This window comes from Talpa occidentalis, unplaced genomic scaffold (genome assembly GCF_014898055.3).
Source record: "Talpa occidentalis isolate TD23 unplaced genomic scaffold, MPIMG_talOcc4v2.1 talOcc4.3, whole genome shotgun sequence".
Lineage (NCBI taxonomy): Eukaryota > Metazoa > Chordata > Mammalia > Eulipotyphla > Talpidae > Talpa > Talpa occidentalis.
Genome location: NW_023603184.1, coordinates 2454474 through 2598652, shown reverse-complemented (window position 1 = coordinate 2598652; position 144179 = coordinate 2454474). Strand labels below are relative to the sequence as shown.

Here is a 144179-nt window from a genome sequence, read left to right as displayed (position 1 = left end):
GAGAGAATTTGTTTTTGCATAAGTTGAACCAATTTTAAGATTTTTTTCCCTGTGATTTTGATATATTTGCTGTCTTGTTTTAGCCAATGCTCCAGATTTTTTTTTTTCTTTTGGCTTGGATAATGGACTATTTTTAAGTAATGAAACTGTCATACTGGACATTCATGGACAATGCTGCTGACTAATTGTTGCTTCTCTTACACACATTGTAACCCTGAAAAAAGACTGTCTCCTAAGATTACACCATGAGATCTGTGCCACCTATAGATATGGTGGAATAAAAATTAAAAGGGGGGATTGTAACAGGGTGGTCCCAAGAAAAGAGGGAGGTTCCCTGCCCCACCCAAGGGAGGGTGGAGCTGAGCAGGGAGAGGAGAAGCTGCAGAAGAGACTGAGGAAGGAAGCAGGATGGAGCCAGAAGGAGACCTGGAGGAGGCGCATGGAGCCTAGAGACACGTGAAGAAACTGCGCTTGTCTTTTGGTCATGGACTGGGTGACACAGATGTGGGTGAGACCCATGGGGAGGTGACAATGGCAGCTTTTATCTTGATATTGATTTTGCTCTTTTCCTTCCAGGCTTGTCTGGTTGTTTCTGACCCTTTTCTGAGGGTCCCCACTGGAAGATGCCTTAGACTTGTGGCAGGCTTTGGGGCCTTGCTCTGGGCCAATCCCATTTGGATGGACTTTTACCCACGAGGGGACGGGTAACTTTGGGTGCTTGATTTAGAAACTAGATTCTTTGCCTTTCCTGTATTGTTTCCTAGTTTTATTAAAGTTCCTTCCCATTAAAGCCTCATATGTTTTGTGTTGATGCGACGGATGGCAGAACCCTACATAGAATAGTCAGGTTTGCGGGGTTTGGGCTGCCCCTCTCCCTGTCCTATAACATAAGATGCCCTTCTAATAGCATCAACACTGATTTCAATTTTTCGACCAGATAAAAGTAAGAGGGGTATCATTTCCAGGAAGTCTGGTATCTTGCGTTATCCATCCCCTACCTTAGAATTCTTACGATACATATCCTATACCAAAGAAAGTTAAAATCTAAAATGGTGTTTTAAAAATATTAGGAAATTCTTCTGAAAATACTGCATTGTTAAAGAAAGTTAAATTAAGTGAGTATGATCAGCTGAACACATATTACCCCATTCACCCCAACATCTGATGAGGTGGGACCTTGGGGAACACCATTTAAAAATTAATAAAATTAAAATTAAAATAAGTGCTTCACAGTTGTAAAATGGCAAAAGATCAGGGCCAGGTTGCCTGAGTCATAACCTCTTGCTCTTATATCTTATCATTCAAAGCTCTTTCCTTTTAGTCACTCAAGATATTTGAGAAGAAAAAAAAAAAATGGTGACTAGGATTCATCTCAAGAATCCATACGTAACTAAATGCTTTAATATATGTTTAATGATCTGATAGAAATATGGGAAAAATCATTTTTATTGACTTAAAAAAGGATCATTGTTGATAGTTTTAAATCAAAGATCTCCCAGTGATAGGCATATAAGCTACTTTATAACTAACTTCATTATAGTCAATTAAGTTACAGTTCTTCATCTTACTCATTTAAAATGTATCACTCAAGACACAACAATGGATGAAAAGTAATTGCCAATCTAAAGTCCTCCCGGGGCTGGAGACTATCTTGGGATAATGTCTCACTGGACACAGACTTGAAGATAAATATTCAGCCCTTATAAGACCTATTTGTAAAATCTGGAGAGAATGTTGTTAGCCTCTCCTATAAAATAACTTTCACAATTCAAAATTCTAGATGGTGGTAAGGTAAGTGACCATTCCTTAAATATTCAACAAATGTCTGAGGAGCAAAGATAATATTACTGTAGGTCTATTACATCTTTTCTGGTTCTCTGCAGGGTTTTCTGTCTGCTGATATATGTGGCCTGAGGGAGTGGGTGGAGGATTGGCTAACTGTTTTGGAAAATCCATGGTCTAATTTAGTAAGCTAAATTAAGAAAGCTAAACCTCCTCAGAAAACCAAACCTTTGTTTCTTTGACCACGTACATAAATTCACATATAGCGTGACTTACTTGTGTTCTAATAATTATCAGTTCCAGGAAGTTATGATGTTGAAAAAGAAGCTGAATTATTAAATTGCCATAGTGGCATTAAGGCTAACAACAGATAATAATGGATGCATCTAGAGTATAATACACTCTGTAAATGGTGCTATAAATTATCTAGTTTAACCCTGGTTTCAACCTTCCAGTACATTATTATGCCAATTGAGCCAAACAAAACATTTAGCATACAGAGACATTCAGTGCTTGAAGAACATTATCACATCTGAAGTTAAGCTGGATTTGCCTAATTCTAAATGCTATCTGTTTGGCCACAATGCCATTTGAAAAAGAGCAAGAAGCAAACAAATGGTTAGCTTTACTTTTTCTACTTTAAACAAAGTATAAATAAAAAGCCATTTATGGACAGCTTTTAGAAACCACAACTTTGTCAGATGAGATTTTCCTTAGAATCAGTGGGCCCGGGAGTATTTTAGGAGATCTCTCTGATCTCAGTTCTTGATGGAAATCCTTCAAGAGGTGAAATGAGTATGGGAAGCTCTGTCTCTCAACAAATTTTGACTACACCATCAGACAGTTGCAGATTCCATGGAGACTCAAAGAGTGATGTGATAACCTGTTTGATCTGGTAACCTGATTATGGATGTAAGATATACAATCTATGGAAGCATTAATAGACATGTCATTTTTGGATGATCTTGTGAATGTGAATTAGACACTCAATCTGAAAAATCAACACTTAATGTTTCTAGGTCCTATTAGGTATTGTTATATCCTAGGGACAAGAAAGATACATAAAATGAGAAAGAACTCAAAATTATAGAACTTGTGTAAGATTCACAGCTGTCAAGGAATGCAGTTGCATAAAGCATGTGCACATGTGCACACATGCATGCGCACACACACTGTTCTTTATAAGAAAGCATAAATTATGTATGCATGACGTTAAAGATAAGGTAAATTTTGCGACAACAATTGGGGTATTGTAAGCTATTGAGTAAGCAATTCAAAAGAAACAGAGGGTCAGTTTATTTTTTTAATTTATTTATACTTATGTCAGCACATTTTATACACAAGTTGTATAAATGGTTCATAAGTACCTACAGGTGTGTTACCCGAATTGCAGGCTTTCAGGTCTAGTTGTCCAGCCAGACTTGATCCCAGACTGTAGGGGCAGCACTGAGTCCTGTCCACTAGACCACCAGGGGTTGGTGTCTCAGGAAGCTGCAGGAGGAACTCCGCTGACTCTCAGACAAGCAAGTGAAAAGAGGCAAATTTGTTTAGAGAAATAGATATAAGGAAGGTTTATTTTTTTATTTTTTTTTTAGATTTATTTATTTATACATACAAGAACTGGGGTACAGGCCAGAAGTATGGGGAGGTGAGAAGATTCACCAGCGACAGAGTAGGGAACAGAACAGGCAAACTGACTGAAACACACTGCTGAGGGGTACAGTGGGCGAGACAGGAGAGGTCTGCTGCGCCATGTGGGGAGCTCCCTGGCCACCGGGGATTGAACTCATGATGCAGAGGCTTCAAATAGCTTCACAGTGTGGTGCTTAACCACTTGCACCACCAGGGAGGCCTGATATAAGGAAAAGTTTATTAAGGAGAAAAGGAACAGAAACAAAGTAGGACTCACTCTGGTTTTTACCAGATTAACCAGGCCCGCCCTCTGTCAGATCATCTCTTCTAGCCTGGAAATGGAAACAACTATAAAGCCACCAATGTCCTTCTGAGGTCACTTAGATTGTCCTCTGATGGAACCCTGGCTGCTCCCCCATCGTCACCCGCCCCCTCCACACCATGTTCAGCAAGAAGCAGTTACAGATTTAACTGATGCCTCTTGTCCTAACAGCAGTCAGGGGTTCCATCCCTAGAGGGGGGCATGAGAATAGCATGGGAAAAAGCCCCCAAGTAATAAGGGTGGCTGCAAAATGGGGGCAGCAAATTCCAAAGGGGGGTTTGTTACAGGACAGGGAGAGGGGCACCCCAGACCCTGCAAACCTGCCTGCTCTAAATGGGGTCTGCCATCTGCCGCATCAACACAAAACATATGAGGCTTTAATGGGAAGGAACTTTAATACAATTAGGGAACAATACAGGAAAGGCAAAGAATCTAGTTTCTAAATCAAGCACCCAGTTACCCGTCCCCTCGTGGGTAAAAGTGCATCCAAATGGGATTGGCCCAGAGCATAGTCCCAAAGCCTGCCACAAGTCTAAAGCATCTTCCACTGGGGACCCACAGAAAGGGATCAGAAAGAACCAGACAATTCTGAAAGGAAAAGAGCAACATCAAGACAAAAACCGCCATTGTCACCTCCCTAGGGTCTCTCACCCACATCTGTGTCACCTAGTCTACGACCAAAAAAGGCAAGTGCAGTTTCTTCACATGTCTCTCTGCTCCATGTGCCTCCTCCAGGTCTCCTTCTGGCTCCATCCTGCTTCCTTCCTTCCTCAGTCTCCTCTGCAACTTCTTCTCTGCCTGCTCACCCTCCCTTTTGGGTAGAGCAGGGAACCTGAAACCTACCCCTTTTTGGGGGACCACTTTGTTACAGGTTAACCAAACACTTCTAGGGGCAGCAAGACATTCCTGGACAAGGGCAATACGAAGAGGACTAAGATAAGGACTGTGAGCAAAGGAACTCCTGGCACAGCAGCAGTAAGGCAGTGAGTGAGACCACCAAGAACTAACTAATCACAAAGAGACTATAGGGCTTTAGGATAATTAGGGAAAGAAGGCCTATATTCCCTGAGGCACGACTCCTGGGCATATTCCTTGCCCTCCCTGGCCTGGTTCCACCAGCGTGGAAGTCCCACTTTGTTCATTCCTTTTTAATAAAATTTCCCTTATGTTTATTTCTCTATACAAAGTTGCCTCTCTTTGCTTGCTTGCCTGAGAGTCAGCCAAATTCCTGCTGTGGTTTCATGAGACATCAGCCGGTGGTGGTCTAGTGTCTGGGACTCAGCGCTGCCCTGGCAGCCTGGCGTCAATTCCTGGCTGGGAGACTAGACCTGATATTATGGTAATACCCATTTATTTCTCTAATCATTAGAGTGATTAAATAACTTTATCGAGGTCATAAAACTGATACCACAATGCAAGTCAATCTCAGTTCCCTCGGCCAGTAGAGGGAAACAGAGTTTGGAGAGAAAGAAAGTTGAATTTGTCGAGAAATTGTCCTGCTCATTGGCAGAGTGCAAGGTATTTTCAGGAATTTCAAGGGAGTGGAAAGGGGCGTGGGCTGGAGTGAGCATGTCAGTCTTTGAGACACAAGCATCTGGTGATTCTGTCTGAGGCCAGCTTGCTTTAGGTGATCATCAGGAATTCTGATGTATGCTTTGTAGAGAAGCTCTTTTCTCTGGGAATGCAAAAACAAAAACAAAGAAACACAGGTTATTATGCAAAAAACAAAAACAAAGGAAATGAGAGAGCTTATCTGGTGAGGCAGAGGCTAGTATTTCGTTTTGCTGCAGCAAAACAAAGTAAGTAACAAAGCTAAGATCTTGAACCCAGTCATGTCTTGCATAACTAATGTACTCTTAACTGTTACTCTCCCAAGATCAAAGTTATTCTTTTGTAGAATTATCCAGTTGACCTGGGGTGCTTTTACCTAGATTTTTCCTCAATTCCATTTTCTTTTACAGAGAAGAAAGCAATTTAAGGGTTGGAAAAACAGATTTGCCTCTAAGGATTTTGCCAATTCTAATTCTACCAGGTCTTATCAACTGAGCTACTCTCATTACCTTTCCCACTGAAAGGAATTAATACCATCTCCAAATGGATACCGATTTTAATTATTTTTTTGTAAAGGTTTATTAATTTATGCATGCAAGAGCTGGGGTGCAGACCAGAGATGTGGTAGGTGAGAGGATTCACCAGAGAGAGAGTTGGGGAGCAGAACAGGCCAATGTACTGTTGCAGAAATAAATTCTAGCCTTTTACCCAGGCAAGGGAAGAACAAGCGGTACTTCAGGACTGGTAAGGTCAGGAGAAGCTTTATCACTCATGCATGAGGTCCCAGAGCTGGGTAGTCCTGTAAGGTTAGAGCACCAGTCTAGGGACAAAGGGTTTCTTTTATACATAACCAACTAACATTGATAGCATCTGTCAGTAAGCACAAAGGTTTGTGACAAAAGACAGGTATTTTGGGATGCCCTGGGAGATCAATCAGCCTGGCCAGCTGTCTGACCTTGTTAAAATGTAACCTCCTTTAGGTAATCTCATCTAGATAGGCTTTAGAGATGCAAAACTTGTTTATATTTACTTTGCATTATTTACTGCACCAGACCTATGACTCTTTTAGCAGGAAACAGGAAAGATTTCATTTGCTTAGCAGTTTCCTTTCAGTACAGAAGAGGTCTGCTGCACCATGTGGGTCTCCTACCTGGCCTCGCTGGGGATAGAACTCATGCTGCAGTGGCTGTGGATACCTTCATAGTGCTACATCTTAACGCTTTGTTCCACCAGGGAGATCCCTACACAGATTTTAAAGAGTTACTGGAACATGAAACATCACCCCTGAATAACGTTATCTAGTATTGTAACAGGGTGGTCCCCAGGAAAGGGGGAGGTTCCAGGTTCCCTGCCCCACCCAAAGGAGGGTGGAGCTGAGCAGGGAGAGAAGAAGCTGCAGAGGAGACTGAGGAAGGAAGGAAGCAGGATGGATAGCCAGGAGGAGACCTGGAGGAGGCACATGGAATGGAGAGACATGTGAAGAAACTGTGCTTGCCTTTTGGTCGTGTACTGGGTGACACAGATGTGGGTGAGACCCGTGGGAAGGTGTCAATGGCAGCTTTTATCTTGATTTTGATTTTGCTCTTTTCCTTCTGGGCTTGTCTTGTTGTTTCTGACCCTTTTTTTGTGGGTCCCCACTGGAAGATGCTTAAACTTGTGGCAGGCTTTGGGGCCTTGCTCTGGGCCAATCCCATTTGGATGCACTTTTACCCACGAGGGGACGGGTAACTTTGGGTGCTTGATTTAGAAACTAGATTCTTTGCCTTTCCTGTATTTTTCCCTAATTGTATTAAAGTTCCTTCCCATTAAAGTCTCATGTTTTGTGTTAATGCGGCGGATGGCAGAACCCTATATAGAATAGGCAGGTTTGCGGGGTTTGGGCTGCCCCTCTCCCTGCCCTGTAACAGTATCAATGACATTTTTTATTTACCTCTTATTTTTTAACTTAATTAATTTATTAAATTGATACTGAAATGTCAATTTTTTATGTCCTTGTAGTGTTTTGATAGTATAGGAGACACCCTCAGGTGTAGTCACTGTAGCATTCCCACTGCCAAAGCACCCAGTGACCACCACAGTCCATTTCCTGACCACCAACTCTCACCCTTCCCCTGACCCCATCCCTTCTGATAGCTGCAGATCTGGGGCAACTTTCAAGGGTTGGTTTGAAAGTTTGTCTTTATTTGGTTTGTCTGTATTCCATTTTTAAGTGCCATCATTCAGTATTTGGTGTTTATTTCCCCTTCTGGCTTATTTCACTTTTATCATCCCTTCCAGCTCCAACCATGTTGCTGCAAATAAAGAAAATGACAAAAATGAAAACAAATCAAACACGATATAAAAATGACATAACTGTAATTTTATTCTTCTTCTATTATTTCTTAGACAGGAGATTTAAGCTGTTCTTGATTCATCGATCACTCAAGTCAACTCAAGTATCCTGAAGCCATCTATTTTGGTGGAGAAAAGCAGGATGTTGGAGAGTAATTACACCCTACCAACTGAGTTCCTACTTGTTGGATTCACAGATTATCTACCTCTCAGAGTCACATTATTTTTAATATTTCTCATTGTATATATACTAACTGTGGTGGGAAATCTGGGTTTAATCATCCTAGTTAATACCAATACAAGCCTCCAAACACCCATGTATTATTTTCTCAGCAACTTGTCTTTCTTAGATATTAGCTATTCCACAGCAATTGCTCCTAAAATGCTGGTGAATTTCTTAGCATCCAGGAAAAGCATCTCTTATTATGGCTGTGCACTACAAATGTTTTTCTTTGCTTGTTTTGCTGATGCTGAGTGCCTCATCCTGGCAGCCATGGCCTATGACCGCTATGCAGCCATCTGTAACCCTCTGCTCTATTCTACACTTATGTCTAAGAAAGTGTGTGTCTGCTTCATTGTGCTGGCATACTGCAGTGGAAGCTTCACCTCACTGGTTCATGTCAACCTCACATTCAGGCTGCCATTTTGTGGCTCCAATGTTGTCAATCATTTTTTCTGTGATATCCCCCCTCTCCTGGCTTTATCGTGTGCGGACACCTATATCAATGAGCTTCTGCTCTTTGCCTTGTGTGGCTTCATTCAGACCAGCACTTTTGTGGTCATATTCATCTCCTATTTTTGCATCCTCATCACTGTCTTGAGCATGAAGTCCTCAGGTGGCAGAAGCAAAACATTCTCGACTTGTGCTTCCCATCTCGTAGCGGTCACCTTATTCTACGGGACACTCTTGTTTATGTACTTACGTCCCACCACCAGCTACTCCTTAGATACTGATAAGGTAGTTGCCGTGTTTTACACGGTGGTCTTTCCCATGTTTAACCCAATAATCTACAGCTTTAGAAACAAGGATGTAAAAAATGCCCTCAAAAAACTATTAGAAAAAGACTGGAGTTTCAAATGACTAAGAATCCAAATCACTCAAGAATACTCAAAGCATAGCCTACCCTTCCAATCTCATTATCAATACTAAGCCACAAACAGCCTGATATGTCAAATATTTTAAGTTAATAACTGTTTTCCAGTTATAAAAGTAGTTTTTCATCCTCACTACTGTGAAATGCCTCATTCACAGAAATGTTTTATCCAAAATGTCTTTGCTCTATGAAACATTCCTGAGTTAAAATAATAACTGCTTAATTAGTGTTTTCAAAATACTTTTTTACATTGTTTCACTATATTCTTTATCATATTCTATTGAAGGTATATATTGCCTTGCCCATTAACCCATCCCTATTAGAAGTTTCTTGGCAACAAGGAACATATAAGCTGGTTTACTTTTCTGGTACCTACTAGAGAAAGGTATACGGCCTATCCTCATTATGTGTATAATTAATGGATGAAAGGATAGAACATTTAAATGACTAGATGGATGGATGGTTGGGTGGATGGCTAGATGAGTAAGTAAATCCAATTTTCTGTGTTTGAGAAAATAAGTGCTCTTTCTATACTAATATCTGCATTTTAATACAGACAAGTCTCTCATTCAGGACATAAATAAAGTCTATATGATGTGTCCATATCTTTATTACCTTTACATTGAGCATTAGGAGTTAGGGACAAGTGTCTTTTATGGCAGGAGTTGAAAAATTCCAGTTTTTCTAGTTACAAAAATACATAGTTATTTTTGATAGATTTATCTTTATGATAGTTTTATCTTTACCTTTATTTAAAGCACATACTAAGTGTTTATGTTCAAAGCAATACAGTCATAAGTAAATATTTCTTTGGAAAGTATGAAATGTTTGCCATATATTGATATCATAGAGACTAAGACTGGCAGTAGTATTGACTAAGAATCTATACTTTCTTCTAGCTGCAAACTCTTAAATATAGTGAAGAAGGTCTGCTATCATTTATAAATAATTGCTGTTAGTTCTAGTTGAATATGAATGTTTCATTGCATTGTTATATAAATTTAGTCATTGTTGTGTACAAAATCCAGGATTTTACTATAAGATAATACATCATTTTTCCTACATGAAAGCTAAAAGATTTTAGCCTTTAAAGTGTATTAGGGAAAAAAAAAAAACAGTCCTGCTTTAGTTGATGAAAGAATGAGATCCAGCAGCCATATGGCATGGCCAAACGCTGGGTTCTAGCCCTTTCCTGCAAACTCAAAATTCATTAGTTAAGAGAACCAAACTTCTCCTACTACCTGACCTAGAGGCTAAAAAAAACAGCCTTGTAGTTAAGACAATGCTTATGAAGAAAACCTAGGTCACCCCATATCACTGGGTGAGGGAAGGCTGGAGTTCAAGTCTTTCAGTGAGAACTGAATGTCAAAACATGTACCTGATCAGCATTTGTTTTGGTTGTATATTGTTTCAATTCACAACTTAGTGGTTAAAACCAGCACCATTCACTTTGCTCAGACATCTCCCATGTGAAGAAGACTGAGTGGGGATGAAGTCTCCCTGTTTCCCCATGTTTGGTGTCTCATTTGGGATCATTTGCATAGCTCAGACCGGAGTACCTGGAACTTGGCTATGCATCATTTTTTTTTTTTCCCCATGCAATCAGGTCATCTCGATTTGGTCTCTTCAAGTGTTTTTCAAATATATGGTCTTAGGGAAGTTCTAAGAGCAAGTGTTCCATAACCAAAGCAGATGTTGTTAGCCTCTCATGTTCTAACTTTGAAATTCCCAAAACTCACTTCTACAGGAATAGCAAATCACCTCAGTTAACTTCACCCAATAAAAAGACCACTGAAGTTATTGTCACAATTGTCCTTCCTTAGTATCTGTGAAGTTCTGACTGTTAGCATCCAATCAAAGCATGATTTTGGATGGCTAAGAAACATTTCTGGAAAAATGAGGATGGTTGCCTAAACAATCATAGGGTATAGACCAGCATATACATTTGTCCTCATAGGAGGATTGTGTCTGTATTTTAAAAAGTCTGTGTCTTTGAGAACACAGCCATGATGAACGTTTTTATTTATTAAAGGAGGTGTTATCAATGAGAGCACAGAGGCATTTACTGCACGGTGATTGAGAGGACCTATGACTGTGGGATTAGTCTGGGTCTCCAGAGACAATAAGGAAGCTCGTGATACAGCCTGTGGACATCTGAGTTTTCCTTCTCCACAGCGAGCTATAGATTCTGGCCCCAAAAGAAAGGAAACCTGTTATTATAAAACAACAACAACAACAACACGAAAGCCCTGTTTTAACAATATATCCTTTATCCATCACGAAAACCTGGTCTTCTTCACTATCCTGCTTGGTCTGGACTTAGTTTAGTTGTGAGTATGTTTAGGAAGTGGTAATACAGGTTTATTTTGAACTTTCAATATTTTCTGTTACCTCCCCATATTAAAGAATCTGTATTATTTTAGTATTGTTCCAAAATAGACAGAAATCAATTTTCTAACCTGGGTTGTTTTTTTTTTTTTAACTTTCCAAGTTCTTTTCACTTTGTGAAGAAAAGGTAATATTTGCATATTGCCCATATTCTGGATTTTCTTTTGACCATATGAGAGCATGTATGTCTAGGCTATTTAGTACTTGATTTATATGTCAACTAAAAGCTTCTTGCACATTCATGGAAAACTCTTTGAAATGGAATATCTCAGAACTTTAATGCACTGAAACTACAGAATAAGGAAAACAGTTTTTCTAAATTTTATATAATAATAATAATTTTGGGGAATTTTTAGAATTTATCTTATGATTTCAATAGTACTATTTTGGGATATTTTATATTTCCTTGTATTTGTCACTACATTCTGTCTGTAATAAAACCAGGGCACACACACGGAGACTGGATTCCCAGAGCTTAGGACTCTGAGCTTTTGCTACAAGCTGCTACTTCACCCCATTAGAACCCTAGTGAGCCTGAATACAATGGTCTTCAAATCAATATGTCTTATTTGTAAATTAGACTATCAGCTAGGGTCTTAGGTCTTTCAATATGCTGAGACTGTTCATTGTAGTGGGGTTTAAAATTTTATTGTTTGCTTGGAGTTATTTTTGTGTGTGTTTCATCTTTTGCATTCAGTTACATTGTTTTGTATGTGCTTATATATACTTTTGAAGTTAGAGAATTATGAGCTTATAGATCACATACATTTCATATAGCAGTTCATCTGTTATATAGGTACTTGTGCATAATATTCTATGATATAAAGAATACATGAAAAAATATGTACTTAGTTTATAATTAGTTCACTCAAATATTGTGTTAATGTAATCATATTGAGCAAAGCTCTATGAAAGCACATAGCAAAATAATTCAGTTTTGGTTAATAGCTATTTGTATACAGTATGGAGTGTCCTTATTTTGAAAACCATTACCTCTCTGGTAGGAATTTACCTATGGACCTTTTTTAATTATAATGAAAAAGGCTCTGAGCTTTGTGATTTCTCTCACAAATATCCTTATCCCCAACTTTTCCCTTGATTGCTGATGATTGATTATTTTCAAAAGGAATGACTGTGAAAGAATTTCATATTTTTAAAATAAATTCTTATGTTTTGTCCTGACATTTCAAGACATTGATCTGAAAATTTAGACAATGAGAGCAAAACATTAGATTATTAAAATATTATTTCCACTGTTTATTTTCCAAAAATAATTAGTATTTATTTATTAGTATTCTAATAAATACTATTATTACACTTATTAGTATTCTAAAGCAGCCCCTTGTTTTATCAGGAAGATATTCCGGAGTGGTAGCAAAAACTCTGCACTTAGAAACAGGAAGCAGCTATGCTCTACTTATAATTCTATCAGTAAGAAAGCTGATCATCCTGGACCCTATGTAACACCTTATTTACAGTTTTCTATCATGATAAAGCTCTTGCTAGAAAACTCAGTGTAATCTTACTGGAGTCACACTTGGTTTTTCCATTCCTTTCTCCCCTTCTCTACACACTTTTTGTGTCCCAGTGTTGAGACATACTAGCTGGAAGTTGCTACTCCACTGCCATTTGTCTTGTCCTTTTTTAATGATAAATTGGCGAATTATAGAAACTCTAAAGTATTTGTTCCTCTGTTTTTTTTTTTTTGTTTTGTTTAGTTTTGTTTTGTTTTCAGATAGGATTTATATCTAATAAATCAGGGACAGAGCTCTGTTGGGAAGAAAGGTCATCTCTGGTCTAATAAACTTTAGTGATGTGATGCTTCCATTATACTAAGCAGCCCTACAAACAAAAAAAAAGGTTGCCAAAAAGAAACATGAGCAATTGTCCCTTGATTCCTAAAGTTTTGTTTTTTTTTTTTTTTAAGAATTTGAGTTTATTTTCAGATTATAAAACTGTTGTTCTATATTTTACAATCTGATTTTATTAACAACAGAAAACATATTCTTGCTACTTGAATTATTGAATTATTCTGTTGAATTATTCTGTTTTCCTAGGAAATAATAAAATTTATATTCATTTTGCTAATCAAGTCACTGATTAAAATTTAGACACGACCTAATCTATACCCTTCATCAGTGAGGGATGAAGCTATACTTATAGAATAAAGGTTTTGCTTTCTATATTGAAACGTCCCCAAATTATAACCAATACTTACCATGATTCTTGTCAAGTTCCATGAGAACACAGCTCATATATCTTTCTTTAGGTCATTAACACCTCACACAGTGTCTTGCATAAAAGTCATGTTTGCTGTTCAAAGCCACACATTTTTAGTAATATGTTATAATAGCAAAAGGAAACTAGTACACAACTTAATGGTGTACTTACCATTTCTTTCTATTTAACATCCTCTTCTTTACTTTTGTCATAGAATTTATCATCATTGTGGGAAATATATCTATGTAAGTTTACTTTAAAATAGTTTCCTAATAAAATGTGAGATGCTTGGAAGCACATTTTTCTTAGCACTAAATCACCTTTAGCAAATAAATACTTCTTGATACTGAATAGTATGTTATATATAGTGAATGTATGAAAACATACATGTGTGAACAAATTTATTACTTAACCATAAAATTATTGAATTAGTACTAAGTCATGTCAAAAAACAAGTAAAATCAAGCAGCAGTCTACATTTTTTAAAGGACATATCCAATAGTTATAATTTTTGCTAACTCACACCAAATTTTCCATGGGGTTTTTGCTTTTGTCACTTTAATGCTGATTTTTAAAAAGATTTATTTATTCATGCATACAAGAACTGGGGTGCAAGCCAGAGGTGCTGGGGGTGAGAAGATTCACCAGAGACAGAGTAGGAAGTAGAGCAGGCAGCTCTATTGAAATACACTGCTAAGGGGAGCAGTGAGAGAGGCGGGAGAGGTCTGCTGCACCATGTGATTTTCTCCCTGGCCAGCTGAGGATCAAACTTGCGGCAGTGGCTGCCAATAGCTTCATAATGCTGAGAGTTAACCCCTTGCACCATCAGGAAAAAAAGTAAAGGTGAAATTTTATATATAAAGATGAAAAAGGGAAACTTTTTCTAATTAAATTGCACAGCAATTTTTAATCTTTTTTTTATTACAACAACACTGGTTTACAACATTGTATATGATTTTGAAGTATAGGGTCCTAATGTTCAGGTGTATGTTACCACATCACACACACCACCAAGGCACTGTAGCCCTCCATCATAACCCAATATATCCCCTCCTCACTTTTCTTTCCACCCTTCCACTTTAGTAGCCTCAATTCTAATTATATTTCCAAGGTCTGTTATTGATTTGGTTTTATCTGATTCATTAAAGCAAAAGTATCTGGTATTTGTCATTTTCCTTCTGATTTATTTCACTAAGCATAATAGCCTCCATTCCCACCCATGTTGTCACAAATGCCAATACTTTATCATTTTTTATAACTGAGTAGTATTCCATTGTATATTTACACCACATCTTCTTAGATCATTTGTCTGTCTTTGGAGATTTAATTTGTTCCCAAAACTTGGCCATTGCAAATAATGTTGCAGTGAATATAGGAGTGCATATATCCCTTGAATTAGTGGTTTTGCATTCTTCAGGTAAATGCCTAGGATTGAAATTGATGGATCATGTGGTAAATTTCTTTTTAATATTCTGAGAAATCTCCAGACTTTTTTTTTTCATAAGAACTGGGCCAATTAACACCCCCACCAACAGTGTAAGAGAACATTTTTCCTTATTATTAAACTTAAGGCAGTTCTACCTTTTTCTCCCAAGTCAACTCTCTTGGAGGACATGGTCATTGATCTTCTAAGTGGGGAATTGAAGTAGTGGTAAGGCCAAAAATAAGATTAATTATGATATTTGAGATTTAGAAAGGATGGGGAGTTTTGCAAGTCAGAATAATGGGTTAACTGTATGTGAAAAATACAAACAGGTTAATCACAGTTTAATGAAATAATTCCTAGCATGAAATTATTCCTTGAATTTCAAACAAACAGAGGACTTATGTATGTCAGGTTTGGTGTGAAGCATATCTTGGTATGAATATGAGTATAAAAACTAATTTCTTCATCAATGAGAACTTCCTTATCCCAATTTTTGTAATGTGCAAACTGAGAAGCAGGGAATAACATAATCTCCAGATCCAAAAGTTTGAGTCACTACATCTGTTTTGTCTAGTACATATGTGATTTACTGTTGCAATTAACTTCTTTCTTTCCTTCGATTGCAGACTAAATTTAAATTGTCTGTACTACTATGGATTCTGGATCATGAAGGAAATCAATATTTTTTTCATCTGAGTGATAACATCTTTTCTGCAACTAAAGAACCATATAAACCTGACTACATGGCTGGCTGGAATCATACAGGTGTGAAGGAATTCCTTCTGGTAGGTTTAACTGAAAATCCTAATTTGCAAGTCCCCCTCTTTTTGCTTTTCTCCTTCATTTATTCCATCACACTGGTAGGTAATTGGGGGATGATTATCTTGATCTGGTTAAATACCCAACTTCATACTCCAATGTACTTCTTCCTCAGCAACCTCTCTTTTTGTGATATTTGTTACTCTACTGTCTTTGCTCCTAAGATGTTGGTCAACTTCTTATCAAAACACAAGGCCAGCACTTTTTATGGCTGTGTTCTACAGAGTTTCTTTTTTGCAGTGTATGTAACCACAGAAGGCATCCTCCTGTCTATGATGGCTTATGATCGTTTTGTGGCCATAGCTAATCCCTTACTGTACACAGTCATAATGACCCAAAGGGTGTGTATTCAGATGGTCCTTGCATCTTACTTGGGTGGCCTCATTAACTCACTGACACACACTATAGGTCTGCTCAGACTAGACTTCTGTGGTCCTAATGTTGTAAATCACTATTTCTGCGACGTTCCCCCACTTCTGAGGCTTTCTTGTTCTGATGCCCATAGGAATGAAATGCTGCTTTTAATATTCTCTGGGGTCATTGCAATGTTCACTTTTATTATCATCATGGTCTCGTATGTCCGCATCATCATTGCCATCCAGAGAATCCGCTCAGCCGAGGGGAGGCGCAAAGCCTTCTCTACCTGTGCCTCCCACCTGACTGCTGTGACCTTATTTTATGGGTCTGTGACCTTTAGTTACATCCAGCCAAGTTCTCAGTATTCTTTGGAACAAGAGAAGGTCTCTGCTGTATTTTATACATTGGTGATCCCCATGCTAAATCCACTGATTTATAGCTTGAGGAATAAGGACGTGAAAGATGCAGCAAAACGATCAATATTGCGGAAGAGAACCCCAACTTGATTCAATATATCTAGGGTTTTGTTAACGTCAACCTGAAAATATATTCTTTAAAATTGTATCACATATACAATCACAAACAAAACCATGATCAAGATACTCTCGTGAAATTTGAGACTTGAGTCTTAAGTTCAATCTGAATATTGAAAATTACTCTATTTCACTGTTGTGTAGGTTAATTTTCATTCTCTCAAGAATTTATACTTTTGTTTTATAACAAATTCTCATACAAATTCTAAAATAACTCACCTTGGGTTTAGAAGAATCTGATACCGACTCAATCAAAAGTGTGCTCCAACAATATGCATTATCAAATGCTTTGCTATCTGAAAGAAAAATCAAAATGGTGTCTTGGTTTGATTTCTTTAGGTACTACCATTATTTTTTATTCTAAAATGGGCATCACATGTTAAACCATATGTTTCCCCTTCATATTTAAATTGCATGTCTTAATGATATCTTAGAATAAATGGGTAGAAAAAATAGCTCTCATTAGATATAGTTTATTAATTCTACATATTTATATTGTGTTCCTTTATTATGTCAGTTACTCTGGGAGATAAAAATACAAATAATTTAAGATTAGTTTTGGAAAAAACATGGTAAGTAGGGAGAAGTATTTCAAGATAAAAAATGAATTGACACATGGGATATTTAAACAAAAGCAAAAGCAAATAAGGAAGTCATCTTATTTAGTATCATACATAATAAGGCCCTTTAATGACTGAATAAATTGGATTAAGACTCTCTCAATAGGTAATAAGTAAAAGTCTAAGTGAAGAAAAAAGTAGACTTTAAGAAAATTTCTATGATTCCAGTATAATCAACATATTAGAAATTAAAAAGAAAATGGTGGAAAAATCATTCTGAAACCATAAAGAAAAATTATTCTGAGGCTAAGGAATATATAAAAAGAAACATAGTTAAAAGCTGGTATATGAAAATCTTCATCATGGTTTGATAAATGGTTAGATTTCTTTTGAGAAGAAAATATTTACATGACTGAAGATTTTGAAACTGTATGATAATTTGGTAAGGAGAACCTTGAACTCTAAGAATCTACTTGTCATTTAGATTTTTGAAGGAAGAGATATCTTTTTTTTATTTTAAAAAAAGATTTATTTATTAATGCATACAAGAACTGGGGTGTAGGCCAGAGGTGTGGGGAGGTGAGAGGATTTACCAGACACAGAATGGGGAGCAGAACAGGTGGACCAATTGAAATACACTGCTGAGGGTTTGGGCCTCCCCTGGTGGCACAAGCGGTTGAGTTCTGAGTTGCGAAGCTGCCCACAGCTTCTGCAGCGCTGGTTCGGCAAGGGTCCCACATGGAGCGCAGACCTCTCCTGCCGCCGGCTGCTCCCCTCAGCAGTGTACTTTGCCAGTCTGCCTTCTCTGCTCTCCCCTCTGGCTCTGGTGAATTCTCTCACCCTTCTGCACTTCTGACTGTACCCAGTGCTTGTATAAATAAATTAATTAATTAAAAAAAAAGAAATACACTGCTGAGGGGAGCAGTGGGTGAGTCAGCAGAGGTCTGCTGTGCCATGTGGGTTAGCCCCCTGGCAGGAGATTGAACTCATGAGGCAGTGGCTGGTGACAGTTTGATAGCACTGTGTCTTTAACCCCTGCACCACGGGAGAGGCCCCTGGAGGAAGAGCTTTCTGAGACAAGATATAGTCAAATGTATAGCCAAAAAGGTAGGATATTCCCTATATTGTTAAAGAAAAACAACAAAAAGATCAGAACTGGAACAAAGAGTGAAAGAGTGATAAAGAAAATAGATGTTGTCAGAGGGGAGAAAAGGAGCAGATTATGGAAGGTGCTTGCAGGACTTTGCATTTGAGTGAAGCGAAATGAAGGCATATGGAGGTTGGAGTCATGCAGAGGAGTGACATGGTCCAACTTACATCTGGGAAAGCTCGTTTTGGCTACTGGATTGATGGTAACTGGACCATAAAATGGCAAGAGTGAAAGACAGAAGTCTAGGCAGGAGACTGCACAACAGTACAGCTAAGATTTAATGGTATATGTTAGACCAGAGCCATGATAGTGAAACTTGTGAGACACACAGACACAAGATGTATTTTGATAATAGACCTGGCAAGAAGTGAGGGAAAGAGAGGAGGCAAAGTTGACTGCCAGGGTTTCTTTATAGACAAGCAGAAGATAAACATGCTTTGGAGAACATACAAGAGATGGATGAATGGATGGATGGATGGATGGCTAGAGAGAGATATATTTCAAGCACATATACATTTACAAGTTGACAATATTACAGGATCAAACAAAATTCTCAATATACATCGAAGGATGCTGTGTACTAATTCTGTAATAGTGAACAAGATACTTAATTTTGCTAATCCAGTATTTTCAATCATAAAAAGAAATGACCATTCCACTTCAAAGTTTCATAGAAAGATAGGTAGATTCACTGGACAGCTGAATGATGGATACATAGATATAGAAATGTAGATGTTGATACCATGAGATGTAACTACAGAATTTAATATGATTTCAGTATTTGTGAAAAACTGAAATCCTCCACTATAGAAAAATATGAAAAATTCAAGGATATTTCAAGGTCAAGGATCTCAAACATATAAATAATGTCAGTCAAGAAATTGTAAAATATAATTTTTGTTATAGCACACTGCATACTGAACAGTTTTCAGGATATTGTAAGAAGATGAATGCATTATCTAATATCAGATTACAAGCTTTTGGAAAACTTACATCTGTACTGGATATTATCAAATAATATATTGCTATTATAAAAATATATGTCTAAGTGGAATATATTATATGTTTATATTACATATTGTTATATATTATGTATTCTATATAAAGAGGTTGAGAGAGTGATAAATGTATCAATTCCAATTGGTATTTATAAGGGGTATCCATGAAAATATGGTTTGAATATTCCAGCAAATTTATTTGTTGAACCTCTTCTACAAGTTTGAAATGTTTCAAAATAAAAAGGAAATCATGAGGAAAAGTGCTTATAAAATGACAAGAAGACTTTTACTTCTGTATGGATGGAGAAGTTTGTGATCAAAACAGCATTTGTGTAAAAATAACAAAAAGGCTCGAAAAGACACTGGTGCTATTCCTTGAGGAAAAGTGTTAGTAGCTGCTAAGTTAAAGAGAACCGGACTGTCTTAGAATTCAGAGAGGTATAAACTGAAGATGTGAGCTGACTCTTTAACTCACTGACTCAGGATACACTTGAAAATAAAGGTGGGCACACTTGGAGGGTTCTGCAAAGGTTCAGGGGAACCAAGAGATCTAAAGACAAATGCTTTCAGGTTTCACTGCAATGGTTGTATTTCCTCTTAGGGGAGTTAGCCAGACTCTGGGCCTAAGCAGCCTGGAGACCAAATAAATCGACAGAGGGACAGATAGACAATAGATGGTGATGATAATAATGATGATGAAGAAGATACACAAACAGAAACATGGATAAATTTAAGTGGAGAACTTTTGAAAAGCAGAGATTTTTTTTTATATTGAGTGAATTTGACATGTGACATTGCATAAATTTAAGGTGTACAACATGTTACCTTGATGCATTTAGATACTATAATATGATTGTTATTGTAGCAATGATGACCACATTTTGTAATTATAGTACAATGTCATTGTCTATATTCTTTATACTGTGCATATTGTTAAGGGTTTAATACTGTGCATATTGTTAAGGCTTTTATCACTACTCATTGCAAGTTTGGACCCTTCAGCAGTATCAGTCATATCCCCTCCACCTCTAGCCCTGGTAGCCATTTTATTCAGAGGGGAACTTTTAGTGGTGCTTCAAACAGAAAAAAGATTGAAGATTGTGAATCATCAAGAGGGCTACTGGTTCTGACCCCTTGTCCTGTGATTGCTCTGAAAACAGAAAAGCAGTTGATCCTTAAACAGCCATATAGGGTGGCAAGATAAATCTAGTCACACAGGAGCTTGTTTCTCTGCACAGGAAATGGATGGGGTGAGGAGGGAGGATGAGGATTGTCAGAAACTGGTCTGAGTCACAGAGACAGATTGAGCTGTGTTCTTGCTGTTCTTGGGAGGAAGAATTAGCAACAAATGCATCAAAATATTAATCAGATTTTGATCCTGCCATAAGTCATGCACAGAAGACTAGCGGTTTCTTTCTTTTTTTTTTAAGATTTATTTATTTATTTATACAAGCACTGGGTACAGTCAGAAGTGCAGGAGGGTGAGAGGATTCACCAGAGCAGAGTGGGGAACAGAACAGACAGACTGACGAAATACACTGCTGAGGGGAGCAGCAGGTGTGGCAGAAGTCTGTCGTGCCATGTGGGACCCTTGCCGGTGGCTGGGGATCGAACCTGCCCTGCAGAGGCTGCGGGGGTGGGGGGGAAGGGGGGCAGATTTGCAGCCTAGCGCTCAACTGCTGTGCCACCAGGGGAGGCCCCAAGACTGGAAGTTTCTGAAGCACAAGGTGATTCAGACTCTGGAGATTCAGAGAGTACAACTGTTCTCAGTCTGTAAGCGCTGGGTAAATAATCTCCACCAGAGGCAGAAGCCTGCATCAAATAACAGTCAGCAGCCCCCCAAGATACTGGTTGCACTTTGAAGTTGTATAGGGCAGGAGGTTAAGTTCACTCCTCCCAAGAATTAAAAGTGAATTTTCTGCAGTATTTAGGGGCTAGAGCAGAGAGGGGAAGTGATCCCCACCTTTTGATTAATATGAAAATTTGACATTCCTGAGACAGAGACAAGTCAGGAAATAACTGAGGTATAACCAACCTAATAAACAATTGAATTGCCATAACCAGTTTCTCTCTCTTTATATCATTGTAGATGTAAGAAAGTAAATAAAAAAGAAGAAGACTACATGTTGGAATTTTAAAAATGATTTAAAAATACTACAATTAGCTTAATAAAATAAAGAAAAAGAAAAAATCTAAGATGAAATATTTCACTAAAGAAATAATCCGAAACATTCTGTTCTCTGCTTTTGAGTTTGCTATTTTAAATACCAAATAAAAGTGGAATCATGAAATATTTTTAGTATAATGTCCTCCAGATTAATTCATGCTAATACAAAGGTCAGGATTCCCTTCATTTTAAAAGCTGAATATATCATGTTTTCCTTAGTCATTCATTGGATGATGGGCATTTGCATTGTTTTTATGGCTTGACTATCATAAATAATGCCACCGTGGATAAAGGAATGCAGATACCTAGCTCTTCAGTGGGAGGGGGGAAAGAGAACTGTTATTAATGGATACAAAGTTTTAGTGATGCAGGAGGAAAGTTCTAGAGATCTGCTATAAAACATAGTTGGAATTTATATTGTGCACTTAAAAATTTAAGAGAGTAGATGTTATGTTAAATGTTTCTATGACTACAAGAAAGCAGAGAAGCATAAGGAAACAGAGCTGATGGACTTGTCTGTTGCCTTGATCTTGGTGATGCATTCATAGGTGCATGCATATGTTTAAGTGCATCAAAGTTTACATTAAATGTGTGCAGGTTGCTGGCATGTCAATTGTATCTCGATAAAACTGTTCAAAAAGCTTTTTTTGAATTAGCTTTTTTTGAATTCTAAAATTAAAAAAAACATAAATCAGAAAATTAGAATTCACAGGAAGAATTTAAGGGTATATCAGACAAAGCAGAAGACAGGATTGATAAACACACACACACACACACTCCCCAACATAAATGATCTGAGTTAATCAACGAGAGAGAGAAAATAAGAGCATGGGAGACATGTGATGCAATGAAAGGTAGGACATTAATGCCCCGGAAAAATAACAGAAAATGGGTAGAATAAATATTTTAAAAGCAAATGGGCAAAATCCTCATAACTCATATTTACAGAAAGATAAGAAAATAATATTTCTACAAATGAATATAAGTTTTATCATGTCTTGCTCTACTATCCTAAAACCTGACGGTTTGGCTGTTTGTGTGCATGTGTGTGTGTTTTCTGATAACTGAGTAGGCTCAGGTATAATGTGTTCTTCTAGAAGACTTCCCTTGCTAATATACCCAAAAGGTGTCATATCAATTTCTCTGCATTTTTTTTTTCAGAGATCATACATTCTGTTTTTCCCAACAATTGTCCCACATTTCATTTATAACTACATTGAAAAAAATAAATGCCTAAGGGAGCCATTAAATTCTTAAGAGTTTCCTAAATCCCTCAAGGAACAGAGAAATTTTTACTATGTTTATTATATTCTTCTGATGAACTAAGCTCCAGGGACTCTATTCCCACTTGAACTCAGGTAAATACCAATTGAATCTTTATCTAAATGTGTCTTCTGACATCACTGCTTTTTGATCAGCTTGCTCTAGCTTTCACATCTTGGAGACTGTAACTTTGGTTCTCATTTAGTAAAGGATAAGTTTGAATTTCAATTTTTCTATCTGTAACTATTGTTATTTACCTAATTGAGGTACCACTAGACATCACATAAATGTAATTATTTTCTGTATTTTGGTTTTAGGGAGAACATAGAGATGTAAACTATGGAAGGGTGGTGATGTGGCTTCTAAATAAGCTGAGGTGTTAAACATTTTTCCTTCCATTGGGAGGTCAAATTCACTTATTTAGATATTCCATATACAAAATATTGAAAATCATTTAAAAATACTAAACAAGAAGATGCTGAAGAAAAATCAAAGGATGATCACACCTTAATCTGAAAACATTTTAGATTTGCAAGGGTGGTAGGAATTTGTATCATGTTTATTTTTTCAACCCCTTATTCTATATTTAAATATATTTTTCTATATTAACATCAATACTGTTTTTGCAACTTCTACTGGAATAATTAAAAAACACTGTTTTATTTCTTTTTTAAAAAGTTTTGTTTTATTTTTATTATGCATACAAGAGCTGCAGTGTAGGCCAGAGGTGCTGCAGTGGCTGCTGATAGATAGCTTCATAGTACTGAGGTTGAACCCCTTGTGCAGCCAGGGAGGCCTGGAAAAAAATGTTTTAATTTCATTTGAAATATTTGGAATATGCTTTCCTAAAGGATGAATTGGCAGCAAAGTCACAGCTACATACCCCCATGGAGATAATTCATCTGAAACTGTAAAGACTCTAGACCTACCATTATTATTTCCATTTCTTACTACTTCAACAATCTTGCAGTGTTGTTTTTTTTTTTTCTTAGTTTTACCTGTTATATACAAGAAATATTATCTTTCAAAAGAAAGAATGATGAAACTACAAAAGCCATTATTCTGGTTCTATATTTATATAGGTGGGAAAATATAGTTAATTTTTCAGACAAAATGTAGTAAGAATCAACAAATGTGTATTAAGTGGAAAAGACACTGTATTTTCTAAGAAATGTGTTCCTTGTTCATAGAAACAAATATGGTGAAGAAGTATCTGTATGATTTTTAGGTTTGCATTATTTTATGGGTTTACTTTCCCTTTTCTCAGAAAAAATATATAAACTCCTTTCTATCCTGAGTAGGTGTTTCAATTGGGTCTTTCAAGGCCAATAAATTAGAAGTTTATCTCATCATGTTGTGAATTATAGCCAAGAGCTCTCCACCCCCTTCCCCATCAATATCTCCGAAGCCAATGCCTCCGGCTAATGCTAAAATTCTCAAGTTTTGTTTTGTCTCCTAAAGATTTATTTATTTATTTGTTATGTAGAAGAACTGGGGTGTTGGCCAGAGGTGTGGTGGGTGAGAGGATTCACCAGAGACAGAGTGGGGAGCAGAACAGGTGGCTTTAATGAAATACACTGCTGAGGTGAGCAGCACTCGAGACAGGAGAGGTCTGCTGTGCCATGTGGGTCAGGTCCCTGGCCAGGGATCAAACTCAGGCCTTAGTGGTGATAGCACTGAGACTTAACCCATAGGCCACCAGGGAGACTTCAACTCCAACATTTTTGACATTAGCTGCCGTTCAATACAAAGTGAATACTTTAAAGGATGCCTTAGATGGTCTCACAAATTAAATTTCCAACTTCAGTTACTATGTTGTTATTAACTGGACTTTTCTTAACACATTATAGAATGAAATTCACTTTAGTTTCTTTCTTCACATTAAGATCACTATTTTGACTGCATCTGGATTCTAAGATCCTAGCATCTTCTGTTCTCACAGAAGTTCCTTATGATATAGGCAAATAAACAGTGTTGGAGGAAACTAGAGATGTTCTATTTTTATAGACAAGACAATCAGAGAACAGACATCAATAATTCAAGTCACACAGCTTGTTAGGTATCCCAGACAGTCTTGATTTTGCAATAGCTAATTCTCAACTGATTCCAATCTTTCTTCATTGACAGGTAGCAAGAAAAAAACACATGGCAGAAGGTAATTTCACACTGGTTACTGAGTTTGTCCTTTTGGGACTTACAGACAGTGCTGAACTGAAAGTGGTCCTCTTCCTGCTATTCCTGCTGATCTATGCTGTTTCCTTGGTGGGAAATCTAGGAATGCTCTTTCTGATCCAAATAACCTCCAAACTCCAAACCCCCATGTATCACTTCCTTAGCTGTCTATCCTTTGTTGATGCCTGCTACTCCTCAGTCTTTGCACCCAAAATGCTGCTGAACTTCTTTGTTGCACGGGAGACAATCTCTTTCTCTGCGTGCATCGTGCAGTATTTCTTTTTTGTCTCACTTCTTACTACCGAGGGCTTCTTGCTGGCAGCAATGGCTTATGACCGCTATATGGCCATTGCCAACCCTTTACTTTATACTATAGCTATGACTAAAATAGTGTGCTTTGTCCTGGTCGCTGGATCGTGTGTAGGAGGCGTAATCAACTCACTGACCCACACAATTTGTTTGCTGAAACTGTCTTTCTGTGGCCCGAATGTCATCAGTCATTTCTTCTGTGACCTTCCCCCGCTGCTGAAGCTGTCATGTTCTGACACATCCATGAATGAGCTGCTGCTGTTGATCTTCTCCGGCGTTATTGCCATGCTCACCTTCCTGATAGTGATGGTCTCCTACGTCTTCATCATCGCCGCTATCCTGAGGATCCGCTCCTCAGCGGGGAGACACAAAGCCTTCTCTACCTGTGCTTCCCACCTGACAGCAGTGACTTTATTCTATGACTCTATCAGCTTTAGTTATATTCAGCCAAGCTCCCAGTATTCTCTAGAACAAGAGAAGGTGGTATCTGTGTTTTATACCCTGGTGATTCCAATGTTAAACCCGTTGATTTACAGCTTAAGGAACAAGGAAGTGAAGGATGCAGTGAAGAAGGCTTTAGAAATGAAATATTTTTCTTGTTGCGTTCATAATAGATGGGCCCCAAAATAGTACACAACATTGTGTGATGTTTATATGCATTTATTAAGACTTTGCACCAGAGAAGTCTTAGAGTTTATGTAATTGGAAATTGTTATTTTACAGTAGAAGAAAAAACATCTTAGAAGAATGACATGCTATGGAGCAGGAAGCTGGTTATCCTGTAAACTGATCTAAAAACAATACTAAAATCTAAGCTAGTGGTCTCTGGATAATTGGTGACATTTTCATTCCTCTATGTGAATAGAAATCAATATATACATGTAGATAAAGAGACATACAAACACACAAAATTAGAGAGAAACAAACATTTAATTCATAAAAATAAAATATCTCTTAACTAGGTATCTCTATTGAGATGAGTAAAAATTGAAATACTTTTAAAACAAAAATTATGGATTCTTGCAGTATTCACAAAACTGACAGAAACATGTTCCTGAGATCAGTCTGAATTCGTTATAGCCAGACTGTCTTTAAAATAAATAAAAAAAATTAAACATAGCCAGAAGGAGAACTTAGTTTTAGATTACCATTCCACTCATGGTGATTAGTCTAAAGCACATCCTTATTCCTGGCCTCAGTTTCCACCACATTTTCGCAAGAGAAAAATCTGTGCTATGAATTCTAGGCAGGGAAAATGTGTGAAGTCAATGGTTTCCCTTCAAATCAAATCATATATACAGGTCCATAATAATAAAATCAAACTCAGAAATAGTGATCTCTTTTCTCTAAATTGCTGTAAAACTGTATTCTAAATAATATCTTCATTTACAAAGATAATTATATTTATATGGGAGTTTATTTCAAGTTCTGAAATAATTAAAGACAACTAGACTAAGCAGCACAATGAGACCGCTAAGTGCCCCACTATAAATAAAAAATTAATTCATGTTTCTACAGTAGGCTAGAGTTGTTTATTTTTTTTTCCTCTCAGTGGCAGCCCAAATTACATGAGTGGCTCTAATATTTGTGAAGGCAACAAATTGGAATGTGAGGGGGAAAAAGAAATGGTAACTAATTGAGATGTTAGATATTTGTGAGAGATATTAAAATGAAAGTTCACTTTTCCAAATGAAATCATAGCAATAATACCAACAATATCACCAAAAACAGCATATATCTTTTCTATAATCCTTCATGATTTTTCAAGATCACTTAATATATTGCTTGAAACTGGGTTTCCTAAGGCTGCATATAAGTGACATTTATGCATAGGAGGTATTCTTATAAATGCATTTGCATGTAAGTTTTAATTGGAAGAATAAATAAATGATAAAAGAATAGTGATCATAAGTAAGCCTAATGTTATATGGTTCATAATTGTTCAAGAACATTCAATATCATTCCTATAAACTATGAACCACAGAGCATGTTAGCAAGATCACTGAAACTCAGAAAAATAATGAATTAAATGATTTATAATTTTATATAAATACTGCTTAAATATATCTTATAAAAGAAGGGACTGACTTCCCAAGACAAAGTTCATTAAATGTGTTCACTATAGTTCACTACATTTAGAAAGGAAGTTATTTTATGGAAAAATTGTTTTTTCCCTAGTGTTGGCCTTCAACTCATTCTCCAAAATAGCTCCTATGTTACACTGTGAACAGGAATGAGATGCTGAAAAGAGGGGAAAAAATTCCCTCATCTAGATTTCAGAGAAAAATGGAGGGTGTTAATCAATTTATAGGCTACACATTAGGAAATGAACCACCTATTATATTTTATTTCCATATTCATATAAATCTATCTCTCTCTCTCTCTCTCTCTCTCTCTCTCTATATATATATATATATATATATATATATATATATAGACTAATTGAATGAAACTGAGTGAAACAGATTCTAAATGTTCTCAACTGGCAAATTTAATTAGTCAAAAGAAGGTAAATGAGAACCTGATCAGCATGCTATTACATCAATTGTGTAAAATATCAGAAAAATAATTTAAGAATAGAAATGTGTAACTCCAATCCCTTTACATTATAATTGAAATTGGTTAATGATTATTTTACAAAACTTTCCTTTTAGCCATCAGAACATCTCTGTTAATTATGTATTCATCTTTGCATTCCATAAGGGTTGCCTTGGGGTTTGCAATTTAAAAACTGACCTACTGCACTAGGAAAATAAGTCATGGGCATCATATGGCCTGGCTGTGTGGACACTGGCACCATGGTGATGCTTGTCACTTATTAAGTGACCTATGAGCCAACAAAACTGTGTTCTAGGATTGGAGATTTGGTGTTATGTTGTCAGCACATGGTGATTACTTTGATCCCACTTTTGGTGCCAGTTTGCAGTTACCTCAAGTCAAATGTGGTCTGCGGACAAATTCCAAATCCAGGTTATGGACTTCTAAGGCTCAATATGTCAATCCTATCTGGACCCTAATCTGACACAGAGTATCTTCTGAAAACACTAACTAATGGTGTCTCCCTTCCCCTATAAACCCATCACTGATTAGATTTTACCAATTAATTAATGATTTTTATTTCCACTTAAACAAGATGTATCTTTCTCCTTAGAGGGTATCTGGACTAGTCTTAGAAGATCTTAGAAGGTCTTAGAATGCATGTTTTCTTCATTCTGAGGCTCCTCATATGTTCAGTTTTTGCTAAATCCTGTCCTGAGTATAATTTTTCTTAAATTGGATTTCCCTATCTTTTCCCTATTCTTTTTTTTTTTTTAAGATTTATTTATTTATGCATACAAGAGCCGGGGTACAGGCCAGAGGTGTGGGGGTGGTGGGATGAGAACATTCAGCAAAGACAGAGAGGGGAACAGAACAGGCAGACTGGCTGAAAATACACTGCTGTGTGGAGCAGCAGGTGAGACAGGAGAGGTCTGCTGCACCATGTGGGTAGCTCCCTGGCTGGCCAGGGATCAAACTCATACTTCAGAGGCTAAGAATGGCTTCACAGTGTGGTGCTTAACCCCTTGTGCCACCAGGGAGGCCCCTTCACTATTCTTCATGCAATGTATTTTCAAGTCCCATCACCATTATGTTTACTCCTTAGCTTGTCAACATTTAAAGACTGCATGGAATAATCAGTGACAGCAATAGTGACTTTAAGATCTGATAACCATGACTTTAAATCATTACTCTACTACTGCTTAAAAGGCAAGCTTGGACAATTTCTTTAGTTATTCTGGGCCACCTAAAATGTGAATCAGAATATCTAATTAAGTAAACTCATATAAAGGCTAGAGATAATAGTTATACCTAGAACATACTAGGCATTTAATAAATAGAAACAATTTAAACAAGGACCCTGCTTAACATTTGACTGACAAAGAAAAAGAAATATTCTTGTTAATAAAATTAATTGTAATATTCCTTATGCCTTCGTCAGTTTTCACTGTTGCTCCATTTTAAAAATCACTGCAAATTTTCTCCAGCTGTTCTATGCAGTTGTGTTTGTTGGTTTGGTTCCCCAGACCTGTCTGAGTGACTCAATCGCCCTCCTCTCTTTTTCACATTTGCCTCCCATTTCATCCTGCTCTGACCTCCCCATATATTTTTTTATTTTGTCCTCTAAGTATCAGGCTACTCAATATTTCTAAAACTTCCTTTTATGTTCAGTCACTGTAGGGACAAAAAATGTTGAAACCTGATACTTAACTTAGTGTCTTACTTGGTTAAATTACCCCTGATATTATGCATGGAAACAGTCTAGTGTATGAAAAACACACATACCCCTGACATTTATTTAATTATTGTTACAATATTGTGTTGTCTTACAATGAAATGTGTAACTTCCCATATGTACTATAATAATGACGTCTTTATGGAAGCACATGGTCATCAGCAAATGGAATTTTCATCTTTAGAATGAAAAAAATGTATATGTTGTACATAATAGGTATTGAAGTTAATTTATGTAAACCATAATTATAAACACTGGCAGAGTTCATTTTTAATAGTTCAGGTTTTCCTTGTACAGCTTCCTATAGGTAAGACACAATCATATGTAACATTTTTCTCTAAAAAAATGAAAATGACAAATACTGAGCGGCTATACTTTGGAAAAATAGTGCTGGGGCCTGATTTTCCCCAGGAAAATGAAATTGTTTAAATGAAACTAATGTTCACAGAATCACTGGGGATTCCATCCTCCAAAGACTCTGAGCCAAATATAAACACAAGTCAGGAAGGGGAGAGAAAGGGGCAAACTTCCTTACAACGCCAGGTAAGTGGTACGTTTATGTGCTCTAACCAAGGTATTATAAATACCTTGCTTGATTTTCAAAAACAACAACTCTATAAATGCTGTGAAGAAGAAGAATGTGAAGATAAAACCTCTGCCTCAAATTATTTTTAATAATCGAGAAAAGCAAAATAGTAGTAGTCCATTACTAAGTCAATTGGTTCTCTTGTTATAATTAGTGGGTTTATTCTGTATTTCTTTGGGTAGCTGTGTTTAAGTTTCAATAACTATGTACATGTATTTTTGTAAATTGTGCGAGGGAATTTATTTAGAGAAATCCTTTAAAATCTAAGCTTTATTATTAAAAACTGTTGAATTTTGTTAAATCTGAGCAAAAGAGCAAGGGTGTATTGAACCAGAGCTAATTTTTGTCTCAAAGATTAGTTTATTTTCATAACTGGCTTTACAGCAAAAGAATAGCAGCATGAAAGGCAGCCCAGTGAAAATGAGTACTTATTAAAGAAAAATTACAGAAAAACATGAAATCTGTGAAATAAGAAGAAATGCATCAGCATAAGAGCAAATTGATTTGTTTAAAAACAAAATCAATCAAGGCACAACTAACTAAACAAAACTAAACAAAAAAAGAGCAAAAAAACAAAAATTACTTTATCAAAGCATATTTGTCCAGCATGGGAACAGATAAGCCAGTCTCTATTTTCTTTATTTGTTTCACTTTGGGTGCCAGCCAATTTTCACACATTTTCTTATTTAATCTCACATCTCTGTCTTCAGGATGATTTTTACATACAACTAATAATTAGTGTAGAAAATTAAGAGTTAATCATGAAATCACAGGATCATGTAGTACAAAGTACTAGTCAGTCTTTTCAGCCCCTTGCATTTCAATAAAATAGACACATTCCAAGCTGATTTTTAGCAAGCTCTACAGTAGCTAAGCTGTTTCCATCACATTTATCATAAGGAGCAGAAACAAGCCTATGTTTTCATCACTCTACAATATCAGAGAAATGTGATTCCCTAAGTGTAGATCGTGAAACACCATATTCATACATGTTCTGTGAAAAGATTTTCAATTGTCAGATGAATCTGAGACATGGCCTGTGTCTTTCTCTTAATGCTAGCTTACAAAGCAGAGTGTTATATATTGCTTTAAGTTCTAAAGTAAAAGAAAGCTTTCTTTAAAGAAAAAAAAAAACAAGTGTTTCATAAATATATGAATCTTACTTTTCAAATGTTTTGGATTATTTGATAAAAGCTAAAATAAACTTAATGTAATGATCTAACTTTTCCTAGATAAAAAGTCAGATCTAAATGTAATGGATAGATTGTCCTTGAATAAAATTTGAGATTTCTTGACTACAGCGATTATAACACTGATAAAGTTTCTGGGCATTCTTAATGAAAAAAAATCTGTTATGGACTGATTCAAACCATTGTATATTAATGCTATAAAATCAGAGTAAGAAATGATCACTCTCAATTGAAGAGTAGTGAAGAATGACTTACTGAAACAAGTGACTTTTATAAAATTAGGAGTATCATATTATGACAGAAAATGTTTGAATTGTTTTCATTCTCTATTCTAGATACCTTTGATTGCCATTTTCCACTTACCTGGATAATCTATAAATTCATCCATAATGATATTATACACACATATGTGTACATATGTAAATATGTAAATGTTTATACACAGATACCACTCACATATGTAAAACATGTACATATATATACATATTCTAAAAAAGTTCAATGTATGTTTTATGTTTTAAGTTAAAAGCTTTTTCTCTAGTGCCTTTCAATTTTTATCTTTGATTTCCTGAGCTAGAACATGATATACCTAAATGTAGTTTTCATCTCCTTACCTTCCTTGGTGTTTTCCAGACTTCCTTGATCTATGGTTTAGTGTCTGACACATATAAAGTATCCATATAGTTGTTGTTTTATTATATAACATGGGTAACATTGTCATAGAGAATAATTTTGCTAGATGTCTCAAACTTTTAGTCTTTAAAATATTGACGGTTTTTAAATTCTTGGTTAAGGGATTTTTTTCTTAAAATACGAGATCCTTCGTCTGTATTCTGGGATCTAGAATTTACTGTTATGTAGTATCTATCTCCTGGACTCGCTCTGTTAAACAGACATTCCCATTAAGGATCTCCAAGGGGATTTCAATTTCTCCAGGGATTTTTATGTGGTTCTTAATACCATTTTATATCTTCCAGTGAGAGATTTATCAAAAGTTTTTATCAGGCTCATTTTTCATACTTATGAGAACCTTATTTACTGTGGGATATTATTACTGATAATTGAAACCATGCAATTTTCTAAATAGATGCTAGTGGATGGAAATCATATAGTGACACTGTCCTCTGTGGTTCTTTTCTTTTTCTTCTCATTCCCTGCAGATCTGCCAAAGGGGAGCCACATAAATGGCTGATAAAAATATCAGTGTGATAACTGAATTCATCCTCCTGGGGCTGACTGATAACCCTGGACTGAACACTGTGCTTTTTGTGCTGCTTCTCTTGCTCTACCTGGTGACTGTGCTGGGCAACGTTTGGATAATGGCAATAATTCTGGCTAGCGCCCACCTCCACTCCCCCAAGTACTTTTTCCTTAGTCAGTTGGCTTTCTTGGATTTCTGTTATTCCTCGGTCTTTATTCCTAAAATGTTGGTGAACTACATAGTAGGGCAGAAGTTCATCTCCTATCACGGTTGCCTCCTTCAGTATTCCCTCGTCAGCATGCTCCTAACCACCGAGTGCTTCCTCCTGGCAGCAATGGCGTATGATCGCTATGTCGCCATTTGCCGCCCACTTCACTACAGAAGGCTCATGACCCCTGCGCTTTGCATCCACCTGGTCACTGCTTCCTACTTACTAGGCTGTGCCAGCTCACTCACCCACCTGAGCAGCCTACTCAGTCTGTCTTTCTGTGGGCCCAATGTCATTAACCATTATTTCTGTGATATTCCATTGCTCTTCCAGCTTTCCTGTTCCAACACCCAATTCAGTAAGGTTTTATTTATTGTCCTCTCTGGGACGACATCGGTGACTACTTTTCTGATAGTGATTAGTTCCTATCTTGGAATCCTTGTCACTATCCTGAAGATACAGTCCATAGGAGGCAGATGTAAAGCCTTCTCCACCTGTGCCTCTCACCTAACGGTAGTGACGCTCTTCTATGGAACGGTGATATTTACTTACCTGGGAACCAGTTCTAGCTACCCCCAAGAGAGAGCCAAACTCCTGTCTGTATTTTATACCCTTTTGCTTCCGGTACTGAATCTTCTGATATATAGTGTGAGAGACACAGAGACCAAGGAAGCAATGAAAAAGATCATTATGAGAAAAATAGTTGCTCAGTTACCTGAATTTTTAATCATGAATGTTTAAGGAATGAATATCACTATAGGTAGGTCCAGTATTAAATAACTGTGGGGATTTGTTGGAGAAAAGAAGGTGGTATTTTCAGTGCAGCTCATGTGTCCATTCATTACTGGCTTTGGGAGACACACATTGTTCATATGAGGTGGGCATGTGTATGTGTGCATGTAGGTACATACAAACATACAAAAGTTTATGCACATACACATAGAATAGGTACATGCAAATACATGTATATATGCAAACAATTTCCCTCTCTTTACTATTTGAGGTCTTGTAGTGAAGCTAACAAAGAAGCTTAACAGGATGATTGTGCAAAAAATTGGTTGTTTAATAATTACAGAAGGGGTTTATACACCCATTTTAGGGAACAAAGTCTCAATGAATAGGTGGGAAGTCTTCTATGGCAAGAATGAATGGGATATTCAGGGAGAAAATAGGAAATAAGAAAATGTGTGATGTGATTTGTTTATACAGATGTATGTAGTATCTCCTGTCTTTTTTCTGGCAAACAAAAGTCTTCCAGAGACAGAACACTTAGAAATCTTTCCTCTCAGGAGTTCTTGCCTTTAGTCAGATTAGGAAAATCCTAAAAAATATTTTTATACATCTAGTGAATACAAAGTGTCTTCGGTTAAGAATAATTTATGTCACTATAAAATTTGGATTCCTTCTGTTCCCAAATTAGAATTTTGAATCTCTGCTGACCTCCTATGCAGTAAATTATACCATCTTCTATAGATTGATTAGTTAAACATGTGATCTTCAGTTTTGGTAAAGAAGATAGATAAACCAGTAGGTGACATCACACAGATGCATACAGAAACATGCCCTTGCCCACCAGCGCACACCACCCCTTCCTCAGAGAGTTGTTTACAGTGAACTGCCTCCCTTTTTTTTTGCAACTACAGAAGAGCTAAGTAGTTTTACAAATGAGAGAAAAAAAGAACTCAGAGTTAAAAGCTTACATGAGACAAAACGCATGAATATTTTAGAAGTTGACTTCAAACAAACATATACTAGCTTCAAGTAAAGATTTCTCTGGGGTTTCCTTCATCTGTTACTCTACTTGGTGAGGACCTTGTTTCTGACAAGACTTTTATACTTTTTGAATTAAACTTTACAGATGTGACTGGTCTCTTTGTTTATCTCTATAGCCAGCCTGGAGATATGAGTCTGATTTTGTTGATATTAGAAGGTTCTGTTGGTGATGCAATGCTAAAAATATGTACCTGTATCTATGCTTCTATCTATCTATCATCTATCAGCAGGTTTATGAGAATATTAAGGTGTTAGGTTGCACTTCATTCCACAGTGGTCAGACAATCCAGAATTATGGTTTGCAAATGTAAACATTCCTATAACATTATGTCTTTATTTATTTTTTCTATAACATTATGTCTTTATTTATTTTTTCTTACATAGTTATAGTCCCCATAGTTCTCCTGCACCATATCACTCACGGACCATCATCATATTCCCTTGTGTTCACCCCTCCCCTGCATGGCGCCCCTCTCTTGCCCCCTTCCCACTCTTTGTAATAAGCCTCAGTTCTATGATAAGCTGCTAATTTTGACTTTTTCTTTTGTTTGTTTCTCTATATTCCACATATAAATGAGGCCATCAAGTATTTATCTTTTCCCTTCTGACTTATTTCACTGTATTCAATTAAAAATTATATTTCTAATTACTTGAACATTTGAAAGCATTGAAGGTTTGGTTGATATATTAGTAAAGGGAAATTATAATTGCATACCTAAAAATACTATATATAACCCAGATCCAGGTTTTCAAATACTGTCTTCTATAAAAGAGAAGCGATTATCTCTGAGCTGAGTGCAGGAAAATGTAAGGTAAGCCTGGAGCAATCTTATGATGTTAATATGCAAGAAATTAGAGAGAAAGAGAGAAAAGAGGCTGTCTGAGGAACACAGACCACCAGAGGATATTTACTTATTTTATATATATTTTACATCATTTTTCATTTTCGTACAATGCATGCTTTCTCCTTTCAGGCACAGTCCCTGTAAAATTCCCACCACCAATTCACTCATGTACCATCACCATAGTCCCTTGTACTTGTTCATCTGTTTTGATCCCTCTTTGTCCCCATCCCCTCAGAGTGTCTCTGATTAATAGTTGCCTTTTAATTTTGTTTTTTAATTTATTATAATTATTTTTCCCTGCTCCCTTATTTAATTCCCCTACATTTCTCCTATAAGTGAAACCATCTAATATTTTTCTTTTTGGCATATTTCACTGAACATAGTCCCTTCCAGCTCACACCAGAGTCAATTTAAAAATGGTTCTTTTATCAAAGATAAAACAATCTAAGTGATAAAATAAGTGTTGGTGGTTTTGGACAGTAGAACAAACAAAACAATTATTGATGAGTATATTGGTGTCACTAACTAAATACCCAAATACAAACCGAAGAAAGAACAAATCTTTCTCACAGACTAATTTCAATTAAAATACTTTGAAAGAATAAGGGAAATAGAAATTTGCTCACAAAACACTACAGTAATAATTGATATTAGCAGCACATATTGACGGGTGCCAGAAAGGATTAATGGAATATTATATATATGGTATATGTATATATTTTATAATTACATGTATATATCAAAGCAAAGATTATAACTACATAGTGAAAACTTCCAGCAGAAACTACTTTAAGTGATCAAGTTTAACATCACTAGTAATATCAGGCCACCCTGGTGGCGCAAGGGGTTAAAATGCAGCCTGTGAAGCTGCCCACTGCCACTGCAGCATAAGTTCAATCCCTTGACCCACCAGGGAGCTACCCACATGGCGAAGCAGACCTCTCCTGACTTGCCTGCTGCTCCTCTCAGCAGTGTGTTTCAGTCAATCTGACTGTTCTGTTCCCCACTCTGTCTCTGGTGAATCCTCTCATCCCCCACACCTCTGGCCTTTACCTGAGTTCTTGTATCCATAAATAAATAAACAAAAAAAATCACAAGTGATATCACTTATTGACATTATGTATTTTCTGACAAAATGAACAAAATATAAATATCATCTCTCCGGTACTTTAAACCATAATGAGTAACCTCCATTTAATTTTGAGACAATATCAGAGAATTTTTAATTAAAGGAAGTTGTACAAAACACATGCATAATAACTTTGGAAAAGTATCATAGTAATATAAGAAAAGGAAAGAAAATGGAACAGATTGCAGGGGACTAAGGGGTCATGATATCTTGGTTGCATCCTGGTACAGAAAAAGAGGATTTTAAGGAATGTCTTATGACATTGGATAGTCTGTAGTTTAGTGACTATCATTGCATCAATGATTTTGTGTATGTAACACTGAGCAATGTCGATTAAAATATCATTGAGTGCCTCCATTAAAATGAATACATGATTTGTTGACATGAATAGTAACAGAATTTCAGTGTATGCTAACACCATTAAATCTGAAATAAGTAGGAAAATTCACCTCACTTTGCTGGGAGGGCTAGTTAGGATGTCCAGGCTGAGACAGTGGTTATCCGATAATCTCTAACATCTTATGTCTATTTTCATAATGTTTTATATAAGGTTATATATGCATGCATATGCTAATAATATCAAAATAAACTTGATTCTTAAAAAAAACTATATTAATTATATTTTCAGTATGTATATTACCATATAAACTGAAATGCACAAAAGAAAGGAATATATATTTCTTTTTTTTTTTTAAAGATTTATTTATTTATCTATACAAGCACTGGGAACATTCAGAAGCACGGGAGGGTGAAAGAATTCACCAGATCCAGAGCGGGGAGCAGAAAAGGCAGAAGGACCGAAGTACACTGCTGAGGGGAGCAGCGGGCGGCAGGAGAGGTCTGTGCGCCATGTAGAATCCTCCTCCTGTGGCCGGGGAGCAGCCGGGGATCTAACGGCGCTGCAGAGGCTGTGGGCAGCTTCACAACCCAGAGTTCAACCGCTGCGCCACCGGGGAGGCCCAGGAATATATATTTCTGAACATTTCCAATGGAGATGTATTCCAAGCAAATTAAAAATAGACCTTAGGGTACAATTAAAATACAAATCTCAAGAGATCAAAGATGCTAATTGACTGATTGTGTGATTGCCGATGTTTGAGGGAGAGTTGCTTATATAAGAAGATAATTTAACACAATAGATTTCAGAAGATGATGATATGCTATAGGACTGCTTTCGAGAAACTCTATAAACCAAACCAAACCTGAATACAAATCTTGACTTGAGCTACAAATTAAATTTTAATTCTCAAGAAAGGACTTAAAAATAAACAATTATCTTAGTTAACTTGTCTCTTATTTCTATCCTATCCATGGAAGCTTCTTTATGTATTACCCAGAACTGTCACCAAAATCACCATCTTTTCATCAACATCAGGGTATTAACAGCTTTCTATTATTTAGAAAATAGAGCTCAGCAATAACAGCAAGTACAAGAGCTCTGCCATTACAATGACAATTAATGAAACTCAGAATTGTAGTCAGGGAAAATAAAATTATAAACCAGAAATTAATGGTAATGTTGGCAAACAGTGTGCTGTTTTCTTTTCTTGTATGATCGTAACTGGGAAATAGGTGGGCTACACCTGAAGGAGGAGGTTTCCTTTAGGTGAGTGACTCTCAGGTAAGTCTAATTTCATCATTCTTTTCCCATCTCTGTTTCTGTGTGTCTCCCAATGAGAAAGCTGTTTTACATGACTGCATCTTTCAAAAGGTTGAGAAAGTGACTTTAATGACAAGCAAAACAAAATGGCTCCATGGGCTAAATGTTTTAGTAATAAAAAGGTAAATAAGAACATTTGTGAACAAGTGGGACATAAATGATTAAGTATATTAACATATATCAAGTCCCTTTAGGTTACGAGTAGGTTGGCAAATATCTGAAACAAATTTGTGCTCATATGACTTTAGTTATGTATTATTTACATCAGCTCAATTTGGACAAATGTAGCTTCTAGTGAGGAGAGGTTATATTTTAATTTTTTGTTTGACATATTGATATAACAAAGCTCATTGTTTTCAGTCTTTTGTCATTGATTGAAAAATACTGTTTGACAATGGCTTGCTGTAACTTGATGTCACAGATTATTATGTTGTTTGTATTTGAAACAAACATGATTACTAAACACACACACACACATTTAACTGTGTTATGTATTAAGTTCCTCATTAGGGCTTGGCAAACTTATAGAGACAAAAAATATGCGCTAGAAAAAAAACAATTATAAAGAATTTGAGCTTTAATATAATTTATTTTAATAAGAAAACATGCAAGTGGTTGTTCATATATTTTCTTTTATTCATTCTTTTCATATTTACATTTTTATATATTTCAAAATTTAGTGATGCTCTATTGGTTCCAAGAAACTATTAGAAGTGCCCATCTAAGCTAAAACAACTGTATAAAGCACAAGTTACAACTTGAAAAATTAAGATTGCCACCCAAATGTATCACTGATCACAAAATATGGAGCCTTCCTTGCAAAATCGCTAACATATGTCCTATAAGTAACATACAGTTAACTACAACAGATAAAGTTCTGAGTGTGTAGTCTTGGACCCAGTGACAATCTGGGGTAGAGGATGGTATATCTTGAACATTTAAGATATATGCCTTTTAGAATACCACCAAATCCACACAATTGTGAACTTATAATTTCTTTATTAGTATTAGTCAGTTCTGGGAGAAAAAAAGTGAAAATCACACAAAGTTCTTAACTCACTTGGAGGCATTAAATACTTGCTTCCCATCTTCAACTATCACTATCAGAGTTTAAATCAGCTCAGACTATCCTAGACTTGAATACTCCTCTAACTACTGCTGATGTTCCTTAGCAGGTATTTCCAAGCCTGAGCTGACAACTATGTTAGAGAAGAATTTCACTCAGGTGACCCTCTTCATTCTCTCTGGATTTGCAGAGCACCCTGAACTACAAGTCAGTCTTTTCTTGGTGTTTTTCTTTATTTATCTCTTCACTGTTCTGGGCAACCTTGGTCTCATCATGCTGATCAGAACTGACTCTCAGCTTCACACACCCATGTACTTTTTCCTTAGTAACTTAGCATTCATTGATATATTTTACTCCTCTACTGTGACACCCAAGGCACTGGTCGATTTTCAGTCTAACCAGAAAACCATCTCCTTTGTGGGCTGCTTTGTTCAAATGTACTTTTTTGTGGGTTTGGTATGTAGTGAGTGTTTCCTTCTTGGGTCCATGGCCTATGACCGCTACGCAGCCATCTGCAATCCCCTGCTGTATCCGGTGGTGATGTCCCAGAGAGTGTGCCTCTGGCTGGGGGCCATACCCTACATGATAGGCTTCACCAACTCTCTGATATCCATCTGTGTGATAAGCAGCTTGCCCTTCTGTGATGCCATCATCAACCACTTCTTCTGTGATACCACAGCTCTTCTGGCTCTTTCCTGTGTAGATGCGTTCAACACAGAGTTGGTGATCTTTGTTTTAGCTGGATTCACTATTCTTAGTTCACTCCTCATCATCACCATCACCTACATCACCATCATCTTGGCCATCCTGAGGATCCAGTCTGCAGCAGGCAGACAGAAGGCCTTCTCCACCTGTGCATCCCACCTCATGGGTGTCACTGTCTTCTATGGATCCCTGATTTTCACTTATTTGCAGCCTGATAACACATCATCCCTGACACAGGCCCAGGTGGCTTCTGTGTTCTACACCATCGTCATTCCAATGCTGAATCCACTTATCTACAGTTTGAGGAACAAAGACGTGAAAAATGCTCTCTTGAGAGTCGTACATAGAAAGGCTTTGTCATGAATGTTTTGGTGTATGTTTCAGTGAAAATACAGCATGATTTTACTTCTAATTTATATTTACTGGTTCTATTTCTATGTATTATTTTGATTGCACTTGCATTGGACCTGTACTTTTATATAGATAATTGCAGGGACTAACTTCTCTTTAGAACTTCTAAAATTATGTATCTGATTCTTCCTTTTATGTTATTAATGTCTTCTTGCTTGTCTAGAAGCAAAATCACTTCACGTTCATCTTGCTCATTATGAGAAATAGTAATATATTTTATTTGCCAAAAATTAGGATAAATGTCCGCATGTGTTTTTCAATATGTTCTTTATATTTCTGTATGTTCTTTATCTTGTCTATAGTGCCCATCATTCTCTCTTTAAGTCCCTCTTTCTGTACTTACCCCTTAGCTCCCATACTACCCATTTCTTCTGAACAAGTCATGTATCTCTCCTGTCTTTTCTTTAGACTTTCTGCAAAAGTCTTGCTGTTAATCAAACCAATTGATCAATGCCATATTATTTAGGACTAAGACTGAGAAGTGATCACAATATATGAAAATTTGCCAGACATCTTCTTCTTTTCATTCTTATATTAAACAAGGCAGTCTTTTATATACATAGCTTAAATGATTCTTTTTTCATAATTACTAGAAGCAAAATATTCCCTCTTCACCCTTCCTGAAAGCCCCAGGAAGTTGTTTACTTAAAAGACTGTGACCCAGATTTGGGGGATTAATAGTAAGCAAATAGGTCAAAGACATGTGGAAAATAGGAAGTGAGCCTCCATATTTTAACTTCTTATAAGTATAATTAATTTAATAAGTAGGTTTTTAGTTTATCTCTCTGATCAGTATGTATTTTTAAACTATTGTTACTAAAAATGTTTTTTCAGAAATCTGTTATTTATAAAGTGCTAATAGAATTACTTAAAATTTAAAACTTTCATAATTAACTGCAAAATGTGTGTCAGTTGGGCAAGATTGTATCCACTTCATTCCTTTGTAATGTGGGGAATATTCATGACATTCAATAAACAGTCATTGCAGTAGTGTAAAAAAATACATTAATTAATTCACTTTATTATTAATCATTAATAATTAATTGATAGTTATTTTGCTTGATTTCAAGTGGCATTAGAGGAATTCTTAAAGAGTAATTATTCAATTAATATAAAATAAATTGAACTACATAGACTTTAAGTTTGATGTAGCATTGGACTCACTCTTAGGTCCATAAATAAAGATAAATCCCATCATCATTTGGAAAATTAGAGCAAGCAACACAGAAAAAGATAGAATTTTGAACACATAATTTATCTTTAAATGTATGGAGATTAAGGGATATGTGTGGTAGAGTAATTATATAAAAATAGTTGAAGACAAGAAGAAGAAGAATGCATTTCAGAGAAAGACACTATACTAATAATAGTGTTATGATATATAGGAAAATATATAACTAATTTATATTTATTGAGTTAAATAATTCCTCTAAGAAGACAAAAATTATAGTAGGTGTTAAAGTACAAAGTCCAATATATTTTCTACACAATTTTTACAAATGTAAAGTGATGAAAAAACTTAGGACAAAGCAATTTCACTGAACATGGTTTTTTCTACTCCACTTGTATAAACCTCACTTCTTCCAAGTGTTTTCACATTTTTCATGTTGTGACTAATAATAAGAAACATATATCTGTTCTCAGACTCCTCTTTTGACATAGAGTTCTAAAACCCTTGAATTTCCAAATTATGAAAACCTTGAGGTTCTTCTATTATGTGCATGTGGTAAGTTTGGCTCCCATCTAGGAATGGGGATTGGTTGCCAGGAGAAACAGCCAAATGATTAGAGGTTGGGACATTTTGTTCTTTTTTTATTAATTATTTGTCTTACATTGTTATAATATGAACATTTTAGTTTTACCTCCTCAATTCCAGGGTAGAGCAAGAGGGAAGGATAGAGGGGACAAGCTTTGGAAGCTGAATCAATCAATAACAGTGATTTAATCACTTATGCCAATAGTGAAGCCTCTGTAAAAAGTCAAAGGGCAGGGATCTGAGTACTTCCAAAGGTTGAATACATGGAGATTGGGGGAGATGGGATACCTAGATCAGCCATGGAGCTCTGAGACCTACCCCCATACCTGTCCCATGTACCTGTCCCTTTTGGCTATTTCTCATTTATATCCCTTTAGGGAGAATAGGCAATTCAGTAACAGGCAATTCAGAAAGTACATGTCCCGAGTTCTGTGAACTGCTCATATAAGTTAACTGATCCCAAGGAAGGAGTTGTGGGAACCTCTCATTATCATCAGGTAACAACCTGGCTTTGCCCTGGTTTGTATTTTATTTATTTATTTATTTATATTAAAGATTTATTTATGCATACAGGAACTGGGGTACAGGCCAGAGGTGTGGAGGATGAGAGGATTCACCAGAGACAGAGTGGGGGAACAGAACAGGCAGACCAACTGAAATACACTGCTGAGGGGAGCAGCAGGCGAGTCAGTAGAAGTCTGCTGCACCATGTGGGTAGCTCCCTGGTCAGGGATCCAACTCGTGCTGCAGTGGCTGTGGATAGCTTCATGGTGCTGTGTCTTAACCTTTTGTGCCACTAGGGAAGGCTTGACCTGGATTTTAAAACACAGAAGGAGTCTCTGGAAGCTCAATCTGTAGCTGGTCAGTCAGAATGAGTAATAAATGGTAAAACATGCAAAAAGAGCTCTGACAAGTTATCTCCTGAAATATTGTGTGTTGAGCAGTCTTTCCTCTCAGAGAATTAGAAATTTACATAAAAATCTATTTCATTATGATGAATTGATGCAAGATGCACAGGAATATTTCAATTTCATCTTAGTTAATCCCTTTTCATATATTCCTTTGCGTCCTCATCTTACACAAGTCATCCTCAATACTATATTTCAGTGTTTTTTTCATATTTTAATTAAATTTATTCATAGTTAAGAAAACATTTGACTTGATTACAGAGGAAATAAGTGAGCTTTTGGCTAATAAATTATTTATCAAATGTTTACTAACATCAATGCGGGTATCTTCAATATAAAATAAAATAGCAAATACACTAAAGCATTAAACAAGTGCCACAAATATTGATAAGTGGACGAGTCAGGACACTGCAAAATCTGCACCCACAGTCCAAGATACCTCAAAATATTATGAGCAGATGAACTTTTCTAAAAGGAAGCCAGCTGTGGGGTACTAACCAACACATAATATATGAAATTATGGTTTCATGAAAGGTTTCATGATATACTAGTAAATTTTCATAATTAAATGAGGATTGAATGCTAATATACAGAATAATAATAGTATGCATCTTATCAGGACACAGACATATGTACAAAGAAAAATTCTTGGGGAAAATTTATAAAAATGTTGCAACAATTTGAATTGTTTTCATTTTGCTTCTAAATTTTATTTCATCCTATTTTTCTCCAATGACTAAGCTTTATGCCTATGACAGTATCACATTATAAATATAAAAACATTTCATTGTGAAAAATAAATAATTCCATCCCTAATGGTTTCAGTAATAGAAAAATGCAGTAAATACCTAGAAATATTTTCTTTACATCTGCAGTCAAAAATTTAGAGAAAAAGGAAAACAAACCAGGCTCTTTATTAGGTGGTTTCTAAGGGACAATACATACCACAGCTGTATTGAGTCCTTGAGCTTTTTTCCTTGGAAGCTTGCCGAAGTGTCTTCCTTAGTAATTGGTCCCTCAAGGACGTTCAAACATTGCATCACCACCCGTTCCCAATATATGAGGCAGCCTAGAATTATCAGCAAGAGACATGAGGCAATTCTGTTCCACTTATGTTCCCAGTAACACCCTAATATTCTTTACAGACATCATTTTCAGGCAAATTTCCACTTGACCAGGACCTTCTCAAAATTCCTAGTTTGACTGATTTTTACATCAGGATAAAATGAGTGCACAAAAACTTAAAAAGCACTTATCTCTAAGAAAACATATACTATATTCAGAAATCTTTGACTCAGATGGTTTTCATCTTTTGTTTCTGAGTAAAATTTTAGGGTGAACAATTTCTAGACCAGTAATATTGGAAGAAGGCTTTGTTTTTTTTCCCACTAACTTTGGCTCACAGTAAGTATTTCACTCAAAATTAGAGGATTTTAGTTAGAATCAAATAAAAATGGACACATATCAGAAGGATATGTACACACTTAAACCCTAAATGATGCCTGTACTTGTGGAGACAGAAATAAGAGTTTATGGAAACAGGGACTCCAAGCCTTGACAATATCTTTGAAAGCAATTTTGGAGGAAAATTTGATTTAAAATGGTCAAATTAGGAAAACATTTTGGCTTCTAGAAATTGGTATCATTAATTAGTATTAATTTCACTAATAAACCCATTGAAGTTATTTAAGGTTGAGGTTTGTCATTAATATTAAATAATATTAAAAGCAAAGTTTAGTAAATAATGCCTTAAAACCATGTTCATATTATTATTGCTATTTTATATATAACATTATTTTAAGGGTTACTAAAATTAATTGTAATGGGGAATATTTAACTGATAAGCACTTTGCAGTCAGTCTATCTCATAGACACATAATGCCATCTTCTAATAGCTCTGACTCTGGATAGGTATATTGAACTGTCTATTTTTTTCTAATGTCAAAAGTATGACTAGCAGTGACACCTATAGGATAATATTTTTAAGAGGAATAACTACATTAAATAACGGAAGTATTTAGAAGAGTGTTACTTTCATTCTAAATAAGAAACATATCAAATTTTATTATATCATCTACAATTATCAATTTATACCTATTTCTTTAATTGGCAATCAAATTAGATTTTATTCCATCATATGCTACAAACAACTCATTATTATAAATATTAAAATATTAAAAATTTCATAAGTCACATTATTTGTAGAAGCACAAATACTTTTGTTTTTTTTAATTTATTTAGTAATTTATTTTTAATTGAGATAATATTCTCATATGGTCATCAGATATTGCCACTGAAGTACTCTCCCCACCAAATTACCCTCCCATGCCATCCATATTGAATTGAAAAAACAAACCATTTGCAAGATATTTCTGCTAAATGTCAACTTTGACTTCTCAACAGGTAAAAGCAGAGGAGCACAATGCATAAATGGAATAACACAGAGGTGCCTTACTTCATCCTTATGGGACTGACAGATGCTAAAGACATCCAGCTGGTGCTCTTTGTGCTGTTTCTCCTGATATACCTGGTCACCGTGCTGGGGAATGCAGGGATGATCATGGTCATCCGCCTGGATGCCCAACTTCACACCCCCCATGTATTTTTTCCTCAGTCACCTGTCTTTCATTGACCTCAGTTATTCATCTGTCATCACCCCTAAAACAATAGGGAACTTACTGACCTCCAACAAGAAGATTTCTTATCTGAATTGCTTCACCCAAATGCATTTTTTTATCTTCTTGGGTGGCACTGAATGTTTTCTTCTCTCTTCCATGGCCTATGATCGCTATGTAGCCATCTGCAATCCTCTCCACTACCCTGTTGTTATGTCCACAAGACGCTGCTGGTCCCTCCTTGTTGGGTCCTATTTGGTAGGTTTTGCAGACTCTTTAGTCAATAGGCTATGCATGAGCAGGTTACGTTTCTGCAACTCCAATGTAATCCACCACTTTTTCTGTGACTCATCTCCAATTATAGCTCTGTCGTGCACTGATACCCATGATCTGGAAATCATAATGTGCCTTTTTGCAGGTGCTACCCTCATGGTCTCTCTTATTATGCTGTCAGTGTCCTATGTGTCCATTCTCTCCACTATCCTGAAAATCAATTCTGCTTCAGGAAAGAGAAAAGCCTTCTCCACCTTTGCCTCGCATCTCATGGCCGTCATTATCTTTTATAGCACTATGACCTTCACTTATGTAAGACCAAGTGAATCCTACTCCCTGGGGAAGGATCAGATGGCTTCTGTGTTTTATACTATTGTGACCCCCATGCTGAATCCCCTCATTTATAGTCTTCGCAACAAAGAAGTAAAAAATGCTGTCCTTAGACTCCTGCAGAAGAGAGAGGGATCCAGGCACTTGAAATAGTGATGCTGAGATTTTACGCTCCTCTTTTCTTGTTCCCTGTAGGGCATTTCCTTAAGGTCTGCCTAAAAATATTGACTCCATTTGCTTGTGTTTCTGTTATTTGACCAAATGTGATCTTGGGCATTTCCAGCAGCATGTCTTTAGGAATTCATATTGTAATGGAAATCATTTAACAAGTCTTAACATGTAGTCTAAAATTAAGGGCAACTGATGGACAGAGCAAGAAAATTGAGTTGTCATCTTTGAAATGGTACCATACTGATTCCCTTGCTTAGGATATCATTAGAGAATTTTATTTTGGAAAAGAGCTCAATTGTTGCCCAAATAAAAGACAGCTTCAGATATAATTACCCAGTACATGTAGAAGAAATGTAGTAGAATGAATGTGAGCACTTTATTTGGAAGCATGTATCTGGATTAGATCTAGATCTGCTTACCTTTGAGCTATAGAACCCTCAATAAGTCACTTAACTGTCCTAAGTGTCCCAAACTTTACAAGACAAATAATAATCCCAGGTTTGTAGAGTTTTGTGAAGATTTAATCAGATGATGGATGTAAAACATTTAAGGTAATTCTAGTAAATATTGTCCATTATCATAAGAAGACATATTCTTGCAATATTTTAATACATACTGGTTTCTGAAAAATATTCACTGTATCTTATACATTAATATTGATTATTTTATAAGACAAGCACACACACAACTGAAAAGGAAAATCCGAATGCTTCAAGTTTTTGGACTTTTTAGTTGGTAGAATTTTATCATTGAAGAAAACTTAGAAAATGTTGAAAAAAGAACAGGAGATAGAAAGTTCTTAATTATTGATCGCTTAGCATTTTAGATGAAGAGTTATTATGTAGATACTGCATACATAAGTAAAATATCTGGTTTTTCCTATGTAGGTTTTTGCAGCTTTTGGTACACTTGCAACTTTAAAGTTTATCATATCTTTTGTTATAGGAATATTGTGAGATTACTGTGTTCTTGTCGATGAGAGAAATCAAGACTGCCATAGAGCATGGTCTGGACTTGAAATGTTGTGAATTCATCAAGTTAAGTTGAATTCATCAACTTGAATTCATCAAGTTATCAGAGAAAACTCTGTTTTCTACCTGCTGAACATTTCTGTGACATATTAACAGTCAATCACCACTTCATTTTGAATGTTTATACATATTTAAAAACCATTGTCTTTCCCTTGGTTTCTAAAGTTTGTCAAGTCTTTGAAAGTCAATTACTGAATTAAATGCTTCACTCATTTGCTTTACATTTTTAATGGAGAAATGTTATAAATCTAAGTGTTAGAAATAAATTCAGATAATGTGGCAACCAGTAAACTTTAGTCAAGGAGAGTCCTCAATTTCCCCTTTTTAGAAATATTTTTTATAGAAAAAATAACAAAGGAAATGACCTAACTAAACCAAAATAAACCCTGGAAATCTGACTGCAGGTGGAGAAAAAAATTGTGGAGACAAAGATAGGAGGGAGCCCAATGGTCTTGGTTAAGGATAATTTCATGGTTGGAGTGGTTTGTAACATACATATGAGAAGTGTGAACCTATTTTCCTAAATTCTGTACAGTGTTATAAATCTATGTTACCTCAGTAAACAAAAATAACTAAAATTTAAAAGTTTAAAATTTTTCTTGACATAGTATGATATCGCTATTAAATTCTCTCTGCAATATTCCAGCTTCAGAGATTTCCATTCTTTAAGGTTGTTTAAATTTATTTACAAATGGTTTTTAGTCAAGTTTTTAAGAAGTTATTTCCCATTTTTGCAAGTGTTCAATTTTTTGTTTGAACTTTTGTATTTCTTAGTAGATAAGTTATTTTTATCTACCAATGATAACTATAGTGCATTAATAAATAAAATGTGCATTTCTCTCAATAAATCATATTGTAATTATATGTGAATAGCTTGATTCAAACTGAAACACCTTCCAGAGGAAAGTTAGCATGTTGATAACCAAATCTCATGTTACATGAATTCATTAAAAAGTCTTACTAGGGCCTCCCCGGTGGTGCAGTGGTTGAGCGCTGGGTTGCGAAGCTGCCCGCGGCGTCTGCGGCACTGGTTCGATCCCCCGGCTGCTCCCCGGCCACCGGAGGAGGGTCCCACATGGCGCGCAGACCTCTCCTGCCGCCCGCTGCTCCCCTCAGCAGTGTACTTCGGTCCTTCTGCCTGCTCTGCTCCCCGCTCTGGCTCTGGTGAATTCTCTCACCCTCCCGCGCTTCTGACTGTACCCAGTGCATGTATAAACAAAACAAAACAAAAAAAAAAAGTCTTACTAAATATCAATACCATTTAATATTATGATTTATTTTTATTTTTACATCTGTGTTGCCTAGATTCTATATTTATAGCTATTGCCACTTGCTTATTAGCAAATAGTTGTTAGTATTTGATAAGCATTTATTGTTCACTAAAAAGTCAGTGCATGTTCCAATGAAAACACAGCATGACTTTATTCCTAATTTTTATTTACTGGTTCCATTTTTATTTACTGGTTCCATTTCTAAGAATTATTTTTATTTTCACTTGCATTGGGCATACACTTCTTATAGATAATGCAAGAGCATGATGCCTTTAAATATTTATCAGCAATTGAACTTTTCTAAAAGGAAGCCAGCTATGGGGTACTAACCAACACATAATACATGAAATTATGGGTTTTGCTGAATACTAAATAAACATTGTTCATGATAAATTATGAAATTTGGATGGATGCTGATACACAAGTAATAATAAGTAAACACCTCTGTCAGTATGCAAACATCATATGTATAAAGGAAAACACTAGGGGGCTTCCCTGGTGGCACAAGGGGTTAAGCACAGCACTATGAGGCTGTCCACAGCCTCAGCAGCACAAGTTCAATCCCCCACTGGTCAGCGAGATACCCACATGGTGCAGCAGACCTCTCCTGTCTTGCCTGCTGCTCCCCTAAGCAGTGTTTTCAGTCAATCTGCCTGTTCTGTCCCCACTCTGTCTCTGGTGAATCCTCTCATCCTCCCGCAACTCTGGCCTGTACCCCAGTTCTTGTATGCATACGTAAATAAATCTTAAAAAAAAAAAAAAAAAGCAAAGGAAAACACTAGGGAAAATTTGTAAAAATTTTGCAATCATTTTGAATTGTTTCCATGGCTTCTTAATTTTCCAATCAACATTTTTCCAATGAAAATGATTTATGCCTATGATAGTAGCACATTATATATATAAATTATTTCATTGTGAAAAATAAATCTTTCCATCCCTAATGGTTTCAGTCATAGAAAAATAGAAATAGTTTCTTTACATCTGCAACCAAAAATTTAGTGAAAAACAACAACAAAAAACAAACAAACCAGACTCCTTATTAGGTGGTTTCTAAGAGACAAACATAATGCAGCTGTACTGAGTCCTTGAACTTTTGTCCTTGGAAGCTTGCCAAATAGTCTTCCTTAGAAATTAGTCTCTCTGCTCAGACATTGCAGCATCAACCATCCCCAATATATGAGGTGCCCTGGAATTATCAGCAAGAGACTCAAGGCAATTCTGTTCCAAAATGTTCCCAATAAAACCCTAATATTCCTAAAACATCACTTCCAGGCAAATTTCCACTTGATCAGGACCTTAACAAGATTCCTAGGTTGACTGATTTTTACATCAGAATAAAATGAATGCACAAAAACTTCAAAAGCACTTATTTCTAAGCAAACATACACTAGATATCAGAAATTTTCGACTCAGATGGTTTTCATATTTTGTTTGTGAGGAAAATTTTAGGGTGAAAGATTTCTAGACTGATAATATTGGAAGAAGACTTTTTTCCTCTACCAACCTTGGCTCACAGTAAGTATTTCACTGAAAATTAGATGGCTTTAATTAGAATCAAATAAAAATAGATTCATATCCGAAGGATAAGCACACATATCATTAAGACCTTAGACTATAAGTGATGCCTGTGCCTGTGGAGACAGAAATAAGAGTTTATAGAATCAGGGTCTCCAAGGAATGTCAATATCTTAGAAAACAGTTTTGGAGGAAATTGATTTAGAATGGTTAAATTAGGAAAACATTTTAGCTTCTGGAAACTGGTATTATTATTATTAATTAGTATTAATTGCACCAATAATGAAGTTCTTTAAGATTGAGATATGTAATTAGTAATAAATAATATTGGAAGCAAAAGTTTAGTAAATAATGTCTTAAATCTTGTTTGTATTATGGTTTTTTATATATAATCACGTTTTTCAGGGCTTCTGAAAAATTATAATTGGGGATATGTTATAGATAAGCACTTTGCAATCAATCTTGTAGATTCAATGTCATCATCTAATAGCTCTGACTCTGGATAAATATCTTGAACTGCCTATTTCATTTTCTAACCTAAAAAATATGGCTAAGACAAACACCCATAGTATAATATTATTATGAGGAATAATTACATTAAATAAGAGAAGCATTTAGCATAATGTCACTTTCATTCTAATTTAGAAACATTAGATTTTATTATATCATCTACAATTATCAATTTATACCTATTTATTTGGCAATCAAATTGGATTTTATTCCATCATATTCCATAAACTACTCAGTATTATAAAAATAGAAATATTAAACAAATATTCATAAGTTAGGGTATTCGCAGAAGCACACATTTTACTTTTTAAAATTCATTTATTTTTAATTGATGTAGTTTGCACAATGCCATCAGATATTACCACTGAAGTATTGCCCCCACCAAATTATACTAGCATGTCATCCATCAAGCATTGGGAATAAAACCTTTTGAAGACATTTAGCTAAGTGTCAACTCTGACTTCTCAACAGGTAAAAGCAGTGGAGCACAATGCATAGATGGAATAACACAGATGTGCCTTACTTCATCCTTTTGGGATTTACAGATACTGAAGACATCCAGCTGGTGCTCTTTGTGCTCTTTCTCCTGATATACCTGGTCACCGTGCTTGGAAATGCGGGGATGATGATGATCATTCGTCTGGATGCCCAGCTTCACACCCCCATGTATTTTTTCCTCAGTCACCTGTCTTTCATTGACCTCAGTTATTCATCTGTCATCACTCCTAAAACCTTAGAAAACTTACTGAACTCCAATAAGAAGATTTCATATGCCAGTTGTTTCACCCAAATGTACTTTTTTGTCTACCTTGGTGCTGCTGAATGTTTTCTTCTCTCTTCCATGGCATATGATCGCTATGTAGCCATCTGCAATCCTCTCCACTACCCTGTTGTTATGTCCACAAGACGCTGCTGGACCCTCCTTGCTGGGACCTATTTGGTAGGTTTTGCAGACTCTTTAGTCAATAGGCTATGCACGAGCAGGTTACATTTCTGCAACTCCAATGTAATCCATCATTTTTTCTGTGACCCATCTCCAATTTTAGCCTTGTCATGCAGTGAAACCCATGACATCGAATCCATAATAGTCTTTTTTGCTGGTGCCACCCTCATGGTCTCTCTTATTATGCTATCAGTGTCCTATGTGTCCATTCTCTCCACTATCCTGAAAATCAATTCTGCTTCAGGAAAGAGAAAAGCCTTCTCCACCTGTGCCTCTCATCTCATGGCTGTCACCATCTTTTATAGCACCATGATCTTCACTTATTTAAGACCAAGCACATCCTACTCCATGGGAAAGGATCAGGTGGCTTCTGTGTTTTATACTATTGTGACCCCCATGCTGAATCCCCTCATTTATAGTCTTCGCAACAAGGAAGTGAAAAATGCTGTCCTTAGACTCCTGCAGAAGACAGAGGGCTCCAGACACTTGAAATAGTGATGCTGAACTATTAAGTTTTTCTTCCTTCTTCCCTATAGGGCATTTCCTTAAGATCTCTCTAAAAATACTGACTCCCTTTGCTCATGTTTCTGTTATTTGACCAGATGTGATCATGGGCATTTCTAGTAGCATGTCTTTAGAGATTCATATAGTAGTGGAAATCATGAAATAGGTCTTAACATGTGTCTAAATTTAAGGGCAACTGATGGACAAATCAAGAAAATTGAGTTGTCATCTTTAAAAAGATATACTGATTCCCTTGCATAGGCTATCATTAGAGAATTTTATTTTGGAAAAGAGCTCAGTTTTTGCCACTACAAAATACAGCTGCAGAAATCATTTAATCCAGTACATTTAGAAGAAATGTAGTAGAGTGGCTGTGAGCATTTTGTTTGGAAGCAGGTACCTGGATTAGATCTAGGTCTGCTTACCTTTGAGCTATAGAATCTTCAATAAGACACTTAACTTCTAGCCTCGGTCTCCTAAACTTTACAAGATGAATAATAATCCCAGGTTTGTTGAGCCTTCCTAAAGATTAACTCAGATGATGGATGTAAAATATTTAACATAATTCCAGTAAATATTGTCCATTATCATAAGAAGATATATTCCTACAATTTTTTAAGCTTTATTTATTTATGCATACAAGAGCTGAGGTGCAGGCCTGAGATGTGGGGGTGAGAGGATTCACCAGAGACAGTGTGGGGAACAGAATAGGCAGACTGACTGAAATACACTGCTGAGGGGAGCAGCCGGCGAGACAGGAGAGGTCTGCTGCACTATGTGGGTAGTTTCCTGGGCAGTCCGGGATAGATTTCATGCTGCAGTAGTTGCAGATAGCTTTATAGTGCTGTGCTTAACCCCTTACGCCACCAGGGAGGCCCTCCTGCACTATTTTTAATCCATAGTGGTTTTTGACAAAAAAATATTCACTGTATTTTGTACATTAATTTTGATTAATTTATTAAACAAGAACACACACACAAATGAAAATCTGAATGCTTCAATAGTTTGGACTTAGTTGGTAGAATTTAACATTGAAGAAAACTTACAAAATATTGAAAAAAGAAAAGGAGATAGAAAGGTCTTAACAATTACTGATGGCCTAGCATTTAGATGAAGAGTTATGTAGGTATTGCATATATATAAGTAAAATATCTGGTATTTCCACATTTTTTTTCAGTTTTCTGGTATACTTGCAAGTTTAAAGTTTATCATATCTTTTGTTATTGAAATATTTTAAGATTAATGTGTTCCTTGTCTACGAGAAAATCAAGGCTGTCATATACTATGCTCTGGACTTGAAGTGTTGTGATTTCATCAATTTAAATCTTTGCAGGGCCTCCCCTGGTGGCGCAGCGGTTGAGGGCTGGGCTGCAAAGCTAACCGCAGCCTCTGCAGCTCCAGTTTGATCCCTGGCCACTGGGCGAGGGTCCCACATGGCGTGCAGATCTCTCCTGCAGTGCCCGCTGCTCCCCTCAGCTAGCAGTGTATTTTGTCAGTCTGTTCTGCTCCCCACTCTGTCTCTGGTGAATTCTCTCACCCTCCCGCACTTCTGACTGTACCCAGTGCTTGTATAAATAAATAAATATATCTTTAAAAAAAATAAATCTTTGCATGCAGTAAAACCTCTGTTTTCTATCTGCTAAACATTTCAAGATCCTACCTTTTTGTGATTGTTAACAGCTTCCATCACTACTTCTTTCTTGAAAATTTATATATATTTAAAAACCATTGTTTTCTCTTGGTTTCTAAAGTTTGTCATGTTCTTTGAAAGTCAATTATTCAATTAAATGCTTCACTCATATGCTTTACATTTTTAATGGAAACATGTTATAAATCTAAGTATTACAAATAAATTTGGATACTGTGGAAACCCATAAACTTTAGTCCGGGAGATTGCTCAATTTCCCCTTTTTAAAAATATTTTCTCTATAGAAAAAAAATAACAAAGGAAATGACTTAACTAAACCAAAATAAACCCTAGAAATAAGACTATAGGTTGAGAAAAAGTGGCAGAGACAAAGACAGGAGGGAGCCCAATGGTCTAGATTAAGGGTGATTTCGTGGTGGGGGTGGTGCATAACATACATCTAAGAAGTGTGAACCTATTTTCCTAAATCCTGTACAGTGTTATAAATCTGTGACATCAAAAAAGAAAAATAAATAAAAATTTAAAAATTGTAAGTTTTTCTAGACATAGTATAGAACTGCTATTAAATTCTTTCTGTAATAATCCTGCTTCAGAGATTTTCATTATTTGTTTCTTTAAATTTATTTGTAAATGTTTTTGTTCAAGATTTTAAGAAGGTATTTTCCCATTTTTCCAAGTGTTCAATTGTTTTGTTTAAACTTTTGAATTTCTTAATATATAAGTAATTTTCATTCTTCCAATTTAATTATAGTGCATTAATACATTGATAAAATATGTGTTTCTCTCATTAAATCATATTGTCATTTTTGTGAATATCATGATTGACAACTTAAACACTTTCCAGGAGAAGTTATCAAATTGCGTAGTATATGAATTCATTTAAAAATTCCTGTTAAATATCAATACCATTTAATGATATTATGATTTATTTTTATTTTCACATCCATATTGACTAGATTCTATATTTTTAGCTATTGTCACTTACTTTTATTTACAAATCATGGTAAGTATTTGACAAGTATTTATTGTTCACTAAAAAGTCAGTGCATGTTCCAGTGAAAACACAGCATGATTTTACTCCTAATTTTTATTTACTGGTTCTCTTTCTATGTATTATTTTTCTTTTCACTTGCATTGGGCATGTACTTCTGTATAGTTAAATACAAGGAACAACTTCTTTTTAGAATTTCTAAGATTATATATCTAATTGTTTCTTTAGTGTAATTAATGTCTTCTTGCTTCTCAGGAAGCAGAAATCCTGCACACTCATCTTGCTCATTATAAGAAGTAGTAATATATTTTATTAGCCAAGAATTATGATGACATGTCCTTATATGTTTTTCCACATACTTTTGTCTTACTTACGACCCATTATTCTCTCTTCAATCACCTCTTCTGTATCTTCCCCCTAGCTCTCATAGTACCTATTTTTCCTGAATAAGTCATGTATTTCTCTTGTCTTTTCTTTAGACTTTCTGCACAATCTTGGTTTTAATCAATCCAATTGCTCAATGTCATAAAATTTGGATAAGGATGACAAGTGAAATGATCATAATATATAAAATTAAATAGATATCTTCTTCTTTCCATACTTATATTAAACAAGGATAGCTGTTTAATATAGATATAGATAGCTATAGATAGATATATATATAGATAGCTGAAATGTTCCCTTTTTTTTCATAATTACTCTTTCCCCACTTCTCCCTCCCAGAGCCCTAGGAGTTGTTAACTTCAAAAAGTGAGCCCCAGATTCTGGGGACTGATACAAATAAGTGGGTCAACAGCTTGTAGAAAATGAGAATTGAGTGTTCATTATTTTAATCTTGTAATTATCATCATTAAATAGATTTTTAGTTTATCTCTGATTAATATGTATTTTAAAAATATTGAAAAGCGATAATAGAAGTTTTTAAAATTTCAGACTTTCATAATTAACTGTAAATTGGGTGTCATTTGGGCAGATTCATTTCTGCATAATGAGGGCATATGATTGAAGTAAGATGCAGAAGAATATTTTAATCTCATTCTTACTTCATCCTTTTCAGATACTCTTTTGCATCCTCATCTTACACAAGTCATCCTCAATACAATATTTCAATGTTTTTTTCATATTTTGATTAACTTTTATTCATAGTTAACAAAATATTGGACTTGATTAGAGAGAAAAGAAGTGAGTTTTGGGCTAATAAATTGATTATCAAATGTTTAGTAACACCAATGCTGATGTGTTCAATATAAAATAAAATAACAAATATGCTAAGGTATCAAAACAAGTGGGACAAATATTGCTAAGTGGACGAGTCAGGACATTGCCAAATCTGAACAGGCAGCACAAGATGCCTCAAAATATTTTCAGTAGATGAACTTCTCTAAAAGAAGCCAACACATAAATGAAATTGTTTTCCATGAAAGCCTAAAATACATGCCTCATGATAAATTATGACATTTTAATATAAAATGGGGAATGGATGCTGATATTCAAAATAATAATATAAGAAAGTTCCTCTGACAAGACACAAACAAACATATGTACAAAGGAAAATATTAGGGAAAAATGTATAAATATTTTGCAGCCATTTTGAATCATTTTCATGGCTCTTAATTTTCCAATGAACATTACCCCATTTTGAAAAGTAAATATTCCATTTCTAATGGTTTTAGTAATAGACTAATTCAGTATATACATAGAAACAGTTTCTTTACATCTGCAATCAAAAATTTAGAGAAAAAGAAAAAGAAATCTTTTCTTTATTAGGCGGTTCCTAAGGGACAAAACCCAACACAGCTGTATTGAGTCCTTGAGCTTTTGTCCTTGGAAGCTTGCCAAACAGTCTTCCTTAGAAATTAGTCCCTCAACGATGATCAAACATTGCGTTATCAACCATCCCCAATATATGCGGTGCCCTGGAATTATCAGCAGGAGACTCAAGGCAACCCTGTTCCACTTATGCTCCCAATAAAACCCTAATATTCCTTACAGACAGCACTTCCAGGCAAATTTCCACTTGACCAGGAACTTAACAAAATCCTAGGCTGACTGACATTTTCATCAAGATAAAATGAGTGCACAAAATCTTAAAAAGCACTTATCTCTAAGCAAACATATACTGTATTTCAGAAATTTTGATTCAGATGGTTTTCGTAATTTGTTTGTGAGGAAAATTTTAGGGTGAATAATATCTAGCCTGATAATATTGGAAGAAAACCTTTTTTTTTCTACCAACCTTGGCTCACAGTAAGTATTTCATTCAAAATCAGAGGGTTTTAATTAGAATCAAATAAAAATGGATACACATCAGAAGGATATGCACACACTTAAACCTTGAGTGATGTCTGTACTTGTGGAGACAGAAATAAGAGTTGATGGAACCAGGGACTCCAAGGTATGTCGGTGTCATAAAAAACAATTTTGTAGGAAATTTGATTTAGAATGGTCAATAGGAAACATTTCAGCTTCTGGAAATTGGTATTATTAATTAGTATTCATTGTACCAATAAACCCCAGGGAAGTTCTTTAAGGTTGAGATTTGCCATTAATATTAAATAATATTAGAAGCAAAGGTTTAGTAAATAATGACTTAAACCATGCTTCTATTATTGTTTTTTATATATAACATTTTTGGGGGGAGTACTGGAATTATAGTGGGGAATATATTACTGTTTAGTGCTTTGCAGTCAGTCTATCTTGTAGACTCACAGCTCTGACTATGGATAGATATCTTAGACTGCCTATATCCTTTTTCTAATGTAAAAGTATGGCTAACAGTGACATCTATAGTATAATATTCTCATTAGGAATAACTACATTAAATAAGAGTAGCATTTAGAATAATGTCACTTTCACTGTAACTATGAAACATAAAGCATATTATTATATCACCTAAAATTATCAATTTATATCCATTTCTTTATTTGGCTATCAAATTCAATTTCATTCCATCATATTCTATGAACCACTCATTATAAAAACAGAAAAATTAAACATATTTCATAAGCCACATTATTCATTGAAGCACAAATACTTTTGTTTTTTAAATGTATTTTGTTATTTTTAATTGAGGTAATATTTGCATACTGCCGTCAGATATTGCCACTGAAGTACTCCCCCACCAAATTATCCCAGCGTGCCATCCATATTGGATTGGAAAAACAAACCATCGGGAAGACATTTCTGCTAAATATCAACTCTGACCTCTCAACAAGTAAAAACAGAGAAGCACAATGCATAGTTGGAATAACACTGATGTGCCTTACTTCATCCTTATGGGATTGACAGATGCTGAAGACATCCAGCTGGTGCTCTTTGTGCTGTTTCTCCTGATATACCTGGTCACTGTGCTGGGGAATGCAGGGATGATAATGGTCATCCATCTGGATGCCCAACTTCACACCCCCATGTATTTTTTCCTCAGTCACCTGTCTTTCATTGACCTCAGTTACTCAACTGTCATCACCCCAAAAACAATAGAGAACTTACTGACCTCCAACAAGAAGATTTCTTATTTGAATTGCTTCACCCAATTGTACTTTTTCATCTTGTTGGGTGCCGCTGAATGTTTTCTTCTCTCCTCCATGGCCTATGATCGTTATGTAGCCATCTGCAATCCTCTCCACTACCCAGTTGTCATGTCCACAAGACGCTGCTGGTCCCTCCTTGTTGGGTCCTATTTGGTAGGTTTTGCAGACTCTTTAGTCAATAGGCTATGCACAAGCAGGTTACATTTCTGCAACTCCAATGTAATCCATCATTTTTTCTGTGACTCATCTCCAATTTTTGCCCTGTCGTGCACTGATACCCATGACATCGAAATCATAATAGTTTTTTTTTCTACTGCCACCCTTATGGTCTCTCTTATTATGCTATCAGTGTCCTATGTGTCCATTCTCTCCACTATCATGAAAATCAATTCTGCTTCAGGAAAGAGAAAAGCCTTCTCCACCTGTGCCTCACATCTCATGGCTGTCACTATTTTTTATAGCACTATGATCTTCACTTATTTAAAACCAAGTACATCCTATTCCTTGGGAAAGGATCAGGTGGCTTCTGTATTTTATACTATTGTGACCCCCATGCTGAATCCCCTCATTTATAGTCTTCGCAACAAAGAAGTAAAAAATGCTGTCCTTAGACTCCTGCAGAAGAGAGAGGGCTCCAGGACTTGAAATAGTGATGCTGAGCTACTAAGCTCCTCTTCCTTCTTCCCTGCAGGGCATTTCCTTAAGGTCTGCCTAAAAATATTGACTCCTTTTGCTTGTGTTTCTGTTAAATGACCAAACATGATCATGGGCATTTCCAGGAGAATGTCTTTAGAAATTCATATTGTAATTAAATCATAAAGTAAGTCTTAACATGTGTCTAAATTTAAGAGCAACTGATGGACAAAGTCAGAAAATTGAGTTGTCATCTTTGAAATGATATCATACCAATTCCCTTGCATAGGCTATTATTAAGGAGAAATTAATTATAATGGATAATATGTTATTTGTTAGCACTTTGCATTCAGTCTCTCTTGTAGACACACAGCTCTGACTGTAGATAGATATCTTGAACTGTCTATATCCTTTTCCTAATGTAAAAGTATGGCTAACAGTGACACCTATAGTATAATTGGAAAAGAGCTCAATTGTTGCCACAATAAAAGACAGCTTCAGAAATCGTTTAATCCAGTAATGTAGAAGAAATGTAGTAGAGTGACTGAGCACTTTGGAATCAGGTAACTGGATTAGATGTAGATCTGCTTATTTTTGAGCTATAGAAATTTCAATAAGTCACTCAAATTTAGCCTCAGTGTCCTAATCTTTTCAAGACAAACAATAATCCCATGTTTATAAAGTTTTTGTGAAGATTTGATCAGATGATGGATATAAAGCATTTAAGGTATTTACAGTAAACATTGTCCTTTATCATAAGAAGATGTATTCCTTCAATATTTTTAATACATACTGGTTTTTAAAAAAAATTCACTGTATTTTATACATTAATTTTGATGAATTTAAACACACACACAACTGAAAAGGAAAATCTGAATGCTTCAAGAGTTTGGGCTTAGTTGGTAGAATTTAACATTGAAGAACACTTATAAAATATTGAAAAAAGAAAAGGGAATAGAAAGGTCTTAACAATTACTGATGGCCTAGCATTTAGATGAAGAGTTATGTAGGTACTGCATATATATATATATAAGCAAAATATCTGGTGTTTCCTATGTAGTTAGTTCTTTGCAGCTTTCTGGTTGGCTTCCAAGTTTAAAGTTCATCATATCTTTTGTCATTGAAATATTGTGAGGTTAATGTGTTCTTGGTCTATGAGAAATTCAAGACTGCCATATAGCATGCTCTAGACTTGAAGTGTTGTGAATTCATCAATTTAAATCTCTGCATGCAGTAAAAATTCTGTTTTCTACTTGCTAAACATTTAAAGACCCTCCCTTTGTGTGACCTGTTAACAGCTTCAATCACCAGTTCTTTGTTGAAAGTTTATATATTTTTAAAAGCCATTGTCTTTCTCTAGGTTTCTAAAGTTTGTTATGTTCTTTGAAAGTCAATTATTGAATTAAATCCTTTAGTCATTTGCTTTATATTTTTAATGGAGAAATGAGGTAAAATTAAGTATTAAATATAAATTCAGATAATGTGACAACCCATAAACTTGAGTCAGGGAGAGTCCTCAACTTCTTTTTAAAAAGATATTTTCTCTATAGAAAAAAAAAATGATGAAGTGACCTAACTAAACCCAATAAACTCTAGTTATATGACTGCAGGTTGAGAAAAATGGTGGAGACAAGAACAGTGGGGATCCCAGTGCTCTAAGTTAAGGGTGATTTCATGGTGTGTTAAATACATCTGAGAAGTGTGAACCTGTTCCCCTAAATCCTGTACAGTGTTATAAACCTGTGTTACCTCAAAGAAGAAAAATAAATAAAATTTTAAATTTTCTCTGCATAGTATGGAATTGATATTAAATTCTCTCTGCAATATTCCAGCTTCAGAGATTTTCATTATTTAAGGTTCTTTACATTTACTTATAAATGTTTTTATTCAAATTTTTAAGAAGGTATTTTCCCATTTTTCCAAGTGTTCAATTGTTTTGTTGAAACTTTTGAATTCCTTAATAGATAATTTATTTTCATTCTTCCAATGATAATTATAGTGCATTAATACAAAATAAAATTGTATTGTAATTATATGTGAAGAGCTTGATTCACAACTGAAACACCTTCCAGGAGAAGTTAGCAAATCTCATATTACATGAATTCATTTAAAAATTCCTGTTTAATATCAATGCCATTTAATAATATTATGATTTATTTTTATTTTCACATCTATGTTGCCAAGATTCTATATTTATAATTATTGCCACTTGCTTTTACTTGCAAATAGCAGTTTGTATTTGACAAACATTTTTTTGTTCAGTAAAAAGTGAGTGTATGTTCCAGTGAAAACACAGCATGACTTTACTCCTAATTTTTATTTACTGGTTCTATTTCTATGTAATATTTTTATTTTCACTTGCATTGGGCATGTACTTCTTTATTTTTAAGATTTATTTATTTATGCATACAAGAGCTGGGGTACAGGTCAGAGATGTGGGGGGTGTGTGAAAGGATTCACCAGAGACAGAGTGGGGAACAGAACAGACGGATTGGCCAAAGTGCACTGCTGAGGGGAGCAGCGGGCAAGTCAGGAGAGGTCTGCTGCACCATGTGTGTCGCTCCCTGGCCGGGAATCGAACTCTTACTGCAGTGGCTGCGGAATGCTTCATAGGTTGAGTCTTGGATTGCTTCATAGGTTGTGTCTTAACTCCTGCAGCACTAGGGAGGCCCAAAGGGCATGTACTTCTGTATAGTTAAATCCAAGGACCAACTTCTTTTTAGAATTTCTAAGATTAGGGCCTCCCCGGTGGCCCAGTGGTTGAGCGCTGGGTTGCGAAGCTGCCCGCGGCCTCTGCGGCGCCAGTTCGATTCCCGGCTGCTCCCCGGCCACCAGAGGAGGGTCCCACATGGTGCGCAGACCTCTGCTGCCGCCCGCTGCTCCCCTCAGCAGTGTACTTTGGTCCTTCTGCCTGCTCTGCTCCCCGCTCTGGCTCTGGTGAATTCTCTCACCCTCCCGCGCTTCTGACTGTACCCAGTGCATGTATAAACAAAACAAACAAACAAATAAATAAATAAATAAAACATGCCTCTATATAAAAAAAAAAAAAAAAAAGAATTTCTAAGATTATATATCTAATTGTTTCTTTCTGCAGAAGTCTTGCACTTAATCCAATTGCTTAATGTCATAAAATTTGGGATAAGGCTCAGAAATGAAATGATCATAATATGTAAAATAAGTCAGATTTCTCCTTCTTTTCATACTTACATTAAACAAGCCATCTTATATACATAGCTGAAATGTTCCCTTTTTCATAATTGCTCTTTCCCCACTTCTCCCTTCCAGAGCCCTAGGAAGTTGTTAACTTCAAAAAGTGAGTCCCAGATTCTGGGGATTGATACAAATAAATAGGTCAACAACTTGTGAGAAATGAAAAGTGAGCCTCCATTATTTGAAGTTATTGTAAGTATCATCAATAAATAGATTTTCAGTTTATCTCTCGGATTGACATGTATTTTATAAACTATTGTAATAAAAATGTTTTTGAGAAATTCACTTATTTTGAAAAGTGCTAATAGAAGTTTTTAAAATTTGAGACTTTCATAATTAACTGTAAAATGGGTATCAGTTGGCAAGTTTCATGTCTGTGTAATGTGGGCATATAAATTGCTGTAAGGTGCACAGAATATTTTAATCTCATTCTCAGGACATCCCTTTTCATCCTATTTCTTTCAGATAAAAAGAATAGGTACTCTTTATTAACTCGCTTTATTTCAAGTGTCATTACAGGAATTCCTGAAGAACCATTATTCAACAAATATAAAATAAATTAAATTACATAGGCTGAGTCTTTGGAAACTGGGGGGAAGCAAATATTGTTTAAAAATGAGTAATGATGTAATTTTTTAAAAAATTAATTATTAATAAAAAAAACAAAAAAAAACCTCTAAAGCCCATTTAGATATTACAACACTTAGAATGTTGAGACGGATGAGTTGATAATGAACTTATTAAGACAAATAATAAAACTGTATAAATAAATAAAAAAAAGAAGAAACAGTATATGATAAAGCAATCAAAAGTAGTTCTGGGGCCTCCCTGGTGGCTCAGTGGTTGAGCGCTGGTCTGCTAAGCTGCCCGCAGCCTCTGCAGTGCCTATTCTATCCCCGGATGAGGGTCCCACATGGCACGCAGACCCACAGGATGAGGGTCCCACATGGCACGCAGACCTCTCCTGCCCCCCACTGCTCCCCTCAGCAGTGTGCTTCGTCAATCTGCCTGCTCTGCTCCGGGCTCTGGCTCTAGTGAATTCTCTCACCCTCCCATGCTTCTGACTCTACCCAGTGCTTATATAAATAAATAAATAAAAATCTTAAAAAAAAAAAGTAGCTCTGACAAATTATCTCTTGAAATTCTTGTGATTTGAGCAATCTCTCCTCTCAGATAATTAAAAATCTACATAAAAATATATTTCATTATCATGAATTGATAAAGATGCATAAGAATATTTTAATCTCATTCACAGCTCATCCTTTTTCAGATATTCCTTTGCGTTCTCATCTTATACAGCCATCCGCAATACAATACTTCACTGTTCTTTTCATATTTTAATTTACTCTCATTGATACTAAGAAAACATTGGACCTGATTACATAATGAGGAATTGAGATTTTACTAATAAATTTTACTAACATCAATGTTAATGTTCTAAATATAAAAATAATAACTACATTAATGTGATAAACAAGTGGAACAAATATTGCTAAGTAGATGAATCAGGTCACTGCCAAAATTTGAACAGGCAACCCAAGACGCCTCAAAATACTTACAAGCAGATGAAATTTTTTAAAAGGAAGCCAGATGTGAGGTACTAACCAACACATAATACATGAAATTATGGGTTTCATGAAAGGCTAATACATCATTGTTCATGATATATTATCAAATTTTATCATAAAATAAGGATTGGATGCTGATATACAGAATAATAATAATAATAATAATAATAATAATAAAAATAACATCTCTATCAGTTCCCAAACATATGTACAAAGAAAAATACTTGGGGGAAATTTATAAAAATGTTGCAACAATCTGAATTGTTTTCATTTTGTTTCTTAAATTTTGTTTTATTCTATGTTTCTCCAGTGAACATGCTTTATGCTTATAATAGCAACATACTATAAATATAAAAGCATTTCATTATGAAAAATAAATCATTCTATCCCTAATGGTTCCAGTAATAGAATGATTCAGTAAATACTTAAAAACAGTTTCTTCACATCTGCAGTCAAAAATTTAGAAAAAAAGAAAAACAAACCAGGTTCTTTATTAGGTGGTTTCTAAGATGTAAAACATTACACAGCTGTATTGAGTCCTTGAGCTTTTATCCTTGGAAGTTTGCCAGTCTTCCTTAGAAATTAGTCCCTCAAGGATGATCAGACATTGCATTATCACCCATCCCCAATATATGAGGTGCCCTGGAATTATCAGCAGGAGACTAAAGGCAACTCTGTTCCACTTATGCTCCCAGTAACACCCTAATATTCTTTACAGACATCACTTCCAGGCAAATTTCCACTTGACTAGGACCTTAAGAAAATTCCTAGGTTGACTGATATTTACATCAGAATAAAATGAGTGCACAAAAACTTAAAAAGCACTTATTTCTAAGTAAACAGATACTATATTTCAGAACTTTTCGACTCAGATGGTTTTCATATTTTATTTCTGAGGAAAATTTTAGGGTGAACAATTTCTAGACTGATAATATTGGAAGAAGGCTTTGTTTTTTTCACCAACCTTGGCTCACAGTAAGTATTCCTCTCAAAATTGGAGCATTTTAGTTAGACTCAAATAAAAACAGACACATATCAGAAGGATATGCACACACTTGTCATCTAAATATAGACCTTAAGTGATGCCTGTGCCTGTGGGGACAGAAATACAGGGTTAATGGAATCAGGAACTCCAAGGATTACCAATATCATAGAAAACAATTTTGAGGAAATTTGATTTAGAATGGTTAAATTAGGAAAACATTGGAAATTGGTACTAATATTAATTAGTATTAATTGCACTAATAAAACCCAGAGAATTTCTCTAAGATTGAGGTTTGTCATTAATATTAAATAATATTAGAAGTAAAGGTTTAGTAAATAATGCCTTACAACCACATTTCTATTATTGTTTTTTATATATAACAGTTTTTCCAGGGTTACTAAAATTAATTATTATGGTGAATATGGTATTGATAAACTCAGTTTATCTTGTAAACTCACAGTGATATTATTTAATAGCTCTGACTCTAGATAAATTTCTTGAACAATGCCTTTTCTCTAATCTGAAAAAATAGTTAAAACTAACACCTGCAGTATAATATTCTCACATGTAATAATTACACCAAAAAAGGGAAGCATTTAGAATAATGTCACTTTCATTCTAATTAAGCAACTTGTCTGCTTGTATTACTTCATGTCCAATTTTCAATTTATAGCTATTTCTTTGGCACTTAAACTTGTTTTATTATATCAATTTCTGCAAACCACTCATCATTATTAAACAACTATACATATGACAGGTCATTCATATAAACATAAACATTTTTGTGATTTTTAATTTAGCTATTTATTTTTAATTGAGGTAATTTTGTATTCTGCCACCAGATATTGCCAATATACTTCAACCTTCCTCAACCCACCCATAGTGCACCACCCATAGTGCATTGGAAAAACAAACCTTTTTGAAGTTATATCTAATAAATATCAGCTCTGACTTCTCAACAGGTAAAAGCAGTGGAGCACAATGCATAGATGGAATAACACAAATGTGCCTTACTTCATCCTTATGGGATTGACAGATGCAGAAGACATCCGGCTGCTGCTCTTTGTGCTGTTTCTCATGATATACCTGGTCACCGTGCTGGGGAATGCAGGGATGATAATGGTCATCCGTCTGGATGCCCAACTTCACACCCCCATGTATTTTTTCCTCAGTCACCTGTCTTTCATTGACCTCAGTTACTCCTCTGTCATCACCCCTAAAACAATAGGGAACTTACTGACCTCCAACAAGAAGATTTCATATGCAAGTTGTTTCACACAAATGTACTTTTTTATCTTGTTGGGTGCTGCTGAATGTTTTCTTCTCTCCTCCATGGCCTATGATCGCTATGTAGCCATCTGCAATCCTCTCCACTACCCGGTTGTCATGTCCACAAGACGCTGTTGCTCCCTTGTCCTCGGGTCTTATTTGGTAGGTTTTACAAATTCCTTAGTCAATGAGATTTGCATGCGTAGATTGCACTTCTGTGACTCCAATGTAATCCATCATTTTTTCTGTGACACATCCCCAGTTATAACCTTGTCTTGCACTGAAACCCAGGGCACCGAATTCATGATATTCTTTTTTGCTGGCTCCACACTCATGCTTTCTCTTATCACGATATCAGTGTCCTATGTGTCCATTCTCTCCACTATCCTGAAAATCAATTCTGCTTCAGGAAAGAGAAAAGCCTTCTCCACCTGTGCCTCGCATCTCATGGCTGTCACCATCTTTTATAGCACTATGATCTTCACTTATTTAAAACCAAGTAAGTCCTACTCCTTGGGAAAGGATCAAGTGGCTTCTGTGTTTTATACTATCGTGACCCCCATGCTGAATCCCCTCATTTATAGTCTTCGTAACAAAGAAGTGAAAAATGCTGTCCTTAGACTCCTGCAGAAGAGAGAGGGCTCCAGGCACTTGAAATAGTGATGCTGAGGTTTTCAGCTCCACTTTTCTTTCTCCCCTACAGGGCATTTCCCTAAGGTCTCTCTGAAATACCTGACTTCTTGCATTTGCTTGTGTTTCTCTTGACCCCTTTCTCACCCATACCGAAGACCTAATATGATCTTGGGTGTTTCTAGGAGTATGCCTTTAGTAATCCATATTATAATGGAAATAATGAAATAGGTCTCATACATATGCTCAAATTCAAGGACAACTGATGCACAAAATAAGATAATGGAGGCATCATCTTCTCTAATATATCATACAAATTCCCTTGCCTAAGCGAACTTCAGAGATTTTTTTATTATGGAAAAGAACTCCATTGTTGGCACAAATAAAAAACAGTTTCAGTAATCATTTAATACATTATGTTCAGAAGGAATGTGGTAGAATGAATATGAACAGGGAACCTGTTGCTTTGGAACAGGGAACCTGGATTTAGATTCTAGATCTTTAGCTATATCACCTTCACTAAGTCACTTGATGTTTATCCTCAGTTCTCTAAACTGTACAAGATCAAAAATAACCCCATGTTCATAGAGTTTTTGTGAAGATTATATTAGATGATGGATGTAAAGCATTTAAGGCATTTATAATAAATATTTTCCATTAATAAGAAGACTTATTTTCCTGCAATATTTTTAATACAGAGTGTTTTTTTAAGGAATATTCACATGGTTTTATAACCATGTTTTTGACTAACTTAATAGACAAGCACACAAACGACTAAAAAGGAAAATCTCAGTGCTTCACAAATTTCAACTTAACTGATAGATGTTAACATTGCAGGAAATTTAGAAAACATTGATTAAAGTAAAAGAAATAGAATTGCCCTACAATTACTGATTGCTTAGTGTCCATTCTCTAAAATGAAGAGTAATGTAGGTTTTGCATCTATAAGTAAAATTTCTGGTGTACTGTTTTGTAGCTTTCTGTATACTTGCAAGTTTAAACTTTGTTAATTTATTTGTTATTGAAATATTGTGAGATGACTATGTTCTTGTTCTATAAAATAAATCAAGATTCCCATGGAGCATTGCTCTAGACTTGATGTGTTGTAAATTCAGCAATCTATAAATCTGCATACAGTAAAATCTCTTTAGTTTCTGCCTGCTAAACATTTAAAGACCGTATGGTCTCACCCTGTGACAGTTTCATAGCTTCAGTCCCCACTTCTTTGTTGAACATCTGTATATTTCTAAAAACCATCACCTTTCCTTGGTTTCTAAAGTTTGTTATGTTCTTTAAAGTAAATTACTGAATTAAATGCTTCACTTTTTTGTTATACTTATTGAATAGAGAAATGTTATAAAACAATTGAGGTTATGTCACCACCCATAAAATTTGTCAGGGAGACTGCTCAATTTCCCTCCAATTATTTTTTTTTCTCTGCAGAACAAAATAACAAAGGAACAGACTAAACCAAAGTAAACCATACAAATATGACTGCAGAAATGAGGCTACTACGGGGGAGAAAATGAGTGTGGAAAGAGATGTGAGGGAGACCAATGGTCTAGGTTAGGGGTGATTTCATGGTGGGGGTGGTGTGTAACATACATCTGAGAATGTTTGAACCTATTCCCCTTTATCTTTTATGGTGTTGTAGTCCTATGTTACCTCAATAAAGAAAAATTTAAAATAATTAAAAATAAAAATTTTATCTACATATATTTTTAGTGCATGCTTGTATTAATAAAGTGTGTATTTCTCTCAGTAAATCATATTGTAATCATATGTGATTGGCTTGATTCACAAGTGAAACATCTCCCTGGGAGAAGTTAGCATGTTGATATCCAAATCTATATTACATGAATTCCTATTATATATCAGTACCATCTGATGTTATTATGACTTTTATTATTCTGATATCTATATTGTTTAGATAATATATTTACAGATGTTGCCATTTGTTTTTTTTTTTTTTTTTTATAGAGGCATGCTTTATTTATTTGTTTGCTGGTTTGTTTGTTTGTTTTGTTTATACATGCACTGGGTACAGTCAGAAGCGCGGGAGGGTGAGAGAATTCACCAGAGCCAGAGCGGGGAGCAGAGCAGGCAGAAGGACCGAAGTACACTGCTGAGGGGAGCAGCGGGCGGCAGGAGAGGTCTGCACGCCATGCGGGACCCTCCTCTGGTGGCCGGGGAGCAGCCGGGGATCGAACCGGCGCCGCAGAGGCCGCGGGCAGCTTCGCAACCCAGCGCTCAACCGCTGCGCCACCGGGGAGGCCCGCCATTTGTTTTTGTTTAGAAATAGAGATAAGTGCTTGACAAACATTTACTGTTCAGTGATATGCCTTTTTTGGCTCCTCCCTTATCTTGTGTGTGTAATGTGTCATTTCATTTATTATGTGCATTTCTATGATGACTAAATGTGTCCTGTTGGTTTGTGTTCACAAAGAGGACAACAGATCCTATGATTCTGTAGTCAACACTTTTGATGAGGTCATGCTTAATTTAGACTACCCTGTTCTTTCTATAATGAAGTCTAGAACACATTTGTATAATGTTACTGCATATGTATAATACAGTCAATGGCAATATGAAATTTTTGCATTTGTGCTATAGATTCCCTCTTATGTGAGTAGATCACATTTTACATAACCTGTGATTTATTGTAATTTAAGGCTTAGTCTAGTTTATGGCCACATATCAAAAACCTGTTGACAACATACCACTAATAGTTATAAAGATAGAAATAGCAATAAGAAAAAGGATGGACAACCTCTGCCACTTCAAGTTTACTTTGAAGGATTTATGTTCTTGCTCTGTAAATGCTGTGTGTTGAAAGCAGGAAGCAGGGATACTCAAGCACATAGCAGGGGTGTTTTCTGCCCCTAAATTCATGGTGGTCATGAACACGGAGGAGTTGTGGCCACTGCAAGGGCATCACAGAGTGGGACGGTCAACAGAAAACACAGGCAAAGATGAATGGGGGAGACCCATACAGATGTGGTGGGGCTCGGTTGTGGGAAGACACCTGGAAAGATGCTTATCTCTTGCTGTTCTTGAATTTACATGTAATCTTGATAACAGTCAGTGCTCAGCCACTATAATCTATGAGGAAATAAGAAAAAGATTTAATGTCTATACCCTGGATAAGATAACAAAAGTGGGAGACATGCATCTTCAGAAACCAGCACAGTGATGACTCCAGGAATTTGGGCACATTGCACTGTAATCCCGCAGGAATGGTGTCATGAACAGATAGAATCAGAAAAAAGAAACATGAGGAGTAAAGCAAAGTCCCTGGGAAGATAGAAAAAGAAGACTGTTACCTATAAAAGGGGTCTCCTCACTTCATCTTGATCTCACACTTATAGATTGCAGAAAAGTGAGAAATAAACTGCTGCAGTTTAAGCTCCCAGTCCATTGGTGCTTGTTTATAACAACTCCAACAATCTAATACACTCAGTGTCCTTGAGTTTGGGAGAAAGTATAATTCTTTATTTGTCTCAATTTAATGGTCAGTGTGAAAAATAGACCTATTGCCACACCAAATTTTCCCCAACACCCTTTTGGTTGCCTCTTTGACATCTTTGTTCCTTAAACTGTAGATGATGGGATTCAGCATGGGGATCACAATGGTGTAAAATATCGACACTATCATGTCATGGTCCAAAGCATAGCTGGAACTTGGTCTTACGTACATGAAGAGAATTGTTCCATGGTAGATGGACACCCCAGTCAGGTGAGAGCCACAGGTAGAGAAGACTTTCCTCCTTCCTTCCGCGGACTTCATCCTCAGGATTGCCAACAGGATGAAACCATAGGAGATCAGGACAATCAAGATAGTGACTATCTCAATTGATCCCACAAAGTAAAATAGCAGGATCTGGTTTATGTGCGTGTCAGAACAAGAAATAGCAAGGAGAGGGGGGATGTCACAGAAGATGTGTCTGACTTCATTGGATGCACAGAAGGACAGGCTGAATGTGGCCCCTGTGTGCACAGAAGCATTCAAAATGCCACCAACATAGGAAGCAATTATGAGTGGTACATAGACACTGGGTGACATGCTGACTGAATACAGGAGTGGGTTGTAGATGGCTACATAGCGATCATAAGCCATGGCGGCCAAGAGGAAGCACTCCGTGCTCCCAAAAGTCACAAAGAGAAACATCTGGGTGGCACAGCCAATGAACGAGATGGCCTTGTTCTCTGACAAGAAATTGACCAACATTTTGGGGGTGACAACGGAGGAATAACAGGCATCCAAGAAGGATAACACACTCAGAAAGTAGTACATTGGCGTGTGGAGCCGGGAATCCCCAATGACCAATATAACCAGCCCCAAATTTCCTATCAGGGTGAACAGATAAATTGCCAGAAACAGTAAAAACAGAAAGACTTGCATCTCAAAATCAGCCATGAAGCCTGTTAATATAAACATAGTGACCTCAGTCACGTTTTTCAGTTGAATCCTGTGTGAATCTAAATGTGAGGGCATTCCCAACATTTCAGTTTTTATTTATGGGTTTAAAGACAATATTTTTGGAAATAGATTTTTTTTTTTTTTAGATAGGAATGTTGAAATCCTTGGCAGTGAAAGAATAGGTAGTGATGAAGTTTGGCTCCAGAGATTGCATTCAACTGCATAAATAAATCAAGGAAAGTATGTTATAAAGATGCTGGCTAAATTGATAATGTTAAACATGCCAATATGTGTGTATTAATATTTTCTATTTAATATGAATAAACCTAATCAAATATTGTATCACCTTAATTTTCACAAAGATTAAAATTATCCATTTTAAAATCTAAAAATATATTAATAACAGTTACACACCTGACTATTTGCCCTATATTTGGATAGTGTGCCTGATATTTCATTTCCTAATATTTGTAATCGTTAATAGGGCAGCCTTCACACATATATCATATAACTGAATTGCATTTAAAAAGAAATACTATGTGAAAATATTTTAATTAAAAATGTCTCCAATTGGTCACAAAATGGATTTTATACTAATAGCTGATTTTTCATATGGGACAACCTTTCTGACCAAATGAACTGATATCTTCAAGATCTAGCTACCATCTTGTTTCACTAGTAATTCTTGAACATTCCTGAACAGACAACAAATGTTATTCTGGGGATAGATGCATGCTAACAAAAAGAGCATTGTATGTTGTTTTGTTTTGCTTTGCCATTTTCTTCCTTAAACACACATCACTATACATTCTTTATAGTTTATTTTGCAGTCTGTTATACTGTTTGTGTTTTTCAAATTTTAACTGAATACCAATGTTAGATTTTTCTATATCCATATATTCATTATCCCTGCAACAAGCTTGGGTTTATTTTTAAGATCTAAATCTAGCAAAGATACCCCATGACTATTTATTTAGTACAGTATAGATTATTAGGGAGTTTTTAAAATTGCTATAAAATAAAAAATCACCCCGTAATAGGTAATAAAGCTAATTATAGAAGCTATTTTTAAAAGAAGAAAGTTACTGCATAAGCTGCAAATTAGCATATTATTTCTGTTATATTTCCCTATCCCAGCAAACTGTTTCTCAATAGAAACAGGACTGTGAAGGAAATGCATTATGTACAGTAACAACAACAAACAGTTAAAGAGTTACTGGTAACTGGAGGGGACAGTTTTATGATTGAAACAAAATTTAATGTTACATATACATTATTTAGAAGTAAGATTTCTACGCAGTAGCTCATTTTTCCTGTAGTATTGACAGACCAGAATGTATTTACATGAAATATTTTTCATGTACATGATCAGGGACCACCAATAATTTACATCCATGCATGCACACCTGCATTTTTGTATTAACTGAGACCTTTGGGCATTTATAAAGAATGGATAAGTCAGCTTAAAATTTTCCTTAAAAGAAGAAAGCTGAAAGACTTTCTCAGAACCATGTGGAAGATATTTCTAATACAAAGAATGAATAACCTCTTAGATATGGGGATACAAAACAAAAACAATGTTCATTTAATCCTTAGAAAATTGGAGACTTAAAACATGCAAGTAGGCAAAATATCAACTTCTGTGTAAGGTCAGAAAATTCACACATTGCTTATAAGAACACATCTGTACACAAAATGTTTTAGAATTATTTAGAATTGATAGTTGAGTTTGAAAATTTTATCAATAAAATAGCTTATTAAAGCATCAATAATAAAACTTTTTATTAATATATTTTTTGACATCACAAAAATTCATTTCTGTTTTAAAAATTAATTATACTATTTGTCCTCCACTTTGGACTCAGTCTCTCTCTCTCTCTCTCTCTCTCTCTCTCTCTCTCTCTCAAGAATCCAAAATATATATAAAAAATGTTTACTAAGAGTTTCAGGGATGAAACAATAACTGGAATAGAGGAAGCACAGTGAAGAACACTTTATGCAAGAACATTTTGAAAGCTCTACCAATTGGAGATCTCGCACACGAATCCATTAGAAAGTGTATGCTGATTGACAAACATCTGACAAAGCTCGGCAAGTTTGCAATTCTAATCTTAACTGATATGTGTGAGATGAGAAAATTGTGGATGACTAAGAATGTGATATTTGGACTCTAAAATGTATTAAACTCTCAGAGTCAGCACCTGGTGACAGAGTTCCTTAGAAAAGTAATTTTTAACCTATCAAACCAAAGAATAACTATGATTGACCCAAATTTTCAAGTTTATCTTATTTCATTACATGAACATAATGTGATTTTAAGATTTTGAGATTTATTGAAATGTTTAATTAAACTGTCAATATTATTAAAAGGATGCCTATTCACTAAATAGGTCTTCCCAATGTTACTTAACAATAAAAAATAAATAGTTATGTAATCAGGTTTTCATTAAGCTATTGAGCAAAGAATGGGCACCAAACCAGAAACTAAGTACTACCTCTTTTAGTCACACATACACACACACACACACACACACACACGCACACACACGTAATGACCCTCAATGTAGAGTATTTATTTATATATATATGCATATATATATATTTATATAATTCACCATATGAATTTTACTATATATATTAAAATTCCATCGTATAAAGTTAAATCCTGTGAATCCCAATATTCTTGGTGCCTGACCCTTTAAATAAATACATGTTTTGTCATGCATTTTGATGTAGGGCTTGTCAGCAGAATAATAGTATGTTCCCTTAAAATCCTCCTGATAATGCCATGTACAATAATTTTCTAATAACTTTTGATTTCTCGGAATTTATGTGGAGTGCAACAAGGTGGCTTATGGATGAAGGTATATTTTAACCCAAATCATGCCCCATTTGAGCAATTATCTACTTCGGCATATGGTACTGGAAAAATGATAGGCAAAAACCACGGGTTTACCTACTTCTTCCAAGATGTTTTTTGAACAGATTTTTCTAAGTGATATTTAAGGAAATGAGCAGTGATTATATTTACATCTATCTGATTTCACCTTAAGATACAGACCAGAGAGACAAAAAATTTAAACACTGCATTTTTAATAAAATATGAACACTCTGGTAGACTAAAGTAAATCAGTTGCTCATCTGTAATAAAGTATCAAGTCTTAAAATACTAAACACCCATGAGAACAGAATTACAAACAATGAGATGAAAGAAAATTAGGATAGCAGCTACCATCTGCTATGAAGTGACTACTAACAATTAGAAAATTTGTACACATGTTTTGTAATCTATATATAGCTTGCAATTTAAGTGATGCAGCATCCTTATATAGATGAGAAAACCGAGAACAAGCCTGAACAATTACTTAACTAAGTCACAAGATTAGTAACTGCAAAAGTCAGAATTGATTATATTTCCTGCCCCGCACTTTACATCATTTGCATTGAATGTTAGCCTATATGTGGTCATATGCCAAAAGTCTAGAAATATTTTCTCCCAGAAACAGCACAAAATAACTACCTCGTATATTTGAAATCTTTTAAAAAGTCATCTATCTTAAGTAGACCATGATATTAAAAAAGTAAAAACTGAAGTGACTTCTTGATCAAATAGCTAATTGTAAAATGAATTTTCAATATATTTATATATCTTCATGAGAAAAAAATATATGATCCCTAAATCCCATATAGCAATGATGGATTGATAGTTAATATAATTCTATTTAACACTTTTCCCTAAAGTTGTATTATAGTCCTTCTTTCTACCACCTAAAATCTGTTATCTTCCTGAAGGAAATTAAATAAGATTTCTAACTCACAAATCTTCTAAGGACCCAGGTATGTAGAGACATTTTCCTCTTATTCTTGCTATGTTCCTAAAATTCCCTCATTCAATTTTTTAATTCAATTCAAAGTTATTAGACATTCTATCTCAGATTTAAATTTTAAAGCATAGACTCTAATTAGAGATTCAGAGTTTTCTCCTGAAATACATTGTGATAAAAATATCTTTCATTTTACCTGTGGAAATGAGCTGCCCATTCAATTAAGAAACTCTGAGTAGTAAGCATTGGGACTCTTATAGCAGATTCCCGAGCTGTTCTCAAAGTCCACAGGGATGCTTCACAGAGAAAACACTAATTCTCTTCTGGGAAAGAAATATGACAGGAGAATTTCATTTTTTCAGTAAACAAATGAATCATTCTGGAGCAATGAACTGCATGCTAAAGTAAATGCATGAATACACTTTAGGCTCTGGTATAAAATGACCCTCAATGTAAAGAGTACTTGCTTAAGATTGGAAAGGAAATTTGATACAGGACATTGTCCTAGCTCTGATACTATGTACCATTGAGTTGATAACTTCAAATCTTTGAAACCCAATTTATTCTTTCTCAGAATAGAATCTATTTACTTTTCTGAAAAATATTATAATATGATCAAATATTATAATATGAATATAATATTATAGTATAATATGAATATAAATTATTATAAATCATCAATATAAATATAAATTAATATAAATATTATAGATTGTATATAAATAATATAGTATTATAATATTATTAATATATTATAATATGAATATAAATATATTCATAATGAAAATAGTATGAATGCATAAGCTATAACAGAATTTACAATCCTTTATTAAAGATTACTGCATTTAAACTTTTAAAGATCTATTATTTCTAAGTGATATGCAAAATAAATTCAAAGTCACTGAGAGATTGAGGGGATTTAATATATGATACTTAAATAAGAAACAATTGCAGCCGAGATGGGACAGTACACAGATGACTTTAATATTCTATGTCAGAGCCGTTAGTATATTAGACATCGGGAAGATAGAAAACTTAAGCTTTTTGAGTTGTGCAGGCAATTGTTCTATACTGAGGATCCCATACACCAGTCTATAGATTGGAAGTCTAAGTCACACCTCCAGAGGTTCTAACATAGTAGCTAGGGAATGTTGATTATGGAATCTAAATTTAAAAGGAAGAAAGAAGGACAAAAATAAAAGTAGGAGGGAGGGAAGAAGAGCGGGGGGAGGAAAGAAAGACTGATACACATCATAAAATAGACCTAGAAACAGATCAACATAGACCTAGAAACAGATCATTTGGGATTACATTTAATGTATAGTTTCTATGCTCATAATTGGATGTGTATCAGTCTTCCTAGTGTATGGGATCCTCAGTATAGAACAATTGCCTGTACAACTCAAAAAGCTTAAGTTTTCTATCTTCCCAATGTCTAATATACTAATGGCTTCTGACATAGAATATTATTATTTTTCTTTTTTTTTTAAAGATTTATTTATTTATTTACATAAGCACTGGGTACAGTCAGACGCGCAGGAGGGTGAGAGAATTCACCAGAGCCAGAGTGGGGAACAGAACAGGCAGACTGACAAAGTACACTGCTGAGGGGAGCAGCGGATGCGGCAGGAGAGGTCTGCACGCCATGTGGTACCCTCACCAGTGGCCAGGGATCGAACTGGCGCTGCACAGACTGTGGGCAGCTTTGCAGCCCAGCACTCAACTGCTGCGCCACCAGGGGAGGCTGACATAGAATATTAAAGTCATCTGTGTACTGTCCCATCTCTGCTGCAATTGTTTCTTATTTAAGTATCATATATTAAATCCTCTCAATCTCATTTTAAAAATTATCAAGCTGTGTATTTATGATATGTGTATTGATACTTTATGTATATCATCTTCAATAAAATTTAAAAAGGAACCAAAAGCACAAGAAATATCACTTCATACATGTTGCAATGGCTATTATTAGAAATATAAGAAATGTCTACTGTTGGAGAAGATGTGGAGAAAAGGGAATCTTCATACATTATTTGTGAGGATGTAAATTGGTCTCCTTTGATGAAACTTGCTTTTCCAGTATCTGCCATACTCAACTAATGTACTTCTCTGCATACTTTGTAACCCTCACAAAAGTTATCTTTGCTGCATACTTCTTAGGTCCTCAGTAACCTACAGCACTGTTTCAGCAGCTCACAATCTCTTTGGGATACTATGATTGAGTCTTGGTAAGAACGTGAAGCAGGTGGAAAACTGAAGAAAAATTAAAATTTTACTGAATCTTCATTGCCTACCAATATTAAATGTGTCTGTCTTGGTCCTAAGGAGGGTGTGTGTTGTATGTGTGTAACTGTGCATGTATATGCCTACCTATCTATGAATAGTAGATATTTTTGTTTAATCTGAGTGAGCTATTGTCTATGAATACATGCTTTCCATGACATTACCTTACTTATTCCCTTGAAAGACAATCTTTTGAAAAGCTCAAAATATACACTTCATTCATTCAAATCTAACCCTTAATAATTTGAACAGAGTCAATGTATAATGAATTTGGTTGACTATAAACTCATCTGTTAGAGTCTGTGAAGTGTATATTGTTTTACATTACTGTGGTTTACCATATTTACAGATTGTTGCAATCTAAAACTGTCTTAATTTGCCAGGAGGAGGAAACTGGTTCTCAGGGAATTTAGTGCTAAACCATAAGAATAGGTCTTTATCTTAAGATTTATTATCTAGTGTCAAAATATATATATTTTCTTTTTTTAGGCAACAGTTTAAACCAGAGACAAAATAAGTTTATTCATTTTGTAAATATGACATGTAATACATTATTCCAGCATCACCCGCTCTTTTATTGTTGAGTAAATCACCACATTGCTATTTTGAAACAAATTAATTGCAACATATTCCCCTTGGGCACCTCCTTTGGGTTTTATCAACAGTTGAGTAAGAGATATAAGCAATTCAAATGAACCATATTCCTAATGTATCTAACTACACTTGCTGTTTCACAGGTAAGAGGTATTTTCAGAAGATTTGCTAAATATTTAAGGAAGTAGAGTCTAAAATATCAAGGGCAAATGGGTTATAAGTTCCTCAGTACTAAACTTTTTATTGTTGCCCATTGTATAAGTGAATAAAATGCATTCTTCTCAATCTGATATATGCAGGGTTTGTCTAAGAATTAAAAAACAAGTCCTAAAATACAGCATGGAAAATTGAAAATACTTAATTTATCTTTGTAGAATGAAGGAGAATTCTGCAAATGGAGTGCATACTTTTATTTTCCTGACAGAAGAAGGCAGACCAATTCAAAGTAAAATAATCAGGAAGTTGATCAATAAAAGAGAGGAAAAGCATTGACCTACTTAACTACCTTTGGGCTTATATTTTGATATAACTAGGAAAACAATTATTATTTAAATCTAATTTTGTTAAATTAATCTAACAATCTAATCTTAGATCATTTAATCTAATTTTCTTTCTACACAATGTAGATGTTTCAGAATGCTACTTAGTTAATGATGTTTCTCTAGCCTTAATGGTTTAAAAAAATATCCAAATGTACCCCAAATCATGGTCAGTTTCATTTCAATGGAGGAGGTAAAAGGGGAAGTCAGTGGTAGAATGAAGCCAGTGGTAGAATGAAAAAAGGCAATGAACTTGCGGACACTTTGAAAGAGGGCATGGGATTGAATCTTGTCTCTGACACTAGCTTGAGACTTGCCATAAACGTGAAATAACATGTGTGAAAGTCTATTCCTATAGTAAGCACAAGCCTGTTATTTCTCTTCTTTGCAAATGTACCTTGGGCTCAATATTGAGGCAAACATCTTCGTAATATTCTGACTTCTCAAGTTTCTGATATCTCAAATATCCTGCACCTTGAATCTCTTATAGCTAGATATGTGACAAATAAAATGAACTGTAATACACTACATGAATAAAAACTATCCTCCAACTAGTGTCATTTTATGGACTAATAATGGACCTTTGAATTCAGATTCATGAACTTTGATTTTATAGAGAGTGTCATCTACCATCGACCCACCATCTTGTCATTGTATCCTGAGCAGTTGCAGGGAAATTATGCATTACCAAGAATTAAAAGCAAGGACAAACTTCACTTTCCTTGAATTTCAATATTGCTCAATTTTGTCATAGTACTATTAATGATAATTTTATGAATACGTGCAAGATTACTCCATGAAACGCCAACATGAGAAATATCACAGAAGTCACAATATTTGTCCTAATGGGCTTCACAGACAAGCTTGAAGTACAGATGATCTTATTCTTCCTGTTTCTAGCAATTTACCTGTTTACTATGGTGGGAAATTTGGGATTGGTTTTATTGGTGATTGGAGATTCGAGGCTTCATAACCCCATGTACTATTTTCTGAGTGTGTTATCATCTGTGGATGCTTGCTTTTCCTCAGTAATTACCCCAAATATGTTAATAGATTTTATGTCAAAGAATAAAGTCATTTCATTCCTTGGGTGTGCAATGCAGATGTTTCTCGCTGTGACTTTTGGGACCACAGAGAGCTTCCTCTTGGCCGTCATGGCTTATGATCGCTATGTAGCCATCTACAACCCACTCCTGTATTCAGTCAGCATGTCACCCAGTGTCTATGTACCACTCATAATTGCTTCCTATGTTGGTGGCATTTTGAATGCTTCTGTGCACACAGGGGCCACATTCAGCCTGTCCTTCTGCGCATCCAATGAAGTCAGACACATCTTCTGTGACATCCCCCCTCTCCTTGCTATTTCTTGTTCTGACACGCACATAAACCAGATCCTGCTCTTTTACTTTGTGGGATCTATTGAGATAATTGCTATTTTGATTGTCCTGATCTCGTATGGTTTCATCTTGTTGGCAATCCTGAGGATGAAGTCTCCGGAAGGAAGGAGGAAAGTCTTCTCTACCTGTGGCTCTCACATGACTGGGGTATCCATCTATCACGGAACAATCCTTTTCATGTACATGAGACCGAGTTCCAGCTATGCTTTGGACTATGACATGATAGTGTCGATATTTTACACCATTGTGATCCCCATGCTGAATCCCATCATCTACAGTTTAAGGAACAAAGATGTAAAACAGGCAATGAAAAAAGTATTCGGTAAAAATTGGTTTCTCAATAAAGTATATTCTTCACACTGACAATAAAACTGTAAACAAGTTAAAAATATGGTCCATTATCTCCATATCAAGAATGTTTTACATTTGTTGTATCTTTTTATTCTTCATGGATATTTTTTTATATAAAAGTAGGAGTCACATCTGCAACTATGCAGTTTCCACATATGCAGAAAACCCGTTATCCACTTGCTTCTGATTTAATGCATTCTGAGATACATATGTGTGCATGAACACACATGTATCCATACATGTACATGTGTGCTGACAGAATGCAGAAGTTTGCTAGAGCCATAAGAGAGCACTACATCTGGTGGGTTACACAGCAAGCACTTATTTCTCACTGTTCTGTATTCTCCCAGTCTGAAGTCAAGGGGAAAACAGGGTTAATCTCTTCTCAGACATTTCTCCTGGGCTTTGTAGATGGCAGTTATCGCCTCTTCACTTCCAGTGTCTGTGTCCTTATATCTTCTTATAGATATACTAGTTATATTGAGTTAACACCAAACTGAAAATATTTAAGTTAGTTACTTTCACAGAACTAATATCCAAACACAGTCAGATTTTGAGGTAAGGGAATTGAGATCTTAACATATGAATATTGGTATGTTTTATATGTGATCTCTTTCATCTGTTGGTTTAGGATTAGCAGAACTTAAGTGGATGGCATGGTATGTTGCCATTATTTGAGGAGTTGTGAACTATACTTCTAAATTTTATGCATTATTGTAAACCAATGTTGCTTTAAGAAAAGAAAAAAATATGTATAACATGTATAGTGTTAACTTTCATCTCTATATGATCAGTATTGGATAGACACAGACAGTTGGAAATACAAGTAAATTTTTACTTGGAAGGTTTTCCTTTGGAAGATTCTTTACACAGTTATTCACATGATTCCTTCCTTGAATATCATTTCTTTTGTGAGACCTCTTGGACTATATTATGATCATTGCAATTCACTTCCTTTACATCTCATATTTCTTCTTTCTTAAATGCAATCATTGCAAGTATCACTACATTACATAATGTGCACTTTAATTTCCTTAACTTATATTTGACTTATTTCTAATCTAGTGCAGAATCTAGACCAATGGCTGAGCTGTATTGTTACTCTAAATTTTCCCTAAGTGAATAAATATTTATTGTGTTGTGTTCAGATCTCTAAAGTGCTAACTTCTGCCAGAGTGGAAAAGTTTCAATCACAGCTAGTCAAGTGCACATAAAGAAGTCACCATTAAAACAATGTAAATATATGAGTCCATTGGCAGTAAAGGGTGGAAGGTTCTGAACTTCTTGGCAAGACCCAGAAGCCTGGCAGGCAGGGCAGGTGTGATGCATCACAGGGAGTTCCTGGCAGCTGTCTGCAAGAAGGGGAAATGATAGTGTCAGGTGGATCTCACCAAAATCTGGAGAAACTTAGGACCGTAGACATGAAGTACATCTGTTCTCAAATTGAATTATTCTATGCCTATATTTATACCACTTTTAGGTTGTTACTCACATGTCTGCTTACAAATGTCTTCCTGAACAAATGGTTTCTTTTAAGTTGAGAAGTGAAGTTTCTCTGTCAATTGTTCCCAGCCTTCTACTAGTGAGGGTTCTATAATGGTAATATATATACATAATATCTTAATAAATCAGGGTCATAACAATATCAATCAATTCACATACATAGGAAACTGTCAACATTTCATTCAATTCAATTAAGACACATGTAAGAGATAGATCTTTCTAAGTAATGTTAATTATACCCAGATTTTCTAGTTCATTCTTTCCTTGTAAAATTATTTCTCTTTGCCATTTGTCTATTTTGCTGTTATTTCTTGCTTTCTGAATTGGAGTTGGACTTTCCAATGAAGGCTCTGTTTGTGGCATCTCTCATTTTTAAATATATCTGCTTTTCAATAGGAAAATAGAGTATATAAGGGTCTATTCATACTTGTGCCACTTCTAATTATTTAAGAAACAAAGATGTAAAAGAAGTAATGAAAAAATTATGGAGAGAAATCTGTTCATAAGCAAAGTACTTTTTTTAGCATTGGCTAAAAATGCAAGGAATGTTTGATGTCAGTCTGTGTCTCTGCACATAGGAATTAGACAGGAAAGTGTCTTGCATTCAGCTAATAGTACTTCTCTAATTTTGAATGTTTCAAAATAAAGCATTTTGCCCATACTTTTAGTTCTATCATTCTGAAATAATTTGTCCTATATTTCTTTTTAAAAAGTGTGAAAAAAATATTTTCTTTTTATAGTTTTATTAGGTGCATTTAGAATTGCTATATATATGTTTACTTTAGAGTTTGGGCTTTGTCCTAAAGATCATGTTATAAATATATCACACACAAATATATCACACACAATCATATATATATATATATATATCATAGACGACAGGGAACACATTCATCTCACAATGTTTCAATGACGAAGGATATAGCAAAGTTTAATTTGCAAGTATAAAAAAGGTACAAAAAATATATTAGAAACACCAGGAGTTTTACTTATATATGCAAAGCCCACATAACTTCATCTATATAAAAGTAAAGACACTATGCAGTCAGTAATTGTAGGGCATTTCTATTTCCTTATTTTTTCAATATTTTCTAAGTTTTCACCAATGATAAATCTACCAGCAAATCCAAATTTATGAAGCATTAAGATATTTATTTCCTTTTTAGTTGTTTGTGTGCTTAAATTAATCAAAAGAGATTTATAAAATACTGTATAAACTGTGTAGTGGAGAGGATAGCATTTATAAAATGTTCTTATTTTATTTTATGTATTTTTACATAATTTTTTGTTTTTGCACAATGTACGCATTTTCACCTTGGTTATAGTTCCCATACAATTCCTACCCCCGCTTGTTTTGATTCTACTCCTTCCTCACCCCCACCCATAGTGTGTCTCTAGTTTATAGTTATTTGTTAACTTTGATTTTTACTTGATGTAGTCCCAGCTGTTTATCTTTGCCTTTACTATCACTGCTTTGGGTGATGTGTCTTTAAAGATATTACTGAGGTGTATGTCATGTAGTGTTCACCTATATTTCCTTCTATATATTTTATGGTTTCAGGTCTTATGTCTAGTTCTTTAATCTATTTATAAAATGTTCTTTAAAAAAATTCTGTATTGAAAATATTGCAGGAATGTAAGTCTTCGTATGATAATGGACAGATTTATTAAAAATGCCTTAAATATGTTACATCCATCATTGGACTTAATCTCTACAAAAACTCTAGGAACCTGAGATTATTACTTGTCTTACATAGTTGAGGGCACTGAGGCTAGAAGTTGAGTGACATATTGAAGTTTCTATAGCTAAAAGGTAAGCAGATCTAGATCTAAATAGAGGTTCGTGACTCCACAACAAATGTTCATATTCTTTCTGGTACAATTCTTCTGATAATAATGAATTAAATGAATTCTAAAGTGTTTTCAATTATGCCAACAATGGACATTTCCATAACAAAATTCTCTGATATTAGCCTAACAAAGTAATTGGTACAGTATAATTTAAAAGATGAAACTCTCTTCTTATTTTGCACAGCAGTTGCATTTAAATGTAGACCATAAGTATAAGTCTTATTTTATGATTTCCATTACAATATTGGATTTCTAAAGACATAATTCAGGAAAGGCCCAAGATCATATTTGGTCAAGTAACAGATGGATCCCCCCAAAAAAAGCAAATGAAAGGAGGCAATGGTTTCAGAGAGAACTTAAAAGCTCAGAGACATTATTTGAAGTGCCTGGAGCCCTCTCTCTTCTGCAGGAGTCTAAGGGCAGCATTTTTCACTTCTTTGTTGCGAAGACTATAAATGAGGGGATTCAGCATGGGGGTCACAATAGTGTAAAACACGGAAGCCACCTGATCCTTTCCCAAGGAGTAGGACTTACTTGGCCTTAAATAAGTGAAGATCATGGTGCTATAAAAGATGGTGATTGCCAAGAGATGTGAGGCACAGGTGGAGAAGGCTTTTCTCTTTCCTGAAGCAGAATTAATTTTCAAGATAGTGGAGAGAATGGACACATAGGACACTGATATTGTGATAAGAGAGAACATGAGTGTGGAGCCAGCAAAAATGAATATCACGAGTTCAGTGTCCCGGGTTTCAGTGCAAGACAGGGCTAAAATTGGGGATGCATCACAGAAAAAATGATGGATTACATTGGAGTTGCAGAAGTGCAATCTGCTCATGCAAAGTTCATTTATTAAGGAATCCATAAAACCTACTACATAGGACCCGAAGACGAGGGAGCAGCAGCGTCTGGTGGACATGACAACCGGGTAGTGGAGAGGATTGCAGATGGCTACATAGCGATCATAGGCCATGGAGGAGAGAAGAAAACATTCAGCGCCAGTCAAGAATATAAAAAAGTACATTTGGGTGAAGCAATTCACGTAGGAAATCTTCTTGTTGGAGGTCAGTAAGTTTCCTATTGTTTTAGGAGTGACAACATTTGAGTAACTGAGGTCAATGAAAGACAGGTGACTGAGGAAAAAATACATGGGGGTGTGAAGTTGGGCATCCAGGCGGATGACCGTTATCATCCCTGCATTCCCCAGCACAGTGACCAGGTATATCAGGAGAAACAGCACAAAGAGCACCAGCTGGATGTCTTCAGCATCTGTAAATCCCACAAGGATGAAGTCAGCCACGTTTGTATTATTCTTTCTGTGCATCATGCTCTAATGCTTTTACCTGTTGAGAAGTCAGAGTTCATACTTAGCAGAAATGATACAAAAAAGTGTTGCCTTGAATGATTTGGCATGTGTATATTAATTTAATGTTTCTAATTTAATAATAATTGGTGGTATACAGGATATGATGGGGAAATGATTTTTTTTTTGCTCACTATAGAAATGGGTGTATATTGATTGGACAGAATATAATAAAAAAAAATTATATTTGTTTTTGAGAAAGAAACTGACACTCCTCTAAATGTTTACTTTGTAGTGAATTTATTTCACTGAAAATGTTATGCCATGGGTGTTACCCTTAGCCATGTCTTTTAGATGAGGAAAAGGACATGCGTGATTTGAGAAATTTATCCTGAGTCACAGCTATTAGATGATGGCCTTGTGAGTCCAAAGATAGGCTCACTCCACAGAACATACTGAAATACTGTATTCCACATCATGATTAATTCCATCCGCCTATAAAAATGATATTCATATATAAAATAATGATAGAAATATGGTGTTAAGGGAAAATTTACTTACGTTTTGCTTCAAATTTTATTTTGTCTAATGACAACAAATCTAAACCTTAAAGAACTTCAGTAAGGTTTATTAGCATAATTAACACTAATTAATATTAGTACCAATTTTCAGAAATTGGGAAATGGTTCCCATTTTAAATCTAATTCTGCTAAAATTATATTATAACATGTTAAGATTGCTTGGAAACCCTAATTCCATTAACTCTATGTTTCTGTCTCCAGAAGAACAGGCATCACTAGAGTCACATCTTAAGGACATATGTGCATATTCTTCCCACAGGTATCATTTCGTCTGATGCACTCAACCCCTGTAATTTTGAGAGTAATACTTACTGTGATTCAAAGTCAGTTATAAAGACAAAAACCTTCTTCCAATGCATCAGTCTAGAAATGGTTCAACCTAAATCTTTCCTCACAAATAAAATACAAGAACCATTTGAGTCTAAAATTTCTGTAATATAGTAAATGTTTCCTTTGAGATAAGTTCTTTTTAAATATGTGGGCATGCATTTCTTTTTAATTCTGATATAATAATAAATTAACCTAGGAATTTTGTTAAGGCCCTGGTTAAGTAGAAGTTTGCTGGCTGTGACTGATGTCAAAAGAATATTAGGGGGCTACTGAGAATAGCGCAGAGCAGGGTGGTATTGTCTCTCATCCTGATGATTCCAGGGAGCCTCATATATTGGAGATGGTGATGATGCAATGTTTGGTCATCCTTGAGGGACTAATTTTGAAAGAAGGTTGTTTGGCCTGCTTCCAAGGACAAAAACCCAAGGACTCTATGTTTTAAGGAAATAGTTGCCTTGTCCCTTAGAAACCAACTAATGATGAGCCTGGTGTGGACTTGTATTGCGGAGTCTCAAATTTTGACAAAGACAATGAAGAAAATGTTTCTAGATACAACCCTAATTACTTTATTTTGAAACCATCAAGGATGGAATGATTTATTTTCCATAGAGAAATATCATTTTACTTTATAATGTGAATATATTATGACTTTACCAGAGCATAGACAGCTGGTGCATCAACACAGTGTATCTTCCACTCTGACCATTACACTGAAACAAATAAAGATTGTGAGTTCTTTGTCTCACAATCAAGATGATAAAAGCACATATTTTATAGTGTCTATTTTATTTTAGTAGACATATTCATATAAAGATAGTAACCACACCTCAACCTAAGCAGTTTGCATACACCCAAGACAACTCTATCATCCTCTGCTCTTTCTTCACTTACTTTGATATATACACCTGTACACACACATGTCAACACACGTGCACATTATGCTGACACTGAAAGTGTTAGTATATCAGGATTGTTGTAACCAAATATCACAGACCGGGAGCTTAAACAACAGCAATTTATCTCTCACTGTTCTGCAGTATAGAGTCTGGGATCAATATGATATCAGGGCCGATTTCTGGTGTGTCTCCTTCACTTATTTGTAGACATTTTTTCTTGTATGTTGAGGTGGCCACAGCCCTCCATATTTTTGTGCTGTGAACTTTTCCTCACATGACACCAGTCCCATTGGATAAGGGGCATTCTAAGAACTAATTGTAAGTTAATTACCTTCACAAAAACCCTATTACTAGAATTACATACTGAAGTACCAGGAGCTAAATCTTCAACATATGAATATTGGTGTATATAAATAGATATTTACAAATATACATACATATATAGTATATAAATATGTTTACATACAGAATCAAATACACTTTAAATACATAGAATTAAACTTCATAAGCACATGACTTAATTAACTGCAATAGTTTCAGGTAATTAACTTTATAATATAACATTTGACTAGCCTGGCAATTACCATGTAATTTATAGCAAAACCATAGCTTGCATATTTCCATGTCATGTTCCACAAAGTCATTTGCACCTTGTTACCTCCTCAGATGAATGCATTTCACTAATGTAAACAAAGTCTGTCATTCAGGGACAATATTAATGTGTTCAAATTCCTGAGTCAACACCATACTGGATTCCAAGGATGCACATTTTCCTATGTTATTTTCTCATCCTGAGCATGGGCAATAAATACATTTCTCATTTCTCAGGAAATATATGGACTGGGCACTGGCATTTATCAAAATTACGCTTAAATTCAAGAATGACAAGAGATGAGCAACATTCAAGCTAAGCTACAACAGGCTGGTCGATTTGTTTCTTTCCACAACTGAGTCCCAGCCCATCTATCCGCTGGGTCTCGCTGATGAGCTAGCTGGTCCCCACTCAGCGTTATCTGCATTTTTCTGTGATCCTCCCACTCTGTAATGCCCTTGCAGAGGCCAAGAACCAAGTAACAGAAATCCCCCATTATATGCTCAGCCTTACTTCCAACATACCGCATTTCCATTGTAAGTGTATGAGTCCTTTAAACTAAATTGAAGTGGCCGTGGTCTTTCTTCCTTCTTTTCATTATTATCACTAGCATCATATTTAATAGCATTGTGGTTATTTTTATTCATTTAAAGGCAGTAAATTCTCTTTAAAACACAGAGTAATCTAAAGGTATCCATAAAGGTGAATGCTAAGGTCAAATAAAATTTTAACAATGTTAACACAGAGTAGCTCTTATCACAATGTATCCCCTTTAGAAGAGAAGAAAACCAATTATAAATGAACTAATGACTCTATAAAGGTGAGAAATCTTCAAAAAATTTCTGCAGGTCTAAGTTAGCAATAAGAAAAAGGAGCATCTAATTGTCTATTCACTCTGTGTCTCAGTTTCATCATCTATAAAATCCAGTCATCTGATTCACAGAGGCTCTGCTCTGGTTGCTGGTTATACAGTGTTGACCAAAGTGAGAAAATTCTGTGATCATTACATGTTAGTGGAGGTTAAGGGAATGACAACAAACAGAAAGTGTCAGCAAAATATTTTTTTTCCTCTAAAGATTTATTTATTTATTTATACAAGCACTGGGTACAGTCAGAAGCATGGGAGGGTGAGAGAATTCACCAGAGCCAGAGCAGGGAACAGAACAGGCAGACTGATGAAATACACTGCTGAGGGGAGCAGCGGGCGTGGCAGGAGAGGTCTGTCGTGCCATGTGGGACCCTTGCTGGAGGCTGAGGATCGAACCGGCACTGCAGAGGCTGTGGGCTGCTTTGCAGCCCAGCACTCAACAGCTGCGCCACCAGGGGAGGCCCAGTATCAGCAAAATATAATAAATGTTAGCTGGAGATAACTTATATGAAAACAAACGAAGCAAGAAAGAGGGATAATTTGTATAATTGATAAGCAATTATACTCCAAATACATTCTGTATCTAGAATCAATATAATATGCTGATGGATTGACTAGGCAGCATGTGAGATAAAGTGAAAATTCCAGAATCACTTTTAAGAATTTGCTGAGTGAAGAAAAATGATTATTCATTAATGTGATTAACATTTGTATTGCTTGTAGCTATCTGAGAATCTCCTGATGAAGCTAAAGTACTATAATGCACATTTAAACTTTTTAGAGTATTGTAGGACATAAGTGCTCACAGAATATACTCTTACTGTTATTATATATCAAGGGAAAAACACAGGTCTTCATATTTTATGTGATCACATAAATACCATTTTGGCTTGGCACCAGATATTAGAATATTATGTCTTAATTACAGTGAGTCACATCTCACATAAAATATGATAAGTACTGATATAGCAAGAGAATTATAGAAGAAATGCAGAAGTTAAATATTGTCATAGATCTTGATATGCATATGCAGTAACATACATTACATGTGTTTTCTATACAACATTATAAAGAGAACAGGGTATCTTAATTAAGCATTGCCTTAAGTTAAGTCTGTCTAGAGGAGATTTGGCTCTGTTGATTACCTTTGAAAACACAATGCAGCAGGACACATTTACTCATTACAGAAAAAGTCGAAATGAAAGCAAGATGAAAAACAGTTCATAAAAGAAGTCACAAAATTGTAAATGTGTACAAATGAGAAAATAATGCATTACAAATACAAGATAAGAAATGAGCCAAAATCACATTATTGAGCAATGAGTGTTTGTCAAATATGTATCTCTATTTTCAAACAAAAATATATACTAATATGAATAAATATAGAGACGACACCATGGATGTCCACATAAAAATAAGTCATGATAATATTAACTGGTATTTAATATAAGATATTTTTAAAATAAAGTAATATAATGTTATGTGGATATCAATATCCTAACTGTAACCAGTAAGAGATTTCAGTTGTGACTCAAGCCAATCAGATCATTACACAATCATTTACTGGAGCAATTCTTATGCAAAATACAAACATGCACAGGACCCATTTCAGGCTGAATGAAAACAATATATCCAGTGACCATTACAATAGTTTAAACAAAATAAAAATCAAATACCATCAAAGTGGAAAATTACCTTCTTTAAATAATATAAACACCTTTTAAAATAGATACCAGAAATAACCATAAGAATGACATACTCTGAAGTTTGAGTATTGCAACAAAAATCAGCCAGTCCAGATTATATATAGAAACCTGTATGTTTTTACAATTCTATTTATTTATTTACGTACCATCGGCTTACAAGACTGTAGATGATTTAAGGGAATAGGTTCATAGCGCCTCAGTTTTATGTCACCAACCACCCCCATGATGACGGACCCCTCTACCCTAGACCATTGGGCTTTCTGCCAACTATGTATCTGCCCCATCTTTGCAGTCCCTCTAGCAGCCTCATTCTGCAGGATTCTGCAATTCTGTGAATTTCTAGGGTTTATTTGGATTTAGGTTGAAACTTTGATATTTTTTTCTTGTAGATAAAAGCTTTTAAGTGAAGGGAAATTGAGTTCTCTCCATCAGTAAAGTTAATAGTGGCCACATAATTTGAATTTATTGTCAATTCCTAGCTTTACACTTTATCTCTGTTAAAAAAGGTAAAACAATGATGAAGATTTATTTCAATAATTTACTTGTAAAGATCATAACAAACCTCAGAAACCAAGAGAAAGGCAGTGTTTTTTTTTTTTAATGTACAGAATTTCAACAAATTGGCAGTGACTAAAGCTGTTAATATGCCACAGAAAGTTTGGGATTGTATTGATGTTTTTTCAGGTAGAAACCACTATTGTTTCTACATGCAGATTTTTAAATTTCTGTGTGTACAACAGTTCAGGTCCTTAGCAATGTGATATGGGAGTCTTGATTGTTTCCTTGCACCAAGAAGGCATTCATCCTACACTCCTACACTGTTTCAATAACAAAGGAATTAAAAAAATATGAACATTCAAGTATATCAGAAAGTTGCAAAAATGTACATAGGACCGACCAGAAATTTTACTTATACATGCAATGTCTACGCAAACATGCTTAACTAAAGAATGGAAAATTAGCTGTCAGTAACTGTTACTATATTCCTATTTCCTTACATTCTTCAATATTTTCCATTTCCTCCAATATTAACATACCATTAAAAGTGCAAATTAGTGAGGCCTTGAGATTTTCATTTTTCACTTTTTGTGCCTGTCAATTAAATTAATTACAGGTAATTTATAAAAAAAACAAGTGAAATTCATTAGAAATGTGCATTAAAAATTGTAAGAATGAAGTCTTATGATAATGGACACTATTTATTAGAAATACCTTCAATATTTGACATTGATCATCTGGCTTAATCTTTTTTTTTCAAAGATTTATTTTTTTACCCATAAAAGAACTGGGGTACAGACCAGAGGTGCAGGGGGTGAGAGGAACAGAGACAGAGTGGGGAACAGAACAGGTGGATTGACTGAAAAATACTGCTGAGGGGAGCAGCAGGCAAGACAGGAGAGGTCTGTTGTGCATGTGGGCAGCTCCCTGGCCAGGGATCGAACTCCTGCTGCAGTGGCTGCGGATAGCTTCACAAAGCTGTGTCTTAACCCCTTGCACCATCAGGGAGGCCCACATCTGGCTTAATCTTTACAAAAATCTATGAACCTAGGATTATTATTATCTTGTACAGTTCCAGAAATTGAGGCTAAAAGTTGATTGACTTATTGAAGCTTCTATAACTAAAAAGGTCAGCAGATATAGATATAAATCCTGGTGGCTGGTTCCAAAGCAAGTGTACATAGTCACTCTGCTATAATTCTTCTGAATGCAAAGGATTAAATGATCTCTGAATGTGTTCTTATTGTGACAACAAAGGAGTTCTTATGCATAATAATAAAAAAATCTAACGTTGATGTATGTAAGGGAATTGGCGAGAAAAAAATTAAAAGATGGCAACACTCTTTTCTTGTTTTGTGCATTATTTGTCATAAAATTGAGACCATAAATATAAAATCTACTTCATGGTTTTCATTAAAATATGACTGTCTAAGGACATAATGCTTGAATGCCCAAACCATATTTGGTCAAGTAACAGGTACAGAAACAAAAACAAATGAAAGATATCTTAAAGTATCAGAGACCTTAAGAAAATATCCTACAGGGCAGAAGAGAAAGAGGAGCTTAGTAGCTCAGCATCACTATTTCAAGTGCCTGGAGCCCTCTTTCTTCTGCAGGAGTCTAAGGACAGCATTTTTCACTTCTTTGTTACGAAGACTATAAATGAGTGGATTCAGCATGGGGGTCACAATTGTATAAAACACAGAAGCCACCTGATCCTTTCCCAAGGAGTAGGACTTACTTGGTTTTAAATAAGTGAAGATCATGGTGCCATAAAAGATGGTGACAGCCGTGAGATGCGAGGCACAGGTGGAGAAGGCTTTTCTCTTTCCTGAAGCAGAATTAATTTTCAAGATAGTGGAGAGAATGGACACATAGGACACTGATATCGTGATAAGAGAGAACATGAGTGTGGAGCCAGCAAAAATGAAAATCATGATTTGAGTGCCCTGGGTTTCAGTGCAAGACAGGGCTAAAATTGGGGATGTGTCACAGAAAAAATGATGGATTACATTGGAGTTGCAGAAATGCAATCTCCTCATGCAAACCTCATTGACCAAAGAATCTATAAAACCTACTACATAGGCCCCAAAGATAAGGGACCAGCAGCGTCTTGGAGACATGACAACTGGGTAGTGGAGAGGATTGCAGATGGCTACATAGCGATCATAGGCCATGGAGGAGAGAAGAAAACATTCAGCGCCACCGAAGAAGATAAAAAAGTACATTTGGGTGAAGCAGTTCTCATAGGAAATCTTCTTGTTGGCGGTCAGTAATTTCTCTATTGTTCTAGGAGTAATGACAGTTGAATAACTGAGGTCAATGAAAGACAGGTGACTGAGGAAAAAATACATGGGGGTGTGAAGTTGGGCATCCAGGCGGATGACCGTTATCATCCCCACATTCCCCAGCACGGTGACCAGGTATATCAGGAGAAACAGCACAAAGAGCACCAGCTGGATGTCTTCAGCATCTGTCAATCCCATAAGGATGAAGTAAAGCACCTCCGTGTTATTTCTTCTTTGCATTGTGCTCCACTGTTTTTACCTGTTGAGAAGTCAGAGTTCATGCTTAGCTGAAATGACTTCAAAAATGTGTTCCTATGCATGATCTTGCATATGTATATTAATTTAATGTTCCTAGTTTGATAATAACTGGTTGTATATAGGATATGATGTAAAAAAAATGAATTTTTTTAACCAGTACATAAATGAGTGTATTGATAATTGACAAGATATAATAAAACTGGATATTTTAAATGGAAAGAAACTGACAGTTTTTAAATTCTTTCTTTCTTAATGAATTTATTCTACATGAAATATTATACCATAGATATTACTGTTAGCCATATCTTTTAGATGAGGAAAAAGACATAGTTCAATAATTTATCTTGAGTCAGAACTGTTAAATGATGATCTTTGAGTCTCCAAGAGAAACTGACCCCACAGAAGATAATCAAATATCATATTCCTCATCATGATTAATTCATCAAGTCTATAAAAATAATATGCATATGTAAAACAATGATAGAAATGCAGTGTTAGGAGTCATTAACTTTCCCACTGCTTCTAACATTATTTTATATTCATGATAAATATCAAGCTTAAATGACTTCCATGGTTTTTTAGAGTAATTAACACTAATTAATATCAGTACCAATTTCCAGAAGAAACAATGTTTTCAGAATTTGATCCTTGAATATCAAAAGCTGCTCCAGATTATATTACTAATGTAAGAACATTGTTTGGAGACCTTGATTCCGTCAACTCCATTTTTCTGTCTCCCCAGGTACAGGCATCACCTAGGTTAAGTCTTAATAATGTGTGTGCATAGTCATCCCATAGGTGTCATTTCATTTGATCAACTAAATTCTGTAATTTCGAGAGTAGTACTTACTGTGATTCAAAGTCGGTTATAAAGACAAGAACCTTCTTCCAATGTATCAGTCTGGAAATAGTTGAATGTAAATTGTTCCTCACAAATAAAATACGAAAACCATTTGAGTCTAAAATTTCTGTGATATAATATATGTTTTCTTTGAGATAAGTTCTTTTTATATATTTGGCCATGTATTTTTTATACTGATATAATAATAAATTAACCTAGGAATTTTTCAAGGTCCTGGTCAAGTAGAAGTTTGCTGGCTGTGATTGATGTCTAAAGAATATTAGGGAGCTACTAAGAATAGAGCAGAGCAGGGTGGCCTTTTCTCTCATTGTGATGATCCAGGGCACCTCATATATTGGGGAAGGTGATGATGCAGTGTTTGGTCATCCTTGAGGGACCAATTTCCAAAAAAGGCTGCTTGGCCATCTTCCAAGGACAAAAGCTCAAAGACTCTTTATTTTGGGGAAATAGTTGCCTTGTCCCTTAGAAATACTAATGAAGAGCTTGGTTTGGTCTTGTATTGTGGAGTCTCAAATTTTTGAAAAATCCGTGAAGAAAATATTTCTAATTATCTATTTTGAAATCATCAAGCAATTATACTCCAAAGAAATGATATGGTGATGCTTTGGCAATGAGATATATGAGAAATAGAGAAAATTCCAGTGTCATTCCTAAGAATTTACAGAACTGTGAAAGATGACTAATCATTAGTGCAATTAACATCTGTATTCCTAGTACCTGCCAGAGAGTCTTCTGAAGAAGATTAAGTATTTTAATGCACGTCTAAACATTTTAGTATATTGTAGGACATAAGTGCACAGCAGAATATATTATTATGACTATTATATATTAATTTAAAAACACAGCTGTTAATGTTGTTATCACATTATATTAAATACCATTTTGGCTTTGCATTAAATACCTGACTATTGTGTATTAAATTACAACAAATCACATCTCATATAAATATGATACAAACTGATATAACAGTGAAATTAAAGTAGAAATGCAGAAATTTAATATTGACATAGATCGTGCTACACATATGCAATAACATGATATAAGTGTTTTCTATACAACATTATAAAGAGATCAGGGTATCTTAATGAAACATTGACTAAAGTTAGTCTGTCTCCAGGAGCATTGACTCTGATGATTATCTTTCCAATCATAAACCAGCAGGATACATTACCTCATCACAGAAATTGGTATAAATGAAAGCAAGTTGAAAAATACATCATAAAAAGTCACAAAAATGTAAAAGTGTGCAAATATACAAAGTAATTCATTCATACACAAGATGATAAAAAAGCCAAAATCATAGTACTGAAAAAAGTTGTCAATTATTTATCATAAAATAACAAATAATGATTATGTTATAAATAATACATGAATAAATATAAAGTCTAAACACCATGAATGTCCAGATAAAATTAAATAATAATATTAAATGGTATTTAATATGAAATTAATATAGCATGTGGTGTGGATGTCAGCATCCTAACTTTTACTTGGAAGAGATCAGTTGTGACTCAAGCCAATCACATAATTACGTTATCATTTACTGAGGCAATTCAAATTTTTAATACAAACATGTACAAGACTCATTACAGGCTGAATGAAAACAATAATCCAGTAACCATACAGAAGTATAAACAAAACAGAAATCAAACACAAGAAATATGGAAAATTACCTTCTTTAATAATATTTAAATAATATAAAAACCTTATAAAATAGATTTTAGAAATAACTAAGAATAAGATGCACTGAAGTTGGAGTATTAAGACGAAAAACAGCCATACCAGATTATGTAGAGAAAACCGTATATTTTTAGATACCATACTTAGATACCATACGTTTACAGCACTGGAGATGATTTAGGGGAATAGGTTGACCACTCCTCAGCTGTAATGACCAACCACTCCCACCATGAAATTACCCTCTACCCTAGACCATTGGACCCCTCCCACTTATGTCTCTAACCCCATCTTTGCAGCCCTGTAGTAGCCTCAATTCTCCAGTAAAATTTCTAGAGTTTATTTGGGTTTAGTTTGATCCTTTGTTAGTTCTTTCCTATCAAAGTCTTTTGAATGAAGGGAAATTGAGCACTCTCCATGACTACAGTTAACGGTGGGCACATAATCTAAATTTCTCATCAATTCCTAGCTTTACAACTTTTCTCTGTTTGAAAAGGTAAAACAATGAGCGAAGCATTCATTTGAATAATTTACTTGTAAAGAACATAAAAAACCTCAGAAACAAGGAGAAAGGCAAATGTGTTTTAAAATGTACAGAATTTCAACAAACTGGCAGTGACTGAAGCTGTTAGTGTGTCATAGAAAGGTTGGACTGCATTGATAAATGTTTTTTCAGTAGAAACCAAAGATATTTTATTACATGCAGAATTTTTTTTTTTTTTCCAAGAGTGAAGATCTGAATGTAATTTTAATTGATGTGTGTATACCACTTTGGATCCTTAGCAAAGCAATATGGGAGTTTTGATTGTTTTCATGCACTGGAAAGGCATTCATCTTACAATGTTTCAGTGACAAAGGAATTTAAAAAAATTAAACTTTCAAGTATATAAGAAAGTTGCAAAAAAGTATATAGGACAGACCAGAAATTTTATTTATACATGCAATGTCAATGTACACATACTTAACTAAAGAATGGATAATAAGCTGTAACTGTTAGGACAGTTCTAGTTCCTTATATTTTTTCAATCTTTTCCATTTTTCCTAATGTTATCACACCATTAAAAGTCCAAATTTGTGAAGCCTTGAGATTTTTCTTTTTATCTGTTTGTGTGATTGTCAATTGAATCGATCAAAGGTAATTTATTAAAAAATGAAAGTTCATTAGATATGTGCATTAAAAATTACAAGAATGAAATATTATGATAATTTATAATATTTACTAGAAATGCCTTCAATGTTTTACATCTATCATCTGGTTTAATCTATAGAAAAACTCTATGAACCAATGAATATAATTTCACTTGTACAGATTTAGAAACTGAGGCTAAAAGTTGGGTGGATTACTGAAGCTTTTATAGCTAAAAAGTTCAGCAGATGTAGATTTAAGTCAAGGGCTTGGTTGAAAACCAAGAATACATAGTCACGCTGCTACAATTCTCTGAATATAATGGACTAAAATGATTTTTGAAGCTGTTTTTAAAGTGCAACAAAGGAGATTTTCCATAATAAAATTCTTTGATATTAGCTTGTGTAAAGGAAATGGTTTGGTATAATTTAAAAGAAGTCAGTTCTCATTTTCTGAAACAGTTGCACTTAAATTCAGAAGTAAATATAGGATCTATTTTGTGATTTCCATTACAATATGGACTTCTAACGACATCATAATCCTTGCAAAACCCAAGATCATATTTGGTCAGGTAACAAATGGGTCATAGAAAAGAAAGCAAATAAAAGTGGTCAATACTTTTGGAGTGCTTAAGAAAATATCCTACAGGGAAGAAGAAAAGGAGAAGCTTTAAACCTTAACATCACTATTTCAAGTGCTTGGAGCCCTCTCTCTTCTGCAGGAGTCTGAGGACAGCATTTTTCACTTCTTTGTTGCGAAGACTGTAAATGAGGGGATTTAGCATAGGGATAACAATAGTATAAAACACAGAAGCCACTTCATCCTTTCCCAAGGAGTAGGATTTTCTTGGTTTTAAATAAGTGAAAATCAGAGTGCCATAAAAAATGGTGACCGCCAAGAGATGAGAGGCACAGGTGGAGAAGGCTTTTCTCTTTCCTGAAGCAGAATTAATTTTCAGGATACTGGAGAGAATGGACACATAAGACGTTGACAGCATAATAAGAGAGACCAAGAGGGTGGAGCCCGCCAAAATGAAAATCGTGAGTTCAGTGTCCTGGGTTTCAGTGCAAGACAGGGCTAAAATTGGGGATGTGTCACAGAAAAAATGATGGATTTCAATGGAGTCACAGAAGTCCAATTTCTTCATGCCAAGCACGGTGACTAAGGAATCTATAAAGCCTATTATATAGGACCCGAAGACGAGGGAGCAGCAGCGTCTGGTGGACATGACAACCGGGTAATGGAGAGGATTGCAGATGGCTACATAGCGATCATAGGCCATGGAGGAGAGAAGAAAACATTCGGCACCAGTCAAGAATATAAAAAAGTACATTTGGGTGAAGCAACTCACGTAGGAAATCTTCTTGTTGGAGGTCAGTAAGTTCTCTATTGTTTTAGGAGTAGTGACGTTTGAGTAACTGAGGTCAATGAAAGACAGGTGACTGAGGAAAAAATACATGGGGGTGTGAAGTTGAGCATCCAGGCGGATGACAGTTATCATCCCTGCATTCCCCAGCACAGTGACCAGGTATATCAGGAGAAACAGCACAAAGAGCACCAGCTGGATGTCTTCAGCATCTGTCAGTCCCATAAGGATGAAGTAAGGCACCTCCGTGTTATTCCATATCTGCATTGTGCCCCACTGCTTTTACCTGTCGAGAAGTCAGAGTTCATACATAGCAGAAATGACTTCAAAAATGTGTTCCATGAATGATCTTGCATATGTATATTAATTTAATGTTTCTAGTATGATAGTAAAGGGTGGTTTCTAGGATATGATGAAAAATGATTATTTCTTTGCCCAGTGTAGGAAGAAAGCAGGATATATTAATTGAATGAAACTGACTATTTTCTAAATGTTTTCCTTTCTTAATGCATTCATTCCACATGAGAATATTATGCCATAGATATTACTGTTAGCCATATCTTTTAGATAAGGAAAATGACATAGTTCATTAAATTGATCCTGAGTCAGAACATTTTAATGATGACTCTGTGAGTTCTTAGCTAGACTGACTCCATAGAACATATTTAAATACGGTATTCCTCATTATGATTAATTCCAGGAAAACTATAAAAATGATATACATATATAATATAATGATAGAAATGTGGTAAGGAATCAGTTTCCTTACATTTTGTTTTGACTATTACATTATGCTAATGACAAATCTCAACCTTAAAGGATTCAGTGCAGTTTATTAGCATAATTAACTAATTAATATTAGTTTCAATTTTAAGAAAATGGAAATATTTTCCTATTTGAATATTTAAATCAAATTCTCCTGAAAATATGTTACAAAATTCTAACATTGCTTGGAGTCCCTGATTCCATCAACTCTATATTTCTATCTTCACAAGTACAAACATCATATGGGATCATGTCTTAATAATGGGTAAACACATATCTTCTGATAGGTGTCATTTCTTTTGGTCAACTAAAACCCTGTCATTTTCAGTAATACTTACTGTGAGTCAAAGTTGATTGAAAAACACAAAAACCTTCTTCCAATGTATCAGCCTAGAAATGGTTTAACCTAAATCTTTCGTCACAAATACAATACGAAAATAATTTGAGTCGATAATTTCTGTAATGTAATATACGTTTTCTTCGACATAAGTTCTTTGTAAAGATTTGGCCATGCATTTTTTTTTATCCTGGTGTAATAATAAAATAACCTAGGAAAATTGTTAAGTTCCTAGTTAAGTAGAAGTTTGTTGGCAGTGAATGATGTCTAAAGAATACTAAGGAGCTACCAAGAATAGAGCATAGGAGGGTTGCTTTGTCTCTCACCCTGATGATACAGGGCACCTCATATATTGGGGTTTGTGATAATGCAATATTTGGTCATCCTTGAGGGACCAATTTCAAAGAAAGCTTTTTGGCCTGCTTCCAAGGACAAAAGTCAAGGACTCTAGATTTCACAGAAATAGTTGCCTTTTCCCTTAGAAACCAACTATTGATGAGCCTGGTGTGGACTTGTATTGTGTAGTCTAATTTTTTTTTTTTTAAGATTTATTTATTTATACAAGAACCAGGATACAGGCCAGATGCATGGGAGAGTGAGAGGATTCACCAGAGACAGAGCCGGGAACAGAACAGGCAGACTGACGAAATACCCTGCTGAGGGGAGCAGCAGGCGAGACGGGAGAGGTCTGCTTTACCATGTGGGATTCTCGCCAGCTGACCAGGATCGAACCTGCACTGCAGAGGCTGCAGACAGCTTCACAGTGCAGTGCTCAACCTCCTGTGCCACCAGGGAGGCCCTGTAGTCTAAATTTCTGAGAAAGCCAGTGCTGCAAATATTTCTAGATACAACCCTAATTACTTTTTTTGAAACCATAAAGAAGGAATGATTTATTTTCCATAGAGAAATATCATTATATATATATAATGTGATTATAGTATGATTTTATACAGAGCATGGGCAATTGTTGCATCTACAAAGTGTATTTGTTACTTGATTATTACACTGAAACAAATAAAAAATTAAGTTCTTTGTCTCATAATCAAGATGATAAAAACACTTATTTTGTAGCATCTTTTTATTTGTGGTAGACACTTTCATATAAAGATCATAACCACACCTCCACCTAAGCAGTTTCCACATGTGCATGACAACTCTATCATCTATTGCTCTTTCTTCACTCACTCTGATATACACACCTACACACACACGTGAGCACACATGCACAGTACAATGTCTGAGAGTGTTAGTTTGTTAGGATGGCTGTAACCAAATGCCACAGAGTGGGAACTTAAACAACAGCAATTTATTTCTCACTGTTCTACAGTGGAGAAGCAGGAGATTAAGATCGATGTTTCTATGCTGTGATCCTTTCTTCTCATGACACCAGTCCTATTGGGTAGGGGCACTCTTTAGAGCTAATTTTAAGTTATTAATACTTACCTGAACAAAAATCCTCTTACCACAGAAACATACAGGTGTACCAGAGTTAAATCTTCACCATAGGAATATTTACAAATACACATACATATATATATATATAGTGCATAAATATGTTTACATACAGAGTCAAGTATAGTTTTAAATACATAGTATCAACCTTCATAAACAGGATTTGATTAGTTTCCGATAGTTCCAGGGAATTAACTTTATAATAATTACATTTGACTAGCTTGGCAATGATCATAATTCATAGCAACCACAGCTCGCATACTTCCATGTCCTGTTCCACAAAGCCATTGGCAACTTGCTCCCTCCTAAGATGAATGCGTTTCACTAATCAAAACAAAATCCATCATTCAGGGACCCAGATAATGTGTTCAAGTTTCTGAGTCAAGACCATGCTGGATTCTGAGGATGAACATTTTCCTATTTTATTTTCTCATCCAGAGCATGGGTAATAAATCTATTCCTTATTTCTCAGGGAATTTATGGGCTGGGCACTGGCATTTATCAAAATTACACTTAAATGAAAGAATAACAAGAGGTAAGCAACATTTAGAGCTCAGCTACAACAGTCTGGCCAATTTATCTCTTTCCACAACTGAGTCCCAGCCCATCCATTAAGGTCACCCTGAACAGATGGTCCCACTTAGTTTTACCTGTGCTTCTTTTCAGCCTCCCACTCTGTGATGCCCTGATAGAGGCCAAGAGCCAAGGAACATTATATCATGGTTAGCCCTGCTTCCACAGACCACATTTCCATTGTAAACTTAATTTGAAGTGGCAGCAGTCTTTCAATCTTCTTTTCATTATTATGACTCTCATTATATTTAATAACATTGTTGCTCTTTTTATATCTTTAGAAGCCAAAGAAATAAGCCATTTTAAAAGAGAGTAATCTAAAGGTATCACAAAAGATGAATGTTAAGCTTAAATAACACTTTACTACCACTAACACAGAGTATCTCTTATCACAAATATCCCTTTCACTAAAACAAAACCAATGATATGAACAGATGACTCATGAATATGGATGAGAAATCTTCCTCAATACACCAGCAGGTCTAAATTAGCAATAAAAAAAAGGAGTATCCCAAACTGTATTCACCGTATGGCTCTTTCATCATCCTTATAATCCATCTGATATACTGATGCCTTGCTCTGGGTGCTGGTCATACAAAATTGAAAAAAGTAATGTAAGTTATGTGTTGATGACATGATAGTGGATTTAAGGGAATGACAGCAAGAAGGCATTCATCTTACAATGTTTCAATGACAAAGGAATTGAAAGTTTAAACATCCAAGCATATCAGAATGTTGCAAACAAGTATACAGGACAAAAGAAATTTTACTTACACATGCCATATTCATGTACACATACTTAACTAAAGAATGGACAATGATGCCAGTCATTTTAAAACACTTGTATTTCCTTACATTTTTCAATATTATCTATTTTCCCCAATATTAAGATGTCATTAAAAGTCCTAATTTGTGAAGCATTGAGATTTTCTTTTTTCATTGTTTGTGTGATTGTCAATTAAATTAATTAAGTTAATTTATAAAAATACAAGTGAAAATTCATTAGAATTGGGCATTAAAAATTACAAGAATGAAGTCTTATGATCATAGACAATATTTATTAGAAATGCCTTCAATGTTTTGAACCTGGGATTATTATTTATCTTCTGCAGTTTTGGAAACTGAGGCTAAAAGTTGATTGACTTATTGAAGCTTCTATTGCTAAAAAAGTAAGCAGATACAGATCTAAATCCAGGGTCCAGTTGCAAAACAAGTATGTATAGTCACTCTGCTACAGTTCTTCTGAATATAATGGATTAAATGATTTATGAAATTGCTTTTAGTTGTACCAACAATGGAGCTTTTCCATGATAAATTTCTCTGATATGAGCCTATGCAAAGGAATTGGTATGGTATAATTTAAAATATGACAAGTCTCTTCTCATTTTGTCAAGCAGTTGCATTTAAATTTAAGGAAGTAAATATAGAATCTATTTTGTGATTTCCATTACAATATGGACTTCTAATAACATAATTCTTGAAAGACCCAAGATCATATTTGGTCAAGTAATGGATGGGTCAAAAGAAACAAAAGCAAATGAAGGGAGGCAATTGTCTTAGAGAGGCCTTAAGAAAATACCCTACAGGGAAGAAGGAAGAGGAGCTTAGTAGCTCAGCATCACTATTTCAAGTGCCTGGAGGCCTCTCTCTTCTGCAGGAGTCTAAGGACAGCATTTTTCACTTCTTTGTTGCGAAGACTATAAATGAGGGGATTCAGCATGGGGGTCACAATTGTATAAAACACAGAAGCCATCTGATCCTTTCCCAGGGAGTAGGATTTGCTTGGTTTTAAATAAGTGAAAATCAAAGTGCTATAAAATATTGTGACTGCCAACAGATGCGAGACACAGGTGGAGAAGGCTTTTCTCTTTCCTGAAGCAGAATTAATTTTCAAGATAGTAGATAGAATGGACACATAGGACACTGATAATGTGATAAGAGACACGATGAGTGTAGAGCCCGCCAAAATGAAAATCCGAAGTTCAGTGTCCTGGGTTTCAGTGCAAGACAGCGCTAAAATTGGGGATGTGTCACAGAAAAAATGATGGATTACATTGGAGTCACAGAAGTCCAATTTCTTCATGCCAAGCACAGTGACTAAGGAATCTATAAAGCCTATTATATAGGACCCGAAGACAAGGGAGCAGCAGCATCTTGCAGACATGACAACCGGGTAGTGGAGAGGATTGCTGATGGCTACATAACGGTCATAGGCCATGGAGGAGAGAAGAAAACATTCAGTGGCTGTCAAGAAGATAAAAAAGTACATTTGAGTGAAGCAATTCTCATAGGAAATCTTCTTGTTGGAGGTCAGTAAGTTCCCTATTGTTTGAGGAGTGATGACATTTGAGTAACTGAAGTCAAGGAAAGACAGGTGACTGAGGAAAAAATACATGGGGGTGTGAAGTTGGGCATCCAGGCGGATGATCAGTATCATCCCTGCATTCCCCAGCACGGTGACGAGGTATATCAGGAGAAACAGCACAAAGAGCACCAGTTGGATGTCTTCAGCATCTGTCAATCCCATAAGGATGAAGTAAATCACCTCCGTGTTATTTCTTCTTTGCATTGTGTTCCACTGCTTTTACCTGTTGAGAAGTCAGAGTTCATGCTTAGCTGAAATGACTTCAAAAATGTGTTCCTATGCATAATCTGGCATGTGTATATTAATTAAATATCCAATATTAAAACAATGGGTGGTTTATTGGATATGATGGAAGAAAAAAAATTTCGCCCAGTCTATAAATGGGTATAAATTGATGACTGGACATTATGCAATAAAACTGGATATATTAATAGAATTTAACTGACTATTTAAAATGTTTTCCTTTCTTCTTTTTTTAAAGATTTATTTTTATTTATTTATACAAGCACTGGGTACAGTCAGAAGCACGGGAGGGTGAGAGAATTCACCAGAGCCAGAGGGGGGGAGCAGAACAGGCAGACCGAAGTACACTGCTGAGGGGAGCAGCGGGTGGCAGGAGTGGTCTGCTCGCCATGTGGGACCCTCCTTCTGTGGCCGGGGAGCAGCCGGCGATTGAACCGGTGCTGTAGAGGCTGTGGGCAGCTTCGCAACCCAGTGCTCAAGCACTGGGCCCCACCGGGGAGGCCCCAAAATGTTTTCCTTTCTTATTGCATTTATTCCACATGAGAATATTATGCCACTGAAATTATTGTTAGCCATATCTTTTAGATAAGGAAAATGACATAGTTCAAGAAATTTATCCTGAGTCAGTGCATTTTAATGATGACTCTGAGTTTTCAGATAGACTTCCCAGAACATATTCAAATACTGTATTCCCCATTATGATTAATTGTAGTAGCATATAAATTAAATATATATGTATATATATATACATATATATATTTCTATAACACAATGATTGAATTATGGTGTTAAGGGATCATTTACTTCCCTTTTCTTCCAATATTATTTTATAATAATGACAAATATTTCAAACTTGAAAGATTTCAATGCAGTTCATTGGCTCATAACTAATATATTTTAGTACCAATTTTCAGATATTGGGAAATATTTTCCCAACTTACCTTTTAAATGAAAAAGTTGAAAAATATATTACAATAACCTATCCCTGCTTGGAGTCCCTGATTCCATCAATTCCATGAGTCTATCTCCACAAGTACAGGCATCATATATGGTCATGTCTTAATGATGTGTGTGAGGATTCTTCTGATAGATGACATTTCTTGTGATCCAACTAAACACTGTAATTTCAAGAGCAATACTTACGTTGAGCCAAAGCTGGTTGAAACACAAAAACCTTCTTCCAATATATCAGTCTAGAAATGGTTCCACATAAATCTTATGTAGAAAATAAAATATGAAAACCATGTGAGTTGATAATTTTGTAATATATGTTTTCTTTGGGATAAATTCTTTTTAAATATTTGGCCATGCATTTTTTATTCTAGTGTAAAAATAAATTAGCCAAGGAATTTCGTTAAGGTCCTGGTCAAGTAGAAGTTTGCTGGCTGTGACTGAAGTCTAAAGAATATTAGGGGGCTACTGAGAATAGAGCAGAGCAGGGTTGCCTTGTCTCTCATCCTGATGATTTCAGGCCTTCTCATATATTGGGGATGGTGATAACGCAGTGTGTGGTCATCCTTGAGGGACCAATTTCCAAAGAAGGCTGTTTGGCCTTCTTCCAAGGATAAAAACTCAAGGACTCCAGGTTTGAGTACATAGTTGACTTTTCCCTTAGAAACCAACTATTGACAAGCCTGGTGAGGACTCATATTTTTTAGTCTAAATTTTTGAGAAAGCCAGTGAAGAAAATATTCCAGGTACAACCTGAATTACTCTTTTGAAACCATCAAGATTGAATGATTTATATCCATAGAGAAATATTATATATAATATATTTATATTATATTTATTATATATATTATGCATTATAATATATGTTATATATAGAAATATTATATATAGATATTTATATAGAGAGAAATAGTATATATATATATAATGTGATTATATTATGATTTTATACAGAGCGTGGACAGTTGATGCAATAATAGAGTGTAGTATCCACACTGACAATTACACTGACACAAAGACTTAAGCTCTTTGTCTCCCAATCAAGATAAAATAAAAACACTTATTTTGTAGCATATTTTAATATTTTTCATATAAAGATCATAACCACACCTTTACTTAAGCAGTTTCCACACATACACAACTACTCTGTCATCCATTGCTCTTTCTTCACTCTGATATACACACCTGCACACACACGTGAGCACACGTGCACAATACAATGTCTGAGAGTATTAGTTTGTTAAGGTGTCTGTAACAAATTCCACACTAGGAGCTTAAACAACAGCAATTTATTTCTCACTGTTCTATAGTCAAGAAGGATGAGCTCAAGATGAAGTCAGGGCTGATTTTTGTTGAGGTCCCTCTCCTTCCCTTGTAGGCAGACCTCTTCTCTTGTATGTTGACATGACCATCACCCTCCATGTTTCTGTGCTGTAATCCTTTCTTCTCATGATAACAGTCCCATTGGGTAGGGGTACTCTTAAGAACTAATTTTGTCATTAATACTTACCTGAACAAAAATCTTCTCACCACAGGTACATGCAGAAGTGCCAAGAGTTAAGTCTTCAGCATATGAATATTTGTTAAATACAAATATTATTTATAAATATGCATACATATATAGTATTGAACATGTTTACAACAGAGTCAGATATACTTTTAAATATATAATATTAACCTTCATAGCCATATGATTTGATTAGATTCCAACAGTTGCAGGGAATTAACTTTATAATAATAACATTTGACTAGCCTGGCAATTACCATGTAATTCATAGTAAAAACACAGCTTGCATATTTCCATGTCATGTTCCACAAAGTCATTGGCATCTGGCTCCCTCCTCACATGAATGCATTTCACTAATCTAAACAAAATCTGTCATTCAGGGACCACAGATAATGTGTCCAAGTTCCTGAGTCCACACCATACTGGATCCAAGGACACACACTTTCCTATTTTATTTTCTCATCCTGGGCATGAACATTAAATCCATTCCTTATTTCTCAGGGAATATATGGACATGACACTGACATTTATAAACTTTACACTTAATTAAAAGAATGACAAGAGATGAGCAACATTCAAGAGTAAACTGCAACAATCTGGCAAATTTTTCTCTTCCCACAACTGAGTCCCAAACCATCTGTATGGGTTTTACTGAAGATCTTGTCCCACTCAGTGTTACCTGTGCTTCCTTTGACACTCCCACTCTGTGATGCCCTTGCAGAGGCAAAGAACCAAGGAACATTACGTCTTAAATTACCACAAAGAGGGCATCCCCTCAAACCGGTGGTGCAGCGGTTTGAGTGCAGCACTGTGAAACTGTCTGCAGCCTCCGCAGCACAGGTTGGATTCCCAGCTGGCCAGGGAGATAACGGCATGGCATGGTAGACCTCTCCTGTCTTGCCCGCCACTCCCCTCAGCAGTGTTTTTGGTCCGTCTGCCTGTTCTGTTCCCCACTCTGTCTCTGGTGAATCCTCTCACCCTCCCATGCCTCTTATAAATAAATAAATCTTTAAAAATAAAAGTAATAAATTACCACAAATAATGTCTTACATAAAATATGATAAATACTGATATAACAAGGAAGTTATAGAACTTAAGAAATGAAAAAAATTCATATTGACATAGGTCATGCTTCACATATGCAATAACATTATATAAGTGTTTTCTATACAACATTGTAAAGAGAACAGTGTATCTTAATTAAGCATTGCCTGAAGTTAGTCTGTCTACAGGAGCATTGGCTCTGTAGATTACCTTTGCAAACAAAAATCAGCAGACACATTTACTCATCGCAGAAAGAGTCATTAATGAAAAAACAGGGTGAAAAATAGTTCATAAAAAGTCACAAATATATAAAAGTGTATAAATAAATAAAATAATGTATTACTTACACAAGATGAGAAATGATCCAAAATCAAACAACTGAATAATAAATGTTTGCCAAATATTTATATCTATATACCATAAAGTCAATATAAAAATAAGTCATAATTATATTAAATGGTGTTTAATATAAGAGACATTTTAAATAAATTAATATAATATGAGGTGTTGAGAAAAACATCTTAACTTTAACCTGAAAGAGATTTCATTTGTGACTCAAAGCAATCAGATCATTACACTATCATTTACTGAGGCAATTCACATTTTTAATAAAAACATGCACAGAACTCATTGCAAGCTGAATGAAAACAATATATCCAGTAACCATTACAGAGTATAAACAGAAGAAAAATCAAACACATGTAATATGGAAAATTACCTTCTTTAATACTATTTAAAATAATATAAAACCTTTAGAATAAATTATGAAATAACCATAAAATGAGATGCTCTGATGTTGAAATATTGCAACAAAAATCATTATTCCATATCATGTCAACAAAACTGCATATTTTAATAATTTTATTTATTTATTCATTTATTTATGTATAGAGGAACAATCCATTTACAACACTGTAGATGATTTAGGGGACTAGGTTCACAGCTCCTCAGTTGTATGTCACCAACCACTCCCACCATGAAAGCACCCTGAACCCTAGACCACTGGGCCCCTCCCACCTATGTCTCTAACCCCATCTTTGCAGCCCCTGTAGTAGCTTTGATTCTGCAGTCAAATTTCTAGGGTTGGGGCCTCCCTGGTGGCACAAGGGGTTAAGTATCGCCCTATGAACCTGTCTGCAGCCTCTGCAGCACAAGTTCGATCCCCGGCCAGCCAGGGAGCAGCCCACATGGCCTGGCAGACCTCTCCTGTCTCGCCCACTGCTCCCCTCAGCAGTGTATTTCAGTCAGTCTGCCTGTTTTGTTCCCCATTCTGTCTCTGGTGAATCCTCTCACCACCCCCCCACACCTCTGGCCTGTACCCCAGTTCTTGTAATCATAAATAAATAAATCTTTAAAAAAATTTTTCTAGGGTGTATTTGATCCTTTGTTGGTATTTTCTGTAGAAGATCTTTTAAATGAAGGTAAATTGAGCACCCTCCACCACTAAAGTTAATGGCAGCCACATAATCTGAATTTATTGTCAAGTCCTAACTTTATAACTTTTCTCTGCTCAGAAATGTAAAACAATGAGTGAAACATTTATTAAAATAATTTACTTGTAAAGAACATAACAAATCTTCAAAACCAAGAGAAAGGCAGTGGTGTATTACAATGTACAGAATTTCAACAAAATTAGCAGTGACTGATGCTGTTAACATGTCCCAGAAAGGTAGGGACTGTTTTGATAAATAGTCTTTCAGGTAAAAACCAAAGGTATTTTATTACATACAGAGTTTTACACTGATTTGTAAGCAACACTTCGGGTCCTTATCAATGAAAATTGGGAGTCTCGATTGTTTTCATGCACCAAGATGGCATTCATCTTACAAAGTTTCAATGACAAAGGAATTAAGAAAATTTTGGAGTGCATCAGAAAGTTGTAAAAAGCTGCATTGGACATACCGGAAATTTTTCTTATACATGCAATGTCTATGCATACAAACTTAACTAAAGAATGGACATTAAACTGTCAGTAACTGTTAGGAAATTTCTATTTCCTTACAGTTTGCAAAATTTTCCTTATTCTCCAATATTAACATACCATTCAAAGTCCAAATTTGAGAAGTATTGAGATTTTCCCTTTTCATTATTTATGTTCTTGTCAATTATTAAGCAAAGGTAATTTATAAAAAACAAGTGAAAATTCACTAAAAAATGTGCATTAAAAATACCAAGAGAGGTGAAGTCTTATGATAATGGACAATATTTACTAGAAATACCTTCAATGCTTTACATCCATCATCTGGTTTAATCTTTACAAAAACTCCATGAAACTGGGATTATTATTTAACTTGTACAATTTTAGAAACTGAGGCTTAAAGTTGAATGAGTTATTGAAGATTTTATACCTAAAAAGGTAAGCAGATTAGATTAAAATCCAGGGTCTGGTTGCAAACAAAGTATACTAGTCACTTGGCTATGATTCTTCTGAATATAATGAATTAAATGATTTCTGAAACTGTGTGTAGTTATGCCAACAATGGAGCATTTACAAGAAAAAGTTCTCTAATATGAGCCTCTGCAAAGGAAATACTCAGGTACAATTTAAAAGAACAAGACCCTTCTCATTTTGTGATTTCCATTACAATATGGATTTCTAACAACATAATCTTTGAAAGACCCAAGATAATATTTGGTCATGTAACAGAAGGGTCAACAGAATCCAAAGCAAATGAAAGGAGCCAATGGTCTTAGAGAGACCTTGAGAAAATACCCTCCAGGGAAGAAGTGAAAGAGGAGCTTAGTAGCTCAGCATACTATTTCAAGTGCCTGGAGCCCTCTCTCTTCTGCAGGAGTCTAAGGACAGCATTTTTCACTTCTTTGTTGCGAACACTATAAATGAAGGGATTCAGCATGGGGGTCACAACAGCATAAAACAAAGAAGCCACCTGATCCTTTCCCAAGGAGTAGGATGTACTTGGTCTTAAATAAGTGAAGATCATGGTGCTATAAAAGATGGTGACGGCCATGAGATGAGAGGCACAGGTGGAGAAGGCTTTTCTCTTTCCCGAAGCAGAATTAATTTTCAGGATACTGGAGAGAATGGACACATAGGACACTGATAATGTAATAAGAGAAACGATGAGGGTGGAGCCCGCCAAAATGAAAACCGTGAGTTCAATGTCCTGGATGTCAGAGCAAGATAGGGCTAAAATTGGGGATAGGTCACAGAAAAAATGATGAATTACATTGGAGTCACAGAAGTCCAATTTTGTCATGCCAAGCACAGTGACCAAGGAATCTATAAACCCTACTACACAGGACCCGAAAACAAGGGACCAGCAGCGTCTGGTGGACATGACAACCGGGTAGTGGAGAGGATTGCAGATGGCTACATAACGGTCATATGCCATGGAGGAGAGAAGAAAACATTCAATGCCAGCCAAGAAGATAAAAAAGTACATTTGGGTGAAACAATTCACGTAAGAAATCTTCTTGTTGGAGGTCAGTATGTTCCCTATTGTTTTAGGAATGACGACATTTGAGTAACTGAGGTCAATGAAAGACAGGTGACTGAGGAAAAAATACATGGGGGTGTGAAGTTGGGCATCCAGGCGGATGACCATGATCATCCCTGCATTCCCCAGCACAGTGACCAGGTATATCAGGAGAAACAGCACTAAGAGCACCAGCTGGATGTCTTCAGCATCGGTCAGTCCCATAAGGATGAAATAAGGCACATCTGTGTTATTCCTTCTATACATTTTGATTTACCACTTTTACCTGTTGAAAAGTTAGAGTTCATAAATAGCAGAAATTACTTCAAAAATGTTTTCTTGTGAATGATCTGGAATATTTATATTAATTTAATGTTCCTGGTATGATAATGATAGTTGGTTTATAGGATATGATGAAAAAATGATTTCTTTCTGAGTTTAGAAATGGGTATAAATTAGTAATTGAACATGTTTGAACATGATGTAATAAAATTGGATATATTAATTGAATACAACTGTGTTCTAAATATTTTCCTTTCTTAATGCATTCATTTCTCATGAGAATATTATATCATTACTGTTAGACATAACTATTAGATAAGGAAAATGACATAGTTCAATAAATTGATCCTGAGTCAGAGCATTTTAATGATGACTCTGTGAGTTCTGAGATAGACCGACTCCATAGAACATATTCAAATACTGTATTCCTCATTATGATTAATTCCAGAAAGATTATAAAAATGATTCACATATAGGATCTCCCTGGTGGTATAGCTGTTGAGCGCTGGGTTGTGAAGCTGCCCGCAGCCTCTGCAGCACCTGTTCGATCCCCAGATCCCGGGCGAGGGTCCCACACGGCACGCAGACCTCTCCTGCCGCCCGCTGCTCCCCTCAGCAGTGCACTTCGTCAGTCTGCCTGTTCTGCTCTCCACTCTGGCTCTGGTGAATTCTCTCACCCTCTCGCACTTCTGACTGTACCCCAGTGCTTGTATAAATAAATAAATAAATAAATAAATAAATAAATAAATAAATAAATAAATCTTTAAAAAAATGATTTACATATATAATACAATGATAGAAATATGTTGTTATGCAATCATTTACTTACTTTTTTCTTCAAATAGTATTTTATACTACTGACAAATAAATTTCAACCTTAAAGTACTTCAGTGCAGTTTATTAGCATAATTAACAAGTGAATTTTAGTTTCCATTTTCAGAAAATGGGAAATATTTCCCAATTTGAACTTTTAAATTAAATACTGCTAAAAATATATTATAAAATCCTAACATCGCTTCGAGACCCTGACTACATCAACTCCATGTGTCTACCTCCACAAGTACAGGTATAATATAGGACCATGTCTTAATGATATGTGTGCATCTTCTTCTGACAAGTATCATTTTTTTGATCCACATACACCCTGTAATTTGAGAGCAATACTTACTGTGACCAAAAGCTGGTTGAAAATGCAAAAAACTTCTTTCAATGTATCAGTCTAGAAATGATTCAACCTAAATGTTTCATCACAAATAAAATATGAAAACTACTTAAGTCAAAAATTTTTGTAATATAACATATGTATTGCTTGAGGCAATTTCTTTTTAAACATTGGGTATGCATTTTATTTATTCTGATGTAATAATAAAATAACCTAGGAATTTAGTTAAGTCCCTGGTCAAGTAGAAGTTTGCAGCTGTGATTGATGTCTAAAGAATATTAGGCTACTGAGAATAGAGCAGAGCAGGGTTGCCTTATCTCTCATCCTGATGATTTCAGGGCACCTCATATATTGGGCATGGTGATAATGCAATGTGTGGTCATCCTTGAGGGACCAATTTCCAAAGAAGGCCAGATGGCCTGCTTCCAAGGACAAAAGCTCAAGGACTCTAGGTTTGAGTTTATAGTTGCCTTGTCCCTTAGAAACCAACTAATGAAGAGTTGGGTTTGGACTTGTATCGTGTAGTCTAAATTTTTGACAAAGACAGTAAAGAAAATATTTTTAGATACAACCCTAGCTACTTTATTTTGAAACCATCAAGGTGGAATGATTTATTTCCATAGAGAAATATTATTTTATATATATGATGTGATTGTGATTATATAATAATTTTATACAGAGCATGAAAAGTTGATGCAATAATAAAGTGTATTTTTCACAGTAAACATTACACTGAAACAAATAAAAATTAAGCTCCTTGTCTCACAGTCAAGATGATAAAAACACTTGTTTTGTAGCATCTTTTTATTTGTGTAGACACTTTCATATAAAGATAGTAACCACACCTCCACCTAAGCAGTTTCCACATGTACAGGACAAATATGTCATCCATTGCTCTTTCTTCACTCACTCTGATATACACACCTTCACACACACATGTGAACACAGGTGCACAATACAATGTCTGAGAGTACTAGTTTGTTAGGGTGGCTATAACCAAATGCCACAGCCTGGGAGCTTAAGCAACAGCAATTTATTTCTCACTGCTCTACAGTGGAGAAGCATGAGACCAAGATGAGGTCAGAGCTGATTTCTGGTGAGGCCCCTCACCTTCCCTTGTAGGTAGACTTTTTCTCTTTCATATTGACGTGGCCACCGCCCTCCTTGTTTCTATGCTGTGATCCTTTCTTCTCATGACTCAAGTCCCATTGTGTAGGGGCACTCTTAAGAACTAATTTTAAGTCATTAATACTTACCTGAACAAAAATCCACTTACCACAGGTACATCCAGAAGTACTAGGAGTTAAGTCTTCAGCATATGAATATTGGTATATATAAATATGTATCTACAAATATACATATGGTGATGGTGCATGGGTGCATTAGGGAAGGAAATTCTATGGGGACTAAACCTAAGCGGGTGGAGGGAAGCAAATATTGTTTAAAAAGGATCAATGATGTAAAAAGAAAATAGCATTAAAATTAAATTTAAAAATAAATAAAGTAAAAATAAAATATTTTTACAACAGTCATATATACTTTTAAATGTATAGCATTAACCTTCATAAACATATGATTTGATTAAATTCCAATAATTTCAGGGAATTAACTTTATATTAATGACATTTGACTAGCTTGGCAATTACCATGTAATTCATAGCAAAACCACATCTTGCATATTTCCATGTCATGTTCCATAAAATCATTAGCACCCGACTCCCTCCTCAGATTAATGTATTTCAGTAATCTAAACAAAGTCTGTTATTCAGGAACCACAGATAATATACTTCCAAATTTCTGAGTCAACACCATGTTGGTTTAGAGGATGCACACTTTCCTATTTTATTTTCACATCCAGAGCATAGACAATAAATCCATTCCTCGTTTCTCAGGGAATGTTTGGACTGGACACTGGCATTTATCAAAATTACACTTAAATTCAAGAATGACAAGAGGTAAGCAACATTTAGGGTTCAGCTACAACAGTCTGGCCAATTTATCTCTTCCCAGAACTGAGTCTGAGCCCATCTGTTTGGATCTCCCTGAAAAGCTGATCCCAGTCAGTGTTACCTGTGCTTCCTTTGACCCTCCCACTCTGTGTTGCCCTTGCAGAGGCCAAGAACCAAGGAACATTATGTCTTAAATTACCCCCAAAACATCTCACATAAAATATGGTAAGTACTGATATAAAAAGGAAGTTATAGAACTTAATAAATGCTAAAATTTCATATTGACATAGGTCATGCTTCACATATGTAATAACATTATATGTGTTTTCTATATGTTATAAATAGACCAGTGTATCTTAATTAAGCATTGCCTAAATTTAGTGCTGTCTACAGGTGCATTTGTTCTGTTGATAACCTTTGCAAATAAAAACCAGCAAGACATATTTGCTCATCACAGAAAGAAATATAAATGAAAAAAAAAAAAAAAACAGGGTGAGAAACAATTCATAAAGGGCCTCCTGGGTGGCGCAGCAGGTTGAGTGCAGCACTGTGAGGCTGTCTGCAGTCTCTGCAGTGCTGGTTCGATTCCCGAACAATCAGGGAGACTCCCCAGTGGAGCAGCAGACCTCTCCTGTCTGTCTGCTGCTCCCCTCAGCAGTATATTTCAGTCCTTCTGCCTGTTCTGCTCCGCACTCTGTCTCTGGTGAATTTTCTCACCCTCCTGCGCCTCTGGCTTGTTCCCTAGAGCTTGTATAAATAAACAATTCTTTACAAAAGAAGAAAATAGTTCATAAAAAGTCATAAGAATGTAAAGGTGTACAAATATGTAAAATAATGCATTGCATACACAAGATGAGAAATGATTCAAAATCTTATTACTGAATAACAAATGTTTGTCAAATATTTATCTCTAAATACCATAATGTCAATATGAAAATAAGTCATGATTATATTAAATGATACTTAATGTAATAGACATTTTAAATAAATTAATATAATATGGGGTGTTGAGGAAAACATCTTAATTTTAACCTGAAAGAGATTTCAGTTGTGACCCAAACCAATCAGATCATTACACTATCATTTACTGACATGCACAGGACTCGTTATAAACATGCACAAACATGCAAACATGCACAGAACTCATTACAGGCTGAATGAAAATGTATCCAGTAACCATTACAACAGTTTAAACAAAATGAAATATCGAACCCTTGCACTTGGGAAACCACCCTCTTTAATACCATTTAAAATAATATAAAATCCTCTAGAATAAATTATGAAATAACCATAAAATAAGATGCTTAAGGTTGAAATAATGCAATGAAAATCAGCCATTCCAGATTATGTTGAGAAAACTGCATATTTTTGTAATTTTATTTATTTATTTGTAGAGGAATGACCCATTTACAACATTTCAGATGATTTAGGGGACTAGGTTCACAGCTCCCAAGTTGTATGTCACCAACCACTCCCACCATGAAAGCACCCTGTACCCTAGACCACTGGGCCCCTCCCACCTATATTTCTACCCTCTTCTTTGCAATGCCTTGGAACTTCAGTTTTGTAGCCTAATTTCTAGGGTTTATTTGGATTTAGTTTGAACCATTGTTATTTTTTCTTGTAGATAAAATCTTTTAAGTGAAGGGAAATTGAGCAGTCTTCATGACTAAAATTAATGGTGGCCACATAATCTAAATTTATTGTCAAGTCCTAACTTTATAACTTTTCTCTGTTCAAAAGTGTAAAACAATGAGTGAAGGACTTGTTTCAATAATTGACTTGTAAAGAATGATGGTGGACAGGAATAGGAAAAAAAAAAAAAAAAAAACTGCAAAGGAGGCACAAGACCAGAAATCTGGCCCATACAAGGAGGCGGGGATATAAGAGATTATCATAGCCATTGACACAGCTATAGAAAGCAAGATCCTTGGGTGCCAAAACCTAGATTACAAAGCCTAAGATCCAAGCAGGTATCAGATTTCTGTAGGAAGTGTCTAGAGCACAGGCCCAAGGGTAAAGATATGGAGATTGAGCCCAACAGACTCCAAATGTAAAGATAAGGAGACTGGAATCTCAGATCCCTTTCATATTCTTCTTAGTTATCCAAAATCAGCAACTAACCAAAGCCCCTCCCAAAGAGAAGAAGACTGTATCAGGGCAGTCTCTGCACAGGCTCAGGGCAGCCCTCTTTCTGCCCACCTGTGACAATGCAGGTGCTTCTTTTCACCACCTCTCTCCCTCTGCAGGGCAGCAGATTTCTGCCTGCCTGTGACCTATGCCATGCAGAATTTCTCTTCACTGACCTCCCTCAGAGGAGGCAGCTTTCCTCAAGCCCCCCTCCCCACCCCACAACCATGCAGGCCTCACTTAGCAAACCTGTCCCTTTCATGCAGCTCTTCCTGCCCACTTGTGTCTATGCAAGTGTCTTTTACTCTTCCTCCCCTTTCCCTAATAAGCCTGCCCTTTAAAGATAACTACTGTCTCTGTCTCATGGAGAAACTCGCCTGGGAAACTCGCCACGTGCTGCTGAAATGGGAGCTCTGGTGAAACCTTTCTCAGAGTGAACTTAAGGACCCCACACTCCAAATCCACTGACTCCAAAAAACGACCTCAAGAACATAACAAACCTTAGAAACCAAGAAAGGCAATGATGTATTACAATGTACAGAATTTCAACAAAATTAGCAGTGACTGATGCTGTTAACATGTCCCAGAAAGGTAGGGGCTGTTTTGATAAATATTTTTTCAGGTAAAAACCGAAGATACTATAGTACATGAAGGGTTTTACACTGATGCCTGTGCAACACTTCGGGTCCTTATCAATGCAATATGGGAGTCTTGATTGTTTTTCATGCACCAAGATTGCATTCATCTTACAAAGTTTCAATGACCAAAGAATTTAAAAAAATTTTCAATTGTATCAAAATTTGTAAAAAGGTTCATAAGACAGACCAGAACTTTTCTTATGCATGCAATGTCTAGCACACAAATTTAATTAAAGAATGGACACTAAGCTGTTAGTAACTGTCAGAAAATTTCTATTTTCTTATAGTTTTTAATATTTTCCATATTCTCCAATATTAACATACCATTGAAAGTCAAATTTTATGAAGCCTTGAGATTTTCCTTTTTCATTGTTTATGTGCTTGTCAATTAAATTAAGCAAAGGTGGGCCTCCCCGGTTTGCTCAGCGGTTGAGTGCTGGGTTGCGAAGCTGCCCGCAGCCTCTGCAGTGCTGGTTCGATTCCCGGCTGCTCCCCGGCCACGGGAGGAGGATCCCGCATGGGGCGCAGACCTCTCCTGCCGCCCGCTGCTCCCTTCAGCAGTGTACTTCAGTCTGCCTGCTCTGCTCCCCGCTCTGGCTCTGGTGAATTCTCTCACCCTCCCGCGCTTCTGACTGTACCCAGTGCTTGTATAAATAAATAAATAAATAAATATTTAAAAAAAAAAAGAATTTGAAGAGTGATTTAGTTAACATATTAAAAAATAAATAAATAAAATTAAGCAAATGTAATTTTAAAAAAAGGTGAAAAATCACTAGAAATGTGCATTAAAATAATAAGAATGAAGTCTTAATGATAATGGACAATATTTACCACAAATACCTTCAATATTTATATCCATCATCTGGTTTAATCTTTACAAAAACTCTATTAACCTGGGAATATTATTTATATTCCACAGTTTTAGAAACTGAGGCCAAAAGTAGAGTGAATTATTGAAGCTTTTAAAGCTAAAAAGGTAAGCAGATTAGATTTAAACCAGGGTCTGGTTGCAAACTGAGTATACATATTCACACTGCTACAATTCTCTGAATATAATGGATAAAATGATTTCTGAAGCTGCTTTTATTGTGCCAAACAAAGTGTCTTTTCCACAATAAAATTCTTTAATACTACCCATGCAAAGGAATTGGTATGGTAAATATATAAAAGATGACAATTATTTTCTCATTTCCTGAAGCAGTAGCACTTAAATTTAGAAGTAAATATAGGACCTATTCTATGAATTTTAAAGACGTAAACCTTGAAAGACCTAAGATCATATTTGGTCAAGTAACGATGGGTCACAGATTCAAAAGTAAATGAAAGGAGTCAATTGTTTTAGAGGGCTTAAGAAAATTTCCTACAGGGAGGAAGGAAAAGAGTAAATTACAACCTCAGCATCACTATTTCAAGTGTCTGGATCCCTGTCTCTTCTTCAGGAGTCTAAGGACAGCATTTTTCACTTCTTTGTTGCGAACACTATAAATGAGGGCATTCAGCAAGGGGGTCACAACTGTATAAAATACAGAAGCTGCCTGATCCTTTCCCAAGGAGTAGGATTTCCTTGGCTTTAAATACATGAAAATCAGAGTGCCATAGAAGATGGTGACTGCCAAGAGATGAGAGGCACAGGTGGAAAAGGCTTTTCTCTTTCCTGAGGCAGAATTAATTTTCAAGACAGTAGAGAGAATGGACACATAGGATGCTGATAACATGATAAGAGAGATGATGAGGGTGGAGCCAGCCAAAATGAAAATCCTGGGCCTCCCCGGTGGCGCAGCGGTTGAGCGCTGGGTTGAGAAGCTGCCCGCAGCCTCTGCAGCGCCGGTTCGATCCCCGGCTGCTCCCCGGCCACCAGAGGAGGGTCCCACATGGCGCGCAGACCTCTCCTGCCGCCCGCTGCTCCCCTCAGCAGTGTGCTTCGGTCCTTCTGCCTGCTCTGCTCCCCACTCTGGCTCTGGTGAATTCTCTCGCCCTCCCGCGCTTCTGACTGTACCCAGTGCATGTGTAACCAAACAGACAAACAAACAAACAAATAAATAAATAAAGCATGCCTCCTTTAAAAAAAAATAAAAAAATAAATCAAAATGAAAATCCTGAGTTCAGTGTCGAGGGTGTCAGAGCAAGACAGGGCTAAAATTGGGGATAGGTCACAGAAAAAATGATGGATTACATTGGAGTCACAGAAGTCCAATTTTGTCATGCCAAACACAGTGACCAAGGAATCTATAAACCCTATTACACATCACATGAAGACAAGAGAGCAGCAGGGTCTTGTGGACATGACAACCCGGTAGTGGAGAGGATTGCAGATGGCTACATAGTGATCATAGGCCATGGAGGAGAGAAGAAAACATTCAACGCCAGTCAAGAAGATAAAAAAGTACATTTGAGTGAAGCAATTAACATAGGAAATCTTCTTGTTGGACGTCAGTAAGTTCCCTATTGCTTTAGGAGTGACGACATTTGAGTTATTGAGGTCGATGAAAGACAGGTGACTGAGGAAAAAATACATGGGGGTATGAAGTTGGGCATCCAAGCGAATGACCATTATCATCCCCTCATTCCCCAGCATGGTGAACAGGTATATCAGGAGAAACAGCACAAAGAGCACCAGCTGGATGTCTTTAGCATCTGTCAGTCCCATAAGGATGAAGCAAGGCACCTTAGTGTTATTCCATCTATGCATTGTGCCCCACTGCTTTTACCTGTTGAGAAACAGAGTTCATACATAGCAGAAATGACTTCAAAAAAAGTATTCCTATGAATGATCTTGCATATGTATATTAATTTACTGTTTCTAGTGTGATAATAATGGTTGGTTTATAGGATATGATGAAAAAATGATTTTTTCTGAGTTTAGAAATGGGTATAAATTGACGATTGAACATGATATAGTAAAACTGGATGTATTGATTGAATAAAACTGACTGTGTTCTAAATGTTTTCCTTTCTTAATGCATTTATTCCACATGAGAATAATATGCCATAGATATGACCATTAGTCACATTAATTAGATAAGGAAAGTGACATAGTTCAATAAATTGATCCTGAGTCAGAGCATTTTAATGATGACTTTGTGAGTTCTGAGATAGACGGACTCCATAGAACATATTCAAATATTGTATTTCTCATTATGATTAATTCCAGCAAGACTATAAAAATGGTTTACATATATAACATGATGATAGGAATATGGTGCTAGGTGATCATTTACTTACTTTTTCCTTCGAATAGCATTTCATACTATTGACAAATAAATCTCAACCTTAAAGGATTTCAGTGCAGTTTATTAGCATAATTTACTAAATATAATTTTCTTTTTTAAAAAAATGGGAAATATTTCCCAATTTGACCTTTTAAATCAAATTATGCTAAAAATATATTATAAAATCCTAACATTGCTTGGAGTCCCTGATTCCATCAACTCCATGCTTCTGTCTTCACAAGTACAGGCATCACATGGGGTCTTGTGTTAATAATGTATATACATATTCTTCTGACATGTATCATTTCTTTGCTCCCACTAAAACCCTGTAATTTTTAAATTTTTAAAGCAATACTTATTGTGAGCCAAAGCTGGTTGAAAACAAAAACCTTCTTCCAGTGTATCAATCCAGAAATGGTTCAACTGAAATGTTTCATTACAAATAAAATATGAAAACCATTTGTCTAAAATTTCTGTAATATAATATATGTATTCTTTGAGATAAGTTCTTTTTAACTATTTGGGCATGCATTTTATTTATTCTGATGTAATAATAAAATAATCTAAGACTTTTGTTAAGTCCCTGGTCAAGTAGAAGTTTGCTGGCTGTGACTGAAGTCTAAAGAATACTAGGGGCCTACTGAGAATAGAGCAGAGCAGGGTTGCCTTGTCTCTCATCCTGATGATTCCAGGGCACCTCATATATTGGGCATGGTGATAATGCAATGTGTGGTCATCCTTGAGGGACCAATTTCCAAAGAGAGCCATATGGCTTGTGTCCAAGGACAAAAGCTCAAGGACTCTAGGTTTGAGTACATAGTTGCCTCGTCCCTTAGAAACCAACTAATGAAGAGCCTGGTGTGGACTTGTATTGTGGAAATCTAAATTTCTGACAAAGACAGTAAAGAAACTATTTTTAGATACAACCTTAGCTACTCTATTTTGAAACCATCAAATGGAATGATTTATTTTCCATAGAGAAATATTATATATAATGTGATTATGTATTGATTTTATACAGAGCATAGACAGTTGATGCATCAACAAAGTGTATTATTCACACTCACTATTACTCTGAAACAAATAAAAATTAAGCTCCCTGTCTCCCAGTTAAGATGATAAAACACTTATTTTGTAGCGTCTTTTTATATGTGGTTGATATTTTTCATATAAAGATCATAACCACACCTCCTCCTAAGCAGTTTCCACATGTACACGACAACTCTATCATCCATTACTCTTTCTTCACTCACTCTGATATACACACCTGCACACACACATGTGAGCATACGTGCACAATACAATGTCTGAGAGTGTTAGTTTGTTAAGGTGGCTATAACCAAATGCCACAGACTAGAAGCTTGAACAACAGCAATTTATTTCTCACTGCTCTACAGTGGAGAAGTTATGGACTCAAGATGAAGTCAGGGCTGACTTCTGCTGAGGCCCCTCTCCTTCCCTTGTAGGCAGACCTCTTCTCTTGTATGTTGATGTGGCCAACACCCTCCATGTTTCTATGCTGTGATCCTTTCTTCACATGACACCAGTCCTAATGGGTAAGCCATGGAGGAGAGAAAAAAAACATTCAGAAACACCAAAGAAGACAAAAAGGCACATTTGGGTAAAGCAATTCACGTAGGAAACCTGCTTGCTGGAGGTCAGTAAATTCTCTAAGGTTTTTGGAGTGATCACAGTTGAATAACTGATGTCAAGAAACGACAGGTGACTGAGGAAAAAATACATGGGTGTGTGAAGTTGAGCATCCAAGCAGATGATGAGTATCAACCCTGCATTCCCCAAGATGGTGACCAGGTATATCAGGAGAAACAGCACAAAGAGCACCAGCTGGATGTCTTCAGCATCTGTCAATCCCATAAGGGTGAAGTAAGGCACCTCCGTATTACTCCAAATCTGCATTGTGCCCCACTGCTTTTACCTGTTGAGAAGTCAGAGTTCATACTTAGCAGAAATTATTCAAATATGGGTTTCTATGAATGGCCTGGCATGTGTATATTAATTTAATGTTTCTAGTTAATAATAATAGATAGTTTACAGATATAATGGAAAATACTGAATATTTATTGCTAACTATCAAAATGGGTATAAATTGATGATTGGACATGATGTAATAAAACTGGATATATTAATTGGAATGAAACTGACACTATTCTAATCAATTTCTTTTTGTCATTCATTTATTCCACATGATGATATTGTGCCACAGATGTTACTGTTAGTCATGTCTGTTAGATGAGAAAAGGACATAATTCAAGATATTTTTTCTTGAGTCAAAACTGTTAAATGATGATCTGTGAGTTTCCAAGAGAGACTGACTCTAGAAGTTAGTCAAATACCATATTCCTCATTATGATTAATTCCAGCAAGCCTATAAAAATGATATACATATATAAAACAATGATAGAAATATAGCATTAAGGCATCAGTTACTTCTAACATAACTACCCATTGTTTCTAACGTAATTTTGCATTAATGATAAATGTCAAACTTAAATGAGTTCCATGTTTTTTTTAGAGTAATTAATACTAATTAATATCAGTACCAATTTCCAGAAGAAATGATGTTTTCAGAATCTGACCATTTAATATCAAAAGCTCCCCAGATTAAATTACTAATGTAATATATACATTAGTGTATGTATACTGCTTGGAGACCCTGATTCCATCAACTCCATGTTTCTGTCTCCCCAGGTATAGGCATCACTTAGAGTCAAGTCTTAATGACATGTGTGCATATTCTTTCCATAGGTGTCATTTCTTTTGATCCAACTAAAACCTGTGGTTTTGAGAGTAATACTTACTGTGATTCAAAGTTGGTTGAAAACACAAAAATCTTTGTCCAATGATATCAGTCTAGAAATGGTTCAACATAAATCTTTCCTCACGAATAAAACATGGTCAATTTAAATAAAAAATATTGTAATATATGTGTACTTTGAGATAAGTTCCTTTTAAGTATTTGGGAATGTATTTTTTTTTATTCTGATGAAATAATACATCAACCTAGGAATTGTTTTAAAGACCTGATCAAGTAAAAGTTTGCTGGCTGTGACTGATGTTTCAAAGAATATCAGGGATTTCTGAGAACAGCAGAGCAGTGTTGCCTTGTCTCTCATCATGATGATTCCAGGGCATCTCATATATTGGGATGGTGGTAATACAATGTTTGGTCATCCTTGAGGGACCAATTTCCAAAGACTGCTTGGCCTTCTTCCAAAGACAAAAGCTGAAGGACTCAACATTTCAATGAAAGTGTTGACTTGTCCTTTAGAAACCACCCAAGAAAGAGCCTGGTCTGGTCTTGTATTGTGACTCTCTAAGTTTTCAACTAGGGATGTAAAAAACTGATTTCTAGAATCAACCCTATTTACTCTCTTTTGAAACCATTAAGGATGGAATGCCCAGTTTTCACAGTGAATTTTTTCAGTGTATGGAGGTTTGGTGCATCAACAAAGTGTATTTTTCACGCTGACCATCACACTTAAACAAATAAAAAATTGTGCTCCTGGTATCAAAATCAAAAAGATATAAAAAAAACCTCCTCCTTTGTAGTGTCTTTTTATTATTGGTAGACATTTTTCATGTAATGATTGTACCACACCTCCACGTAAGCAGTTTCCACACATACAGGAGAACTCTACCGCCCTCTGCTCATTCTGATTCACTCTGATATATACCCCTGTACACACACATGTGAACACATGTGCACATATACACTGATATTGAGAGTGTTAATTTGTTAGATTTGCTGTAACCAAATGCCACAGACTGGGAGCTTAAACAACAGTGATTTATTTCTCACTGTTCTGCATCTAGGAGCCTGAGCTCAAGATGAAGTCAGGACTGTTTTCTGGTGAGGTCCCCCTTCTTCCCTTGCAGGTAGACATCTTCTGTTTGTCTCTTCACATGGCTATTTCTCTCCATGTTCTGTGCTGTGATTCTTTCTTCTCATGATACCAGTCCCATTGGATTAGCATGTACTCTTAAGAACTAATTTTAAGTTAATTACCTGCACAAAATCCTATCATTAAAGTTACATACTGAAGTACCAGGACTTAAGTCTTTAATGTACGAATATTGGTGTATAAATATATCTATACATAATACACACATATAGTTATTGTATATGCACATGTTTACATACAAATCACATATATTTAAATGCCTAGTATTCACCATCATATCCATATGATTCATATTGAATAGACTCCCATAGTTGCAGGTAACATTTACTTTATAATGATTGCATTTGACTTAGCTTGGCAGCTACCATGTAATTGAGAGCAAAACCACAGTTTGCATATTCCATATTATTTTCCATAAAGTCATTGACACCCTGCTCCCTCCTCAGATTTATGCTTTGGCACCAATCTAAATGCAGCCTGTCATTCAGGGACAGATAATGTGTCCAAATTCCTGAGTCATCATCATGCTGGTGTCTGAGGATGCACATCCTTTCCTTTTATTTTCTTATTCAGATTATGAACAAAAAATCCATTCTTTATTTTGCAGGGAATATATGGACTGGGCATTGGCATTTATCAAAATTACACTTAATTCAAGAATGACAATAGACAAGCTTTATTCACAGATAAGCTACACCAGGCTAATAGATTTGTCTCTTCCAGCAACTGAACCCCAGCTCATCTCTGTGGGTCTCCCTGATGACTCAGCTTTGCCTGTGCTTCATTTTACCTTTCCAGTCTCTGACGCTCTTGCAGGGGGGCCCATTCCTCATTCGTCAGTCCAAGAACCAAGGAATAGAAAGCACCCTACTATGTGCATATCTATCCCTGCTTCCAACAGATGGTATTTACACTGCAAGTACGAATCCTTCAAAGTTAACTAGAAGTGGTCTTCCTAACTTATTTCCATGGTTATTACTGTCATTATCATTATTAGTGTTTTTGTTGCTATTTTTATTTTGTGAAGACCCCCTTGATGGTGCCCAAAAAGTCTCCTCAATATACAGAGTAATCCAAAGTGGGGATACAAGCCAGGGTGCTGGAGCAATACTTCTAATGGAAAAGGTGTTTCCTTCTCTAGGGTGGCAGCATAGAAAGTGTTGAGAAACAGTCAGACTCCAAAGATAGTCTGTATTTAGAATCAATATAATATACTGATGGATTGGCTATGAAGCATGTGAGAATAAATGAAAATTCCAGAATCAATCTTAAGGATTTGCTGAGCAAATAAAAAAAAGACCAAAAGAATTTGCTGAGCAAAAAAAAAAAAAAAAAAAAAAAATGTTTGTCCATTAGTGCGATTAACATTTGTATTGATACTAGCTATCTGAGTCTCCTAATGAAGATAAAGTATGTTAAAGTACTTCTTAGGTCCTTAGAGTATCGTGGGACATCTTAAGAGCTCAGCAAAATATATCATTACTGATCTTATATATCAATTTAAAAACACAGCTGTTCATATTATTCATTATTACATTATAATAAATATCAGTTTGGCATGGTACTGAAAACTAGAATACTATGTTTTAAATTATAACAAATCACATCTCACACAAAGTATGATAAATATTAATATACCAGAAAAAATGTTCAACATCACTTGCAATCAGGGAAATGCAAATCAAAACTACCATGAGATACCATTCACACCACTGAGAATGGCACATATTAAAAAAACTAGCAACAACAAATGTTGGCGAGGATGTAGGAAGAAAGGAACTCTCCTGCACTGCTGGTGGGAGTGCAAACTGGTCCAACCACTATGGAGAGCTGTGTGGATATTTCTGGACCTACTAAACATAGAGCTTCCATATGATCCAGCAATTCTACTCCTAGGTATTTACCCAAAGGACACAGAAACACTAATTCCTAAGAGCACCTGCACACCTATGTTTATAGCAGCACTACTTACAATAGCTAAGCTTTGGAAATAACCCAAATGCCCAAAAATAGATGACTGGATCAAGAAGATGTGGTACATACACACAATGGACTATTACTCAGCATTCAAAAATGATAAACACATGCAGTTTGCAGCAACATGGATGGAGCTGGAAGGGATCATGCTCAGCAAAATAAGCCAGAAAGAAAAAGAAAAATACCGGATGGTCTCACTCATAACAGGAATCTAGAAAACCTAAATAAGGGACCAGGAAAAAGAATAAATATAAGAAAGAAAAAAATCAAAATCAACAAACAACTATGAACCAGAGACACACTTTGGGGGGTACAGGGAAAGGAGGGTTGGGGTCAAAATCAGGGGGTTGCAATTGTATGGGGAATATAAAAATTAAAAACAAATTAAAAAAATGAAAAAAAATTAATATAACAGGGAAATTATAGCAGAAATGCAGAAACGTATATTGCCATTGATAATGTTACACATTCGCAATAACTTTATATAAATGTTTTCTATGCAACATTATAAACGGAACAACATTGTCTTAAGTAAGCATTGCCTAAATGTAAGTGTTAAGAACAAAATGTGGAATTTGTTGATCATCTTTGCAAACATCAACAAACAGGACACACTGACTCATCATAGAAATGGACATAAATAAAAGCAAGGTGAAAGAATAGTTCATAAAAAGCCACAAAATATCTGTAAATATATGAATGATACATTGCATATACAAGATAGAGATGATCCAAAAATGCAAGTTACTGAACATTAAATCCTTCTCAAATATTTATTTCTGTTTGCAAATATAAGTAAATAGCAATAGCTATAAGTATAAAATCTGGATACCATTTGTAGCAAAGCAAAAATAAGTTATAATAATATTAATGGTATTGATAGAAATATTAAAATAACAGAAATATTAAAAGTAATTAAAGTATTACTTTTATTACTTAAACTATTAAGAAATATTGAAGTAACAGAAATATTAAAATAACTTAATGCAATGTAAAGATGAATATCAATGTGCTTCTTCTTAAAAGAAGTTTCTGTGATGACTCAAGCCAATTACATATAAACACAAAAGAATTTACTGGGAGAAATACATATTTTATTAATACAAGCATGCATTTGCATCATTATTGGGTGAATGGAAACAATCCCTCTAGTAAACATAACAGCAGTGTGAAGGACAAAAAATATCCAATACTTGGACCAAAGCAAAAATATCTTCTTAAAAAACTTTCAATTTTAAAAAAGTTCTAAAATAAATTTAAAGAACCTTAAAGAATGAATTTCTCTAAAGCTGGAGTTTTGTGAGGAAATAAAAAACAATTAGAGATTATGAAGATAATTTTTTATTATCTTAATCACTTGTTTATTTTTTTATTGGGTAACATTGAATTATAGCACTGCAGGGGATTGGGGGGAATAGGTGAATTCAATGCTATAATTCAATGCTATAATTCAGTTAAAACCCCACCCATGCCATCTAAGTCCCCCTACCTTGATCATTGCCCCCTCCCATCTCTGCCTCCACGCCCATCTTTTTCCCACTATAGCAGCCTCAGTTCCTCAGTCATATTTCTAGGGTTTATATTTCTTTAGTTTGGCCAGCTCCTTTCTATTTTTTTAGAGAAAAACATTAAAATAATGGAAAACCAATCACTCTCCTGATAAACTTTACTGGTGACCACATATTTTGACTTTATTGTCAAATTCTTAGCTCTACAACTTTACTCCACTAAAAATGGAAAACGAGTGAGTGAAGCATTAACTTCAAAAACTTACTTGCAAAATATATAACAAAACGTAAAAACCAAGGTTTTAAAAATTATAAGGAATTTCAACAAGTTAAGGGGACTGAAACTATTAACATGTCACAGAAAGATAGACTTTAAATGTTCAGCAGGTGGAAACCAAAGTGATTTTACTGAATGCAGCACTTTAAATTGATGGGCTTACAGTTCTTCAAGTCCACAACATTCTATCTGGGACACATTATCTCCCAGTGTTTCAATGACAAAGGAATTAACAAAGTTTAAACTCGCAGTATCAGAAAGCTGCAAAAAAAGTACATAGGAAACACCAGACATTTTACTAATACATTCAATATATAAGCACACGAACATAACTAAAGAATAGACACTAAGCTGTCAGTAATTATTAGGGTAATTAACTTTCCTTCTATTTTTTTCAATGTTCTATGCCTTCTCCAATGTCAACATCTGCCCTAACAAATCCAAATTTGTGAAGCATTGAGATTTTCTTTTTTAGTTGTGTGCTCATCTAAAAAATTAATCAATATTAATTCATAAAACACCAGGGAATATTCTTAAGAAAAACTATTGCATATTGAAAATACTACATAAATGTAAATCTTCTTGTAATAATGGACACTATTTATTAGAAATGCCTTATAACTTTACATTCATCATCTGGTTTAAACTTTTTAAAACACTACAAGCCTGATATTATTTCTCTTTTACAGTTTCAGAAACTGAGGTTCTAAGTGTGAGTGGCTTACTAAATATTATATAGCTAAAAGGAAGCAGATCTAGAGTCAAAATCCTAAGTTTCTGGTCTAAAGAAGTGCTCATAGTCACTCTACTATATTTCTTGAATATAATGGAATCAATGACTGCTGAAACTGTATTGAGCCAACAATGGAGTGTTTTTCAATAACAAATTTCTGAAATATGCAATGGTATTGGTATGCTATAGTTTAAAAGATGACAACTCTCTTTTCTTAGTTTGTGCATCAGTTGTCCTTAAATTGAGATGGTAATTATTAGAACTATTTTGTGATATCCATGACAATATGGATTTATAAAGACCTATTCATGGAAATGTCCAAGATTATATTTGGACAAGTGACAATAAATCAACAGAAACACAAGTAAATAAAAGAAGTCTATAGTTTTTAGTCAGAACTGAAGGAAATGCTGTATAGTATAGAAAGCAAAGAGTAGCTCCAAAGCTTAGCATAATGATTGGAATTATGCCAAAAGAAATGTCAGAAGGAATTAAACACATACTCAGTTTTGAATTAAACAAATACATTTAGCTTTGTAATACTGACAAACAAGACAAAAGGTCAGAGGGCAAAGTTCAAAACCTAGCCCTTAAAACCTGACTATGGAGCTGAGGCATTCAAAGGGGCAAGAACTAAGAGGGGGGCAAACACATATGGGAGGGAGCATGTGTTCCATGGGGGTGGACTATGGGTGCTTTGGTGGTGGAATAACCATGTGAAAACAGCTGGAAAAGAGGATCCTATTTTTTAAATTTAGAAACAGGAATGTAAACCAATATTACCTGATAACAAAAATATTATAAAGATACAATATAGAGTAAAAATATTGGATATAGAGTAAAAATATTTCTTTAAAAAATGTTCAGTATCACTATTACAAGTGCCTGGAGCCATCTGTCTTCTGCAGGAGTCTAAGGACAGCATTTTTCACTTCTTTGTTGCGAAGACTATAAATCAGTGGATTCAGCATGGGGATCACAATAGTATAAAACACAGAAGCCACCTGATCCTTTCCCAAGGAGTAGGATGTATTTGGTCTTAAGTAACTGAAGATCATGGTGCTATAAAAGATGGTGACAGCCATGAGATGAGAGGCACAGGTGGAGAAGGCTTTTCTCTTTCCTGAAGTGGAATTAATTTTCAGAATAGTAGAGAGAATGGACACATAGGACACTGATATCGTGATAAGAGATGCCACAAGACTCGTGCCAGCGAAAATGAATATCATCAGTTCGGTGTTGTGGGTTTCAGTGCAAGACAAGGCTATAATTGGGGATGTGTCACAGAAAAAATGATGGATTACATTGGAGTGGCAGAATTGCAATCTCCTCATGCAAAGCTCATTGACTAAGGAGTCTGTGAAACCTACCAAATAGGACCCAAAAACAAGGGACCAGCAACGTCTTGTGGACATGACAACTGGGTAGTGGAGAGGATTGCAGATGGCTACATAGCGATCATAGGCCATGGAGGAAAGAAGAAAACCTTCAACAGCAACCAAGAAGACAAAAATATACATTTGAGTGAAACAGTTCACATATGAAATCTTCTTATTGGAGGTCAGCAAGTTATGTAAGGTTTTAGGTGTGATGACAGATGAGTAACTGAGGTCAATGAAAGACAGGTGACAGAGGAAAAAATACATGGGGATGTGAAGCTGGGTATCTAGGCAGATGATCAGTATCATTCCCGCATTACCTAACACAGTGACCAGGTATATAAGGAGAAACAGCATAAAGAGCACCAGCTGGATGTCTTCAGCATCTGTAAACCCCAAAAGGATGAAGTCAGCCACATTTGTGTTATTCCACCTATGCATTTTGCCCCACTGATTTTACCTGTTGAGAAGTCAAAATTGATAGGTAATGTAACAACAAATGGTTTCAGGTTTCTATGAATGATCTGGCATATCTATGTCTGTTAATTGTTTTCTGCATCTTATCAAAGAGTGGTTTACATAATATAATGAAAAAATTGAATTTGATTGTCAAGTATAGAAATGGGTATACATTGATCATTATTCATTATGTAATCAATCCAGATATATTGCTCAATTGTAGTGAAACTGACAGTCTTCTAAATATTTCTCTGTTCTAATACATTTCACATATGAATATTATACCATAGATGTTAATATTAGGTATTTTTTTAGATCATGTAAAGTACACAGACAATTCAAGATACATATTTTGTGTCAGAGTTATTAAATTATGAAGTTGTGAGTCTGCAGTGAGACTCACTGCAGAGAGATTACCAAATCTTCCCCCCATTATAATTAATCCAACATGCATGAAACAAACATTAATATATAAAAACAGTAAAAGTATGGTTTTAAGCATAATTTCTAATTCTTTATTTTTCTAATAAAATTAATAACAATAAACTTCAAACTAAAAGGGCTCCAGTGGAGTGTATTAGATATGAACAGTTAATAATAGTTAAAGAAGATCCAGAAGTTAAAGTGTTTTCCTAAACTGACCTTTCAAAATCAAATTTCTGCAAAATTTTTTTTGAAATTTTGTCACTGATCATTATCCTGATTCCATTAATTCTGTGTTTCTGTTTCCACAAGCACTGGCATCATTTAGAGTCTATGGTTTAAATGATCTGTATTATGCTCTACTTGACTGTGTCCTTTTATTTGACTTGAATTAAAGCCCTCTAATTTTGAGCATAATACTTACTGTGAACCAAGTTGGTGGGGGAAAAAAAAAAACTTCTTCCAATATTACCTGTCCACAAATTGTTTACCTTAATTTTTTCTCAGAGGTAAAATATGAAAATCATTTGAGTCAGAAATTTCTGTGATAATATGTTTTCTTTTAGATAAGTTCTTTTTAAAATTTTGTTCACTCATTTTTTTTTAATTATGATGTAAAGTAATTGACCAAAGAGTTTTGTTAAGATCCTGGTCAAATGGAATTTGCCTGTAGTGATGTTTTTAAAGAATATCAGGGAGTTATGAGAACATAGTAGATGGGGTTGTCTTGTCTCTCCTGATCATTCCAGGGCACCTCATATATTGGGGGTGGTGATAATGCCAGGTTGGGTCATCCATGTGAGACCAATTCCCAAAGAAATGTGTTTGGCCTGTTTCCAAGGACAAAAGTTCAAGGACTCATTACAGCTTTTCAAGTTTTCAGGACACACTTGGTTTTCTCCCTTAAAAATCATGTAATAAAGAGCCTGTCTTTGTCTTGTTTTGTGGAGCTCTAAATTTTTAATGGGGGAGGTAAATAAAGAACTTCTAGATAGTCACTTAAATAATCTATTTTAAAACTGCAAGGGATGGAATCATTTATTTTCCACAGTGAAATATTTTTGTATTTTATGAGATCATATTATGATATCATTCAGAGCTAGGACAGTTGGTGCATCAACAAAGTTTATTTTTTTACTCTGACCAGTATACTGAATAAAGGTTTAAGCTCTTTGTTCTTTTTATATTTTTTTTATTTATAGTTTTTATATCAGTGTGTATTCCCTGTAAAATTTCCACCACCAGTTTACCAGTGAACTATTAATGTAGTTCCTTGTCTTTGACTCAAAGTCAAAAGGCTTAAAAAATTTATTTTTGTAGCACTTTATATTTTCTTATAAAGATTATAAATGCACATCCACCTAAGTGGTTTCTACACATACAGGGACACTCTATTATTCTCTGTTTTTTCTTCACTCACTCTGAATATACACCTGCACACATATGAACACACGTGTGCAATATGATGTCTGAGAATATTAGTTTGTTAGGGTGATGTAACCAAATACCACAGACTGGGAGCTTAAATAACAGCAATTTATTTCTCCTTGTTCTCAGTCTAGAATTCTGAGCTCAAGATAAGTCAGGGCTGATTTTCTGGCATGTCCTTCTCCTTCACTGTAGGTAGATGTCCTCTCTTTGTCTCTTCACATTGCCATTTGCCCTCCATGTTTCTATGCTGTGGTCCTTCATTCTCATGATGCCAGTCCCAGTCCCATTTGATTAGATCACACCCTTAAAAGCTAATTTTCAGTTAATTACCCACACAATGATCCTCTCACTCGAGTACAGAGTGAAGTACCAGGAGTTAAGTCTTTAACATATGAAATTTGGTATAAATGAATATATACATCCATACAAATACATTCATTGTGCAAAAATATGTTTAAACACAGAGTCACGTATACATTTAAATGCACAGCATTAATCTCCATCTAATCAACTTGAATAGATGCCCATGGTTGCAGGCAATATTAATTTTATAATGATTACATTTGACTAGCTTGGCAATGACCCTGTAAAATACATGGGGGTGTGAAGTTGGGCATCCAGGCGAATGACCATTATCATTCCCACATTCCCCAGCATGGTGACCAGGTATATCAGGAGAAACAGCACAAAGAGCACCAGCTGGATGTCTTTAGCATCTGACAGTCCCATAAAGATGAAGTAAGGCACCTTAGTGTTATTCCATCTATGCATTGTGCTCCACTGCTTTTACCTGTTGAGAAACAGAGTTCATACATAGCAGAAATGACTTCAAAAAAAAGTATTCCTAATGGGCATGGTGATAATGCAATGTGTGGTCAACCTAGAGGGACCAATTTCCAAAGAGAGCCACATGGCTTGTGTCCAAGGACAAAAGCTCAAGGACTCTATGTATGAGTACATAGTTGCCTCTTCCCTTAGAAACCAACTAATGAAGAGCCTGGTGTGGACTTGTATTGTGGAACTCTAAATTTCTGACAAAGACAGTAAAGAAACTATTTTTAGATACAACCTTAGCTACTCTATTTTGAAACCATCAAATGGAATGATTTATTTTCCATAGAGAAATATTATATATAATGTGATTATGTATTGATTTTATACAGAGCATAGACAGTTGATGCATCAACAAAGTGTATTATTCACACTCACTATTACTCTGAAACAAATAAAAATTAAGCTCCTTGTCTCCCAAGTAAGATGATAAAACACTTATTTTGTAGCATCTTTTTATATGTGGTTGATATTATTCATATAAAGATCATAACCACACCTCCTCCTAAGCAGTTTCCACATGTACACGACAACTCTATCATCCATTGCTCTTTCTTCACTCACTCTGATATACACACCTACACACACACATGTGAGCACATGTGCACAATACAATGTCTGAGAGTGTTAGTTTGTTAAGGTGGCTATAACCAAATGCCACAGACTAGAAGCTTAAGCAACAGCAATTTATTTCTCACTGCTCTACAGTGGAGAAGCATGAGACCAAGATGAAGTCAGGGCTGATTTCTGGTTAGGTCCCTCTCCTTCCCTTGTAGGCAGACCTCTTCTCTTGTATGTTGACGTGGCCATCACCCTCCATGTTTCTATGCTGCGATCCTTTCTTCACATGACACCAATCCTAATGGGTAAGGGTACACTTTAGAATGAATTTTAAGTCATTAATACTTACCTGAGCAAAATCCCTCTTACTCTAGGTACATGCAGAATTACCAGGAGTTAAGTCTTTAGCATATGTATATTGGTATATATAAATATATATTTACAAATATACATATATATAGTATATAAATATGTTTACATACAGAGTCAAGTATTTGTGTAAATACATGGTATTAATCTTCATAACTATATGATTTGATTAGACTTCAATAGTTTCAAGAAATTAATTTTATTATAATGGCATTTGACTAGCCTGACAATTACCATGTAATTCATAGCAAAACCACAGCTTTCATATTTCCTTGTCATGTTTGGCAAACTTTTTGGCAGCCTGCTCCCTCCTCAGATGAATGCATTTCACCTATCTAAACCTATCCAAGTTCCTGAGTCAAGACCACACTGGATTCTAAGAATGCACATTTTCCTATTTCCTCATTTCTCAGGGAATATGTGGACTGAACTCAGGCATTTATAAACTTTACACTTAATTTTTAAGAATGACAAGAGATCAGCAACCTCAAGGATATGCTGCAGCAGTGTGGACAATTTGTCTCTTCCCACAACAGAGTCCCTGCCCATCTGTGTGGGTCTCCCTAAAGAGCTGGTACCATTCAGTGTTACCTGTGCTTTCTTTGACACTCCCACTCTGTGATGCCTTACAGAGGCCAAGAACCAAGTAACATATCTTAAATTACCACAAATCACATCTCACACAAAATATTATAAATACTGATATAACAAGGAAGTTATTGAAATTAAGAAATGCAAAAATTTGATATTGCCATAGATCATGCTACACATATGCAATAACATTATATAAGTGTTTTCTATATGTTATAAAGAGAACAGGGTTTCTTAAGCATTGCCTAAAGTTAGTGTTGTTTACAAGAGTATTGGCTCTATTGATTACCTTTGTAAAACACATTTACTCATCACAGAAAAAGACTAAATGAAAAAACAGGGTGAAAAAATAGTATATAAAAAGTCACAAAAATGTAGAAGTATACAAATATTTAAAAGAAGGCATTACTTACAAAAGATGAGAAATGATCCAATATCATATTATTGAATAATAATTATCAAATATTTATCTCCAGTCTCTATAATGTCAACATAAAAATAAGTAATAATTATATTAAATGGGTGTTTAATATGAGACATTTTAAAAAATTAATATAATATGAAGTGTGGAGAAAAATATCCTAACTTTAACTTGATTTCAGTTTGTGAGTCAATCCAATCTGATTATTACACTATCATTTACGGGAGCAATTCACATTTTTAATACAAACATGAACAAGACTTCTTAAAAGCTGAATGAAAACAATATATCTAGTAACCATTGAGAAGTATAAACAAAATAAAAATCAACCACTTGCAATATGGAAAATTACCCTCTTTAATAATATTTAAAATAATACTAAAACTATCATAAAATGAGATATTCTGGGGCCTCCCTGGTGGCACAAAGTGTTGAGCGAACTGCTGTGAAGCTGTCTGCAGCCTCTGCAGCAGTAGTTCCACACCCAGCCCCAGAGCGACCCACATGGCACAGCAGACCTCTCCTGACTCTCCAGCTGCTTTCCTCAGCAGTATACTTCTGTCCATCTGCTCGTTCTGTTCCCCGTTCTGTTCCCCGTTCTGTCTCTGGTGACTCCTCTCACCCCCAACACCTCTGGTCTGTACCCCAGTTCTTGTAATCATAAATAAATAAATCTTAAAAAAAATGAGGTGCTCTGATGTTGGAATATTGCAACACAAATCAACCATTCCATATTATGTCAAGAAAACTCTGTATTTTATCATTTTATTCATTTATTTATTTATAGAGGAACAATCCATTTACAACACTGTAGATGATTTAGGGGAATAGATTCACAGCTCCTAAGTTGTATGTCATCAAACACTCCAAACATGAAATCACCGACTACCCTAGATCATTGGGCACTCTCCCACCTATATTTCACCCCCTTCCATGCAGTACCTCATAGCTTCAGTTCTGCAATCAAATTTCTAGAGATTATTTGGCTTTAGTTTGTTCCTTTGTTATTTTTTCTTGTAGATAAAATCTTTTAAGTGAAGGGAAGTTGAGTACTCTCTATGACTAAAGTTAATGGTGGCCACATAATCTGAACATATTGACCTTTCATAGCTTTACAACTTTATTTGATAAAAAATGTAAAACAATGAGTGAAGCATTTATTTCAATACTTCACTTGTAAAGAACATAACAAATTTAGAAACCAAGAGAAAGACAATGGTATATTACAATGTACAGAATAATTAAAAATTAGCAGTGACTGATGCTGTTAACATGTTACAGAAAGGTAGGGACTGTATTGATAATTGTTTTTTCAGGTAGGAACCAAAAATATTGTATTATATGTGGAGTTTCAAATTAATGCATGTGCAATATTTCAGGTCCTTATCAATGAAATATGGGAGCCCTGGTTGTTTTCATGGACCAAAATTGCATTCATCTTACAATGTTTCAATGACAAAGGAATTAAAATAAATTTCAAGTGTATCAGAAATTTGTAAAAAAGAGAATAAGACAGATGAGAATTTTTTTTTTTATACATGCAATGTCTGGCACACAAACTTAACTAAAGAATGGACACTAGGGGCCTCCCTGGTGCGCAAGGGGTTAAGACACAACCTGTGAAGCTGTCCACAGCCACTGCAGCATGAGTTCAATCCCCAGCCAGGGAGCTACCCACATGACACAGCGGACTTCTCCTGACTTGCCTTCTGCCCCACTCAGTAGTGTATTTCAGTCAATCTGGCTGTTCTGTTTCCTACTCTCTCTCTTTTTGAATCCTCTCACTTCCCCCCCATACCTCTGGCCTGTACCCCAGTTCTTGTATGCATAAATAAAAAGATCTTTAAAAAAAAAGAATGGAGACTAAGCTGCCAGTAAGTATCAGGAAACTTCTATTTCCTTATAGTTTTTAATATTTTTATGTTCTCCAATATTAACATACCATTCAAAGTCCAAATTTGTGAAGTTTTGAGATTTTCCTTTTTTTATTTTTATTTTATTTTATTTTTTAGCATGTTTATTTTATTTTATATATATTTACATCATTTTTCATTTTGACATAATGTATGCATTTTCATTTTCATCTTGGTTATAGTCCCAATGCAACTCCCACACCCCTTGTTTTGATCCTACTCCCTCCTCCCCCACCCATGCCCCCAGTAGTGTGTCTCTGATTTATAGTTGCTGGTTGACTTTCCATTGTTTATGTGCTTGTTAATTAAATTAATCAAAGGTAATTTAAACAAAAAAGTGCAATTCACTAGAAATGTGCATTCAAAAATAACAAGAATGAAGTCTTATGATGATGAACAATATTTACCAGAAATGCCTTCAATGTTTTACATCCATCATATGGTTAAATCTTTACAATAACTCAATTAACCTGGAAATATTATTTATCTTCTGCAGTTTTAGAAACTGAGGCTAAAAATTGAGTGAATTATTAAAGCTTTAATGCTAAAAAGGTAAGCAGATAAAGATTTAAATTCAGGGTCTGAATGCAAACCAAGTATACATACCCACACTGCTTAAATTCTTCTGAATATAATGGATTAAATGCTTTCTGAAACTGTTTTTATTGTGCAAAACAAAGAACCTTTTCATGATAAAATTCTTTGATATTAGCCATACAAAGGAATTGGTATGGTAAATATATAAAAGATGACAATTATCTTCTCATTTTCTGAAGAGGTTGCATGTGACTTTATCAGTAAATACAGGACCTATTCTGTGATTTTCATTACAATGTGGATTTTTAAAGAAATAATCCTTGAAAGACCTAAAATCATATTTGTTCAAGTTACAGTGGGTCACAGATTCAAAAGCAAATGAAAGGAGTCAATTGTTTTAGAGGCCTTAAGAAAATGCCCTATAGGGAAGAAGGAAAAGAGGAAATTACAACCTCAGCATCACTATTTCAAGTGCCTGGACCCCTGTCTCTTTTTCAGGAGTCTAAGAACAGCATTTTTCACTTCTTTGTTACGAACACTATAAATGAGGGGATTCAGCATGGGGGTCACAATTGTATAAAACACAGAAGCCGCCTGTCCATTACCCAAGGAGTAGGATTTCTTTGGTTTTAAATAAGTGAAAATCAGAGTGCCATAGAAAATGGTGACCGCCAAGAGATGAGAGGCACATGTGGAAAAGGCTTTTCTCTTTCCTGAAGCAGAATTAATTTTCAAGACAGTAGAGAGAATGGACACATAGGATGCTGATAACATGACAAGAGAGACAATGAGGGTGGAACCACCAAAAATGAAAATCCTGAGTTCAGTGTCGAGGGTGTCAGAGCAAGACAGGGCTAAAATTGGGGATAGGTCACAGAAAAAATGATGGACTACATTGGAGTTGCAGAAGTCTAAATTCTTCATACCAAGCACAGTGACTAAGGAATCTATAAAGCCTATTATATAGGACCCCAAGACAAGGGAGCAACAGCGTCTGGTGGACATGACAACCGGGTAGTGGAGAGGATTGCAGATGGCTACATAGCGATCATAGGCCATGGAGGAGAGAAGAAAACACTCAACACCAGTCAAGAAGATAAAAAAGTACATTTGAGTGAGGCAATTAACATAGGAAATCTTGTTGGAGGTCAGTAAATTCCCTATTGTTTTAGGAGTGATGACAGATGAGTTACTGAGGTCGATGAAAGACAGGTGACTGAGGAAAAAATACATGGGGGTGTGAAGTTGAGCATCCAGGCGGATGACCATTATCATCCCTGCATTCCCCAGCACAGTGACCAGGTATAACAGGAGAAACAACACAAAGAGCACCAGCTGGATGTCTTCAGCATCTGTCAATCCCATAAGGACGAAGTAAGGCACCTTAGTGTTATTCCATCTATGCATTGTGCTCCACTGCTTTTACCTATTGAGAAACAGAGTTCATACATAGGAGAACTAACTTCAAAAATGTGTTTCTATAAATGATTTGGCATGTGCATATTAATTTAATATTTCTAGTAAGATAATAAAGGGTGGCTTATAGGATATGACGGAAAAAATAATTTTTGCGGAGTTTAGAAATGGGTATAAATTGGTAATTGGACATGATTTAATAAAACTGGACATATTATTTGAATAAAACTGTGTTCTAAATGTTTTCCTTTCTCAATGCGTTTATTCCACATGAGAATAACATGCCATAGATATGACTGTTAGTCACATTTATTAGATAAGGAAAATGACATAGTTCAATAAATTGATCCTGAGTCAGAGCATTTTAATGATGACTCTGTGAGTTCTGAGATAGACTGACTCCATAGAACATATTCAAATATTGTATTCCTCATTGTGATTAATTCCAGCAAGACTATAAAAACGATTTACATATATAACACGATGATAGGAATATGGTTCTAGGTGATCATTTACTTACTTTTTCCCTTGAATAGCATTTTATACAATTGACAAAAAAATCTCAACCTTAAAGGACTTCAGTGCAGTTTATTAGCATAATTAACTAATTAATATAATTTTCTTTTTTCAAAAAATGGGAAATATTTCCCAATTTGACCTTTTAAATCAAATTATGCTAAAAATACATTATAAAATCTAACATTGCTTGGAGTCCCTGATTCCATCAACTCCATGCTTCTGTCTTCACAAGTACAGGCATCACATGGGGTCTTGTGCTAATAATGTGTATACATATTCTTCTGATATGTATCATTTCTTTGTTCCCACTAAAACCCTGGAATTTTTAAAGCAATACTTACTGTGAGCCAAAGCTGGTTGAAAACACAAAAACCTTCTTCCAGTGTATCAATCCAGAAATGGTTCAACTGAAATGTTTCATTACAAATAAAATATGAAAACCATTTGTCTAAAATTTCTGTAATATAATAGATGTATTCTTTGAGATAAGTTCTTTTTAATTATTTGGGCATGCATTTTATTTATTCTGATGTAATAATAAAATAATCTAAGACTTTTGTTAAGTCCCTGGTCAAGTAGAAGTTTGCTGGCTGTGACTGAAGTCTAAAGAATATTAGGGGGCTACTGAGAATAGAGCAGAGCAGGGTTCCCTTGTCTCTCATCCTGATGATTCCAGGGCACCTCATATATTGGGCATGGTGATAATGCAATGTGTCATCATCCTTGGGAGACCAATTTCCAAAGAAGGCTGCATGGCTTGTGTCCAAGGACAAAAGCTCAAGGACCCTAGGTTTGAGTACATAGTTGCTTCCTCCCTTAGAAATTAACTATTGAAGAGCCAGATGTGGACTTGTATTGTGGAGCTCTAAATTTCTGACAAAGACAGTAAAGAAAATGTTTTTAGATACAACCCTAGCTACTCTATTTTGAAACCATCAAATGGAATTATTTATTTTCCATAGAGAAATATTATTTTATATATAGAATATGATTATATACTGATTTTATACAGAGCATAGACAGTTCATGCAATAATAAAGTGTATTTTCACACTGACCATTATTCTGAAACAAATAAAAATTAGGCTCCTTGTCTTCCAATTAAGATGATAAGACACTTATTTTATAGCATCTTTTTATTTGTGGTTGATAATTTTCATATAAAGATCATAACCACACCTCCACCTAAGCAGTTTCTACACATACACAGCAACTATATCATCTATTTCTCTATCATCTATTGCTCTTTCTTGACTCACTCTGATATACACACCTGCACACACACATGTGAGCACACTTCAGTGCCTGAGTGTATAGATTTGTTATGGTGGCTGTAACCAAATGCCACAAACTGCGAGCTTAAGCAACAGCAATTTGTTTCTCACTGTTCTACAGTGGAGATGCATGAGATCGAGATGAAGTCAGGGCTGATTTCTGGTGAGGTCCCTCTCCTTCCCTTGTAGGCAGACCTCTTCTCTTGTGTGTTGACATGGCCATCATCCTCTATGTTTCTGTGCTGTGATCCTTTCTTCTCATGACTCAAGTCCCATTGGGTGGGGGGCCCTCTTAAGAACTAATTTTAAGTCAATACTTACCTGAACAAAAATCCTACTACCACAAATAATACAGAAGTACCTGGAGTTATCTCATCACCATATGAATATTGGTTTATATGAATGTATATTTACAAATATACATACATATATATATAGTGTATAAACATGTTTACATACAGAGTCAAGTATATGTTTAAATACATAGTATTAACCTTCATAAACATATGATTTAATTAGACTCCATATTTGCAGGTAATTATTTTATATAATGACATTTTACTAGCCTGGCAATTACCATGTAATTCGTAGCAAAACCACATCTTGCATATTTACATGTCATGTTTGGCAATGCATTTCATGAATTCATGAATGCATTTGATGAATGCATTTCACTGATCTAAACAAAGTCTGTCATTCAGGGACTATAGATAATGTGTCCAAGCTCCTGAATCAAGACCATGCTGGATGCCAAGGATGCACACTTTCTTATTTTATTTCTCATCCAGGGCCTGGGCAATATGTCCATCCTCATTTCTCATGGAATACCACTGGGCACTGGGCATTTATCTAAATTACTCTTAAATTCAAGAATGGCAAGAGATGAGCAACATTCAAGGGTAAGCTACAACAGTCTGGCCGATTTGTCTCTTCCCTCAACTGAGTCCCAGCCCATGAGTTTGGGTCTCACTGAAGAGCTGGTCCCACTCAATGTTACCTGTGCTTTCTTTGACACTCCCACTCTGGGATGCAGTTGCAGAGGCCAAGAACCAAGAAACATTATGTCTTGTTTAGCCCTGCATCCACAGACCACACTTCCGTTGTAAGAGTATGAATCCTTTAAACTTAATATGAAGTGGCAGTGGTCTTTCTTCCCTCTTTCCATTATTATTTTTATCATCATCTATTGTTGTTATTTTTATCCTTTTAGAAGTCAGAAAAGTCTCTTTCAAGCACAAAGTAATCAAAAGGTATTTCTCTAAAGGTGAATATTAAGATTTAATAACACTTTAACAGTGCTAACACAGAATATCCCTAATCACATATATTCCCTTCACAAGAAAAGAAAACCAATGATAAATGTACTAATGAATATAGGTAAGAAATGCCAGCAGGTCTAATTTAGCAATAAAATAAAAAGGAATATCCAAGAGTCTATTTACTCTATGTCTGTTTCATTATCTGTAAAATCCTGCCATCTGATTCACTGAGGCCCTGCTCTGGGTGCTGGTTATATCATATTGACCAAAGTAAGAAAATTCTGTAGTCATTACATAATTGTCAATTTAAGGGAACAGACAAGAAACAAAAAGCATGAACTAAATATAGCAAATGTAAGCTGGAGATATTTTTAATTATTTATTTTATTTTATTTTAACATTTATCATTTTTTAAATTTTTTAGACAATATTTGCTTCTCCCCAACCCCTCACATTGAATCCCCATAGAATTTCTTTCCCCAAGGTACCCATGCACCATCACCACAGTCCCCTGTGCTCCTCCCTCCCTCCCTCTTATCCTTCTCCCTCCTCTTCCCCTGCAGGATGTCTCTGGTTTATAATTGTCTGCTTTTGCTTTGTTGTGTTTTGTACTGTTATTATTATTTTTTACACCAATGTCTAATTTGGTTCCCCTATATTCCTGCTACAACTGAAACCATCTGATATTTTTCTTTTTCCTTCTGGCTTATTTCACTGAGCATAATTCCTTCTAGCTCCATCTACGTTGCTATGAATGGCATGAGTTTATCTTTTTTGATTTCTGAATATTCCATTGTGTATATATACCACATCTTCTTGATCCAGTCATCTATTTTTGGGCATTTGGGTTGTTTCTAGGTTTTACCTATTGTAAATAGTGCTGCAATAAACAAAGGTGCACAGGTGCTCTATTGAATCACTGTTTTTTTTGTCCTTTGTGTAGATCCCTAGTAGTGGAATTGCCATCAAATTTCTAGGATTTATTTGGGTTTAGTTAAATGGTTATTTTTTTTTTCTGTAGAGAAAATCTTTTAAGTAAAGGGAAATTGAGCACTCTCCATGGCTAAAGTTAATGGTGACCACATAATCTGAATATATTGTCAATTCCTAGCTTTACAATTTTATTTGATTAAAAAATGTAAAACAATGAGTATATTACAATGTACAGAATTTCAACAAAATTAGTAGTGACTGAAGCTGTTAACATGTCACATAAATGTAGGGACTGTATTGAAAATTATTTTTTCAGCAGACCATGTGCGCAGGGAGTGCGTCCCGCATCGCCATTTTAGAACAGGGACATTTCTTCAGTAAAGATGGCTTGAAACTGCCAGAAGACTCTAGAGGAGCCAGAGGTGAGCTGGGAAGGTTGCACACGCCAGGCCCCTTCAGGCCTGCAGTCCGAGCCCAGAAGGGGAGCGGGCACCCAAGACCAAGGCAGACTGGGCATGCAGAGGAGTGCGAACCCACATTGCCTTTTTAGAGCAGGGACCATTCTTCAGTAAAGCCTGCTTGAAACCGGCAGATAGCTCCTGGAAGAGCCAGAGGTGAGCTGGGAAGTTCGCACAAGATGCCGCCAATACCAGCAACACAGTGTCCCAATGCATATGGCAAATTAGAAAACAGACAGTAGGGAGTAGAAAAACCACACGCAACCCAGCAACTCCTCAGGAAAAAAAGCACACCACAAAAAGAAAACCACCCCCCAGACTGCAACGACAGTAACTTGGAAGAACTTCTGAGCCTTCCAGAAAGAGAATTTAAAATTGCCATAATTAAAAAACTGACAGAAGTCTTAAAGGAAAACAATGATAAAGGAAAAATAATCAACTATCAGAAGAATGAAATTGAGTCCCTAAAGAGGGAAGTAAAAGAAATGCAGGCGATCAAAGAATTAATGGAGGTGCTAAAGAACTCTGGGAAAAGCAATGAAAGCAGAATAGATGAAATGGAAGAACGAATAAGTACTCTTGAAGACACAGAAATAAAAAGAACCAAAACAGAAAAGGAAAGAGAAGTACGAAGGAAAAAGACCAAAGAAAGACTTTGGGAACTATCTGACTCCATGAGGAAAGGAAATATAAGAGTTATAGGAATACCAGAAGGAGAGGAGAGAGATATAGGAACAGAGAAAATATTCAAGGAGATAATTGAAGAGAACGTCCCAAACGTGAAGAGGGAGCTGAAAATTGATATACAAGAAGCAAGAAGAACACCAAACTTCCACAACAAAAGGAAAAATACAGCAAGACACATAATAGTAAAGCTCCCAAGAATCCAGGACAAGGAAAAAATAATGAAGCTTACAAGAGGGAAAAAACAGATAACATTCAAAGGAAAACCAATCAGGCTGACATCAGACTTCTCCAAAGAAACACTACGGGCAAGGAGAGAGTGGAGTGACATAGTCAACAGACTCCAAGAAAACAGATGCCAACCAAGAATACTCTATCCTGCAAAGCTCTCCTTCCTCTATGAAGAAAGAATAAGGACCTTCCCAGACAAACAGAAACTCTGGAATTTCATTAGGACTAAACTCCTAAATACTACAAGGAGTCCTAAAGCCAGAACCTCAGAGGGACAAATAACAACGAAAAAAGGCCAAAAAAAAGTTATTAAAAGAATAAATAAATAAAATCAAAGGAAAGACAAACACAATGGCAACTACAGATGCTAACATATCAATATTAACTCTAAATGTAATGGACTAAATTTTTCAATAAAAAGACACAGAGTTGCAGGCTGGAATAAGAAACAAAATCCAACCTTTTGCTGTCTCCAGGAAGCACATTTAGCTACAAAAGATAAAAATA

General features: G+C 35.5%; 17 protein-coding genes and 2 pseudogenes across 17 annotated transcripts; 10 read left to right on the top strand and 9 right to left on the bottom strand.

Moving 5' to 3' along the window:
* The first annotated feature begins 7760 nt into the window (after positions 1-7760).
* On the top strand, positions 7761-8699 carry LOC119254421 (olfactory receptor 5AS1). Its single transcript, XM_037521520.1, has one exon. The coding sequence runs from the start codon at positions 7761-7763 to the stop codon at positions 8697-8699; it is 939 nt and encodes a 312-aa protein (XP_037377417.1).
* A 6790-nt stretch (positions 8700-15489) lies between these two features.
* Positions 15490-16428, top strand: LOC119254420 (olfactory receptor 1052-like). Its single transcript, XM_037521519.1, has one exon. The coding sequence runs from the start codon at positions 15490-15492 to the stop codon at positions 16426-16428; it is 939 nt and encodes a 312-aa protein (XP_037377416.1).
* An 8310-nt stretch (positions 16429-24738) lies between these two features.
* Positions 24739-25704, top strand: LOC119254251 (olfactory receptor 1052-like). The gene has a single exon (XM_037521366.1). The coding sequence runs from the start codon at positions 24739-24741 to the stop codon at positions 25702-25704; it is 966 nt and encodes a 321-aa protein (XP_037377263.1).
* Positions 25705-32307: 6603 nt separating this feature from the next.
* LOC119254250 (olfactory receptor 1052-like) lies at positions 32308-33273 on the top strand. The gene has a single exon (XM_037521365.1). The coding sequence runs from the start codon at positions 32308-32310 to the stop codon at positions 33271-33273; it is 966 nt and encodes a 321-aa protein (XP_037377262.1).
* A 5867-nt stretch (positions 33274-39140) lies between these two features.
* Positions 39141-40073, top strand: LOC119254248 (olfactory receptor 8I2). The gene has a single exon (XM_037521364.1). It carries the CDS (start codon positions 39141-39143, stop codon positions 40071-40073), a length of 933 nt encoding a protein of 310 aa, XP_037377261.1.
* Positions 40074-45207: 5134 nt separating this feature from the next.
* Positions 45208-46156, top strand: LOC119254419 (olfactory receptor 8H1-like; annotated as a pseudogene).
* A 3804-nt stretch (positions 46157-49960) lies between these two features.
* On the top strand, positions 49961-51939 carry LOC119254417 (olfactory receptor 8H1-like). The gene is made up of 2 exons (XM_037521518.1): positions 49961-49991; positions 50973-51939. The coding sequence occupies exon 2, from the start codon at positions 50992-50994 to the stop codon at positions 51937-51939; it is 948 nt and encodes a 315-aa protein (XP_037377415.1). The 5' UTR covers positions 49961-49991; positions 50973-50991.
* A 5881-nt stretch (positions 51940-57820) lies between these two features.
* LOC119254247 (olfactory receptor 8H1-like) lies at positions 57821-58762 on the top strand. The gene has a single exon (XM_037521363.1). The coding sequence runs from the start codon at positions 57821-57823 to the stop codon at positions 58760-58762; it is 942 nt and encodes a 313-aa protein (XP_037377260.1).
* A 6732-nt stretch (positions 58763-65494) lies between these two features.
* Positions 65495-66442, top strand: LOC119254416 (olfactory receptor 8H1-like). Its single transcript, XM_037521517.1, has one exon. It carries the CDS (start codon positions 65495-65497, stop codon positions 66440-66442), a length of 948 nt encoding a protein of 315 aa, XP_037377414.1.
* A 3475-nt stretch (positions 66443-69917) lies between these two features.
* Positions 69918-70922, bottom strand: LOC119254246 (olfactory receptor 5T1-like). Its single transcript, XM_037521362.1, has one exon. The coding sequence runs from the start codon at positions 70914-70916 to the stop codon at positions 69918-69920; it is 999 nt and encodes a 332-aa protein (XP_037377259.1). The 5' UTR covers positions 70917-70922.
* A 7899-nt stretch (positions 70923-78821) lies between these two features.
* LOC119254245 (olfactory receptor 5T2-like) lies at positions 78822-79832 on the top strand. Its single transcript, XM_037521361.1, has one exon. It carries the CDS (start codon positions 78882-78884, stop codon positions 79830-79832), a length of 951 nt encoding a protein of 316 aa, XP_037377258.1. The 5' UTR covers positions 78822-78881.
* A 3715-nt stretch (positions 79833-83547) lies between these two features.
* On the bottom strand, positions 83548-84498 carry LOC119254415 (olfactory receptor 8H1-like). The gene has a single exon (XM_037521516.1). The coding sequence runs from the start codon at positions 84496-84498 to the stop codon at positions 83548-83550; it is 951 nt and encodes a 316-aa protein (XP_037377413.1).
* A 7027-nt stretch (positions 84499-91525) lies between these two features.
* On the bottom strand, positions 91526-92473 carry LOC119254414 (olfactory receptor 8H1-like). Its single transcript, XM_037521515.1, has one exon. The coding sequence runs from the start codon at positions 92471-92473 to the stop codon at positions 91526-91528; it is 948 nt and encodes a 315-aa protein (XP_037377412.1).
* Positions 92474-96841: 4368 nt separating this feature from the next.
* Positions 96842-97789, bottom strand: LOC119254413 (olfactory receptor 8H1-like). The gene has a single exon (XM_037521514.1). It carries the CDS (start codon positions 97787-97789, stop codon positions 96842-96844), a length of 948 nt encoding a protein of 315 aa, XP_037377411.1.
* Positions 97790-102270: 4481 nt separating this feature from the next.
* On the bottom strand, positions 102271-103218 carry LOC119254412 (olfactory receptor 8H1-like). Its single transcript, XM_037521513.1, has one exon. The coding sequence runs from the start codon at positions 103216-103218 to the stop codon at positions 102271-102273; it is 948 nt and encodes a 315-aa protein (XP_037377410.1).
* Positions 103219-109515: 6297 nt separating this feature from the next.
* On the bottom strand, positions 109516-110463 carry LOC119254411 (olfactory receptor 8H1-like). Its single transcript, XM_037521512.1, has one exon. The coding sequence runs from the start codon at positions 110461-110463 to the stop codon at positions 109516-109518; it is 948 nt and encodes a 315-aa protein (XP_037377409.1).
* A 7297-nt stretch (positions 110464-117760) lies between these two features.
* LOC119254410 (olfactory receptor 8H1-like) lies at positions 117761-119046 on the bottom strand (annotated as a pseudogene).
* Positions 119047-128859: 9813 nt separating this feature from the next.
* LOC119254244 (olfactory receptor 8H3-like) lies at positions 128860-129804 on the bottom strand. Its single transcript, XM_037521359.1, has one exon. The coding sequence runs from the start codon at positions 129802-129804 to the stop codon at positions 128860-128862; it is 945 nt and encodes a 314-aa protein (XP_037377256.1).
* A 7557-nt stretch (positions 129805-137361) lies between these two features.
* Positions 137362-138306, bottom strand: LOC119254409 (olfactory receptor 8H1-like). Its single transcript, XM_037521510.1, has one exon. It carries the CDS (start codon positions 138304-138306, stop codon positions 137362-137364), a length of 945 nt encoding a protein of 314 aa, XP_037377407.1.
* Positions 138307-144179: the final 5873 nt, after the last annotated feature.

What these genes read in the sequence shown, in the direction of transcription:
- LOC119254421 (XM_037521520.1), top strand. Translation starts at nt 7,761, where the DNA reads ATGTTGGAGAGTAATTACACCCTACCAACTGAGTTCCTACTTGTTGGA.
- LOC119254420 (XM_037521519.1), top strand. Translation starts at nt 15,490, where the DNA reads ATGGCTGGCTGGAATCATACAGGTGTGAAGGAATTCCTTCTGGTAGGT.
- LOC119254251 (XM_037521366.1), top strand. Translation starts at nt 24,739, where the DNA reads ATGGCAGAAGGTAATTTCACACTGGTTACTGAGTTTGTCCTTTTGGGA.
- LOC119254250 (XM_037521365.1), top strand. Translation starts at nt 32,308, where the DNA reads ATGGCTGATAAAAATATCAGTGTGATAACTGAATTCATCCTCCTGGGG.
- LOC119254248 (XM_037521364.1), top strand. Translation starts at nt 39,141, where the DNA reads ATGTTAGAGAAGAATTTCACTCAGGTGACCCTCTTCATTCTCTCTGGA.
- LOC119254417 (XM_037521518.1), top strand. Translation starts at nt 50,992, where the DNA reads ATGCATAGATGGAATAACACAGATGTGCCTTACTTCATCCTTTTGGGA.
- LOC119254247 (XM_037521363.1), top strand. Translation starts at nt 57,821, where the DNA reads ATGCATAGTTGGAATAACACTGATGTGCCTTACTTCATCCTTATGGGA.
- LOC119254416 (XM_037521517.1), top strand. Translation starts at nt 65,495, where the DNA reads ATGCATAGATGGAATAACACAAATGTGCCTTACTTCATCCTTATGGGA.
- LOC119254246 (XM_037521362.1), bottom strand. Translation starts at nt 70,916, where the DNA reads ATGTTGGGAATGCCCTCACATTTAGATTCACACAGGATTCAACTGAAA.
- LOC119254245 (XM_037521361.1), top strand. Translation starts at nt 78,882, where the DNA reads ATGAGAAATATCACAGAAGTCACAATATTTGTCCTAATGGGCTTCACA.
- LOC119254415 (XM_037521516.1), bottom strand. Translation starts at nt 84,498, where the DNA reads ATGATGCACAGAAAGAATAATACAAACGTGGCTGACTTCATCCTTGTG.
- LOC119254414 (XM_037521515.1), bottom strand. Translation starts at nt 92,473, where the DNA reads ATGCAAAGAAGAAATAACACGGAGGTGCTTTACTTCATCCTTATGGGA.
- LOC119254413 (XM_037521514.1), bottom strand. Translation starts at nt 97,789, where the DNA reads ATGCAGATATGGAATAACACGGAGGTGCCTTACTTCATCCTTATGGGA.
- LOC119254412 (XM_037521513.1), bottom strand. Translation starts at nt 103,218, where the DNA reads ATGCAAAGAAGAAATAACACGGAGGTGATTTACTTCATCCTTATGGGA.
- LOC119254411 (XM_037521512.1), bottom strand. Translation starts at nt 110,463, where the DNA reads ATGTATAGAAGGAATAACACAGATGTGCCTTATTTCATCCTTATGGGA.
- LOC119254244 (XM_037521359.1), bottom strand. Translation starts at nt 129,804, where the DNA reads ATGCATAGGTGGAATAACACAAATGTGGCTGACTTCATCCTTTTGGGG.
- LOC119254409 (XM_037521510.1), bottom strand. Translation starts at nt 138,306, where the DNA reads ATGCATAGATGGAATAACACTAAGGTGCCTTACTTCGTCCTTATGGGA.